The 143,671-nt window shown below is 38.8% G+C and overlaps 6 protein-coding genes across 23 annotated transcripts in view; 3 read left to right on the top strand and 3 right to left on the bottom strand.

Annotated features, from left to right (window-relative positions):
• The window catches only part of LOC137296222 (uncharacterized), a 2,790-nt gene extending 2,744 nt beyond the window's left edge, over positions 1-46 (bottom strand). Inside the window, exon 1 of the mRNA XM_067827961.1 lies at positions 1-46. This exon is cut by the window's left edge and continues 2,744 nt beyond it. Within this exon, the coding sequence (XP_067684062.1) occupies positions 1-46 (46 nt within the window).
• Positions 47-6,121: 6,075 nt separating this feature from the next.
• LOC137296842 (uncharacterized) lies at positions 6,122-10,084 on the bottom strand. Its single transcript, XM_067828710.1, has one exon. The coding sequence runs from the start codon at positions 10,060-10,062 to the stop codon at positions 7,282-7,284; it is 2,781 nt and encodes a 926-aa protein (XP_067684811.1). The 5' UTR covers positions 10,063-10,084; the 3' UTR covers positions 6,122-7,281.
• Positions 10,085-27,138: 17,054 nt separating this feature from the next.
• On the bottom strand, positions 27,139-108,963 carry LOC137296496 (E3 ubiquitin-protein ligase HUWE1-like). 17 transcript variants are annotated; one of them, XM_067828290.1, is made up of 79 exons: positions 108,919-108,963; positions 102,018-102,085; positions 95,729-95,824; positions 95,004-95,123; positions 94,305-94,465; positions 93,894-93,972; positions 93,420-93,482; positions 92,888-92,962; positions 92,198-92,311; positions 91,575-91,674; positions 90,737-90,837; positions 90,428-90,489; positions 89,924-90,012; positions 86,838-86,918; positions 84,706-84,791; positions 83,347-83,448; positions 82,759-82,972; positions 81,425-81,526; positions 81,168-81,248; positions 80,403-80,509; positions 79,983-80,160; positions 79,131-79,222; positions 78,622-78,839; positions 78,055-78,115; positions 77,523-77,699; positions 76,671-76,916; positions 74,841-75,484; positions 73,932-74,054; positions 73,586-73,659; positions 72,782-72,939; positions 72,335-72,457; positions 71,793-71,954; positions 71,287-71,403; positions 70,610-70,705; positions 70,294-70,411; positions 69,409-69,533; positions 68,598-68,735; positions 68,319-68,437; positions 66,488-66,575; positions 65,782-65,897; positions 64,769-64,820; positions 64,417-64,546; positions 63,892-63,997; positions 62,430-62,670; positions 61,553-61,745; positions 61,039-61,197; positions 60,647-60,807; positions 60,326-60,532; positions 59,423-59,984; positions 58,965-59,113; positions 58,391-58,487; positions 57,281-57,436; positions 56,768-56,892; positions 55,574-55,709; positions 54,702-54,797; positions 54,234-54,444; positions 52,901-53,057; positions 52,124-52,247; positions 51,513-51,670; positions 50,946-51,099; positions 49,938-50,199; positions 46,817-47,080; positions 45,855-46,045; positions 45,485-45,672; positions 44,567-44,918; positions 41,699-42,928; positions 41,275-41,363; positions 40,804-40,961; positions 40,198-40,320; positions 39,140-39,330; positions 38,445-38,678; positions 37,792-37,986; positions 36,777-36,992; positions 36,040-36,315; positions 34,919-35,189; positions 34,645-34,750; positions 33,879-34,178; positions 29,268-29,458; positions 27,139-28,845 (listed from the first exon to the last, which is right to left on the bottom strand). In XM_067828290.1, the coding sequence occupies exons 2-79, from the start codon at positions 102,060-102,062 to the stop codon at positions 28,743-28,745; spliced, it is 13,365 nt and encodes a 4,454-aa protein (XP_067684391.1). In that variant the 5' UTR covers positions 102,063-102,085; positions 108,919-108,963; the 3' UTR covers positions 27,139-28,742. The 17 variants fall into 17 exon arrangements, with proteins under 17 accessions (XP_067684391.1, XP_067684402.1, XP_067684386.1 ...); XM_067828301.1 differs by having other exon boundaries at positions 44,624-44,918; XM_067828285.1 differs by having other exon boundaries at positions 76,656-76,916; positions 84,700-84,791; positions 108,919-108,961.
• A 49-nt stretch (positions 108,964-109,012) lies between these two features.
• On the top strand, positions 109,013-118,096 carry LOC137296500 (gastrula zinc finger protein XlCGF26.1-like). Of its 2 annotated transcripts, none has more exons than XM_067828304.1 (2): positions 109,013-109,104; positions 116,679-118,096. In XM_067828304.1, the coding sequence occupies exon 2, from the start codon at positions 116,714-116,716 to the stop codon at positions 118,013-118,015; it is 1,302 nt and encodes a 433-aa protein (XP_067684405.1). In that variant the 5' UTR covers positions 109,013-109,104; positions 116,679-116,713; the 3' UTR covers positions 118,016-118,096. The 2 variants fall into 2 exon arrangements, with proteins under 2 accessions (XP_067684405.1, XP_067684404.1); XM_067828303.1 differs by having other exon boundaries at positions 109,022-109,110.
• A 1,841-nt stretch (positions 118,097-119,937) lies between these two features.
• LOC137296499 (uncharacterized) lies at positions 119,938-122,703 on the top strand. Its single transcript, XM_067828302.1, has one exon. It carries the CDS (start codon positions 119,938-119,940, stop codon positions 122,701-122,703), a length of 2,766 nt encoding a protein of 921 aa, XP_067684403.1.
• A 13,996-nt stretch (positions 122,704-136,699) lies between these two features.
• LOC137297227 (uncharacterized) lies at positions 136,700-139,588 on the top strand. Its single transcript, XM_067829240.1, has one exon. The coding sequence runs from the start codon at positions 136,700-136,702 to the stop codon at positions 139,586-139,588; it is 2,889 nt and encodes a 962-aa protein (XP_067685341.1).
• The last annotated feature ends 4,083 nt before the right edge of the window (positions 139,589-143,671 follow it).

Raw genomic sequence — 143,671 nt, 5'->3', positions numbered from 1 at the left:
ATAACAACACTGACCAGAGAACGTACACACACAAGAACGCCGCCATGTTGTCCTTCTGTTGATGTTCACCAGTGACTCGTGGTATTGTAAGGTAACACACGTGGCACATTACAACAAAATCCTTCGTCACTTTCTATTGAAAGTGTTGTTTTGGGGTGTTGTAAGGTAACACACGTGGCACATTACAACAAAATCCTTCGTCACTTTCTATTGAAAGTGTTGCTGTATGGTAGCATTTATATGTGGGTTAAATATATCACTGTTCACACTGAGGAAGTGTTATCTTCCGATTTTATGACAAATTTCCTGTTTGGCGAGAGGTAGACGGAAGAGTATTAACTGTACGATGTGGCTTACAGTCGAGCATCCTTCAGGTCGAGAAGTGAAACTCCTCTTCACGTGTGAAATGTTAAACCTCTCACATCACTTCGGGGGAATGCATTGAACACGATGAAAGAACGTAAATCCATTTCTGTTACGTACATAGCGAGCGACTTTATGACAAGAATCTATTTATATACATCGTACAGAAACTCAATGACTCGGGGTATTGTATGGCAACACGTTTAGCACACTGAGAACAACAAAAGCCTACGTCATTTATCTATCGAAAGGGTTGCATGCTAGCATTTACGTCTGTGTTAAATATGTGACTGCTCACATCGAGCCAGGAAAGTGTCATGGCTCAAGCATTGAATTTTATTACACAAGCACAGATGCGATCAGGAAACCTATAACCTGATTATAGACGCACAGCTGCCTGCCCTCGCGCATTTGGCCTAAACCCTGCGCTATTGTTCATGTCACGCATATGCGGGGAACATCTGGGCTCTTGTTTCAATACGACTTATGTGTATCGTTTGTTTTGTTTACTGTTTATAACAAGGCATTTTATATAGCTTTATGACGGCGGTCCGTAAATAGTGATGACATGGGTCTACGCTATAAGAGTACAAGAACATGCGTCAACCAAGTCAGCGAACTTGATCAGATTTTCCCAGTAGTTGCCTCTTACGACAAGCGTAGTTCCACGTTAAATCCCAAAGCAGAAACTCAAAAATGACGAATATATGCTCAAAGTGAACATTCGTGTTGCACTCCACAGGGGCTTGTATCGTTTAGAAACACTGCTAGAAAGACATATCGTGGTGTATAGACCCAACCCCAGTACTGAATAAAAAGATCCCTTTATATAGTACTCGGATACAGTCTGTTGTGGGGAGATAATTACATTTAAGAAAAGAAGCGCACGTACAATCCCCACAACAAGCCCGCAAGATCGCCTGAAATAGATCTGAACCAGTGAGCGCCGTTATGTCAACAAACGCACATTCGTGTATTTGAATCTCACCGTCATTTGCATGATACTTATCAAACACTTGGCATTAACTATGTTCTTAATATTTTCAATATCACGATATATATTTTTAATGATTTTTAAACAATAATATAAGATAATGCCATGAACGATTTAATTAAGTAGTAGGGTTTATTTTCATAAAAGCATCGCAACCATTCCGCGCATTCTTATTGGTTTGTCGTATTTGTCTCCTTGGACGTTATGGAAAGGGACCCGTGGTGACGAATGCAGTCTTCTTGGGGGTTACTGAAAAGTGGTGACGAATGTTCTTGGAGGTAACAGGAAAGTGTAAGTGGTGACGAGTGACAAGGCCGGTCATTGTTTTGTTACGATTTGTTTACAGATTTTCTGGGGTTTTTTCGAGGGACGTACTAAATATGATACTGCCAGATTGTGAAATCCTTCATTTCGTGAAATGACTAAACTTTTCACGCATTTCAAGAAACGACTAATATGGGGGTCAGCAATTTCGCGCCATTCGGGGTAACAACATTCCATATACTTCAGTAATTTCATTGAATTTCACTTAACGTAGTCTACGAAAGTGGATCACAATTTCAACATGACTTATTGTCACTAACAGTTAAAGCTTTTGTGGCAGCGACTGTTGCACTTCAACTTGGCTTTGAAGCATTTCCACCAGGTTGACACCTTCAACTTGGCTTTGAAGCATTTCCACCAGTTTGACACTTGCTGAGCAGCCACACCTCACAAACCTCTGTCCACCACATATAGATCAAATGAAATGACGCGAAATGGATTACACTCTTTGTCATTTCGCGAAGTGATTGAATTCACAATCTGACCATAACATATACATGTTAGTACTCATGAATAATATATTTCCTTACGTTACAAATGGTTTCAATGACTTTGCGAAATTATTTACGTTAACTGAGCACATCCATATAATTGTACGGTCGTAGCGGGTAAAAAGAAAACCTGTCAGTTATGATTTGGTGAATGTTAAGGGGAATGCGTCTACTCATTAGTAAGATATACAATCGGAACTTGAAATTCTTTCAAATATTTTAAAATATACCGTCTAAAATAACTTTACAAGTAGGGTTTTTTTTGGAGAGGGGAGGGTGGGGGTGGGGTGGGGTGGGGGGGGGGGGGCGTTTAAACTGTGTTGGACGTCAACGATGTGACATTAAACATTTGAGAATCTCACGAATTAATAAAACTCAGAAGGTTGATAAAGTAATATTGTACGTATATCTGTTTCAGGTTGTAATATAATAACCATTCTCGCCCTGTAGGGGTCCTGACACCTAACACAATTGCATCTGCTGCTTTTTTAAAAATCAATTCAAACGCTACTTACTTTCAGGTTGGAAAGATGTAGAGACATCTCAAGTCGATCCTTGTTTCCTTCCATCCAAATATTATATATGTTGGGGTCCGGAAATTCATGTTGTTGATCACTGGATTGGCAGGTCGAGGCTCGGTTTTTTTTCAGACCGCCGCCATAGAATAGCAGTATTAACAACAAACAAACAAAGGAGCAAAGAAAAAAAAGGACAATATCCACACCCTGCTTGGTCGATAAAACAGTAAAAAAAATGACAAGTCTTTTAACGAAGATAGGAAATTGTCATATCGAGTTTACATTCCAGCACGTACGACTCTGGGAACGTGGACAGTTAAAACAATCCTTTGAAAACGCGACGGTATACCTTAAGTGATCACATTGTTATGTTTTGTATCTACTGATCACAGACATGTGACGGACGATTACATTGCATTGATCTTTGCAAACAATACATAGAACATTGTATAACTTATAAGTGTGAAACTTGGAACCCAAGTTTGTTGATAAACCTGAAATCTGTTATGAAATCGGAACAGAACGACGACTTGTATTGTATCAAGATATTATTAAACTGTGTTTATAGTTCAGCACCACTAACACCCTCGTATTCTACGGAATCATTACCGTCTTTTCACATAAGTGTCACCCAGTGATCACAATGGATTAAAATTGCTCCAGCGACTTCTCCTTTGCTTGTTTAGTTGGCATATGGCGGTCGACTTATTTAATCTTGTCGAACTTTTTAGTTAACATGAATCTTTTTGTGTTTATTTTGTTCTTTAATCTTGCATTCTCCGCTTTTATTGTAGATTTATTTTCATAATTCCTGTGTATAGAATCTGTTCTGAAATAAAATGATACATGCTAAACGGTCATAGTATGGAAAAAAGGCAATTTCAGCTTTTGCTCTTAAGAGAATTTTATTTGTCTTTTTTGTACCTTTGTCTTCATGTAAACATTTTTGGTGTGTACGTATGATAATGCATCAGCAGAGACGTTTGTACAAGAGGTTTACATATACTTTATTGTGACGTTTCAACTTCGAATCAAAATGTCATTATCGAAAAGGGACAGGTGACCTTTTGTCATTTGGACAATAGCATAAGTTTAAAACAAAAGAATATATAGAAATAGTTAATTCTATCCACGCCATGTTATCTAGACGTTTATTTATATTCCTAACACTATACCTGTGTTATTACCTGTAAATATAACGAACAAAGTATTCCTTGTCCTGTACATGTTACCATTGTGCACTTAAGGGCACCACATACGTGTATGTGACGTGTACTGTGTCAGATCTGTGTCAGATCTTTTATGTTGAAGCGGTCTCTAACAAGCGACAAAACTGTTGCTAAATCATGTGTTCAAGATTCTAACATGGTAAAACTCAGTGACTGAGTGACTGATTTTACTTTTATGCCGCTTTTAGCAATATCCAAGCAATATGAGGGCGGGGGACACTATAAATAGGCTTCATGCACTGTACCTTTGTGGGGAATCGAATTCGGGTGTTAGACGTGACGGGTGAACGCTTTCCCACCACCCGGGTGAAACTCAGCGATAATCTCTTCTGCGGAAATACGTTTGTACGGAATGACCAAGTTTGTTTGCTTTTTTCAGTTCAACAACGAGGAGGCGTTACTTGTCAAGTGTGTCGCATAAAGGCACGTTGCCACTCAACTGTTTTAACAGTCGTCACGTCCCGGACTCCATCATTGGCAACTCCAAATTTCAAAACAAAAGAAGACTCTAGAAACCCGAACTTTACACGTACCACTAAAAGAAACGTCAGTGAACTGTTTTTCTTCTTGAACTGAGATGGAAGATTTAACTTTAGATGTTTTGGTGGAGATTTTAGACTGTGTTTTTTAGACTTTGTCGCATCAGTCCAGTTTAATTCTGTCTTGTCTCCTATCGAATTTCTCAGTTTATGAGAAAATAATGCAAATGTCTTGCAAATGTCTTTATCAGGAAAGAGATGTTCTCGCCGATTTTTATCTCACAAACTATGGTGACTTTATCTCGTACATATTCTTCTACGACCGATAGTAACCTCTTCATAGAGATGTTTCTATCTATCTCCGATGCAGCCTCTTTTAAACTATTCACAGCACGGCCTCCGGGTTAGTCGCTTTGGATGTGTTTAGTGTCTTTCGACTTTCTTTGTGTACATACATGCTACACAAGCTGTTTTAATCCATCATTGGCGTAGCCTAGTGGTTAAAGTGTTCGTTCGTCACACCGAAGCCCCGATTCGATTCTCCACGAGACAAATTTGTGAAGTACATTTCCGTCATGCATGACAGGTATGCTTTGAATGAGATGTGTCTGACAGAATTGGTGTGTTCCAGTTGTTCAGTGTTCTCAATCGCCTATTGTTAATCCAATACATTGTACATGCGGACATCATTCAGGCTGCACACTTCATCTGTAGTGTTAACATAAAACATCATCATTCAACATTATTTACTTCCCATCAAAGGTTTAGAGTCACTTAAAACACTCACTATAAACTATGTCATTTTTGTGTATGTTGGCTACATCGAAGATTAATTTCTCCACTAACTTGGAGAAGCCATCAGCAGCCTTATACAGATGAATTGCACGAGGATAATGTATCACATTGCTGAAAAGTATGTCCATATATCGTGCATGTGAACAGCTGCGTTTTGGTGTAAAGTTTTGGTAAGAATTTTTACCATTTATAGACTCATGACAATGCTCTTTCAACGTTAGGAATTTGTTTATAAGACACCAAATCATATGTAAACAGTTCCTTTAAACAGTATTGGATATTTTGCAAAATTCAGTTTAGAAAGATTGCCAGAAGTAAATGGCTACATTTTCACTTGATAGTCTAAACCTTTGATGCGAAGTAAGTATTACTTCTTAAAGAATCAGCTGCTTGCTAACATATTAGTGCAAGCACCTGCATTGTTCTAAAGAAATGTATCTTTATGCTTTGAACAATAATTCACAAAACTTGCCATAATGATACAACCGTAATGATAATGCTGATTTGGAGATTTACTAGTGCTTTCCGACGTGATTAATACTTACCACACCACTTCAGCTGGGAAAGTCCTGGACCCAGATTTTCGAAGCGCTCTTAGCTTGATCGTAAGAACTTACACCAGTAGTTACGATAGTCGTAGAAATAAGATGAGACATATTTTCGAAACTGTCGCAAAGCTGTCGCAAATTTGGAAATTTTGCGACATTGTCGTAATTTTTCACCGGAACTCTTTTTTCAATGAAGTTAAAATTGAGGGGATATCCCAATGACGTCATGGACTATTATATATGTTCCGCAAGTGTGAATTATACGCACGGGCGGTCCAGTCTGACATAGCCTTACAGTGAGCACGCTTAGTATAGGAGCTGTCACAAATAGTTAGCAATATAACTTATCGCAAAGTAATAAATTACGATGAATAAAAGAATGAAGAAAAAGACTTTTAATTATGTACACGGATTACATTCAACTATAAATACAAGAAATGTACAAGCTGTGATACCTCCTCACACTCACGAATGTCCAGGATTTGTCTCTGTCGTGTGTCTTGAGACCATGATCCCTTTATCATGCAAAATACCCACCAAGAATATTCAGATCGGTGACATGTCAAGGAAATAAGCAAATATGATTATATCCTTATAATTCTGCACAGCACTTTCAGTTGATATCTACATTTTACGGGTGTTTTAGTCAACTGCTCTCACTGAAAACTACAAGGAATAAATCTATAGCCTACACTACATTGCGACCATACATCTCACTATATTCAGCAGACAAAACCTGAAGGCAGCGTCTGTCTATAGAAGTTTAGACAAACTCGAAATATCAACCAATCATGACTAACAATACGACTACCAGGCAATAAAAAGAAAGTATACACTTGAAAGTCTGTCTTATTAAACAAAGTGGTCTTGTTTAAATACAAACGTTATCGAACGGTTACTGAGGTCAAAACTGCGCTGAGACGCTGCAAACTAAAGGTCTAGAGCGCAGATGTAATGCATCCTTGTTTAAGCACAAAGACGCCCCTCTATCTCAACTATAAAATCCACCCCACCACTCCCTATCCTTCCCATATTTGTTTATTATATCGCCATGTTCAAAATTGCTATCCCCCCCCTTTTCGCCCTCCCCCGGTCATGTGGTACAAAGATCTCACTCACTCACTCACACGTTACAGATTCTCATGTTCAGAAAGAAGTATACAAACAGCATGAAGACATTGTTGCTGTTCATGCACACTGGTGCTGCATGCCCATGCGTGAGTGAGTAGCATTTTACGCCGCTTTCAGCACTCTCACAACGAGCGACACCAGAAATGGGCTTCACACATTGTACCCATGTGGGAAATCGAACCCAGGTTTACGGACGCTTTAACCATTAGGCTACCCCACCTCCCCTGCATATCGATGAAGTATGACGTTATAACAATAATATAGCTACTCATAGCTACAGAGGGACGGTGGAGTAGCCCAGTGGTTAAAGCTCGCGCCGAAAACCCGGGTTCAGCCCAGTACGTGAAGCTCATTTCTGGTGCCCTCGATATTGCGGCGTAAAACTAAACTCATCCATAACCACTGAAAACTACACCATGCCAAACTGTAAACCCTGCGCGGTCTGATTGTTGAAGTCTTCTGTCAGTTTACAAGATGCACTGGTCCTGTTTACATCACCAATAAGAACTTCAACGTGCTTAGGGTGTTCCATTTGAACTATAACATCAACAGATCTATGGGTGAGTGACGAAGCGTCCCTATTTCCCTCATTGCCATCTCGATTCGCCTGTTCGTCACCACCAACAAATCCCTCCTCATTGATATTTACTGCAGCATCTGATTCAGAAAGTGACACAAAGAGACTTTTATCAGCAATGGGCCATTTCTGTGTGTACCTTTCAATAGTGTTGTTAAACTCTGCGACAAACTGGATACTTTCTGTGTCAATGGTAAATGAGCCTGATCCTTTCATGAAAAAGTTCTGGAAAACAAAGGGCACAAATCCCCCCGCGAGGGTCGCCAACATCTGATTAGTCGTGGAAAACTGTGTTCCAAAAGCAAGCACAACAACCAACACAAAAAATATGAACACCATGATCTTCATGAAGTCATAAAAGGCAGTGAGAGTGTTCTGCCATAACTTTCCAGGGCAGCCAAAATAGTTCATATCAATTGTTTCAAAAAAGAACTTGTGTGGTGTGAACGGTTGATCTAAGCTGTTGAGGAACACCAGCATACCCCTTGTTTTCCAAAATATACGTCCCTCCTTCACTTCAACCTCGATCCCTGGGCTGTTCTCAGCGTCAGTGCTCAGATTGTGGATACGGAATACGGTGTTTTCTTGGACGTCAGAATCTTGCCTGGCCGTCTTCTTCATTTCATCTTGTTTCTTACTAAGCAACTGCTCCTGGATAACGTTGTGGTATTCCAGATATTTTGAATGAACTCGTCCGAAAGAGGTTTTGGCATAGACGCCAATGAGGAATACGACAGTGATGTATTGAAGAGCAGCATCAGAGTTGACTATGATACCAATAAGAGTGTAAGCTGCCACTTCTACGAAGAACGATATGCACTCCATCAACAGAAATGTAAGGGACCAGAAGGATGACAGACACATAATGATGATGGAAATATGAATGCACACTATCCTTTTTGACCAGCGTTGCTTTCCTTTAAACATCACTGTGTCCTTCCAATCAAGTTTCGTCTTCAGAAAGTCAAAAACCTTCTTTAAGCAGTTTTTCACCACATCGGGACATACAAACACAAACAGACGAACGGTCAGGTTAAGAGCTGGAAATGTGTAGACTGCCAAGATGGGGAGCATCACTGGCATGAGAATAAGCCAGTAGAGTGGAACTAGGAGAAAACCAAGTATTCCAAATTTTTCACAAGGAACGAGTGCAAGAGCAACCGCCATTCCATAAACATTCGAAGACGACTGTTCACGCATGCCTTGAAGACATTTTCTGAGGATCAATTTGAATCTATTTTTCATTGTTTTTGTAAGGCATCCGTATGTAAGGTAATCTGTGGAAGCTATGATGTACATCACTACAAACATTCCATGCAGAGGAGTTAGGTAGTGGGTGAAACTCCCTTCAAACTGTAATCCAGCTTGGAGACGCCTTGCTGCTTGGTGCTTCTCTTCTGTGATATCTGCCTCGTATGAGTAATACACTATCAATCTTATAATCCATGGGATGATCAGGAGGCAAAGAAGGATCATTTTTGCAAAATATTTCAGACATTTGTACCAGGTAACAGCTTTAGAACAGCTCGCAGTGATATTACACAGTCCTGCATTACAGCAAGGTTTCAAAGAATCGAGGGATCTTATTTTGCAGCGAAATATATTGTCATATATCATTTTTGTCATAGATACTGGGACACAGTTCTCTGCCAAAAGCTTCCTTGATTCCACCGAGAAGTGAATACGGTCGAGCTCATATATTCTGTCAGCTTGCATTTGGTCAATGGACTTCTTCAGGTTTTCCAGTCGTTTTAGTTTCTGGATCGGGATTCGAGGTATGTCTGGAGGATATTTGTCACCAATACTCTTCACAATCCTTATCCTCTTGTTACAGCTGGGGATATGGTAAGTGTAATCTGTGGCTATGAACCTTCTTCTGTAGAGATTTTCAGGAATAAATGACGGACTATACAGTACCACCAATATCTTTAAGACCAGGATGCAAGTCAAAAGAACATTGACCCAAACATCATGATGGATATCTTCACAAATTTCATTACCATCTGGATCAATGTGGCAACAGTGATACACAAAGTTAGCCACTTGCCCAACTGGGACAATTCTCATGTTGCATATGTATTCAGTGTTACTGGAACTTCCCTTCTCACCTGGGTTAGGTAACTGAAAGTCATTAAGTAGTATGGTCCTTGTCTTGTTCACTCGTTCCTCTGAAGTCAGATGATTCATGCATCCATATGGCTTCTCGTCAAGTTGCACGTCAATCTCTACAACGCCTATTCCCAGCAACGTCAACGACAGTATTTCAAAGTTGTCGTCCAACATTAACAACCGTAGTCCTTGACCGCTGGGGGATCGTATCCACAGGTTAGGGCGAAATATATCGCCACCTTTCGCAGCTAAAATATCATCGTGGTAATCTTTGAATTTCACATTAAACTTGATCACTTTGACACCGTTTTCGAATACCTCGACGAGATCATCCGGAATACTGGAATCCGTAAGGAAAAACTCACATTTCCCGTGGTGGAAGATGGGGTTCTGTGGTGGGACTACCTTTTTACTCCCCACAGTAGTCGATTCAGCAAAAGCAGTTGTCAGTAGCAGCACAAGCAGCACAGGCAAGACAATCTCACTGCAACCAAACCCCGCCATGTTGTTCAATCGCTGTGAGTCATCTCGAACAGATAACAAGTGTTGGCAATGCTATATGAAACAGCAATTTCCTCGTCCACTCAGTTTAGGTCACGTGTACACCCGGTTCGGTAAAAAATAGCCTCGCTGCTTAAAAGTGTAGTTAATTTTGTGGTGCTTGAGATAGTAACATGGGTAAACGCATACTAATCAACTTTGCCCTCAGTCAGTTCATATCACAATTCAAACAAAACTGCATACTGGGGAGAGCTGCGCCTTCAAACATACCTCCTCAAAACTGGTCAGCACTCTTAGTCAATGAGTATCAAGTTATATCCTCGATTTATATAATACATGTATGCAGTAATTGACTGGTCCTCGCATCACAGTCATGTCCAGTATGGAACCTCGATTACAATCGTATGCAGTAAATAACGCAAGTAACACGTAACACCGACCTTTGACACAAGTCCCAACAAGGCGGATCCAGTGCTCGCGCGCACAGGAGCGCACCCCCTATGTTATCTAGAAAATTTATGAAATAACTACTGAAACGCTCAAGTAAATGAAATGTGTGCACACAGACACCTCTTACTGAAGAGTGCGCGCATGCACTTTTTTCTCATCTGTATCCGACCTTGTAGAACATTAGAACATACAATTTTTCAAACGGACAGACGTGAATGTGAAGGTGACATGATATTGCAAGGTAGACGGCGGGTTGTGTAAACAGTATTCCACATTCGTTTCCTTTCACCCCTACTCCGACTTTTAATGACTTTAATCTGTCAACATCCAGGGTCAGCTGTCAGGTCTATGTATAACATCAGTCAAGTCTCTCTTTTTTAGACTGGTTAGTTGCTCTAAGTCAATATCCGTGAGAGATAAACTTTCTTGTAGATCATCGATGTCCATATGAATGTTGAATCCTGCATTATTAAAGGTGACAATCTAGCATAAAGTGTTTGTTTCAAAGTAATCCTTTTCTTTCACAACTCAAGTCAGGATCGATGATACAGCATGATGAGACAATTCGGTACATGTGTCATTGTCGAGCAAGAATGAAGCAGTACAGCACAGTGCAGACTAAAATAAATACTCACAAAATAGCATGATGGTGTGCATGATGGGGATATTGGTCACTGATACAGCAACAACTCGAGGAAGTCAACTGTTCTGTAGTTAGTACGTAATATACAGTGTTGATGAGGTTACCAGAGATGATGTCTGGAGTGTTCTATTTCATCACTTTTAGGATCACGGTGGGATGACGTATCCATGGTCTCTGTTGGTTGATGGCCCACCCGAGAGTAATGTTGGGATAGTATATAACGTGGTCTGTTGTCTTGAAGGCTTCCTGTCTTTGACCTATGACCTTTTGGCGTGGGGGTGGGCGGTGTTGGACAGGGGAGTGGGAAAGAAGTAAGAGAGTGCAAGAGAGAGAAGAGACGGGGCATACAGTCATTTGGTATCATCGTTATGTGGCTAGAGTTAATCTCTTTGATCCATAAATCTCGACCTTTGAAGGTTAGAATTGATCTTCAACAGCTCACACATGTCGTAAGAAGCGACTAACAGGATCCGGTTGTCGGACTCTCTGACTTGGTCGACACGTCATCGGTTCCCAATTGCACAGATCGATGATCATCCTGTTGATCACAGGAATACCTGGTCCAGACTCGTATATTTTCGGAACGTCGCCATATAGCTGGACTATTGTAAAATTAAACCCAACCCATTCACTCCAAAAGTCTCGATCATCTGTACAGTCCTTGCCAAAGTTATTTTCGCATGCTTCCCTTTAGCATAGGTAACTTGAGGCCATGTATTTTACCCTCCTCACTTGTTGCTGGGTTGGTATGTGATTCATGTATGATTTCTCTTCCAGCTCAATATTTAGGGTCTCAACTCATACCTCAAGCAACAACAACAGCAGCACTTCAAGCCTGCCATCCATCATGCTGGCCGTCGTTGTTGATCTTATCCATTGATGGAATAACTCACCCCTTTGCTTTAAGAACATCATCCAATAACGTTTGAAGTTCACATTAAATTACACACCATTTTGACATCCTTTCTCATCTTTTCAACAAGCTTATCAGGAGTGTTGGAATTGGTTTGGAAGAAGTATCACTTTCAAATTTTCAACAAATAATCTCTTTTGGACTGTTGCGGAGGTGGTGTCAGGTGTGGTGTCATAACTTGTTTTGTTTTGCTACCGTGGTTGGGACAAAGAATGACTGGGACATCGAAACTGAGCATAAGGCAGAAAGAGACGCTTTGAACTGTACATGTACATACGTGTTGGTATATATGGAACGAGGACACTGGACACAATTATTGGTTGGTTGACTGACTGGTTGGTTGTTTAACGCCGCACTGAGCTACGTGGCGTGGTGTGTGAATGATTGAAACTGGGCAAGACAATCCAGTGATCAACATCATGAACAAATATCTACGGAAGTGGGATACAATGACGTGTCAACCAAGTCAGAGGGCTCTGACCACCAAAAATGTGCAAAACGTGTAAAAGGGATTACGGGTGTGCGACAGATAATCACCATGATATAAGTTGAAATGAAATCAGATTACAGCTGATACACAAACACATCAATCAATAACAGAAAAAAACTGCTATTTCCGTTGAAGTCGTGTTTCAGATTACAATGCAGAATTACTAAGGAATATCACATTATACATCGGCCATTTATTTCCTAATTTGGCAGACTTTTTACATCTCTTCGCATGGAATATTGTCTATGAATTGAGATATATTATGCATAAGAGAGAGTATAAGCCTCAGATAATGACAAGTACCATTAATGTAAAGTTCAACTGTATTCAGTCAAACTGTGTGGGTAAGATTATGCTTTGTTCGATGTTAAACTCAAAATTAGTCACGGACATTTCCTCAAAACTGGCGACATGGCATTAGACCAAACCCTTTTACTTAAAAGAGTGCATGACCTTAAGCATTTGCAGAAAATTAAACTTTTTGAGCAATATCGATAACTTAATGCTGTAATATCTAGATATCTATAACCCAAACTGCGGTAAGTTAAACTGCAGAGTAAGCTTTTAGCAACGGGTGACAGTGTCAAATAGTTCAAACTGACCTATTACCTCTGCTGTATCAAGTATACATAAGGGGTTATTGGACTCTTTATGCATGATGGCCATGGTGATACCATTATTCAACCATACTGAAAACATTTGCTAATGAAGTTTGAGAGAAGCATGACGGCTGTAGCATTTGCACCCAGTTATTGAAAATGAGCGTTGGAATTGTAGAGGTTTATTCTATGTACTAATGCACAGAAAATAAATATCCTCCCTCAATGCTTGTAATATTATTTTGTGACTACAAAAGCTACAAAAGCGACTACAAAAGCGTCATATATTTTCATATAAACTGCACTCATCCATGATCTCTGCTGAAATGTGTATAATTTTTCGATGATAAGTTTTCGATGATCCTCCCGTCTCCACTTGCTCCTGCCACGTGAACAACAAACAGAAGGCTATTAGCCATATCGAGTATATCTGTCAAGTTAAAGAACTTTCAAGTAGAGAAACTTTATTTTCCAAATGAAGCCCATGTAGTATATTTTGTCATCTGAAGCACAATATCATCTGTCATGCAACAGCCGCCACGCTAACCCCTCGGCAACCACAACCCATGAATATGTCACCAGTCCCGAATGTAAACGGTACAAATTACAGGAACAGTGAAAGGATTGTTTCGTTGTTTGGTTTGTTGTTGAACGCCGCAATATGCAAAATTTAGGTCATGTTATGGCGATTTGTATATGATGACAAACAGTTGTGTCAGTGGTAGGAAGTGGGGAGGGTCATGAGATATTTGCAAAAAAAACCCCAAGATATTGCGTGTGCAAGTGTGTGTATGTGTGTAGATCCAACTAAAATAGTTCTACAACGGTTTCACTGGCATTCCAGCAATATCATGGTAGGAAAGAATCATAAACGGGCGTCACACGCTGTATGCATATTGGGGGAAAACCTGGTCATACGAGCGAACACTTTAACAACTAAGCTACCCCCAAACGACTGGGAATGTCTGAAGCTCTGTATTTAAGCAAGACACAGCGATATCAGTCTCAATTTATGCCCTTTCAGAGTATCTGCCACTCCTGAAAATCTGAACTTGCCTTCAGCAATGCGACTAACCGGCTCTGGTGACAAGCTTAAGGCTTGGTTGATTCTATTGAAGCATTTCATCTTAAACCATCTGAACTGCTCGATGCTCGTGATGTTAGTGGGTCAGTTGTCTGTTTCCTTAGGAGTGCGTTTGCAGAGTAGTGAAGGGGTGTGGTTTTACGCCGCTTTTAGCAATATCCAAGCAATATCACGGCAGGGGACAGTATAAACAGGCTTCATGCACTGTACCTTTGTGGGGAATCGAATTCGGGTGTTAGACGTGACGGGTGAACGCTTTCCCACTACCCGAGTGAAACTCAGCGATAATCTCTTCTGCGGAAATGCGTTTGTACGGAATGACCAAGTTTGTTTGCTTTTTTCAGTTCAACAACGAGGAGGCGTTACTTGTCAAGTGTGTCGCATAAAGGCACGTTGCCACTCAACTGTTTTAACAGTCGTCACGGACTCCATCATTGGCAACTCCAAATTTCAAAACAAAAGAAGACTCAAGAAACCCGAACTTTACACGTACCACCAAAAGAAACGTCAGTGAACTGTTTTTCTTCTTGAACTGAGATGGAAGATTTAACTTTAGATGCTTTGGTGGAGATTTTAGATTGTGTTTTTTAGACTTTGTTGCATCAGTCCAGTTTATTGGACTGATGCGAGCGAAATGTGGAATTCTGTCTTATCTCCTATCGAATTTCTCAGTTTATGAGAAAATAGTGAAGGGGTGTGGTTTTACGTCGCTTTTAGCAATATTCCAGCAATATCAAGGCGGTGGACACCAGAAATGGGCTTCACACATTGCACCCATGTGGGGAATCGAACCCGAATCTTCGACGTGACGAGCGAACGCTTTAACCACTAGGCTACCCCACGCTCCTTATTTAAAGACCGTTTCCATACATACGGCTGGGTCATTGATGAGCACATGATTCATACAAACAAAAGGTTAAATAACAATGAAGAAATCAAACAAGAAGTCCGCTCTGTATGGCGTCCCTTTCATTCTGTGTTATGAGTAGGTAAATTTTGTTTTACGTCGCGTTTAGCAATATCGTCACGGATGGCACCAGAACCGTGTCGAAAGCATTCAACGTGGTATCAAACACAGACCTTCAGTGTAGGGTACGCTCACTTTAACCACTACACTACCTTAGCACAGTTAATAATGGAACTTACCTCAAGGGGAAGTCACTCGTTAGAGAAGACACAATGGAATCCCAAGAGAACACTATCGCTATGCTGCATTATCGACCGTTCTTAAACAAGCAAAGACTGACCGTTCGCCGCATTTTGAATAACATTTATTTCTGTTACCAAAGGGCCACAATGCGACATGGCGACAGTTTTTGAGCTCAGATTATCTCCCATCTATGTGTGTAAAAAAGCGTTAACATGCGCGACAACGCCACATTGTAAACACGTTGGGTTGTCGCTCTTCTCGATCAATGATCTTCTTATTGAACTTTGCATGTGCGGAAGTAGTGGTTGTTTTGTTTTTTTCAAACTCAAATGGTCTTTGTTTCCTCTTATAGTTTAAAAATCCGAAATAGTAAACATCAATGCTTTTCTAAAACTGAACACAAATGTTTCATTACAAATTCTTTGCTTCTACTATTAAGTTCCGGCCTCCGAGAACTTCTCAAATCGATGATGACACATAGTATCATTTTAGGCGCGGCAGTTCACACTGGAGTTACGTCTTTCGATCGCACCAGAAAATTATCATCCTGGGTTCGAATCCCAGTACAATACTCATTCATCACTCAGGGCATTCCTCCAATTTCAAGCTTAAAGCCTGTAAAAAAAATATATATATATTGTTCAAGGAGGCTTTGAAACTGATGCCACATCAGCAGAACAACAGGTGAAGCTATGCAGCGTCAGTCGCTGAGATTCCGTGGACAAATTATAGCTTAACCTTCCAACTCCTCAAACACTGTAAGGGTTGTTCACTCCCAGTTGGACTGGACTGGCTTTGAACGTGCTTTCTACATGGGGAAAACATCCAAAGTGACTGTCACATTATGATACGGTATACATTTACCAGTATCGACTGATATTTTAATGAGTGAGTGAGTCTAGCTGTATGCCGCACCCAGTAATATTCCAGCTGTCTGTAAATAATCGAGTCTGGACCAGACAATCCAGTGATCAACAACATGAGCATCGATCTAAGGAATTGGGGACCGATGACATGTGTCAACCAAGTCAGCGAGTCTAACCACCCAATCCCGTTAGTCGCCTCTTACGACAAGCAGACTTATGTTTTAGCCCTCAGACCTTTTAATTCAGATTAATTTTCATCAAAATTCTAAGTAATTATCAAAAACAATTTATCATGTTTATTGAAATCATCAGTGGGGACGAATGAATACACAGTATGTCGCACTTTTTAACCCTTTCATCACATATCTTAAATTGGCGACAAATGCCAAAAATGTAGCATTGTAGCAGTCTAGTCAATTTTGACGCTTTGTGCTTGTTTTTGTAGACATTGCGAAAATGTCCCTTTTGGGATTCCATACACGCTGCAGTAAAGTTGTATTTTCTCAGACCAGACAGGTTGAAGTGCATTACAGTCACTTGACAATAGAACCGATAAACTGCTGATAAGATTATTTACATTTACTTGTATTACAAGCCAAGCAAGGGCGACATATCACATCAAGCACAGGGACAAGCAGTCACTTTGGGGACTTAGAAATCTGACGTGAAGTGAAGTGAAATTTAATGCTTGTTCAAGGCTATTCCTGTCACAACGACCTGTGTGGTGCTGTTTGCACTAGTGCTGACCGACGCCGGCAATAAAACGCCATAGATACCCTACAATACCGTGCTGCACCCTGAGTGCGTGGATAGGGTGGGGTGATATTGAATATGTTTTATTACAACCGTAGTTCTTATGGATATAAAATCACGTGTAATCTACTTTTGACTATGCGGGCGTGTGTGTGTGTGTGTGTGTGTGTGTGTGTGTGTGTGTGTGTGTGTGTGTGTGTGTGTGTGTGTGTGTGTGTGTGTGTGTTATATGTAGTTATCCCTACCTAATGTTTCAGCAGATAATCGATAACATTGTATTCAATGTATATCTGATAGCTATGTGTGAACACGATCGTGCAACCCATTCTTACACTTCACCATGCATGCGGAGGGTTATACTTTCCCCGCTACTCGGGATATTTGGATAAGCAAAATAAACCCCCTATACCCATTGACTATGTTCTTCACAGGGAAAGTCCAGCACAGCATGGCGTTCTCAGAATCGAGTGCACGAGACCACGGAAGCTTGTAATGTGTTTAACCCATGTACAAGTGCCTCGGTCGTCTGGGTATAACTGCTAGCTACTTTACAGTAAACAGTTATCGAATACGTCGAAAACATCTTCCGTATGTTGTGCCAATTTCGATCATAAAGCGCAGTATTTAGCTTCATCGACTTACATAAAGAGAGGCGTCCTCGTGTTTATGCAGATTGAACTGGCTGTTTCTCTGCTTATTTCAAATGAGTCTAAAATTAGTCTGATATCAAGGCCATTGCACCTATATTTATTATATCCTATTAACAAATATTTGACTATTGGTTGATGTACGATTGCGCTATTATTCACGAGAATCTACCTTGGTGTTTTCAAGAAAGCTTTCAATACTACTTAATCGTTACACCGCTGTTTATCGAAAAAAGGTTCTCATGGATTCGAGAAATACGTGTTATTCCTGTTTAAACGTTATGTTCAACACAGTTTTATTCTGTACTATTTGAACTAGGTCTACAGCAAATGCAACTTATGCACAGTTGAGCTATATAAGTTTTGTAAGATTGAAATTTAAAGAAAGCAGATACCATATACAGTCTAAGTAAACTTATCCACAGTGCTTTTCGATATACTCCACTAATGAGTCTCAGTGGTGACGAAGGTTACTTAGACTGATTCCATATATGGTCTGTGGTTTTAGTCATGTTTCTGGATTAGCATTTTCTCGATATATACAAGTGTTATCAGATACAGTTGTGTCATGTGATTAACAGTGGTATGTTTGATTTCTTCATTTCGTTCATTATATCAATTATCAATCGGTATGTGTTTAGTGCCAAACGATGGTACATGACTGTTCGTGAAAGAGCGAAGGGAATTAGTTTTCATTAAATTGCATATAAACATAATTACACAAGTTTAATTTTGTGGACTTTTGTTTAGAATTTGGCAAGGTTTGGGGCTAAATGAATTAGTTTTCATTAAATTGCACATAAACATAATTACACAAGTTTAATTTTGTGGACTTTTGTTTAGAATTTGGCAAGGTTTGGGGCTAAATGAATTAGTTTTCATTAAATTGCACATAAACATAATTACACAAGTTTAATTTTGTGGACTTTTGTTTAGAATTTGGCAAGGTTTGGGGCTAAATGAATTAGTTTTCATTAAATTGCACATAAACATAATTACACAAGTTTAATTTTGTGGACTTTTGTTTAGAATTTGGCAAGGTTTGGGGCTAAATGAATTAGTTTTCATTAAATTGCATATAAACATAATCACACAAGTTTAATTTTGTGGACTTTTGTTTAGAATTTGGCAAGGTTTGTGGCATCTATGAACAAAGGGTGTGACGATCTCCTTCGCTCCTTTTGATTAAAAAAATGTGTGTGCAATGGGCGGCAGGTTAACGTAGTGATTTTACAGTCTCTTCTCATGCGACAATTCGGCCCATTTAATATTACTCCACATTGTGGCTGATGGATATACTAAATTGGTTGGTTGTTGTGCCGCAGTTGACAGCATTCCAGATATGGTAAATAATCATTTACTAAAGCAACATTCAGTATATCTGAATGGCAAAGAACATGCCGCTAATGATCACCTTTAACTCCTCAAGTACATTACGTTGGGGTTCCACACAAGCACGCTGCAGTGAGATAGGGATGCACCTTTCACATCGTCGTGCGCTCAAACGTCTGCGTAATTACAGCGAACATATACTCACACTGACATGGAGAACTGGTATATGGGCAGAGGCAGACATTGCTGCTTACAGTTATGGAAATCATAGAAGGAACTGTTCCGGTGTTCCGTTTTTCTTTTAAATGAATAATTATCTATTAAATAACATACAGCAAACTATGTATTGTTCACAAAATCAAAGTGCAATTAGCTGTTCACCACCGGCTGTACGTGAAGCAGAAAGGTGCCACCACTACGCACAGTTGAAGGCAATGGACGGAGAAAAAACATGTGGTGTGTTGAGGGACGCACAATATGATATTCACTGTATCAAATTCTTAACACGAGTTTTACGTGTTGCATTTTCGTACTTTTTAGTCAGGCGGAAAACAAAACGTTCGGGGATACCATATTCATGCAACTATAGCCATAGTTAGTGCTCATGCCATGAAACAGGTGGAAACATACAATACAGGCTGCCAGTAGGGCAGTCATCATTAGTCAGACTGCATGTTGATTAACTCTTGAAAAAAGTTTTTCATAAATCTATTTTCCGTCGAATTGTTTTAATACTTATCTACCAGATGAGAAATCATCTCCGCCACTTACACACATTCAAACATATATCGTTCTTCATCATTAGACGGATGTTGACGTAGCAACGCCTTTTTCTTGTAAACACTATCGCGGAACAAGTTGCAGTCATGCTTTTCACACATACACAACTGAAATGCGATCGACCAATATTGAAAGAAATGGGTGATATAAAGGTTGGCATGTTTATGTCTGAGCATTATGGAGACTACAACCTTGCACTCGTGACAACCCCTTCTATCTTCCACTATCTATCTTACCTGCGCCTATTGCACGGACTTGCTCATTTTCAACCGTCCCCAAACGCCTAAGCAGGACGAGACTTTGCCCAGAATAAATAACGTTTCTTCTGAGATAGTTCATATAAATAATCTCTTATTCCAACCAAGGTAAACCTTGGTGTAGTGCTAAGTCGTCTATTTATATGCTGGACTTCTGAGATGGATTACACAGACCAAACATTCCCAAAAGTGAATAAGAGTCCGTACGTTGTGTAATTAATTGACTTCCCATAATTTCATCGCCAGTTTAAGGTAATATTCTTACCCCCTTGTGGGAGTTCACTTGCCAAAAACCGGGAAGCACAGCACTTCTGCTTCCATGTAGTCTTCAGTTAACGCGCATGAAGAACCCGTGCAACGGAAGTGAGCTCTAATTGGTTTAATTCGTGATCATGGCATCACGTGCCAGTGCTGTCAAACATCTGTGTGAAATGTAAAGAGCGTCAAAACCGATTTTACATTTGTTTGTATAAATAGACGAACTCGGGATGGACTCTAACAGTCCGCTGACCATTTTCAGGAAGGGACAAGAATTTGTAATAAACCTGTTCCTGCTGTGATTGCGTCAGCTTAATTAAGAATAAGTGTTGCATTTTATGCATATTTTACAGTTATGTTTTCTTTGAATCGAAAAACTCATAATCAATACAAAGTATTTTCTCTGAATATTCAGTTTCTTCTGATAATTCAGTTTCTATTTCTGAGTTTGCTTTCTTAACAACTAGATAACAACTAACAACTGTTTCTAGATATATATGATCATTTATTCGAATCGCTATTTCTGACACTACTATGGTCCATGGTGTCTACAATAGCATCTTTATCCATTCATATCTACAAAATGATCTTTAAAGGTCGACGTATATACATTAACTTTTATAAGGGAGCTTGTATTGTAATTTTCCGTATGCACTACATTTTCCATGTCTTTGGAATCTAAACTTTATGCTTACCAATGATTAGTCTTAACTCTAAAACTCTTAAAACGAAACGAATATTTTAAGGATAATAAACTTTATCAGAACGCCGTTCTATATCCTTATAATGTTTGTAGTTTCCTGGGAGCCTCTTCAGTTGTGTCGTATATATTGACATCTGCACAATAAACTAGATGCATCGTGAACGTCATCATACTTAACAACGAGCAGATGGCAGCTTGTAAAGTCAATCACTGGATTGTCTGTACGCTATATGATTTATGCAGGCGGACTTCATACATATATAGATTCTATTTAAAACACTGATGTGTAGATAGTTAACAACAAATACACTAACAAGCCCTCCCTTTGAAATACAGATACAACAAATAATTGATTTCTTGTTGTTTTAATGAAATTTTGATCAACCAATCAGTCCCAGTCTGCGACATGGCGAAAGTCACGCGACATCATAGATAATATAATCGTGCCATGTGCTATAAATACGGAACGGTATTTTTGTGGAAATATAAATTACGGGCTGTTTCGAGACTGCATTTGCGTACAGAAACAGGTAAGTTTGACAGATGTCGTCTCCTGACTTTTCCATACCCTCAAGACGTTCCAAGTTGAAACTTTATTTGTGTCAACATCAGACTGTAATATATGTACGCAGGCCATAGAAGTGGGACTTTCTCCAGTTCTATGCACAGGCCAAGGCCTCGGACAGAGCACATGACGTCAACTTTGAAAGGCATGACGTCACGCCGCTAAGGCAACCGGTCTTACAGATGACCTTCAGCTGTGAGAATTGCTCATGGAGAAGGGTGGTCGTGACTTAACGTATTTAGTCTCTCTTGTGTTAGTTTCAAGGTATACTGCACATTTCATTATTGGCGTCGAATATCTATCTTTCTGTATTGGACAGTTTTATCAACTCAGAAAACACAGATCATTGCTTAAGCTATTTGCTATGCATAGATTTTGCAAAGTGTGTGATATGACGTGTGATGAAAATTTACATCACTGCAGCGATCATACAAAGGAATTCTCATTGAAGGGTAAAAAGCCGTTTTGACCATTTCAATAAAGTTGTTTACTTGCCGGACCTACAGTATTGTCTATATGGGAAAAATGTATGTATCAAGACCACAACATTGGAGCTAGTGGGTAATTTGTCATTTATTTAAGATCTTACGCCCTCACGATGTCCACCTTCTGCAAACACAAAACGCATCAAATGCAATCACTTCTCCTGTAAGTGTATAATGCTACGACTCCCATTGCCAGTATATAACTGTGAATACACAAAGGATTTAGAAAGCGGTCGAATCAGAGCCTTTAGTTACAAAGTGTACACAAAGTATGTGATAAATATGATATATAGCTATATACCATCTGGAAGTCGCCTTGCAATCGCCAATAGGACAGTCATTAGCTAGGTGCTGTGTCCAGAAGGGCATGATGAGTGAGCGAGTTTAGTTTTACACCGCTTTTAGCAAAATTCCAGCAATATCACCTCGGCGGACACCAGAAATGGGCGTCAGATGTGGGAATCGACGCGACGAACGAACGCTTTACCCACTAGGCTACTCCATCCTTTCTCATAAGGTGCTGAAGCCAAAAAGGTGTGATAGTTTTTCACGGAAAGAAATCAAAGTTATGGGATCAAACAAATATTCAAACCATATCCATAATTGTTGTAGGTTACATTAAGCAGTTCGTGTGTTTTGCCATAACCCATTAAGTTCACCAGACCAATGGTGCCGCTGTCCCTGTACTGTGCTACGGAGTAATACAAGGTGTTTTTATAATATATCAAATCCCAAGGTGAAGATCTAAACGTGGTTACTTCCTTTGTCAACTTTCGGGACACCGACATCTTCATCAGCCTGGTGTCGTCGTTAAAGAACAATATGTCACCCGTGGGGTCTAGAGTCAAGCTGTGCATAGACCTTCCTCTTGTTAGTGTCTCAAAATCCCGACCGTCATACCCTACAGTGAAAATCTTGTCTTTCGTATTTGCAAATATCCGCTTATCCCTCGGGTGTACGGCAATACGAAGTGGGTGTCGGTCGTAGGTGGACAGGTCAAAGATGACCTTGTATCGTCTGCCTCGAGTGGTCATACGGCTGACTGCGGCTAAAGGACTCCTAGTTGTCATGAAAATGGTGTCTCGTTCTTCATCCACCGCAATGCCGTAAGATTCAACTTCTCTTAAAGTTCTTACCTTATGTGTATGTAGTTTAGATGTTATTATACTGTTTGGATTATATGTGCCGATCAAAAGCCTTTTCAGCTTCTTGACGTAGGCAACAGCTGTGACAATTTGCCAACCGATGTAGGGGTAGGTCTCATAAGAATTGTTCTCAATTATGAGCCGACCGAACTGTCTCCCCGACAGAGGAGTTTTAGCTATGAAAATACTGGTGTTAACTCTGGCAGGCATCCTACCAGTCGTTGTCAGAAGTCCTGATGGAAGTGAAGAGAGCGGACCTGAAGTGGCGTTAGTTTCCAATGGTGTTCTATCGCGAGAATTTGGTCCCACCAACCTTTCGCTTTGCGAACATGTTTCATTCATCTCAGACAAAAGCCTCCTCAATTTTGCTTCAACCTGACATGATCTCATTTTACACTCCTTCAACTCCTGGACGACCTTCTGTGCGCCTTCTTCGTGGCATCTGGAACAGGTGCAGTTGTTTCTATAGGAAGAATAATCCCTTAGTTCCAGGAACGGTTCAGTTTCCACTTTCTCCAACTGGGCTGGAAGTGAACTCTCCTCTTGCTTCGTCGGGTGGACAGTCACCGAATCACTAGGTGAGTTAAAATTCGTAGTCGCATCGATGGTTTTGACTTGACCTGTAGGATTGGGAGACGTTCCCTTGAGAATTTCGTCCACCGCTTGGGTGACAAGAAGCTGAATTGTTCCGCGAAGTTCAGACCTCAGCGACGTTTTCACCGACTCTATTTTAGACATGAGTCTGTCTTCAAGGAGAGGTATCTCCGTGTTGAGACGCTCAATATCTTCTTGAACACTGCTAACGGCCGGGGTCGTATTTTCGTAGCTGGGTGCTGTACACAATGCAGTGACGAAGTAAACAACACCATGAATATACGTCAAGGAGGCCATGTCCGCTCGGTAGTGACTGCATCAGTATCTAGATCCTTAGATCAGTTCAAGTGTCTACGCTATTATCAGCGAACCCGATATCAAAGTCACGAGACAATACAAAGTGCGTTCAAATGTCACGTAACATTGCATGTTTGCTGGGGTCAATGCAACATATAAATATCTCAAACAAGCTAAAGAATCAATGTATTCCTGAATGAAAAATAAGAAAGTGTTGCAGGTAAAGAAATATTTATAAGGATGTGTGTGCGTGCGTGTGTGTGTAGGGAGGAGAGGGAGGGGAGGGGAGGGGGAATCAGACTACAGTTGGCAATAATATTGCCTAGCCAGGTATGACGACAGACCGTCGACTCAGATGGAATGCACATGCACGTCCATATTTTATGCCTACCTTTCCGTGTGGTTGAATATGTCCCATCGGTTGAATAACACCTTACGTGTCTTTTTTCATCAAATTTGTGATTAGATACGTAAAAGTCTACGATACCTATTGAAAAGATTAATTATTTAAAAATATTTGTCTCAAAATATGTAGGTAGCATGACCACCCGATGATCAACAGGACTTGATTTTGCAACATATGTCATATTTGGGATTTCACTTTCTTAGTAAAGTACAAATTCTAGTACTTTTTTGGTCGAGTCCCATGCGGGATTCGAACCCGCACCCTCAGAGTCAGGCACCTAATCGCCAGCACACAAAGTCAGCCGCCTAGCCCGCTCAATCACCGCGACTCTGAAGGTGCGGGCTCGAATCCCGGATGGGACTCAACCAAAAAAGTACTAGAATTTGTACTTTACTAAGAAAGTGAAATCCCAAATGTGACATATGTTGCATTTGACCACTTTCTAAATGGTATCGTGTAATGAGGACTTGATATTATTTGTAAATTGTTACGATATGCCGTTTGTTTCCCCAGTTTACTTCGCCAAAGGATTATCTTATGTCAGCTGATATATCTGTTCTCCAGTCGGACCCCAATCACCGTTGGTGACACCCTGTCCTGACTCATCGTTCGAGACGACCCTTCTTCCCGTTTCCTTTTATAGTGAAAGACTCCTTGATAGATACATCCTTAACAGTTTCAGTATTAAAGTTTTTATTTTGTGCGCCAGCTATCGTTTATAATGAAGGTAAGTTTAATTTTAGAATGGGCATTTATTAAGTGTCTTTGTCAAGCAAATTCAAGTCAGGAAAAGGCGTCTCACGTAAATAGGAAGGCGTCAAGTCAACCATTTGTTGGATAACTGTGCCGCAAAACTCTAACCAAAGACAACTGTGGCGCATCATGTAATTGGATTGTGCTCCTCGGTGCAGACTCTGCGAAGGTATGTCTTAAGTTACGGCCTTAATGGTGACTCTCAAGACCGTAAATTATTTAATGATGACCGAACTTTTGTAATCCCAACACCCCGATATGTCCATCCACCCGACACTACACATGGGATGTGAAATTGTTCAATTATGTTGGTAATAAATAATAAATGAGTTGCTATGGTTACATCAGCACTAAGACCGTTTCGTACCGCAGCACCCGTTACACAAAGCCGTCGTAAGTGAAAGATGTCGGAACTTTTCACGTAGCATCCATACATACCACACTGTAACATTGGGTGTGTGTATGCTACGAGAAAAATTACGAGATCTTAGGTTTATGAGAGCTTTGTGTTCTTTAAGACCAGGAACAAAGACCGCACACTATGGTTTAACTTCGGCTGGTTATGATCCAGTATGCTTTTCAGAAACAGGGCGATGGCTGTCGAGGCTATTTTGCCTGCACATACTTTCTACAGGAGTCCAAACTGTCTTGATTTAGTTTCACGATCTCTACTTTGTTCGACGAAATCAAAGAGCGTGACGTCATGGTACATTCATGATTCAGGCATTTCTACAGTACTGGGTCAGACTTTACCCTATAGCCCATCAGGTGGACTGTGGTAATGTCAGTGTAGTTTATGTGTGTTCTGCAGCTTGACTTCTAAGAGCTTCTGGTGCTTACCACCCTTCACTCACTGAAGGACATGGTACACATGGAGTGCCCCTTGACAGGTGACGTTGCCATAGAAGTGTGACAACCTTGTCCTAGTTTTCAGACAGTTTAGGATATATACTCCACAAGGAGCTAAGAATGAAAATAGAGGTTACACTCATCTCACGACCAGGTAATAACCAGAGGTTTGAACGTGCATTCTATGTTCTATGGTCTGTAGCATCGAAAGTTAGTTATGATGCATCCTGCGACTCCTTCACATACTATGCAGGCAGATGTATTTGCTTGTGCTTTGAAAGCCAGTCGTAAATACTCGTATCTGACCCGTGAAGGCCCAGGCCTTCAGCAACCCATAAAAGGTGACTAAGCTTGTCGTAATTAGCGGATCGGGTGGTCAGACTCGCTGACTTGGTTGACACGTCATCGGTACCCAATTGCGCAGATCCATGCTTATGTCGTCGATGACTGGATGGTCTGGTCCAGACTCAATTATTTACAGACCCCCGCCATATAGGTGGAACATTGCCGAGTCCGGTGTGAAACTCAACTCACTCACTCGTATCTTTCCGTCAGGCAGGGAAGACACGATTTCTTGTGAATCGCTTTCTCAGCCAATCAGAATAATGGAACATAGGCACGTCAAGGTTACTTTGGGGACTTCTATATATAGATCAGGCGACTTCCATTACCATTTTGGAAACCGCGTTTTGGAGAAACACGATCGACAACTGTAAACAACTGTAAACAAGCAGAAAACATCGGCGAATAGCTGATCTGTCATCAAGATAAATTTTATTTGATTTTGTGAAGAATGGAGCAAATCGTTAAAACGGCTTAAAATGGCAATGACTAGTCGCTAGCCAGTATGATTTTTACCCATACACTGAACCGGCAGCGTTTGAGATTGCCGGTACAGTGCATATTTTACTGGTAAAATATCGGTAATTACCGGTAAAGTGACACAATGAACTGTGGGTTGCAATCATTGTTGACTGGAGAATAACACTAACAATCATTTTATTTCCTCTGTAGAGAAAATACTCTTTTCTTTTCAAGAACAAAGTACTGACACAAAATATTTGGAACTGTAGTTTTATTTCTCAGTTTATGCCTTGTTATTTGACTTTACAACTTCAGAATGCAAATTAATTATTTATTTCAGATGCTTGCATTTGTCATTTTGTGCTAGGGACATGACTGAGAAATATACATAACAGGTTCATTATCAAGGCTGTACACAGCTGGTAAAGATTACAACCAGTAACATGAAGTCATAATATTCAAATCATTATTGACTTACATACATGTGGACAATTAGTACATTGAAACTGAAGAAATCTGAAACATTCTGTCTACAAACTCTAGTCTGTAGCACAGCCCCCTTTGGAAGTATTTTACATTCCTGTTTTCAAACAATTATGGGGATTTTTCAGATTAAAACATCAATAAATTATACACCATATGGAACTCTCGACATCATTTGTTCAAACATACAATAAAAATCTGTCTCATCACGGCTCCTCTTCAGCCATAAATAGTGATGCCATTTACATCCATTGAATAAAGTCACATTCAAGTCTGTGCCATCAAGTCACTCTCACAGTACTCTACGCATCTCCAGAAGTGATGCACAAACAACTCAACATGTCAACCAAGTAACACATTATCTTCCTTCTTAGAGTGTGCAATATGCCTCTGAATAGAACCGGAGTTCTCAGACGAGTGCACATAGATGGTCTGCAGTCAGTATTGGGTGAATAACATAATACATGATCTTCCAAAGACTACACTGTTTTAAAGGATCTTAAGGTGGTTTTAAAGAAATACTGAACATGAGGAACCATACCTCTTAAATTATGTTGGGACCACCTAGTCTATTCATACGTTTTATCTGTAAACCAATATAGTAACTTAGGCAATATGTATATTTCCCTCTGGCAGTGAATAGAGTGCCGCATTAGTCAATAATGTAATGTCCTTCAATTCAGTTAACTTGATGGTGCAAAATGTTTTGAATATTACATTAGTGGGACTTTCATGTATTGTACACATTACTAAGTAAATAATGCTTCCATAGATATGTTTAAAATATGTCATTTCAGGGAAAAGTTATTCGTGTCCTAGCTGATACTGACAGTTTGAGCAGTAACCTCTGTTCAGAACTTTAAACAACATATTTCACACAATTCATGTTGACTTGTACAAGCAAACGAAAATTAAACTCATAAATACAAACAATGCCAAGAACCTGTGGATGGAAATTTTATCAAAACAAAGGACTTTGTCTTTTCTCAAGTGGGCTGAACAAAATAATATCTCCCAAATAAACTGTGCATAAATTCTACTATTTTCAATATCACATCCATGACCATTCTCTCTATATACACAGTATAAAATCACAAAAGGCAATACACTTTTTCAAAGGCTCTATGTACTTTTGTACCATATTTTATACAATCATTTCTTTGCTGTTGCAAAATATTTAAATACAATAAACTATGTCAATTTGTCTTTCAACAATGTGAACCACACTCATAATAAATAGCAAATGTGGGATTAAGTAGAAGGTATCTTGACTCAGCGTTCCATTCTGAAGGGGTAACAATTGACAGTCTTACTGCTTTCATCCATGTTGACCCTTCAGATGCTGCTGCACCAGCACAACTTAACCCAGGTACTCAATCAAGCAAGGCCGAATCCTTCTGAGCACTCGCTAACAGCTAACAGCAACATGTGTCTCAGTTTGTCGTATGTCTCATAGGCTGGGAGATCCAACTGGTTGAAACTGAAGACAGAATGAGTGAGTTTATTTTTATGCTACTTTTAGCAAATATTACAGCAATCGTACAATGGCACACCTGAAATGAGCACACACTGGAAACAATAGGCTATTCCACCGCTTCAAGACAATCCAGGTCTTGGGTATGACAAGTGAAAGCTTTAACCACAAGTTAAGAAAAGACTGAACTACAAATGTACACAATATTTGTAAAGAGTACATTTTAAAACATTGACATTTAAAACTTACCTAAACCATTTTCTACCATGAAGTTTTGACTGGTACTGAATTTTGACCAGAAAATTCTGGACAAATGTTAAGCCATCTGTCAACATATACAATAACTCTACTATACAACTCTGTGTTCGTCAAACTGACTATATTCAAATATGTTGAAGCCTTCCTAACAGCAAGAGACTAAATCTTACCAAGTGTGTGCAGTTGGAAGTCTGTCTGTGGATCGGTCATCACGGTGGATCTGGAATTTCTGTATGCCGTTCATACCCTCCAGGAAAGCAAAACCCTGAAGTGGGACCTTAGAAGTGCCAGTCACAAACTGCAGGAAGTTGGCCCTTTCTGCTTGATCAAATGAACGCAGAGCTCGCCAGAACCATTGAATCTGAAAAAGAATCATATAAAGTAATTTTCTGAATAAAATTGATATTTTATACTTATCCTGACTCATGCTTATTTGCTTATCTCCTCATTCTATGTGCAAAGATAGTGGAACACTTGAAATCCCGTGGAGAATTCCTGTTTCCCGCCACACTGGTCACATGACCAGTTCTGTTAGTCATTCTCACCTTATCACAAAAACCTATAAGTACCAAAAGGCACCACTATAGGTTTTGACTGATGTATGTATCACGTTTTGCAGAAAAATATTGAACGGTTTTTGAGTTCTGCTACAGAAACAAAGCCCATCCCTCTATTTTGATCCGAAGTCAAAAATGTTTCCATGGAAACCAAGAAAATAATAAATCACAAAAACCTGTAAATACCAAAAGTCACCACTTCTGGGTCTGCAACACATATCTACCAACTTTTGCTGACAGATATTAAGAAGTTTTTGAGATGTGCTCCGGAAACGAAACACACCTCTCACTTTTGAGACTAGGTCCGAAACACTTCCATGGAAACTGAGAAAATAATAAATCACAAAAGCCTGTAAATAGCAAAAGGCACCACTTCAGGTTCTGACTCATATATCTACCAAGCTTTGCAGAAAAATATTGAATGTTTTTTTAGTTCTGCTCCGGAAACAAAGCCCACCCCACCATTAGACTAACACCAAAATGTTCCTTCAAAAAACGGAAAAAATATAAATAAAAATGCCCAAACTCTGTAAATAGCAAAAGCCACAACTATAGGTTGAGATTATTATATCTATCAAGTTTGGTCTAAAATATTGAACGGTTTCTGAGTTATGCTCTTGAAACAAAATGATTACGGACGGATGGACAGACAGATGAGGCGTTGACCCGCATTACATGATGGGGGGATAAAAAGGGGTATGTGACACTCAGCGTCTTTGTGGAACCGTTAGTTGTTGTGGTACAAGAAGTGGCCCAAACTGGTGAATGTCAGTGATGTCCTCAGTAGGTTGTGTTGGCAAACACCGTTGATGATCTCCAAAAGCAGCTCTCCATCATAGTGGTAAGTGAGCTATTTCCATTTAGAGCTGGTGTCGATACCTACTCTCACATCATGTGGTTTGAAGGCTTGCGGAGGTTCAAGTCCTGCTGCTTTGTAGGCCCCTCAGTGTAATGCCTCTCATCCATACTGAGATTGTGTTGTGGGATACTTCCGTAGGTGTCTCAGTAGATAGTGGGATGACTAGGCGCTTGAACTTTTGTCTCCTTGACTTTGTGCAATGAAAATGTACTTTCAATGCTCTGACTAAGCATAATGATAAATGCTGTGTATCATGAGGCCCAAGGACTGTCAATAATGCCGGGATGTGGAACTGTCATAGCAGTTGTCCAGGCAGTTGAGTTTTTTTTATTAAATCCCATTGCAGTGCTTGCTGTACAATCTCACGGTGATCGGTGTCAAATTGTGTTTGATTGAAGTCCAGAGCATGTATTTCTGACATTCGTGTTGCCATAGCTATGGCGAGTAGAAAAAGCGTTGTCTGTGTCAACAGTTTGAAGGATGTCCAATTTAGAGGCTCATACGTGTCACTGGTGTGATGTTGAATTGCAACATTCAAGTTCCAAACTGGTGCCTTAAATCTGCGTTGTTGGTCTTCCAGTTTGTGCTTGTGGAGACCACATCCAATGAAGATGACAAACGATAATGACGTCTGTGACGATCGGGGGATGCAGACAGTTCATCCTCTAAACTGCATCAAAATGATACAGCTGATGGTGAAGATTTTCAATTTGAGCGTTCACACAGTGTATCATCTAAAGTGCGTTGAGATATAGCTGTTGGTGTAGAGTTTCTTCACCCGACAGACCTGTTGAATCGTCACGCAAGGTGACTGTTACAGTCGTTCAAATACTGTGGTGGCTGTAGATTTGAAGCATCCAGCATGTTGAGTGCAGATGTTGTCGGTGTCTGTACTGTAGTAGACTCTCTGAAGGTTGCAGCGTCGTTGTAGATGCAGTGGATGAAGGTCTAGTAGGTGCTGTATGTTGCGCTGATTCCCTGAAGCTCTGTACACTAAATAGGAGGAGTCGAGATTCGTTGTAGATGTCTTGTTCATTGGGATGGACAAGGACTATGAGGAAGAGCTGGTCTGTTGTTTCAGCAATGATCTAGCAGTATCTAGTAGTTGAAGACTTCTTTGGCTGAGATGACATCGATTCAGCTACCAGAGGCAATAAGAATTGAATTGCCAGACATGACTTGAGAGACCCTACATACAATTTGTTAGCATGTATTTAAATAGTAAGCAAATACACTCATCCCTGGCCATAACGCGGGTCTTGAGGTCCATGGATGACTATTAGGCATCCGTGTTATAGTACCTTTTACATAATGTGGAACAAAGGCCAAGTGAAATCGTACTTTTCAAAGACAGAACAAAACTACTATTTCGTGTATTGTGCCCAGTCAAAACTATATCGTATCGTTGAAGGTGGAGATAAACAAACTTTGAACATGAAAACATATATATGTCTGCGATACTTGCAATAAAAAATCACTAGACATGATAACTTCATTGTTGTTCCTGTTATGCTACCTGTTATTCAACTAAGCCGGAAACAGCTATCAGCTGTGCACATATGTTCGGGTCCAATATACCGGTGATTCAGGCAAAAACAATCTCATTATATTACATCAAAAAACTTCTATTCCATTATCAGAATATTTTATATATTAAGCAGTAATTGTAACAGATATAGTATACATTGCTATCAGATTTGTATATAATGTATGTTTTCTTCAAACATATTTAACATAACAGTGAACACAGGAAATTATCTGTCTGGATACATTTTACGTAGGAGACAGTCTGACAAGTCACCGCTGACTTCCTGCGGTACTTGCAACTTTGATTGTAAAAAACACAATGGTGGCCATTTAATTGTTAAAAATGACTTCAATGAGTCAGTAACACGGGTCTCAAGAGTCCATGGATTATGAGACTTAATCTGTTCGTGATTGCTAAGAAAAATGTGAAATTGGTGCGGTCGTGGTTGGCGCAAGAAACGGACCCTCACGAACGTGGTAAGCTGAAGTTGTACGCATATGGAATGAGGTAATGGCATTCACTCACAGTGTCTCCGATGTTTCTGCCTACAGTGATAAAGAATAACATTGGGATTGAATTTAATCAAATAAAATGTGGTTTATGACACCATGCATCCTCGGATGATTGTGTTTTACCGCGCTATAGCGAGGTGATGCAACACAGTAAACATTGTAAGTACTTGGCATAACTCGACTGAGGGCATGTCTTGTCTTTCATAAGTTACTACTACGATGTTGGTATGATTATTATTGAGAAAACCCTGCATGTTTTGAGCATCTGAATCACTATCAGAGCGCAAAAGCTGATTTGTTGATGAACTATTTTTGATTTCGTGGAGGGGTGTGATCGCAGTTCAACTTTTTTTTATGGGAGCCACAGATTACCCCGCGTTTTAACCGAATCCATGGTATCCTGAAGCGCATTATTGCGAGAGATGACTGTACAATCAAAATTCTTACCAAGTTCACAGTGGACACTGTAAGAACAAACAACCGTTTAAGTAGGACATAATAATATGAAAAGCCGCAGACATCCTTAAACTACACAATATCATCAGTGAAAACGTACTCTCACATGATGAAATGCATGTTTAATGACATAAAAGTTATATAAATTTTTCCAAACTTTCATATCATAACGATAATTAATACAGACCAAAGCTGTATACTGCTAAATTTTGTGTGAAGGACCAAAATATAAAAGGATATTATTGTGTATATTAAAGGGCCTCAACTTGACTCCAACTGTCTCGTCAGGTGATGGAGGAACGAGTGACAAACAAGGCTGATCATGTGACCGATGTGGGAAACGGGGAGGCTTACTGTGGGTGAGTGTAAATGTATGAAGGGAACAAAAGAAGGGAACTTCAAGGGATTTCAAGTGTTCCACTATCTTCGCATAGAGGGAGGACATAAGCATTAATCAAGAGTTGTTCTTGTTCTAAAATCATTTTAATTGTAGTATCAGAGCAGCAATACCCAACCCAGTTGGTATATAAGCAAATGCTACCCAAACCGGAAACTTGTTAAAAATATGAAAAAAAAACCAACCCAAAACAATTCATATAAATCTGGATAGGATGACACAATATCAGCCCGGTCATGCAAGTGTACACTTTAAGCCAAAAAATGTTTGTTTCATACACAGCATTTTGTTTTCTGGGAACAAGCAACTGAAAAACATTTTCCCCATGAAAATAAAGTTTCTCCAAGTTAATCGGACTTTTAAATGATGACAACATGATCACAAAATGACGTCTGAAATGACATCTAAATTTCAAGATGTTATTGGGGGCCCCAGTCCACATGAGACCTCACCGCTTTCTGGCTTTGCATACCTGTAGGGAGTTTGGCTGATATTTATGGTATTCTGAATTGGCCTTTAGGTCATCTATGTCAACGGTTGGCAGCCCTGAGATGAGCAGCTCCAGTTCCTGCTCATTGAAGATTGAAACCAATTTCTTGGGAATGATGTCATAGAAACCCTCCAGGAAGGCATTGAGCTGTTTTCGAATGGCTCCTGTCATCTTCATCTGGCATACAAGCTTCACATACTCTCGTTTGTTTTCTTCAGATACAGGCACATTTCGTCCATTTGGGATAATATCCCTCGTTTCCATCACCCCAAACTCCATTATCTGAAGCAAGAAAACAACAAATACAGCAAAATTGACAGGTTATGCACACAAGAACACATAAGTGTACTTTAATAGATGAAAAAGTAGCATGTAACTCTAGCAAAACAAAAAACATCTGATACATTGAACGCTTGAAGTAAAAGTGGTTTTGGGACAGACTGCTTGCCAGAGAAAAGAGATCTCATCACTTCCGTTCCTATACACTCAACCATTCTGTCTGATCTCTTTAAGCGGAGCTTGAGGTAATATGCATCAGACCTAATGTATTGTAAGTTAAAGATACAACAGATTTAATGAACAGCACTCAGGAAGATTAATTCAAAATGGCTGACAGCAGGCTGCAAGATGTTAGTCACAAGGAAATAAAATTTGTGTATCAGTGGACCAATAAATGAAGTAGTTCCACGATCCAAATCCAACAAATAAAGAACTTTATCTATTCATTTTGACAGTAGAGAAGTCTTACCTCTGTGGCAAATGTGAGATCATAGCCAAGATCAGCAACACCATGCTCTAACAAGAAGACCAGACCCTGGTAAAAGGCATAATCTTCACTTTCCATGTCTGTGTATCTGAAAGCAAACCAAAGCCACATTAAACATGCATTATCTCCAGCAAGGGTTTACAAGTACACACTACTTTGTACAAATGTATAGCCAGGTAATTTAAACCTTGAACACAAAACAAAAAGAATGCTTCACACTTACTTTACAGGCTGCCTTTTTTCAGGATTCACTTACTTGACTGGCTGTCCAAGTAGATGTTTGTAGAAGGACCTGGTGAAGTAGCACTCAAGAAGCTTGTTGTCATACACAGCCTTCGCAATGATGCGGCCAACAAATTTGAAGTAACTGAGATGGTTAGAATTGCAGTGAGAAGACGGATTGATAGTGTAGGTGACTCTGTCCCCTGGGGAGGTCTTGAATAATGCATAGTTAGGATTGAAGATTTCTCGGGAGATGATCAGGTACCATTCTCTCAACAGACCTCCAGCATCCTGGCCCTCCTCCCCTGGAATTGGAACAATATTGTTTGCTATAACCTCATTATTTACTCACTTATTTACAGACAGCCGTCATATAGCTGAAATACTGCAGAGTGCGAGATTAGACATGTCATGATTAGACAGATACATGCACTAAGTTTGATCAACCAGCATTGAATGATCTTGTGCTCCTGAAGCAAAACATGAGGGACAAACAGCAACCAGTAGGAAGGAAGAAAACTTGTTGACAAGAAAACAATTACTCTAGATAGTGATCATGGGAATCCTTATAAACCATTTATGAATTTCAGAAAAGAAAAGCTACTTAACTTTTGTATGGATTGGAACTAAATTACAACAATACAAAATTGAAAAATTAAATAAAATACAAAATCAAAATATGAGATGCTCATCATGAGAGTCCCTATAAAGCACACGTGTAATCTAAATGAATTCTATAATCAGGAAAATGTACCTAAGTTCAAATGTCTCTGAACTTGCAAAAAAAACAAAACCCAATAAAATACAAAAACAAAATATGAGATTCACACCATTAGAGTCCCAAAAAATCCCTTGCATAAGTTCACTGAATTCCACAGAGCGTTTTTTTGTGGAGAAGTGGATAGAGTACATACCCTCTTTAGTACAGACGAACATGGAAGATAACCCAATATGCTCCCAGCCATTTATGCATAACAACAGACAGAATTTTCAGTCAGTTACCACGCAACAAAATTCCTGACTGATAACTGAATAAACCCAGGACACTGTGTGACATGTTGTTCTGAATCACTGGTGAATGTGGAACGTAACAGCTTTATTTGTCAGACTTGACAACTGCATTCTTTAAACATTTTGCAGATCTGTAATTCCTACCTTCAAACACAATGTAGAATCTCTGTTTCCACTCTTCTGGTGACCTGCGGAAAAGCTCTCTGAAAGAGTCCTCGAAGACATTTTCCCTGCGGACATGAACCGGAAGATCTTCACGCCTCAAGCCCTCATCCAACCTCTCAAGCTCCTGACGGAAGTACCTTCTCTTAACATCGAAGTCTAAGATTCGTGTGTGATCCACCAGGACACTGAATGGACCATCAGCCAATGGGGTCGTTGACTGTCGCAAAATTTGATTCAGGACAGTTCTGTGAGTTTCTGCAAATGACACAAAAACAGAAATAAATTTCAAACTGTCAATACTTTGTCATGAACGTGGGTCATAAGAAAATGCAAGCAAAAACAAATGACATATTCTCAAACCAAAGATAATGTATAACAAAACAAAATGAAAAACACTTTGTATTTGTAAACCCAACATTTATCCTAGAAACACATTACCAATAAACCATGCAGCATGTGAAAGGCATGTCAAAGACAGATTCCAAGTTATACTGACTAAGGGTTGAATCTAAAAAAAAACTGAGAAAGGGTCTCTTCTCAAATCCACTATCATCTTCACACTTCAGACACCTTTTACAATCAGCATGAAAGATCAATACTGCTCATCCATCAATTGCCATCAAACATTGCCATCAATACTACCATGGTCTCTAAGCACTGAAGATCAATACTACCCCTGATATCTAAGCATGGAAGATTCAATAAGATGTACTCACCAGCAAACCTGAGGAACTTCTGGGCATCAGGTGGTAGATGGGCCAAGGAAGAGACAGATGCAACAGAGTTCTCCCTGGTAAGAGGCATGCTTGCCTCAGCACTGGCTGCTGGATTATTGCTGGCCGATGGGGAAGGAGGCGCCATCTCTGCATTCAGATGTGCCAGCTGATCCTCACGACGAGGATGCGTCTCTACAGGTTTCACTTCCTTCTCACCTACATTCAAACAGTTACCGGAAGTACATTAGAACATTTTTCAAAGAATTTAAAAATAAAACTTATTAAAATCTAAATATTTTAGATATTTAAATACTTACCTTACCATAGGTCTTATGCATATTACCTCAAGCTTCGCTAGTAGAGATCAGACAGACGTTGATTCGCCATTCCCTGAATGGCTACCTCATATAATCTACGGATGTAGTCACGGAAGTGACGTGATCTCCCTACTCGCGGGAAAGCGAGCCATCCCACAATTCACTTTTACTTCTAGCGTTCGTCTGATCAGACGTGTTTGTTTACCCACACATGTACAACTGTTTATGGGCAATAGCCAGTGAAGAGGACTGCTTAAAGATTTTATAGCTTTGAAAAGCCAGGCTAGAGGCAGTGATGTAATTGATGTAGGAAATTTGTGGGAACAAAAAACATGTTCACTCATGTATAAAAAAGATAAAAAAGATAAAATAGAACCACAGTCCAGACAAGATGAATTAACACTGGTATTCTTAGTGCTGGGCAGTGGGTAGCCTAATGCTTTAAGTGATCGGTTAAGTGGATGCTCCCTGAATTTGATTCTCTACATGGCTACAATGTACCAAGCCCATTTTTGTGTCCCGTGTCTTCATATTGCTGGAGCATCAATAAAAGTGGTGTAAAACTTAACCCACTCACTTGCTTAGTGCTAAGACAATCATAAAGCCATTAAGATATTGAAGCTTTCTTATATGGTCCTGGATTGCATAGTACAATGAATATGGTTATAGACTGAGCATATATTTTCAGTGGAACTGACCTGCATGTACAATGAAGAAGGCCTCCACAGCTGGCTGCAGTATAAGCACAGCATGCTGGTCTGGTGTTTTAGCCAGCTCAGATAAGCAATCTCCTAGTGTCTGCCATAACTCTTCCAGTGACAGTTGCTCACTCAAGCGAGGTAGGGGGGCTGCTGTCTCCTCATTCTTCTTGTCCTTCTCCTCCTTTGAGGAACCTGCAGCAAAGATGGATGAAAAGAACTCTGTCACATGACAAATATAGCATGATATCTCGGGTTTTTCAATGGTGAAAGTCAAAGCTTACAGCAATTATCTTAAAATGAACAATCTGTCAGTTCAGAAGGTTATTCAAATATGATACTTGACAATTTTTGACACAAATGGATGAAGAATATCACTATACCAGCTTTTTGTTCAGATGTAATGAAACTCTTTTGTGACATCAAGCTCAACATATGATCTGGCATTCTTCTCAACAATGATTATGTATGAAGTGTTCACAGATAGAGCCTGACCTTTTGACAAATCTGGCATTCACCCACAGTCTGATGGAAGTCTACAACCCACTGGCCCCAGTGTCCAAGATCCACCTCGTGCAAATATTAGACCATTATAACACTTGATTGTTCTACCTTGGGTAATATTGACTAATGTTATGATGTGAGAGTTCTACCTGGCTGATCGACCTCCATGGGAGTCTCTGCCCCGGGGGTCGGCAGCTGGGCATCGCTGGCCCCAGTCTGGGCTGCCCCTTGCAACATATCTACTTGTGTGGGGGCAGCCTGTTGTGGTTGAGCCTGCTGTGTGAGGGGGGTGCTACTTCTATGACTGACAACTTCCATGAAAGCCTCAGCCTCTGCTTCTAGTGCTGCCATTGCCTCAGCGATGTTACCCAGTTCCCTGCCTGCTATGGGAAAAAACAGAGTGTTTGATACCGTCATACATTTACTTGTTTTCTCATCAACCTTCATGTTGTTATCTTGAGAAGAGATAAAACAAACCACAATACAGGGAATAACTGAAGCCAGTGCGACTGTCAGACAAAAGACTGTCGTTACACATCTTTGCAGTTGGTGGCAATTACAGGGTTGGCAGGCAAGTTGTGTTCAAAATTGAGGGTAAAAATAATAATCCTGCATTACAACAGGATGACACTGAAAGGTAGAACTATCCATCAAAATGCCATCTTTTCGCCTTTCAGGATATTGATTAGCAATTAGTTAATGTCACAACACAGCAGGAGGGAAAAAGGGTAATATTTGCATTTCAGAATTCTGCTTTACAATTAGTTTCAGTCATAAGACAGCAAAAGGTAAAAAGGTGAACTCATAAATCTGAGAAGCAACATTGTTCTATAGCAAAGCGTACCTGTACGCTTTTGCTTCTTGGCTGCAACCCTTGCTGCCTCCCTCAGTTGGATGATGACCTTGAGGATCCTGAGGAAGAACTGTTGGCTGGATGTTTTGCAAGTGAGCTGAGACATTGAGGGCAGTTGTAGCTCCCTCCCACTCTTCATCTTGGTGGGTGCTGATACCACTACATGCACTCCTGGCATAAACCTGCAACAGAGAAAACCAATCCTTAGAGTCCCCGCTGTAACACATGGCACTTAAATCCAATACTTTCTGAGAAATAATCCTCACTGGTAAGAGCATAGTGACAAATGTAAGTTCAGACATTCAGAGATAGTTAATTATTTTCTTTGTCCTATTAAAAACCTTGTTATACTCAGTATCGTATGTTTGTTTTCATTTTGAGTATCGTTTAAATTGAGTTAGTTAATATTTAATGTCATATCGGCAATATTTCAGCCATATTGTGATGAGAACATATTTGCTATTGAAATGGAATGTACATCTATTATAAAACCCTGTCAATGAAGGACAGCAAAACAACTACAACATCACATTTAAACCTAGTGTGAAAAGTTCAAACAGATATCACTATTTGGACAATGCAATCTAAAAACAAGCTATCGATCACCAACAACAGAAGGTAAGGCATCACAAAATGTTGCAAGTCACACGTTCAACCTCAACTTATTGTCACTGGCCCGCATAAGACAAGGAACATGTCATTAACTGGAATCCTAAATAGGGTTGCAGTTGTGGTGAAAATAAATGAACACACATTCTTTGGCAGTGTTTAATCACATGGATGAAGTGGAGTTAAGACTAATGCTGATTTGAACAGGATATCAGGTATGTATTAGTGTATCTGCTTCCTGAGAGATCCCAAAGCCATAATGTCAAGAAGCATTGGCTTGGTGCTTACAAGGCTAGAATCAATTAGTGTGTACTTCTACACAAACAAATAACAGAACCAGGGCGCCAGGACAGATTTCACTACATGCTCTCTGTTTCAGCTTCTTTATGAACACTGGACAACTACGAAGACAAGATAACAGCAACTTGGGTGTTACAAACCTGTCAGGCAGCATTCCCTTGCCTCTGTTCTCCACATTTGCATCAACATCTCTACTGTCATCAGAGTCAAATACTTCATCAGTTACGTGTGAGTTTAAGTTCTGAAGTTCTACCAGCAACCCTCTGAAATACAGTTAGATATCAAATGCACTCAGTTTCTATACCAACAAAATGCATTTCCAGAACAATATTCTGTACAAATATGAGGTCATGCTTCTTTGAAGCGTCACTGCATATAATTTCTTAATTTTCTTAACTTTACTGTCACAAACTGTCTAATGGACTGTTCATGGGGGGAAGGAGGAAGAGATGAAGGGGAGAAGAGAGAGGAGGAAGGGAGGTGATGATGATGTTTATGGAGTTGCATGTACAATGTGAATGACAGCCCCTCCCACCCCCTTGTCATGTACAAAGTCAATGAACCACCATTCCAGAACATGTACAAAACTAATGACCCCTCTACCTCCTCAGAACAAAGTGGGACACGCACGCAGGCACACACGAAGGGAAAATAAATAAACAAATAAAATATATCATCAAGAACACACCCCACCCTCCCAGCTTAACTGAATGTCCAATTTGTTTGTTCCTGTTAGAATGTTTTACCTTATATTGGCACAGACCGTGAGACCAAGTTTCCTTGCACCAACTAGCAAGAGTTCGAGCACTGCATTACGTGTGGCATTGTTGGCCCAAGACAATTGTAGTAGCAAATTTGTTGCATCTTCTAAACCTTCCTCAGAACACGACTTGGTTGTCAGCACCTGTTGAGAGAAAACCCAAAATTCAACTATCTGTCTGCTAAATGCTCAAGTCATGAAAATAATGGAGACAGATGAAACAGGTTAATTGAAACAGGTTAACCGAAATTTGATAATATCATGAAATAACTGCATGACTATTGCTCAGTGACAGGATTATGATTGGATTTCTGCATGATTATCTATCTATACACTTCTTGGTCTGTGGAAGAATCTCCTTATGCTAAGTATGTTGGAAGTACAAAATACAGTGTGAAGGTCCTACCATATCACCCAGTATTTCAAAATGTTTTACAAGCATGTACACATTTCTTACCTGTACAGCTAGATTCAGTTCGTTCTTCAGTATAGGGGACTCATCCTCAGACTCTTCTTCCACTTCATCAGGGCTTTTTATTGACTTAGCTGTAAAGGAAAAAACATAAGCCACATTTACAGTTTATGCTGACACCTAGTGAGTAGGACAACCCTCTACTTAGCAATTTAATCATTTCCTCACTAATGGCTGTAATATTGGGAGTCTTGCAAAGAAGGCACACCCTGTAACAACCCAGAACAAAACTGTGGGCTCTTATGACAAGCATAAGACAGTGGGCACACATTATGCCCCATATATCTGAGCTTATCAAAATTGGAAAACTGTTACGATTAGTTCCATGCTATCTCCAAACCCACCATATGGATTCTTTGCAATCAATGAAAAAAGTTTGACACAGTCCTTACTGAAGTCAGACACTAACCTTCTGCACTTGTTGCAGGTGGGGCTGAAGGTTGAACAACCGATGTTGGTGTAGGTGCAGAGCTTGAGGCTGTTGTTATCGTGGTTGCTGTCAACAGACTAGATGCTGCAGCTGTAGTTGAAACTGAATTGGTTGTTGTAGTGGTGACACCACTTGTCCGGACATCCCTTGCACGGGACAAATCTGGCAATCCTATTGACACAAGACCTAGAAGTCTGAGGAGTCTGTCTGTGAGCAACTGACTCCTCCGTATAACAGGATGAGACAGCATGTTCATGAGATGTCCTATTGGAGAGCTGTTATACACTGTACTGTCCTCACTGTCAAATGCACTTGAATTATGGGCTTTCTGCATTCCCTTTCCTTTCTTGCTACCGCTTGTATTGTCCAACCTCACCAGTAAATCCCAGAAGTTGGTGTCACATTTACTCTCTTGCTTAGCATCAGATTTCTCCCCTTTCTCAGTCTTGTTTGCAACTCTGGGACTTGAGGCACCACTTGCAATTTGTTTCTGTTTGTTATTGTCTGTTTCCTTGCCATCATCTTCACATTTTTGGACCTCTTTTGCCTTTGGCGCAGGCAGAAAATGGCTTGGAAATACTTTGGCTAAGGAAATAAGAGTGTCTAACACATGTCTACACACCACAGGTGCCGCCTGATTATGAATACTGACACTACAGCTGGGAGGACTGGTGTGTTTCTTACCTGCACTCCGCTGAATTTGAAAGACATTGGCTCGGCAACCTAAGGCAGCCTCCAAACTCATCGACAACCACGATGCTTGACTGCGCACATCACTTTTCAAAGCCACCGGGGAATCTGTTTGCATTGGTTGAACCTTTTTGGCCTTGCCCTTTTCAGGGGTCTTGGATGGCCCACTCCTGTCCTCAATTTCATGGACCTTGCACTCACCCGTTTTCTGCATGATAGACAACAATGCTCTTATCACCCAAGTCCTTGTTGGTCCATCATAACACAAATTTCTTAACACTCTATGAAGTCTTGATGTGTTGAGCTTTGGTTCATCCAAGAACAGCAAGACAAGTAAACAGGTCAGTGCTTCATTGTCCAGTAGATGGCGACCTCGTAGTTTGATGGCAGCACTGTTGGCAGGAGGCTGAGCTCCATACCTGGCAGCATACCTGCCTCCGTATCTGTTCCCCCAAGCCCATCTGCTTCCTCGAGGAGCAGCCCTAATTGCATAGCGTGATCCAAGACGTCCGGCTAGGCCTGATCAGAAAGATTAACTTTGTTAGAACGAGAGAGTAAACTGAACAATAAACATGCCAAACCTTGGTTCAGAATTATACTTTTACAAACTATACAGAGTTAGCAACAGTAAAATAGGATTCTTCAAATAGAACAAAAACATTCTGGATAATCTCCTTGCTTGTTTTTTATCATATTGAGAAACTGTCGGCATATTACACGCAATAAAACTTTTCATAAAGAAGGACCTAATGATGACAACTTTACATCAAAACAAGCAAGACTTTGGTTGAAAAGTAAAAAAGCTCTGAGTGATTGCAAGGATTACTGAAACTAGCGATCCAATGTAAACATTCCTCGGTTTCACTAATACCTGACATCTATCTGCCACATTACCAACTACAACTTGTTCACCTTTAGTAAAGTAGAAGGCTATAAAAAATATTTCAATTGCTTTCCTTATTTCATTTCCCCATCCCACTGACAGACACCTTAAAAAAAATCCTTAAGACAGGGTTAAATTTTTGTTTGATCCCTCAATAAATAGTTTACTTTAGGACTTTTACAGCTCAATTTGTCCGTAGGGCTGTTAAATTTCTGTCTCCAAAACAAACATATAAGGGAGTAAGTAAAGAGAGCCCTCCATATCAGTTTCATATCCGCCATGGTGCGACAGGACCAAGGGAGCACACAACTGAATCCACAATAACCTTCAATTGCATCTTCCAAGTGAAATTTCTAATGGGCTGAAGCTGTTTACTGGAGGATTACTTATGCCAAGTAAATGAGTTCATGGTTTTTGCATTCCGAGAACATCAGGTTTTCAAAGAGGTTTCACCAAAAGAGAATGTTAAGGCAATCTTTTTAACCAATCAAAGATTTTTTATTTCAAACAATATTCACGTAACTCAGTTATATTAAAGCCTTGTAGTTTGATCAACAATAAATGCCTGCTCTTGGGTTAGCATTTTAAACTCTGCAGGTGTCCATTGTCAGTCCTCAAAGACTTGTATCATAAACTTCTGCGCCCCAACATAAGAACGTTTGAATTATCATACTACAAACTTCCTTATTCCTTCCACATTACAAGATTGATTCATGCAGTATTTGATAGTAAATTAATTTGTCCAGTATCCAAACAGTACAAACATCACTGACACCTACAGCTTGTAGAACACTAATAATTGTCAGCTGCAGGACAGCTGTCTTTGACGTATCTAAAGTCACACTAGCTGGTATAAACAGAAAATAAGCAAATGAAAGAAAACTAAAATGGAGCAGAGCTGAGTAGAGAGATGTGTAAGTGGGAGCTTGTGCTACAGTAAGCAAAGAAAATACCTTAAAGCATCCAGGACCAGTTAATACTTATTGACATCTTCAGCAACATTGTCAGCATTACTGAATGCTGTGAGCAAATGATACTGAATATATGGAAATCTCACAGCAGAAATTCATGTCATCTTCTGTCAACAAGTGATGACCTTAACATCTAAGGCATGGAAAGTGTGGAACAGTTAACTAAATAGAACTTCAAGCTTCAATTTTTTCTGTGCAGAAAAAAACTTGTTGAGGACTACAACATTAGTGATACTGCTTTGAAGACAACATATGACAAGACAGGACAATTCGCCATAGCTGCATCAAGACTTAATAGCCCACCCCTGTACTCGTCCACCAAGGTTCTCCCTCTGCTCAACCCTGCTCTATCTTGAGCACCTGAATGTCGTAAAATAGCAGATAGAGAAGCAGCACCAGCTTGTGCAAAGATTCTCTCTTGGACAATTCTGCGGTGCCTCTCCTCGAACTCCCTCCTCAGCTCCTGAGCCTCAGCTGCAAGGTCAGGAGGCAGGACAGCCAACATACTGTCGTCCATGTCAGCCAACACCTGCTGTCGTAGTGATGTGGGCAAGGTGGCAAAAAAGCTTGCAGGGTCAACTGGCGTCTCCGGATTGGCTTGAGTCTGCTGTTGAGCTGCAAGACGGGCCTGTTCTGCCCTCTGCTGGGCCAACACCTTCAATTGAAAAACAAATGTGCGTAACTTATTTAAAAGATAGGCCAGCTGGAAATATATTAAACAAGTTCAACAGTCGATCAACATGATAAAGTAAATAAATGTTCAATGACTGAAAGCCAGATTGTTTTTCTCACTTATCAGTCCATCTGTAATATATTGTACTGTAAATAATCTAGGCCGGATCAGATAATCCCTTGACTGATATCACCAATGATAAATGCTGACGGAGTACAAACATTCTTAGTCAGCATTGGTTACTGTGGTTCCATATTAATCAGGGTGGGTGATGGAGACAATCTTTCTAGCTACAAAACGCTAGTTATACCACTATCGCCTACATGTAATCAACTCAAGGAAGATAAGAAGTTGATAGTGTGATTCCATTTCACTTGCAGGAAGATGATGTGAAAGTGATACAAAACTGCAACAAACTCTCATATAGACTTGTCACCACAGAAATCTAAGGAGCTTTAAGAACAATAACAGAATTAGAGTTATTTTTTAACACAAAAAGTACTACTACATTATTGTAATCAAGCTTCACACTGTATACGATAACTCACCTCTTCCTGAATGGCAGGTGGTAAAGCAGCCAGGAACTCTGGGTTAACCTCCATAGCTCCCATGCTCTCTGTGTTCTGCGCCTGTTGTTGTGCTCGCTGCTGTATCCGTTGAAGACGTAGCTGTTCTGCTATCACCTCTTGTCTGATGTTGTCTGGCAATGCAGCCAAGAATGAAGGGTCTACCCCCTCTGAAGTAGAAAATACAACACGTCACCATGGTACTTATTTTAATCTGACACAATAACCCACGAATATGCTTTGCAATGCCCTCTTATTTTAGACAACAATCTCAAGTCATTACTCGTCTTACAAAACCTTCAAATATATTTTGAAATTTACTGATCATATTGAGCTCTGACACTCAACATACCCCCGAACATATTCTGCGCACCAGTGTCTGCTGCAGCTGCAATGGTTGTTGGAGTGGCACTCGAAGTACTAGTTAGGTTAGCAGCTTCTGCCAAGGATGATAAGATGGAACTAGAGACGCTAGTCTGCGAAGTAGTGCTACCTGATGTGGTCAGAGGGTTGATACCAGATGCTGTTGCAAGTTCTTCCGTGCTACCTGAAAAGACAGAGGTGGGACTGAGTGAAAGAAGACAACATCACTGACAGAAATATTGTGGGGAATACCAATTGACATGCACTGCCTGTGAAAGAAATGGTAAAGCAGAAACATGAGGTGCATGAGATCAAGGATCACTTTCAAACTGGTCTCTGTTGCATAAAGTGGTCCAAAGGCTATAGTAAGGGTATGGCCGCACCAATAAGTAAAGACCTAGGGTGCCGTTGTATAAAGCAACCATACTGCTACACCCGTTGCAAATCTATGTAAAGGTATGATAGTTACAATCTACTTAGCACTGAAATCGCTTTGTACAACAGCACCAAGATAGGTAAAGTGCAGAAGATGCATCATTGAAATTACGCAGAAGAATAAGCCCACAAACTATAATTTCTATGATACATGATGGGAATGCGGAACTTGTTTGGGAATTTATTTGCAAATGCCTTATTTGGCACTACATGTTACTTATTCTTTATCTCGAGTAATTGAGTCAAACATGATGCATGGAAATTACCGAAGTGAGTGCAAATGATTTGTTGGAAGGGATTAACTCTAAATTTGTTTTCCCTGTACTGGCTAATTATATAGCTCTGGTACCCCTTATTATGACCCAATACCTATGCTTCAAACAGTTAAAAAATAACATTCAGGTGTTTAGTAAGACAAATATGTTCTTTGTCCCCATCATGACCGATGAACAATAAACTTTTACAAAGGCAGAGTTATTGTCGGATGATGAAAATTGATCAGTAATGTAATGAAACTTGCCTGATGCAGAAGAATGCACTGTAACTGCATCTGAACTTGTGATGTTGGAGACTTCCTCAGGGGTGACAGCTGTGTCACTCTGGGGTTGGGCCCCTGTTGTGGAGTCAGAGCTTGATGTTGGGGTAGCAGTAGGACCCACCTCATCTCCCTGGGTGGTGCCCAACCCAAACAAGGGCAGGGTGGAAGAGCTGGTAGCCTCCATGACAGAATCGTCAAACAGCAGCAAGGAAGCCAGATTAGAAGTTGGCAGATCTCCAGCCCTGGAAGGAACAAATTCTTGGTGAAGGTTTGGATATAGCCATATTTGGTGACTTTGTCAAGCATATACTTTTAGTTCAACATTACAACATCACTATCATACAATAATTGTACACACACTAATTAACTTAAGCAAAAAGACATTCTTATATTTTCAGAATATATCACAAGGCATAACCAAATCAATTCCTTGTTTTATGGGGGTCGGTCTACAAAGATTCATTAACATATTCAAGAGAAGAAATATGTATTCAGCGTGCCTGTGAGGGGCGGTTTGGAGGGCTTAACGCCATGAGTCAGGATAAGTATAAATATCAATTTTATTCAGAAAATTACATATTTTTCCTTATCCTGAGTCATGTTTATCATGCTTACAGAATCCCACAGAAACGCGTTGGGTCAGGCCATGCTGAATTCTGTTGACTGCCAGATAAGTACATCCAGTACTTCCCCTACATTAGGGAACTATAACAGCGATAGTTCAATCCTGTTCTTCCAATATTCATCTGTGAGATGAGGGGGATCACATCCATTTGAACATGTCTTCTCTTGGAACTTGACGATATATAGATCAGATAACATTTTCATTACAAGTACAGGGTCATAATCACTCATGCTAGCCTGTTCAAGAAATGGACTCTCAACCATTATACTCCGCAGAGCATATTGGTCTCAACATGTCACATGATGAAAGGGTGATTCAAACTCAGTGCCTTTGTGGAACTGTTAGTTGTTGTGACAATAATTAGTGCGATGTTTAGTGACTCGTTGACATCACTCGTGAGGTGCTGTAGTATGACATTTAAGTCCAAAGCTGGAGCCTTAAATCTGTGCTGTTGGTCTTCCAGCTTGAATGAGCATAGAAAGGCTAGTTGTTCAGGTGCTTTAGTCAGCTTAATCCCCGTTTTCATGCTGTTCTCAAAGCTGAGTGCAGCCAAGTATGTCCAAAAGTGTAGAAACTTTCAGTCGTCTGGTATGTCGTAGATGACGTAAGTAGTCCCCTACTTGAGAATGTGTGGTCTTCACTGCAGTGAAGCCTGATGTGTGATTCAAACTGCATCCATTTATCGTCGTATAAAGGTGCAAGTAGATCTATGTAGAGCCAGGGTGACTGCCTTCTGGGCCCTAGTAGAATATTCTGAAGGTTTCAAGCAGGCTTTGATACAAGCCATATGTGAAGCTGGAACACTGTTGGATTGCCATGTGCTTCTTTAGTGTGCAGATGGATGAGTATGTTCTCCCACTCTGGTAGTTGCAGTGTTGGTTGTCCTAGTTCCTCGATGAGTAGTGGGAACCAATATCTCGCTGGGCAATAAGGCATGACCAAAATCAGTTGTATCAGCATCGTCGTTTTTTTTTTCTGATGACTTCCAGTAGTAGTACTGATGGGGGGAATGCGTAGGTTATCAAAGAGCTGAAAGGTCAGCTGCAGCCGTGTGTGAGATCGTGTTGATCCCTGCTTGTTTATGTAAAATGCTACTGAGGAGTTGTTTGTATGAACCATCAGTAGTTTGTTCCTTAATGCTGTCGACCAATGACGTACTGAGTTGATTACAGCTTTCCTCTCCAGGTGGTTGATACGCTGCTTGTCCAGATTCCTGACGCCACCTTCTTGTTCAGGTGAGCACCCCAACCTTGCAGTGATGCATGTACGTAGAGATGGTTGCTGCACACCAGATCTAGCAAATAAGTCCCCATGCAGACATACAATCAGAGAGTCCATCAAACTAGATACTGTCTCAAGTTGTCCAGCAGAGCAATCTGATCCAATGTGTTGAGGTGCTGAATCAGTGACTGTTGAAGTGGGTGTAGTTGTAGACGTCGTCGTCTGGACAAATCCTGTGCTGATGTGAGCAAACTGAGCAGACACTGCCACTGTCATAGTGGTAGCGGACGGAGCAGAACTTGTACTATCATGGTTTGAATTCTGACCCATAAAACCTCTGGGACAATGATGCGGTTCAAAGGAGAGATGAATCGAATCCTGAGGAACTGAAGATCTTGCTGCAGCTCCAATTCCAATTTCAGTAGATTCTGAGTTGAGTTAGCAGCCTGATGTGAAGTCTAACTGTAGTCTGAGATGACTTTTCTCGTGATGCCCTTGAGAGTCGTTGTGCAGGTAAAAGGCGCTGCAAAGTCCCCACCGATGTAGATATGTGACTAATGGCTTGGTGACCAGAGTAAATAGCCACTGGGCCAAAGAACGGTAGAACCGTGCACTGGTAGTGCTGACCATTGAAAAGGAAGTGCAGATATTTCCAAGAGAGTCCGAATGTATCGGAATTGGCAGGTAGGCACCTTGTAGACCGATACTGGTTACATCATCCGCTGGATGAATGAGATGCAGCAGTTGTGGTAGATGCAGCAGTTGTGGTAGATGGCTCTTTCTAAACCATTCTGGTTTCAGTAGATAATCCTTGTTGAACTTGTTGGCTAGCTTGTCTCAGCTGATCCCTGGTGTACATGAAGAGTGCTGGGTCTCTTGTGAGCAGTGTTGCCTGTAGTGGGATTTTGTAGCTGTCTCGTAGGATGATCATGACGTAACCCGGAGGTTGAGTGTACTGTATGTCCGCTTCATTTAGATGGGGATTTCAAGGGGTTTCAAGTGTTCCATTATCTTTGCATATAGGGAGGAGATAAGCATAATAAGCATGAGTCAGGATAAGCAAAAATAATGTAACTCCTGTTCCCACAGGGAAAATTCAACAAATTTCATCCAAATGTGTCAGATTTTCATGCATCAGAGGCAATTCAAATTGCCAATATTAATATGAAAGGCTTGTAAACTTTAAAGTCAATTCTCAACCATTTGGTCTGACAAAAACTAAAGACACTGAATGAACAAACTGCCAGGCCTACCTGCGTGGTGCTGAGGGTGTTGTGAGAGGGACAGGTTGACTGGCCGGCATGATAGTATCTGCAGCTAAGCCCTGTCCAGCTAGAAGGTGGTCAGTGAGCTCAGCATGAGCTGTGGTGGAGACTGCAGCCTGGGTGACACTGGGAGTAACTGCAGTCTGTCCACTTGGTAAAGATGCCGCTGTGGTGGTGATGGCTGGGGCAAGAACCTCCTCCACCATAGCTGAAGCAAGTCTCTCTGCTGCTGCCACTGCCTCACTGACACCTGCATTAAACACAATACATCATTGCAAATAATATATGTTTAAAGTACAAACTGTTAAATCTGAGAAACTCTGAGAATATTAAATCAAAATTTCCAAAGTTAACAAGCAACACAAAAATGTCTATTAGTTACGACATGTACATATTAAGGCTGTAACAAATACAATATATGTGGGGAGAACCATAGGTTTTACAATTATACAGGAACAATTATGAATATGTATTCTTGAATACCTTATTTTAATCCCTACATATTACCATAACAAACAAATCATGTAACAGCATTAGCTGAAACATATAAATACCTTTTTCTATACAAAATGCAATACATTGCAAAACAATGCCACTTTAAGCCAAATGACAGCGCAGAGCAGGGTCCACATCAAAATAATACAAAAGTTACACACTGAATGTGTTGGATATATTCCATTCTGCATATCTCATTTAAATAACCAATAACCTGTTTCTAAGTAAAAATACTCTTAAATATATTGGTAAACATCCAATTCTAGTGATCACGAATAATGAAGTGAATTCATGAACAGATACGGTTCAATTCAATACACAAGTGAATTTTAACAAGACTACTAGCTTCGAAATGAGGATGTGGAGAATATTTTGATAGACTTGTCAATAACTTGAATAGGGTAGGAAATAAGCACAAATTAATCCTTCCCTATGTTGGTGAGTCAAAGCTTGTTGTAACACACAGGATGTAATCTGTGGATGAAAGACCACTGAACTTACTAATTTGCCGTGAGAGATTCTCAGTAGTTGTAGTGACAGGGGGTGGTGTTGGTGGGTTGGGAGTGGACGTGTGGCTGGGGACAACAGGGGTAATGCACAGTGTGTTGGCAGCACTAACTGCTCCTGAAGTTGTCACACTGGAGGATGCCCCAGACTGAAAGAAAGAACACATTTACTAACATTATTACAGCATACGCTTGGCAGAAGGTTTATGAACTGACCAAATGACCTCACAGCTAGGTCATCCTTCCTATCCTCATATTTACAGTGAGTGAGTTTAGAGTTTATTTTTACACCGCACTCAGCAATATTCCGGCCAATATGGTGGTGGTCTGTAAATAATTGAGTCTCGACCAGACAATCCAATGATCAACAGCATGAGTATCAATCTGAGCAACTGGGACCCATGACGTGTCAACTAAGTCAGCAAGCCTGACCACCCAACCCCATTATTTGCCTCTTATGACAGGCATAGTCTCTTTTTAAGGCAAGTATGGGTTGCTGAAGACCTAATGTACCACAGATCTTCACAGTTCCCTATAGTTACATTAACTGAAAAATCCTCACCGAACTGTCAATCTGGCCAACCTCCTCGGGCTTGTTCTGCTTTTCCTTCTCCTTCTTGGCTGCATCCTCCTCTGCAGCTTTCTTCCTCTTCTCTCTCCTCTCACTCAGCTCATCATCTCTGGCCTTAATCAAGCTCTCAATGATGCTAGGTTTCACCGCTGTAATAAAACAGACAAGTAATATTTTGAAAAGTTTCAAGACATATAATTTTTACCTTAGAATATATTTCATCTGCAATGTTTTGAGACATCCTGAACATGAAATATGATTAGATTTAGATTTAGTGATTAGAAAATGAAAACTTCGGACCTCTTACATTAAAAACCATTATATCAACAAAAAGTCCTACAACAAGGGTCTATCTAATTTGGTTAGAATAATCCTTAGTAATTATCCTCTCCCTTTACAAGAGTAGGCATAGATCTTCATGGCAAAGGTACCAATTGTTTTCAGCAAATTTTGATGAAAAAATATCTAGTTATAGTGATCTGGACAAACACCTGTTACAGATGGATAGACAGAATAGAAAAGATGATGAGGACTTCTCCCTGTGGATAACAACAGACCAATTTAATTTTGACGTCAGCTTCCCAGTCAGAATGTCCACTTACTCATGAGACAGTTGTGGACACTATCTCCATCCAAGACCTTTGTCTCCTCAGTCCAGCGAGTCAGTGTAGATGGAACACAAGACAGGACACCCGAGCCTGCAGACCCACTCTCAGGAAACGGGTCCTACAACACATCATTCTACTTGCAAACATTCAGTCAAATGCATTGCAAACATACTGTCAAACAGGACACTAAGGAAATTATGACCATTCTGTTTTCACCATATACAGTGGAATTAGAGTTTTGAGGCATCCACTTTTTTAAAGGGTCCCAATCTAATTAATCATCATGAAATGGCTTACAAGAAAAGAGAGCGAGTGAGTTTGGTTTTCAGGGAAGGCAACAAGTGAAAGTGATTTCAGCTGAAAACAGCTGGAGATCTGATGGTTGCAAGCTCTCAATCTGAACCATGATCGATTAATTTGCATTTATATGCATGGAAAATTGTCATCCCTGGGTGTTATGCCGCTTTCATCAATATTCCAGTAATATCACTGTGGGAAACACCAGAAATGGGTTTCACTTAGTGAATCAAACCCAACTTTAACCACTAGCTTACTCCACTGACCCTATGACGAAAAGATATATAAATACTGTATGTTATGTTATATTTATGTTATATTTACATGCTGTACATATGATAAACAAAGAAACCAACATATAAAACAACCAACTTCATTGCCTTATAACGCATGAAACTGATTTTCCTGAATGTGCCATCAATCATCTACAACAGACTTGGAAGGAACTCCCATTTTGTCAAGTAAAGAACTTACCTGGAATAGCTCTTCAAAGAGATCTTCCTCTGGCCTAGAGATAATCCTCAAGTCATCATTGGCCAGGACTACCCTGGTGTGTGTAGGTCCCCCAGCTTGTGTTGTGAGGGTGTTGGTTAGCTGAAGGATGTCTGCTGCTGTAGTTGGGCCAAGGAGTCTGCAACAAATGGTCTCAACATTCAAAATCTTCAGACCCACATGCTCTAGAATGACTTTATATATTCTAGGATTGTCCACATGTGAACTTTTGTAAATTAATTATTACTACTGCAAATGGCACTGGTTTCCAAAAGGAACAGAAACCCACATAATCACATATATGTCATAAGAAATATAAGAAACCATCATTAACATTACAATTAATTGTGAAAACCAATCATTGCTTTGACAAAGATTTACTGTTATAAACGGCTGATAGGATAGAAACACAATGTGCATGCAGTCAGTGGTCAGAGGTGATGCCAGTTTTTGTTTCAATTTGGTGTTTAGTGTTTAAGAACTAATGTTAAACTTGTATAAACTCATTAATTATGGGAGATTACTAAACAAAAGACTATTAAAGTAACCAATTAGGAACAACAACATCTCAACATATCAAGTTACCTCAATGGTAGATTATTTCTGAAAAAGTGCACTGAAGGTCATTCATAAAGGTAAGTAGTCAATTACAATTAAAGGTTTATTTTGTAACTTATACAACAGTTTTTAATAGCATTATTTCCAACACATTTAATGCCAGTTCCATGGAACAATATTTAGTACATCAGCTTTCAAAAGCTTGTCATTACTCGAAAGCCAATTTCAGCATTATATTTGCACTGCAGCATTCAATACCACATACCTTTCACATCAAATGCAGACATTTGACATTTAGTTGTATGTTATGCTTCTGTGTAATAATTACAGAATATTTTTTCATTCATCTTCACATTTTCATCTTATGTTATATTTATAATGCAAATCCTTTTACATCTTATGTTATATTGGCCATTAAGTGTCACTGACTATCTGTTTTTGCCAAGTCATCTATCACAAAGAAGATTAAGTAAAGTAAGCAAGTAAAGCTATCTGGTAATTTATTGGACAACTTTTATTGTATATATTAATCCAAATTTCATTGCAATATCAGAAAATCCTTACAGACCTAAGAAATACATAAGATGCAATGAACAAGAATAATTCACATTACCTTATCTCTAATGTCTCCTATACTTTACTAAATGTCGTTCTCGTCGCTGGTTAGTAGTTTATCGACTAATTCCCATCCCTGTATAGACTAATACTTATGCTAACACCTGTCTTAGTTCCAGTTTGTCTTATAAATGTTTTTAACCTTTGTAAGATAACTGGAGGATTTGGCTGTCGACCACTGCCCTGCAAGTTGACATGGAGAGTCTGAGTGTTGGGATTGAACCTGTAGGAGCCTCGTTGCCGGTTCCCTCGATGAACTCGTGCCACGCCCATCACTGTATGGGGGTCGGACTGTCGCATCAACAATGGATGAGCTGTTGTCACGTTGCTAGGAGCAGGGGGAAGGGACGGCACTAAAAGAGAAGTTGAAAAGTGATCTCCTGTTTTAAACAAATCAAGTAAGAAGTAACATTCTTGTTTGGAAAGTTAACAAATCTGCTTTTACGAGATCTTACTTACAAATTGTCAGTTATGTTGTTCACGAGAATCTGTGCAGAGCTGGTGATAGTAATTACATTCATGCAGAACGCATGTACAATTTTTGAAAGATTTGAAAGGGCGATCTGGTAAAATACAAATTTTAACTTTCAACTGAAATGTTTCCACTTACTTGCTTCATTTCCATTATCGTTATCATGAACAGAAATAGGCAGTTGGTAGGTTCGTATCTGGGAGTTATCATTGAAAAAGATGTGCTGGGCGCCACCTAATTGAGTGAAAGACAATGGCTCTATTACCAACTTCAAGTATCATTTTCAGTCTGACCCTAAAAAGATTTCGTATAGAAACTGGTCCCAAGGAAAGGACATTTTCTGTCTGAACAGAAGAGTAATACCCAGCTGTCAATACTTTACTGAAAGCTGTCTCTAAGTACAGACAAATTATTTTAAGGTGTTACTAGAAGCAGCATTGCACGAGAACCAAAAGTGTAGTAATTAAGTGTAGTAATTAAATTCTATGAACAACTCTATGGCGGTTTGTTTTATTACAGCTACGTGGCAGCAATCAGACAATAATCAAGCCCAAAACAGACAGTCCAGTGATCAACAGTATGAGCATCAATCAACACAAGTGGGATACAATGACACATCTCAACCAAATCAATGAGCATGACTACCCAATCCTGCTCGTCGCTTCTTATGACAAAGCATGGCTTGATGAAGACCAATTCTAACAGGATCTTCACAGATGTATATATGACCCACATAATCTTCCAACATTAAAAATAATTCTGTAAGGAATCCTTATCATAGAATCCTTAAGTGAGTGAGTGAGTGAGTGAGTGAGTGAGTTTAGTTTTACGCCGCTTTTAGCAATATTCCGGCAATATCACGGCGGGGACACCAGAAAATGGGCTTCAAACATTGTACCCATGTAGGGGACTCGAGAATCCTTAAGGAAAGAAAAACAATATAGTTTCGGATGAGCATGCAACACACACGCACACAGAAACACTCTAGCCAAGATTGGAACTGATCTTACTCTCACCCATGGGGTATGTCGAGTTTCCAGCTGGAAACATATCATCCATATGGAAGAGGAAGTCATCCTCGTAGCCAGGAGTGATGGTGGTGTCCATGTCGTGATAGTCATCTTCATCAGCATCCATGTCAGAACCCTGAAAGACACATTGTTTGTCACACAGAGCCTTCAGTCACTGGCTTCTTACCTGTTTACACAAACATGCAGTCCATCTGTATGAATGCCTGTCTAGGCAAGAACACCACCATTGTCAAACGCAAACATTGATTCAAACGAACAGAGGTGGTGATTACATTGCTGATTTAGTAATTTAATCAAATCGATCTCAGTGCTCACTACCACTGTACAAAGATCTGAGGATATTCTATTAATAATTGTATCAGAATGACCTCAGAAAACGTGGTTTGTTTGTTTGCTGTATTACATCACACTCAGCAATATTCCAGCTGTATGGCCATGGTCTGTAAATCATTGATTCCGGAGAGCCAACTTGGACTGACTGATGAAATGAATAATGAAGTGACCTACACAGGCTGACAACAGCTGCTGACTATTTCTGACAATTCTTTCAAAAGTACTTTGACAAATTGTTTAATTCAACAACTGCACAAATGTCTGATATCCTATGTCATTTATAACAATAGGCTATGAAAAGTTTATTCTCTTTCAAAGCTTTGTTCGATTAAAGCAAGAGAAGTACAATGATTTTCATGGGACCAATCGTACAGCCAGTAACTAACATTCTCTATCCCTAGTTGGTAATATTTTTGAGAATTCATGAAAAGCAAACACATTCCAACACACTTTCCATATCTGGTAATCAATGCTCTGACAGGTCAGATGAGAGATTTAGTGGTTAGAGGTAGTTCTGATTTTAATGATAACTTTTTGGAGAGTAACACTGAATAGTTTCATGTAAGTGATGGACAGAATCATCATGCCTAACTTCTGAAAGAATGAGACAAAAAACATTCAGTGAGCTGGTAGTCCTTGAGGAAATAACCTGTACCAAAATATGTGACAGTAATGGTTTATCATAGTGATAAGGAAACAACTCTTCATAGATCCGATAGATTTAATGATAAGTTACATCATTCAAATATTTAAATGAAATAAGTTCAATAAAGACATCAAACCGGACATCTCAGTCACGATGTCTTCAACTTCCCTGAAAAAAAAACATAGGAAACAAACCTCATCATCATCTTCATCATCCTCATCATCATCTTCATCATCATGATCATCATTATCAGCATCATCGTTGTCATCATCATCACCTTCTGAGGCACTGTCTGGAGATCCTTCCTCTGGACCTTCATCTGAATGAATAGGGCACCATCAATCAGCATGAGTATCAAGCTATTTATGAGTGATTGAGTTTAGTTTTACACTGCACTCAGCAGCATTCCAGCCATATGGCGACAGTCTGTAAATAATGAAGTTTGGACCAGACAATCCAGTGATCAACAGCACAAGGATCAATCTGCACAATTGGGAACCGATGATGCATGTTAACCAAATCAGCAAATCTGACCACCTCTTACGACAAGAATAGCCACCTTTTAAGGCAGTCCAGGCTCAATTATTTACAGACAACTGCCACATAGCTGGTATATTGCTGAGTGCGACATTAAACAACAAACTAACTCATCGAAGCCAGGCAGACAGCACAGTCTTCCATACTTTCAACAATACTTGACCTCTCACCTTGAACATGGTCATCTGCATCATCCTCAACATCAGATATCTCCTGGGTGACCATCTGGGAATCATGCTGATCAATGTCGTCAGTCTCAACCTCTACATTGATTATCACTCGTGGAGATTCATCCTCATTGTGTGATGCCTGACTTGGCTCCTCAACTGCAGCCACAAGAATTAGTAATCAGTTTATCCATCCATCCATCCATTCAACCAAACATGACTATCAAATTCCATACAAAATGAACATTCAGAAATGTATTTGATCGTCAGAAGTGCAAAAAGTGTTGTCCGAATTTTCACATGGTTCCCTCTTTTCATTCAGTCTTCAGGGATGTCCATCATTAATGGCATTTCATCAGACAGGTCTCAGAAAAAAGTACTTGTTGATTGTTAAAAAGGCATGTCTGACCAGGTGTTCTCACAGAAAACAAACTGACTACTCATGAACACATAAATGGTATGCAATATTGCCTTAATTAAACACTTCACTCAAAGCCAGAAGAAATTAAAAACAATATAAACATTAAAGGCAAAAATTTTAATCAAACCTCATAATATTTTCAAACTACACACATCTAATTTTATTTCTATCAAAAACACTTAGAAACTGAAGATACAATGTACCTGTTTTCTTTTGCCCTGGGCACTTGCGATATATTTAAATCAATGGGTAGAACAAACTGCAGTTATAGTGAGTGAGTTTAGTTTTACACCGCAATCAGCAATATTCCAGCTATATGGCAGCGGTCTGTAAATAATCGAGTCTGAACCAGACAATCCAGTGATCAACAGCATGAGCATTGATCTGTGTAATTGGGAACCAATGACACTGTATCAACCAAGTCAGTGAGCCTGACCACCTGATTCTGTTAGTCGCCTATTATGAGAAGCATAGTCGCCTATTATGAGAAGCATAGTCACCTTTTATGGCAAGTATGGGATGCTGAAGGCCTATTCTACCTCGGGACCTTCACGGTTAACAGCAGTTATAACAAAACAAGTGTTCCCTTCAAGTTCGCCATAACCATAGTTTCGTGTATGTTCTGGTTCAATCTAGAAATTTCAGATGATTTCTCATTCGCTTTTAGAGCAATGTCAATCCACATTCCTCACCTGTGCCCATTGTTATATCTCCTAGAATTTCGTTCTCAGGTTGTCCTGGGCCCCTGTTTAGGAACTGATCCAACACTTGATCAAGAAGGTTGCCGCCCTGCAAACATGAAATGACAGTCATTGAAGACATACAAATTATGGAAGCTGGAAAGGATTTATCCAACTTTCCTGAACATAATCTTCAAGAATGTTTCTGCCTCGTTCCGTTAATTCTGTTGATGATAAACCACAAATAGTTGCATGTTGTATTAGGTAAGAATTTGCAGATGTCAATAATAAATAATATACAAGCTGACCTTCTGAACATGGATTCTTACCTTCACCTTTATTTTGTTTATAACCTACTATATGATAAAAACTACCTGAAATCTGAAATTCAACTTATCTCTCTTTTCTTTCTACTGATTTCGAAACATCTACTTCAATGGCAAAAGGTTGTATGTGTTCGCTCCTTAGAAACTCCTTGCAGTAACAAAGAAAACTTCACACCATAGTATTTGCCCCAATGCACACACACACTGGCTCATTCAACTAATTCTGTGCTGGTACCTATATCAAGCTAGCACTGTCTTACCCGACTTTGACTGTCAAGATCTGGCTCCACGGCATCATGGGTGCATGTTTCTTCCAGATCATCCAGGTCCAAAGGATGGTCAGTTACATCTTCTATTGTCACATTGTTCTCAGCTTCACCTGCAAGATTCTCTTCCACACTTTGGGCATCTACAAAAACAACAAAACAAACAAAACCCAATGGCATCTCACAATTTCTTGTCCCAAACAGACCACAAACCATTCAGGTTGAAATGAAAAACTAAAATTTGTCATCAATGTCATATCATAAATGGCAAAGATTTAGAGCTTTAACACATTTTACAAAAGAGCAGAGTCTCTTTTCACAAAGCACTAATGTGATCAAAAGTCCCTAACTTAAGGTAACCTTAATTCAATGTTAATGAGTTAAAGGTTAATCTAAATAAAGGATGTTTCAAGAAAGGAGCCCTTAAGACTCTGGAAATAATTAAACCTTACCTGGCTGATTGTTATTTGCCGCAATGGTTGTCCCGCCCATATTAGGTGGTCCTGAACCATCGTCAGGTGTTTTGGGTTTGGCTGTGACGCTCTGCAAGGGCTGATTGACACTTCGTGATAGGGTCTCTAGTGGCTTCAGTGCAGAATTAATGGTCTGGGCCATGTATGGACTAGACAGATCCAAATTATGGGGTATTCGAGCCAAATCTGTTACAAGTCCCCTTTTAATAAGTATTTTCACCATGTTGTTCATCACAGTTTGTTGGCCCTTGAACACTTGATTAGGTACTTGCCCAGGGCTCGGACAAGCCTCTATTATGGTACTTATTATTCCAGTGAGGGCCTGAAGGCGGGAATGTTTTTCCGAACTCTCTGGTATTGCAAGAGCTCTCTGCAGAGCTCCCTTGATTTCCACCACAAGGGAGTTCTGAGCTTCTGGGCTGTGATTGCAGGAAGCGATGCTGGCAATAAACACTCGGGACAAACTTGGACAGTCTCTATCGCCAGATGCTTGGCACTGGGGTAAAAGGTTGTCCAGAACAAAGGCTAACACACTGCATTCCTGAAAAAAAAGAGGGGTACATGAAAATCTTACAAGTTCACTTTCAGATAAAAACAGAATTGCTTCATACAGAAACATACCTTTAAGTCATCCATAACTTACATATTGCAGGGAATAAAACCGCACTGAAGCATGTCTTTATCAACTTCCTATAGGAACTGCTATGGTAAGCTACACAACATAATTCATCAATACATATCATAAACACAATATATCAATTGAACTTTCTTGTTGCATGAAGCTACAGCTATATCATAGAAGCCTGTAAAGAACTGAGGCTAGACCAGACAAAGCTGTATCCTATACAATGGCCTTGATGACACAACTACAGTAATATGTACCTCTGACACCATTTCAGTCTGCCCTGAATGATATGTATACTGGGTGATCAGCTGTGTGCAGTTGCCATAAGACTTAATGATCTCTGACAAAAGACGCAAGATCGCCGACTTTGGCAGTAGAGGACGTTGTTTTCGTATATCTTCTGCTGTTTTTGTATCTTTCTGTTCTTTGGACGTGGAACTTTCTGCATTTTGATCAGGCTGGCTCTGTTGAAAAGTGAAAGAAAATTTGATATGTAAATGTGTTAGAATGAAACAATGTACCATACTTTATTCTTATTTGTCTTGACATAAAAGGTCTAAAACAATGACAATCCTTACCGATTCTCCTTCATCAGTGCCTTGAGGCACTTCTGCCGAGCTATTTTGTCGAACCATAGCCTGCTGTTGCCTTTCATTCAACTCCCTGGCAACTTCATTCACAACCTCTTGGATAGCTTCTGCTAAGGTTTGAGCCGGTCGAACTTCAGAACTGGACGTGTCTAAAGCAGATTTTAAAGCATTGTTGAGTATTTGTTGAGTATTTAAACAAAGAAAATACAATTTCTAACATTAAAGAAAGGTCTGTCACTTCGAGTACTTGTAATCTTTAATTATTTCCATGTTGAGAATGCCATAAATCACCCGCACCGACTCTTTTCTTGCATTCGAACCTTTACAAAGAAAATACCATCCACAAAAAAGGTAGAAGATATGCTGTAACTGGTGCTTACTTTCATCTACTTTCCATGTGTATTTCACGATAAGGGCATTCAAGAGATCATGTACCACCTCCTTAACGGTCTGGTTGATGGCAAAAGAAAGCTGTTTGGTAGGAGAGCACTTCAGGATCTGTGGTGCATTTGGTGCTGTGTACCGATTCTCATCCTCATCTGGAAAAATTAAGACAGCAACGTTTTCAATTCAACATCTGGATGGTTTCCATGTCACTGGATAAATTCTGTGCTGCTCAATTTCTCTATATAATACTCTACAACACAAGTTTTATCACTGATTTTACCAATATCCCAGCATTATCATGGAAGAGGACACAAGATTGTTTTGCCTTATCCAAGTGAACTGACCTGATCATGTCATTCAGAGATATAGCCATGACACTGTTGTTTAAGAGATAAATTCCGATTGAACCATGGGTCATTGAAATATCAAGTCAATACATCTGAGGGTATATGATGACAATAACTTGTGACAACAGAAGATATATCACAAGTCACTGCCTTTACCTACCTCTGATAATCTTGCCAGGTGGAGGCAACGCAATCTGTAGTGTATTCCTAGCTACTTCGGCAAACAGACATGGGTTCCTACATCCCGCAGGGCCCAACACTCTCATCACGTAATGCATCTCCTTGGAGCCAATACTTCCATTGGCAACACCACATGCACTTGATCCAATTCCACTGCATGCATTTCGCATAACCTGAAAAAATGAATCACTCAAAAACATAAGGCAAACATGTCAAGCAGCACAAGTATGACTGGTATCTCACTTCCAATGTATTGAACAGTTAGAACATCCACTGACAGAAAACTAATACTTAGAAGTTGTACTTGCAGTTGTACTGGTAGTACACATGAAAATAGTATGTGTTTAGGTCTTTCTTCTCTTCAGGAAAGCTGTTTTGACCATTGCCATAATAGGCAATGTGATTGCACCATCTAAGGGCATGAAGACTGGAACCAGATGCCCCAGACAATGCAGGGAATGCAACATTGTCAAATGCACAAACAGGCTCGGAAACATGTTTTCCTTACGTTAATATATCATTGTCATATTTCTATACTCTATCCCTTTTTCTGTTTCAAACTTGTTTGAACTCGTCATCAGGGAGAGTGAGAGTGCTATATGGGGCAGACTGTAAATAGTCAAGTCTGGACCACCCAATCCAGTGATTAACAGCATGAGCATCATTCTGCTTAATTGTGAACCAGTGACATGGGTCAACCATGTCAGCGAAAATGATCATCTGATCCTGTTAGTCGTCTCTTACGACAAAGATGGGTTACTGAAGATCAATATTCTACCCCAGCCCTTCACGGGTCTCATCAGGGAGAAGAGAGGATCAAACATCAAAACAAAGGATAACTTGATAATGAAACATACCTTTTCCATACAGTACTTGAGAGAGGACGGCTCCTCCAATATATGCCTAAAGAGAAGAGTGGCAAGAGAAACAAATCCTTGAAAAGCTGAGGCTTGTGTCAAATTTAGAAGGATTTTAGGTCCACCAAGTTCAGCAAAATGCACAGCATGCTTGTGTTCTCTTGTCAATCGAAGCATGAGTCTCAACGATGCATGTAGCGTGTCTGGATCAACAGGGACACTTAGCAAAGAGACAACAGACCTGAAGGACAAAAGCAACATAAAATTAAAGTAAATGAACATGGTGTAACACTACTCTTAGCAAAGTTGCAGCAATATCACAGGAGGGGACACCAGAAATTGGGTTTCATGCATTGTATCTATTTGGGGAATCAGTCTTTGGTGTTAAAACCAACACTTTAACCGCTCAGCTTCGACAGCACCCAATTATAATTATATTCTGTCACAAATGAACTACAAAATCTCTAACACATCAGAGAATCCTATTAAATTAGAACATAAAGCTATTCTGTATTCAATTTTGAGATCCTTTATCATCAATTTAAGACCAGCTAAATATAATTTAAAAACCGAACATGTCATCCAGACAGAATCGAGTATCACACAACATCGTCCTGGCATCAGTTATAATGGGGCACTCGAGTCAGTCACTACAACTTTCTGAATGCATGTCATTCTAACCCTATTAGTTGTGTTCCAATAAATGGAAATAATGGAAGATTGCCCACAGTGACAAAATAAACTAGTAACTGATCACAATTCATCATTATCGATCACCACAGACTAACAACTATATTAAGTGTTTCAAACTCTTGACAATTGAACATATCTTCGAAATTGTCATGGTCTGCAAAATAAGGTTAATTATTTGAAAACTCATTTCCCGCACCAAACTGTCATCTTTAGCAGTTACTAAATATAACAAAAACAAAACCCCAACCATGTTATGCTTATCTGCATAAACAACTTGAATGAATAGGAAAATCTGAAACATGACACTAACCAATTTTTTCAGTGATTGGTGGTTGGTTATCAAATTATTAATTGTGAGCTTTCAACCACGTCCCAGCACTAATCCCTTCAGTACTGATCACTTGACTGACTGGTCAAGACTGGATTTATTAACACACTGCTATCATATAGGTGGAATATTGCTAAATATAGAGCTAAAAAACCATTTAAAAAGCCAACCCAACATCAACTGGCTGATTAAGTTTCTTCATGTTGTCAAAGTTGTTCAACACTGCACTTAACAATATTCCAGATTCATGGCGCGGGTTGTAAATAATCCTCACCAGAAAATGAAAAGATCAACAGCATGAGCATCAATCAAGCAATGCCAAACATTACAAGACTTACAATATGATCATAATACAAAAGGGCTGGTTCTCAAGCAAAGATATTTCTAACAGCTGTCTGCCTCCACTATTGACAATATTCATATTTCACCAAATACACTCACTTTATTATGCTGGTGATTTGTTCATCTGTGAAACCTTGGACCACCATTTTCTGTTGCTTCTCCTTTTCATCTACGGTTTCTGTTTCCATCTTTGTGTCCTCAGGAGCTGAAACACAGGCACCAAATCACTTCAGAAGCCAATCACTAACAAGCCCACAAGTAGAATTATGAGCTTGATTTTGGCATCATATGCATTATGACACATGCTCTTCAAATTCAAGTGACCACTGAGTGATTCACCCACAACTGATCAAGCTATTTAGCAAGACAGTTAAATATGCATAAAATATATCAGTGGTGGTGTTTCGATGACTGAATATTGATCGAAAAGATTCCAAATGATCGTTGATTGTAATGAGCATATTTATGATTAATCAGAATTTTGTTGTTATAGTATAACACACTTGAATGAAGTAAACTGACCATAAAATTTGACAAAATTCACGAAAAATTGCACTCAGAAGCGTATGGCTATGGGTAAAATATCAGTCAACAAGATACTGAGACACAAATAAGATTCAATACCCTTTGATGTCTCGCCTGAAGTTTCTGCGTTGTTTTTGTTGTCCTTAGGTTCATCTTTTGTAGAAGGTTTTTCTTCAGCTGTTGGGAAGGACAGCATTATCGGTCTCCTGTTGCCAGTCTCTTCATTCACCTACAGGAAAGTCAACATAGCTACATGACCTGTATCAGACGTTCACTGACATCATTTGTAAATTAAAGCAACAGAGACGAAGATACAAAACTTCTTGTCTTGAAGGTGCTCTCAGACAGGATTTGACCACATAGCAATTCAGTTATATGCTTGTCTGTATTTATCATCATTGAGACAGGTTTACGTTATTATTGTGCATTAAGTCCCTGAATCATTACTTACCTGGACAAGAGAGCTGAACTGTACAGTGTATCTCCGCCTCCCAGCTTGGAATCTATGCAAGAAATAGGTAATTTTAATTGACAGTAAGAAAACCAGAAATATCCTTGTGATGCTGAGATGAGTGAAATAGGTGATCATGCATCGAATACTATAACTTAGAAAAGATCATCTTCATAAGAAGAATTGAAGTTTAAACAGGATTTCTACTGTAAAAAAAAAAGAAGCCAAATCATCGCCATTCACAGGAAACCTGCAAAACTAAACACAAACGGTTGATCTTGATGACTAAAACACTTTGACTTTAGTGTGTTAAAAGCACAGATAGTCTTCAAACATTTCTTTTGCCCTTTTCAGCTAAACTTGTGTCAGTACAAATATATTCTGAGTAATCTCTACAGAAACAAGTGTTTGCCACAAATATGGCAATGTCCCCCAGCAGCTAGAGAACAATGGACATAGTTATACCATTTTTAACAGATTCTATCTTTTCATTATATAGAGTATTACCTTTTACATGATCACTGGGTACAGCAGTTCATGAGAGATTGCGCTAGTACGAGTTTGAAAAGTGGTCAGTGTTGTAGTGACCTCGATAATAAGGGTCATGGATATTGTGTTAAGTTTGAAAAGTATTTAAAGTGCTATGTTGACCTTGAAAATATGGTCAAGGTCACCCAAATTGACTGGGGTTTGCATAAACCCCATAATGTAAGCTGTCACCAAATTTGAAGATACTGGGTACAACACTTCATGAGATACCACGTTAACAAGAATTGGGACAATTGTGCAGTCACTGCTGAATAAAAAGTCCGCCATTCCGCATTGGGGCTATGGACAATAAGATTCCATACACAAGCTAATCTCGGTCAATCAAAAGTTAGTCAAAAACTGCATACAGAAGTACTATCAAGAAGTAGTTATAATAGATGACTCTCTTCCACAGACACTGACACACAGGTTTCTCCAAGTTCAACTCTACACACACTGTCCGACTGAGACAGAATGCTATTTACCTGACATTGCTGTCTCCATTTCTGTATGCATCATCAATAGTTTTGTTGTTGCCTACACTATATTTACACCATCTCCCACTGCTGTCGTCAAACCATTTCCAGGTGTGACTATTAGCCTGCAAAAGAAAAGGAAAATACATACGTAAACCTTGCAGAAACAATAACATAACATGACAATACTTCAAAAAATGTCTTTTAGTGTAAAATGCTTTGGAAAAAGACCAAGTCACTTCTCAAAAAACAGAACTTATCCCACATACAGCTGTAAAATTGGACCTACATGAAATTGTTATTAAGTTTAGGTTTAAGCTGCTTTAAGTAGGGGGACACCAAAACTGGGCTTCACATATTACACCCATGAGGGGAATTGGACCCATATCTTCTGTGTGACAAGTAAACACTTTCAGTTTCTGTTCTATCATGAGAATTACTGGGACAGGAAATCTTGAATATCACAGAAAACTAGTGACGATGTTGCAAGGGACAATCTGTAACAGCTGCTGCTTAATTTCTCACATCAAGAGCATATAAGGATGTATAGCTTCAAGTGACAGGTAGTGATTTTAGTTCCATGCTGCACTCTCTAATATTCCAGCGGTCTGTAAGTTATCGAATCTATCTATGCTATTGGGATACGATTCAGGTGAAAGGGACAAATCAGTAATGTTACAAATGATAAACCAGAGACTGCTAAGCACCAACTCACAATGAGGCTCATGGCTTCTGACTTCCTCTTAGATATCACAGACACTTTTTCAAACAGGTCAAGAAGAAGCAGCAGCGGAGCCATCCACCTGAAATACAAAAAGCACTGCAAGTTGGAGGGAGACAGTATACCTTGTTCACTTACTGAATTCTCAAACACTGTGGCTTGGTTGACAAAAAACACCTGCTTATGTATCTCTGTAGCCTGTACCATTAACTTATCTGTGTTGATGTTGACATATATACTCAGAACTCGAATCGTGGCATTTATGTTATCACGGCAAATCTGTATTTCCGGTTTTACATGCTTGACATGCTTCTTAGAGGTGATTTAGTGTGTTAGTCGACAGCCTAATGTCTGTGGCTTGTTTAATTTTTCAAAACCAACATGATGTATTGAATCTCCGCAGTTTCATCCAGCAGAATTATTAACATTAAACTCTGGAATATGTCTGACCAGTATCCATGAAACCCCTGCTATAACATTTACATTTCATATCTGACACTTCCCACTTCATCTGAACAACGTCATCTGCATAACATTGTGGCCAAAAATTCAGCGGAAGTGATGTCATGAGCTAGATTTATCTCCTGGGGAATGAATGTTTACCACAATATCATGGAGTTCTCTCCTTCAGCAAATGTTAATCGGCTCTGTTCATCTAATGGCTTTCGTTGAAATACTATCAAAGTTAAAATAAAATCTTTTTCACAGATGTGTTGACTAAATGTCATGTTAATCGGATTTTACAATAAAATAGGGCTCGTAAGTTCAGAATTGCATATCCGATTACAGATGTCAAGTAGCACAATGTAACAAGGTCGCAGGCTAATGTGTAACAATGACTGAACAAGAGTCATTGGGCAATAACATATCCCCTAATCTGGGGCAGTTTGGAAATTGGGTTTGACTGCTTTCCCCCCATGTTTGCCTCATTACCATTACATATTTTCAGTTCACAGAAGAAAAACATGACTGTGTCAAGTATTGTTTTCAAAATGTCGAATCATCAGGAGGCAGTCAGCTCACTACTAAACTAACCTGCAGGGCAATTTCACCACCAAATATTCAGCTAGACAGTTCTAAAACCAGTCTAACATGGCTCTCAGTTGGCACATTCAGATGGAAATATTCATTGCTTCTGGAGTGAAGCAAGCATTACCAATTTTTGGTGTTGGTTCAACAAGTCCTAAAATAAATATTTTAAAAAACTAAAAAATCCAAATCATGAAAAAAAAACCCAAAACACAAGAATGCCTGAATAAATGGCAAACAGGACAAACACTTTTACCATTATGTCATGTTTTCCAAATGAAGCAGTGAGTGAGATAAGATAAGTGTTATGTCTCTTTTAGCAATATCCCAGCAATATCAGGGCAAAGGACCCCAAAGGCTTCAAACACCACAGGTAAGCAGGTAATCAATCCCAAATCTTCAGTATAAAAAGATAAGACCCTATCCACAAGGGCACCAAAAGGAACCCCTTCAGAACAGGGCACCAAAAGGAACCTCTTCAAAAGAGGGGGAAAGTAGGTACTGGACAGAATCACAAATCATACATACCCTGTCCATTACAGATTTGAAGTAAGAACATGACAGTCACTGCAGTAACTGAACATGTAATTGTGAATGAGTCTCAGACGATTATTTGACATCACAAACAGTAAGATATATGCTTGTCAAATTTGAAGTCATCACAGACAGACTTGTTTTTAATAATCTTAATCTTACTGGTAGACAGAAATAAATTCCATAGAAAAAAAGTGAGATTGAGGTTATACTGTAAAAAGATTAACCAAGCTTACAGTCACTGTTTTCCATCCAAACTTACTTTGGTGTAGAAGGATCTTTAAGATTACTGAGGTACTCCTGTCCTTCATTCAACACTTGGATCAACAAGTCAAGGAATTTGCCATTTTCAACAGCTTCTGCACAAGGCATCATCATCTCCTGCAAATAACATCATGTATTTCACAACAATGTAATACACTAAGACAAGCATGTAGGAAACTTAAATGTATATACACATCCTCAAAACTGACTGGTGCATTTCAAACTGACTGGTACAATTCAAATTGATTTTTATATAACAGATTTGTAAACACCCTACCTCAAACAACAAACTGAGAAGATGAAGTCTGTTTGCCAGCTGAGATGCACTTGATTCACTGGAGACTTTATCTACAGAGTCCTTAACACAGATTCCCTCAGACAACTGAGCCAGGAGTTGATGGGCCAGACAAAACACCTGAAAACAAGGAGCAGACTTTACAAATGATGAAACCTAATCCATCAAAAGGGATGCTCCTTATAACAATGACTGATTTCAGCTTTACGCCTCACTCAGCAATATTCCAGCTACATTCCATAAAATTCAGTGATCAACATTGAGCACACTGATCTACACAAATGGGATACAATGACATGTGTAGACCAAGTCAGCAAGCCTCAGTACCCAATCCTGTTAGTCATCTCTTATGACAGGCATTGATTGCTGAAGATTAGCATTACCTGCTGGCCCAACCATCCTGGACTGATTCTTTTCAAAACAGACAGCCAGATTCTCAAATTCACATGCACAACGCCCGTGTTAATTTAGACATGTATGCAAAGATATTTTGTGGGCAGGTAAATGTTGGTTGGGGCTGGGAAGTTTTACATCTAACCAGCCCTTTGGTCTGGCTGAATTTTTTGGGAATTTCATACCCTTCAATTTTAACCCTGATATTCACAAGTCAGCTCCTATTTCAAAACATGTTTCAAATGCACTGTTAAGTGACTTGACCATAATTTTTATTTAAAAAATTCATAACATGACATACATCAGTACAGTAGCATATTCTGGAATACCTAAAAGAGATGTATCTGAAGGGAAGACAAAAGAACCCAAAAACAAAACCACAACAGTATAGAAATCATACCTGTTGTACAAGCGTAGCTAGTGATTCATCCCGCCATGCATTGCCATTCCTCTGTGTTATCACAATCATCAGATCACACACACGGTACACTGTTTCTGGTAATGTGTCTAGTAACTGCAAACAACCTTCAAAAGAAATATACTTCATAAAATCTTTGCCTTTATATTCTGACAAAAGCCTCATTAAAATCACTACATTTTGAACGTAATCCGTAATCAAGTCAATTTTTTACTTCATCTCAGACACTGATGAGACAACATGGTGTGTTCAGAAATATGCTTGTCTATGACTTGTCATCACAGATGAACCTCTCTATTTACTCTCTTGAATCAAAATGTTACGAAACTATGGGCCGTAACGAAAAGATTTACAATTCTTTTCAAACACATAATAATGATGTGGGTCAGAAACAATTGTGTATCAGCACTGTATGTAGTTTCTGCAAATGATGTTCTCATCAGCCTTGCCTGTAAAGTCAGCAGTAAAAATATTTTTTTTAACGTTGGCAGCAGGAACTATGGATAAGTGAATCATCTCATACCCATGTACCAATTACTATTGGTACTGAAACAAGAACTGACTAGTGGTAAGGGACTGATGATCATTTTTGTTATGGGGGGGTGTTGATGATTTTTATGGAGAAGCATGTACAATGTAAATGATTCTGTACAAAACCAATGGAGGAAGGCACCGAGGGAACGAGCTCGGTTTTATCTTGCCTTCATCAATGTTCCAGCAATATTACGGCAGGGGATGCCAGAAATGAATCTGGTGTAAATAAAGTGGGCATATCTACCATGGGCAGAAGATGTAAAACTACCACTGAGAGTGTATGGGCAGTTACACCTCTACCCACAGTAATGTAACTTCTTGAATGCCACGCACCTGTTACAACACTTTGTGTGAAGCTGTCTAGGACAGATTTATCCAAAGGTTCTTCTAACTCCTGTTTTTCCTGTTCTTCTTCTTCCTCCTCTTTCTTTTCTTCTTTCTTTGGTTCTTCCTGCCATCATATTTAAAGATGCAATGAATTCCCTAATACTAACAGTTACTTCATATACAGTGTAGCCAGAAATCCAAAATATGCAATTTGTAACTGCATAGCATGTTTGTGGAATACAAGTAAACTATGGAAACACTTTCTGCACAGAGCATGTCTAGCAGAATGGTTTGAATGTTTCAGCAACTGGAAGACACTAACCTGGTCAGTGGACATGACTACATTTTCCCCTAGAGACATAGCTATTGCACGCATCATCTGGTCCTCTTCAGACATGTCCATGTCCATACCAAGACCCTGGCATTTAGAAACATCACAGTTGTGTCAAGACAGTAGTACGCTTATACCAATGGAACATACACTTGATTTTGTTACTTACTGCACACTCAGCAATATTCCAGCTATATCGCAGACATATATGACTGCCATGCAAACAAACTATTGATGTCTATCAATACAGATATAGAGGAATGTCCTATAAGAAGATGAAAATCCGAAAAGGTCCAAATGCCATTTGTCTCCAGATTAATCATTGGGAAAGTCTTTGCCAACTCAAGATTAATAATGAGTTGTGTCCTCATTTTTCAGAGAGGGAACACTGAGAAAAAATCCAGGCCAAATTGTTAAGGCAGTCTCAAGTTAGATTGATATTATTTCAGCCTCACAAATTTCACTTACATATACTGGAAAACCAAATTGGAATAAAAGAATAGTTCTAATTTCAACCAAGAAGTCAATGTTAATAAAACATAATGTTCTACAAAGTAGATGTGTGGTCAGTTTCTCTTCAGGTAGACGACACTTCCCCACTTATACAATGGTCAAATATTACAACATATGGTCCCTCTGCCAAGCATGTTTTAAACAAGTGTTCTTACCGGCACCTGCAGTGCAGGAGGAGGGTGATTCAGGAGGTAGTCGGTGGCTTGTTCCAGGCTTGTGGTGTGTAGCAGTGCATCCATGCAGTGCTCTCGTGTGAAACCCATGTCCATCAACTGACAGGGAAAAGCAAATTTTGAGGATACTTCATTTACCATATAAGCATCCTAATCAAAATGTCACCTACTTCTAGTGAATCTGTTAGCAATCTAAGTAATATTAGCATCGCCAAGTTAATGCTACCCAGTGAAATGGATCAAGGACTCTCAAAATAGTCACATCATGAAAAATATGTCCATTCAAACTCCACAGACAACTTGAAACACCCCTTACCCGAGATCCGCCAGTGACAAAAAAATAAAAAAAATAAAAAATGTCAACATTACCAACACAACCCCTGAAGAACACAATGCATATACACATGGATAGGCATTGGTTATAGGAACATCAAAGTAGCAATAATCACAATTGTTAATGAGTATTATCGTTGATGAATATAACTTACCTGCTGTAGATGTGCCTGGTTGACTTCTGGTTCCTGCCTGACCGGGACTGGGACAGACGGCCCGGCAGCAGCCACGTTGTTAGCTATAGAACTAGCAGGAGATGGAGTCTGTGCACCTGGAGTGGCGGCTGCACTCTCCTCCTTTTCCTTAGCAAGGTACTCCTGGGAGAGAAATCATGACATGAACATCATCACATGAACATTAATCTCTACGTAATCACAATCTAATGAAGGATTTAATTTTGCTGTTTGATGAACTCATGCTACAGGAAAGCTGCCACTGTGTAATGGTCTCATGACAAGACAAGACAACGCAAAAACTGACTTTGAATCATCGTCTCCATCGTCCAACAAAATGTCACTGAACCTCACCACATATTCCATTAAGACTCAGAAGTAAGTCAGACAATTACTGGATACTGCTCGTTGACTTATTAAAACACAACAATAGCATAGCACTGTAAGGATAGCAAGAAACAGAACAAAAAATAACAACCAAAAACCTCCTCCACAGTAAGATTATGTAATGTTCTCACAAGTACCTTGATGATTCCTTCTCCCTTGATGATGTGACACAGTATGGCCAGAATGGATTCTGACATCCGACTGCCATACACCTTAATTGGCTTCTTGTTCCATAGGTTCATCACAGCATTGAAAGCAGCCTACAAGATTTCACAAATCAAACCCTCTTCATTGGTCCACTGGCAAACACATTATTGATATGTCAATGAGTAATACACTGTACCCCTCAAGTTATGCGTTTAGCATACAGCACAACTACAAAGTTCAATCACTCATCTTACCTTATCATCAACTTCTGAATATTGTCTAAAAGGCACAGCTGTGCCAAATGATAAAATGGAAAGGTATGTTTTATGTGGAGATTGACTAAATCAACTAATGTTATCTAATAAAATGTCAAGATTCAATAAAATCGACTTCAGTTATTGATCAGTTGTTGATTTAGTGTGATTCAAGAAACATACCTTCTGTGTGCTGATGAGATACTGTACAGGACTGAAGGGAGCAAATCCTGGTTGTGTTGACTTTGTTGGAAGAGTGTGTGGAGATTCTAGCACAGTCTTGGGATTGACCATCTTTTCCACTAGCATCAGCCAAGCATCAATGAACTCTCCAGATCCATCTGTAACATCAAAACGACTCATGTACATGTTGGAGAAATTAGCGAGTTTGAGCAGGATTCACATGCAATCTTCCACCAATATCTGGCTGGGGTCACCAGAAATGTATCTATTTGGTGACTTGAACCTGGGCCTTCAGTGTGATGAAGGAATGGTTTACCCACTGGTTTTATGCCACTTTTAGCACTGTTTCAGCAATGTTTCAGCAAAATCATGACAAGGGACACTAGAACTGGGCTTCACACATTGTACACATGTGGGGAAACAAACCCAGGTCTTCAGTGTGACGAGTGAACATATTAACCACAAGGCTACCCCATAGCACCTTAGAGCCAGGGAGTGACTTTATGAGAGTTCACTTATGTGTCAAATATACATGGTGATGAGCCATAAAATACAAGTTAATATTAAAACCACCTCTCAGAAGATATAGATGTCTTCCTCAACAATCAGACATATGCTTGTCAAACTGTTCATCACAGAGGAATCAAAAATCAAAGAAATGCCACCATGTGATCAATCAACAAGTATTATCCCAAGCCTGCAGTTACGAGTACCCATCCTCTGTGTTCTTAAGTGCTTGACAGACAATGTGTGTAATCATTACTGAACCTGGATTTCTCCAAAATCTACATTAAACATCCTTACCTGGCAGATCAGGATGTTCTAAGCCATCCACCAATGGAACTTTTCCATTCATAGACAATGCCCAAGAGAAGGCCCTGTGAGAATCAAAACATGACTGATTTATTCTGGAACATGAAGCATACCTATTTGATATATAACAGCACTAGTGTATCCCAAAAGCAGGAAATATACTTTTGAAGAAAATCTTTCAAGCTTTGCTTATATGAAAGTCTAAGATCTAATCCAAATGATGGTGTGTAAAAGGTTTAAGTACTACCTACTGGCTCCTTACAAAACTCTAAACATGAAGTACATAACACGACAACTTCAATTCAAGTGAACAAGATAACTGCACAAAATTGCTTACTGAAATAGAGCATCTTGTCCCCCTGAAGATACAAACTTCTGTAGCATAAGATGGTATGGCTGTTTCTTCTCGTCAAACAACATTGGTGACGTAAATCCAACAGAACACACAAGGAATGTTAGCCTGCAACAAAAGTTTTAATTTGAAAACTTCGGAGGGGGCAACATGTAATCCTCAATTAGTGATTTGCATTTACCATGATGCTCAGTTGAAACCAGCAATTTGGTAAGATGGGAATGTGCAAACTGTGCTGTATCGGACCATTACAGATAGGGACCGTTGTATTTAGTTTATCATAAGAATAGCTTGTTATAAAGATTTGGACGAGAATAGGCAGCAAGTGACTGAGAATCCCAAACATGGTTTGTTAAATCTGCACGGGTGGAAATAACCCATTGCCAGATGTCCCAGTCTAGTGTTTTTTCTGTCGGGCAAGCTAATTTGTACATCATGCTGTACTGGTGTCCAGTGGACTTTCCATTGTTAATCATGTTAATAATCAACAAGAAAATCGGCTATAGTTTTGTGAAAAAATTATCAGGGCAAGTGATTTCTCGGGTACCGGAGTACATTAGCATTTCAAGAATTATTTCCATTCCTGATCTGTCATGATATACAAATTTGACAGTATAAAATGAATACATATTCATAATACTCCTATTCCATTCCCTATGAAGTCATGCTTGAAGCGCTGCAGAATATTTACACTGTTATTACCCTGGATAACAGAAGCTGCCTGAAGTGCTAGAAGATGATGACATGCCTTATCCCACATGCTACCCATATTCTGATGGGTAGGTAATTTTGAACAAACTAAGGTGCTATCACATGTGTTATTCCACACAAACCTAAAGAACCTATCAATCATAATTGCATGTGTTGAATCAGATGATTACAACATTACCATACCTTAACTTTGGTACTGGTGCATGTGGGGGTGGATTCCATGACAAGCCATTTGCCAAGAGTTTGGTTAGTGCCTTTGCAACAACCTGAGCAGCGGGTGTAGGTGTAGTTGGTGTAGGTGGAGTCTGATGACTCCGTCTCTGTCGCACTGGTGTTCCAACACACAACTTGACCAAAAGTCCAAACAACTCAGCAAGAGCTCGTCCAAGTCTGGAGGACACAGATAACAATGGCTTCAGCTGTTTGATCTGAGCCTGAAGTGTTGGTGACAGTTTTGACTTTTTCTGGTCCTTGTCTGATGAAGAAGCAGAATCAGACACAACCTCCATGGGAGTTTCTGGGGTTTCCGAAGTGGTGAGCGATTCCATAGCAGCACTGACCCCATTGCTGCCCATTTCTCCAACGCTCCTCGTCAAACCCTCCTCTCCTTCTTTAGCATCCTTATCACCTTTCTGATCCTTCGGCAGAATCTTGTCCATATCCTCCTTACCAAACTCACATCCTGGAGGCAAAATGTCCTCACTGCAGAGAGCCAGAAGCACAGTGCTCTCCCACACCAGCGACGTGTAAAGCCGGCTCAGACCCTTCAAGACCTGCTGTCCAAGCTCTGATCCCCAGTGGTTCACGGATATGGTTCTGATGTCAATCTGAAGCAGTGAAAATAAACAGTAATATCTGTCTCTCTGAGTCCTGGTTTGCAAACAACATGCAAACAAACAGGTTCTAGAAAATAGTCAACACTTACTATTTAAGTTGATGGAAGTTGGTTTTTAAAATGGAACACCTTAAAATAAGAACGTGTGTGATACAATGCAAGCATAAGCAAGGGTAGAAGACATTAAACTGAAGGGCAAAAAGCTTAATTCTGCACATATTAATGTGATGGTGGCTGAGGTACTAATCTATGCAAAGCCATGTCATACATCAGTTCAGAGAAAAGGATTTAATAATTTTAAAACTAAGCCCAAGCAGTATTAGTAGTAACCGTTTCAAACACAGACACATGTTCCAAGGAGCAGAGCAGAGCAGAGCAGAGCAGAGCTACAAAACGAACAAATTTGAAAAGAGCATATTTTAAGAATGCATGCAGGAGTTAGCGAGTGAAGATTTACACTGCTTTTAGCAATATTCCAGCAATATCATGGCCAAGGACACCAGAGATTGGTTTCATACACTGTACTCATGTGCAGAATTCGCTTCCAATCTTCAGCGTAACGACAAAGTGCTTCAACCACGAAAAGCTACCTCACTGCCCAAAATCAGTGACAACAAAGTCAATAACAATCCTAGATACTAATGGCCTGAAAACAATACTACGAACTTTAGACATATGTGGGTAAACATAAAAGCAATGTCATCCAAACTGAAATCCTGACCAAACACAATACAGGGAAAAGACATGAGTAGCCAGTTTTTAACATGTTGATGCTCCTTGGAACAAATACAACAAACACATAAGGGTCTAAATTTCAGGTATCAGCACTATATTGTTTCATAAGCTTACATACCTGGTAACATGAAACTTTACACAGTAATGTTTCTGTTTAAGTTTTAGAACTCAGCCAAATAATTCCTGAAGTTCAGACATTTATGAATCCAAGCAGCTCACAGCAGAGTGCTTAACATAGTATTCTTAAGCAGGTGCAGGCAGTGTGAAGGTGAGATACATGCACTGGTACTAGTGGTTTTGGATGTAATCTTTAAGTGTGTTTATACCAATCCCACCCCAGCAACAATACTAAAAGCTGCATCAATACACCCACAACCACAACATGGAACAGAACGGAGAACATGAGAGCACTGCAAGCTAGTAGATACCACATTTCTTCTGACCTGCCCCATCCTGCACACATGTACAAACATCATGATGTAAGCATGCGCTGCCGACAGGGCATGGAGGAGGGGCGTGGCCTGGGGGGACAGGGTGGCATCAGGGATGTTAGCAACGCTGGCCAGTTCCCGTAGCAAAACAGAGCCACCAGGAGGGTCCAAGGGCTTGTGTAGCGGCTCCAATTTTTGCAGCACTTCATTTAGATGAAGTAATCCTTGTTTCAACACTTGAGGTTCTCTTGACAAGCTCTACAAATTGTAAGAGAAAAGTGTAAATATGCAATTGGTATTACACAACAGATTACAACATAAATCGAGAGAAAATATACAAAACTACACACAGTGTGGCAGAGATTGGCACTGAAGACAAAGACAGGAAAATTCAGATACACATTCCTACATGCATTAAGCCTTGAGGAAAGACACCATTGACTGACAGTCTGAGCAAACCAAAGAACAAATTATAAGTCAGTCCTATTGAAAAACAAAATCACTGTTAGGGTTTTCAACTATGGCATAAGAATAACACAAATAATACAAATGCTAAAATAATGTGAACCAGTGTTTCCCCCAAGCATAAAAATTTAGCAGTCATTGTAACTCGCTGATGTAATAAGTAGGAGTCATGGTCATGTTTTTGAGAGTCAAATACGCAGGTTTTCTATGTCATGAGAAACACTGTGAACACTACTGATAACAACAGATCATCATTATCAATAATAACACAAAGATATGTTTCCCAAAAATTCTGACAGGGCAGTAAAAGCATTAAGCATATCATTCATTATTTGAATAACCTGGCACACTAGTGATCTGGTCATGCTCACATACAAGCAGTCTAAGTCAATCACTTACAAGAATAGCCTTGCAGACACTTGCAACAGCCTGGCATGCAGGTGAAGCAGGGAAGTCAATGGGAAGATTCGGCAGTCCCAAGATGCCCATGAGTGGGAGGAGGCCCTTCTGTGAGACAAACTCACGACAGTGGTCATCTGTCGAGTTGTTACTTAAAATGGCCTCAACAAATTTCATCTGTAAAATGGAAATGTAAGCGCTCATAAGAAGTGAATGAAAGAGTTTCAAATGGCACAAGTCATTTTCTGAATAATTTCCATCACAAATGAATGTATACCATTAAAAAAAGCAGGGGATATCAGATTTACAAGACTGATAAAATGCAAATGATGAAGCCAAGGAGGAACCTGACAGTGAGGAGAAATTAAGGGAAAATAAGACATTCCACTGGAAAAGTTTTATCTGTATGGGTATACATTACTTTTTCACATATGCATTGGCACTGCCTGGTGGTAAGCTCACAAAATGGAATATCCCCTACATTTTTTTTAATGGTATATTATCATATCTGTGACAGAACAGGAATACTTACCACATTAAGAACATAATCCATAAGAGGAATGGCCTGCCTGTCAGGGGAAGCAGACAAGCTTCTGCAAACAAAAATGTATGTTGTTCAGAAATTGCTTAAGATACAAGTTACAGTATATGAGTGAATCTACTTTAATGCTGCTTTTAGCAATATTCAAGCAATATCACAGCATGGGACACTGGAAATGGGCTTCACACATGAAACCCATTGGGAAATTGGTCTCCTGCAAGACAAGCAAACACTTTAACCACTGTGCTACCCCACCATGCCTTACAGTATATGATTTACTGGTAACTATTGAAGCAACATTCATTTTGCTATTTTTGTTTAATTCAATCTCGCATTAGAAAATGCTCTGTGGAAATAATATCCCACAATTCTGTGGCCTATATGCATCTCTGCTTTTCTAATGACTAAACAGGTAAAACAAGAAAACACAAATTTCTCAAAGTCAACAATAATGAACATATGACTGAAAAAGTACACAGATCCTGTTCATTTTTACACTGTTAAATCATGAACAAAATCGTTTCACAGGCAATGTACTAACAGTGAGATATGACTTACTGCATAGAGTCCTGGGTGGGTGAGAGAGCTGGTTTGGCCGACGTACTCTGACTGGCTGTGCTGGGCAGTTCCTCCTCCTCGTCATCCTCGTCAGATGACCCTGTGTCTGCTGGTTGAGGAGAACGGATTGACAATGCCATGTTCTGCTCTGCCTTGGGCTGCTGCTTTTGACAGATGTACTTTGTGTCTCTCCCCATAGCACATACTTCTTCCAAAAGCTGTGGAAGGAATTGTCAGTATATAGTGTAAGTGAATATGATACAGAATTGGCAAGTTATATCCTGAATCATGTAACAGAGGAAAAAGCAAAAGCTATTCCTTTCACCCTGTAACTTATGGAAACAATGGCCCATCTGCACCAATGATACCGTCCGAGAACCAGTTACTTAACATAGCTTAATCTGTAAACTTTCCAACGAATATTCTGATTTTCATGAAAATAAAATGATATATATCAGCATAAGAGAACCCAAAGAGTAATTTTCTGTTTCGTCAAAATACATTTTTACCTTGATAATGGCTTTGGTAGCATCTGTCCGGAGGGAGGGCTGATGCCTCATCAACTCATCCATAGCATTGCCCAGATTACTAGCAGTATCCCCTAGAATCAAGAAAAAAATCTGATTCATTACAAAAGATATTCCTCTTGGTTCAATAAAACCCACTGCCTTCAATACTAATAGTGAGAGAGCAGTCTGTAAATAATCAAGTCTGGACCAGACAATCCAATGTAAAACATCAGCGATCTACATGAGCAGCGATCTACATGTGTCTACCAAGTCACCAAGCTTGACCACCCAGTTCCATTTGTTGCCTCTTATGGCAAGCGTGGGTTACTGACAACCACTTCTGACCCGAACTGGATTGACATTATGACAGTATTTTGGTAATGTCACAGTGTGTCTGCTTGTTGACGGAAGACATCCTTATGATTAGGTACGAGACATTTACAACTACAATGAAACACCCAAGTTAACATTATCACATCTTAATATAACCGTTCTCCATATAGGGAGGATTTTGCAAGAATGAGAAAGCAGTATCTTGTCATCCACCACTCCTGCAGTAAGAATTCACATGAATAGGAGGTAGGGAGATGGGAGGTAGGGGGGCAGAAGGAGCTAGAGAGAGGAAAGGATAGAGGAGAGAAGCACAGAGGTGAGAATGCATGTGTGCCATGCGGGGGATTTCAGACTGTGGGTCAATAGCCCTAAAACCTATATAATCATAGGTTCCTGGCACATGTAGCGGACACATCTCTACACAATATACTGATGCACCTTTGATGACTAAGCCAGCTCCCCCAAAACAGTAATAACATCTTCAGAAAGCATGAGATATAAGTGTAAAAACAAGCATACCAAAAGGGTCCGAGCTTCGTCTCCGTCTCATAGCTGGTAGATAGTCTGGGGATAAAAGCACCTTGAATAGTCTGTCAAATGGACGACACTCCACAAAAGCTTCCAGACCTCGAGTGTTCAGACATAGAGCACTGAATACATTTGGCAAGGATGCTAATACCTCACGTGTTGCTGGAACCTAGAATTAAAAGTCACACTGTAAACAGTCACAGCAGCAACACCTATGATTTCAAATAATTCACATAGATTCCACAGAAATGCAACCAATATTGCACCAAACTTCATAAAAACAAATCAAAACATATAAAAAAGGAACTCATTTTGAAACTGTTCATTCTGCTAATATTTTCAACACACTGCCAACAAAACATAAACACCAAAATTTACAGTTGGGTTCTACAAGCATTAAAATCTGCTTACATCTTTGATAAGAAGGGCATTGAGCACCACATCAGTGAGGCCATTGTCTTGCAGTGATGAGAGAAGAGAAGGTTCTTGAAAGACGTAAACTGTCACAACATCAGTAGCTGAAAACACGTCACACATGTTAGTACTTATAGTGTGAGAGTGAATTAAATTTAAGCCATTTTTTGCAAGACTCCAGCAATACGAAAGTGAATTCCTGAAATGGGAGTTGCTATCATCACTCATGTGGGGAATCTAACCTTAGTTTTCTGTAAGTCAAGTGAATGGTGTAACGCAGAATCTAATACATTTAGCAAGTACAGAAAAGTAAATGATACTAATCTGAGGTATAACGGTGGCCCATCATCTATGGAAGTGCTTTTAGTATATGAAAAAAATATTGATGAAAATTCTGTTTTCAACTCTCAAAACTGATGAAAAATCAATGGCTGGCTGGCTGGCTGGCAGCACAATCTAAGATTCTCGTCCAAGAATGTCACATATTTAAGCTAGTGAATAACAAATATTGAGTCACATATTCAACCTAGGAGAACAAAAATCTAGCAAGTAACTTTTAAAAATGGCTAGCCCACCCAAATGACATTCTGAGTCTATTTTGTGCACAGAGACATTGATTCTCATACAGCAGTTTACAATTCCTTCTAGAAGGTTCAGCCAAGACAAATTAAGTTATGCAAAGTGATTATGCTGTTTACCTGTGAAATAAATGCTAACATGAGATTGAGACTCAGAATAACAGCATGCTGGAAGTAAACTTACCCAGAAGAAAGAGTGAGGGTCCATAGTACTCAGCATTGCTGATAATATGCTTCAAGGATTTAGGTAGAGATCCATCCATTACTGCAAAAGTTGTCAACAGTTTCAAGTGAGTACACTATGAATTCCTTGGGTTATTCTATCATATCAAGACATTTTCTTTCAGATGTCATATATGAATGACAAAAATAAATAAAACAACCACAACACTTTCAACACACATTAACGCTTTACACTTACAATGCCTGCTTTACACTTACAATGCCTAATGCTTTCTGCAAAAGCTGTATCAGGAATGGCCTTCTTCAAGAAGTTCAACATGGACTTCAGAAGAGCAGCTCGCTGTGGGAAACACTGAACACCTGCAACAAAGCAAAGAGAGATGCTGAAATTATCGGTCTAGATACAAAATCAGCTTATTGTGTATTAATCATTAGAGAACATCTTTCTTCAAGAGAAGCAAAAACATAATGAAAGCAAAGTCTCATTTAGAGCTATCAACTATCTATTTTGACAAAAGAGTCCTGACACCATAGGGTATTCTACTACATATTTGACTTGACCACCTAAACATTTGATTTTCAGGAGCATGAACATTTGTGTCTTGCATCATTTCAGCCTGACACACAGACCTGTCAATTTCAGACATTGTACATGTCTGTACATAAGAGTAAGAGAATGTTTGTGTACTGAATACAACTTATATATGTAATTCGAGATAAAATGCAGAGAAACATCTGAAATGTTGAAACACCAGATATAGTAGAAAAACAGATATCCACTCTGAACACATCCTCGATATCTCCAGGGTCTACGTTCCGATAAGTCTCCACTATACCCTGGATATATCTACGGCTCAGCCCGATAAATTTATTACCTCCCTTGGCTGGCTTTTTATCCAATCAGGTGTCTACGCTGGGAATTTGAGCGAACCAATCACAACTCACTTTCGCTTTTTAAATTCTCTAACCGATTAAACTTGGCAAACAAACCATGCGTAGGTTCTGTGAAAGTATTAGATGGATTTCTTGCATATGTTTTAAAAAAGGTTTCGGACCTATAAAGTTGCATGTATGATTTTCCCAAATTGTGAGTCGCACAGCGAGCAAATCTTCGCAGTTGCAACTGCTACCTTTGCTGACACTGGCAAATTCGGTTATAACGGCAACCACTCTGATAAGCTACTGTGAGAAAGAGGAGTCAGCAAAGGGAGGTAATAAAATTATCGGACCGACCCGTAGATGCGTCCAGGGTATAGTGGAGACTTTTCGGAATGTATACCCTGGAGATATCGAGGATGCTCTGAACACAGACCACGTACATTTCTAATTCTATCAACTAATCTGCATAAAAGACAATTATATTTTGTCACATACAAATGTAATAACCTATGCATTTTGTGAGTTGTGCTCAATGCAGTTTAGAACAAGTTTCCACTTAGATTACAACTTCAAAGCAGAGATGCCAACTCTGAATCTAATGGAAGTAGAGTCATGCCTTGTGCTGGGAATCTTAAACTCCGAAAAGTTCAGGCAGTCAACATACTGATAAGAAATGACAGATCAGTCTTCACACCAAACCATCCCAAACTAACCTGACTTTGGCACTTCTGGCTCTGCTGGATCTGCTGGCTGGGCTGCAGGTGCTGGTAGTGACGTTGAAGCTCCAGTATTAGTACTGTCACTGCTCTGGGTCATGTCAGTCTCCATTGGGGCAGGAGGGGATTCAGGCTGGGAGTCAATGCTTGCTTCACGGCGGGCTGGTCGGATTACAAATGGCTGTTCCTTTCTGCAGATGCTTACTTCATTCTGTTATGAACAACAATTCAGTTCCATACACATGGGGACAATGTAGAACTTCTAATTTGACACATAATTAACTCAATGTTGAGATGAGTTTTATGCCACATTGGTATTATTCTAGCCACATAGTGATCAGATCAAATCTGAATTTATACACATTTTAAGAACTACATGCAGATTTCCCGTCTCTATTTTCTGGACTTGTGTGTTGTGTGACATATTACAAGGGAGATAACTACAATGTTCTTTTAACTGTTCATAGACAGGCATAGTCTCAGAAATGTCCATCCTTGAGTTCAGCACACAATACAGCAAGATTGTCCCAATTTTCAACCCTGACCCTTACTGTCAAACAAAATACACAATAGTGTCTACTGTACCTCTAGCCTGTTGATAAATGCAAGAAGCCCTCCATGAGCCTGAAAAGCAGCCATATCCAGGTTGGTGATGAGATCAATCACTCGTACAGCTCTAGTCACAAACTGCAAAGACGAAATGATTCTAAATGAAATACAGGCAGACAGATCGAATAATAATTTTTCTACACAATCACAATACAGATGTCTTTTTCGAAGAATGTCAACAAAGTGATATCATGGATGTACTCATATATCTGTACTTTGAAGATTTTGTTAGAAATATTTGGAGACATTAGCATAAAGCCAGATTGTACATAACAAGTTAGGGTCAGGCAAAATACAGGTTTACATCAGCATTGTTTCATTCAAGTTGATGACATACACTCAGTTATGTCAAAGGGCCTGACCACTTATCAGGAGGCCATGGGAAAAATCTTATGATCACCAACATCTAGGCATATACTAAGACATGTCACAAGGCCTGACTGATCACCAACATCAAGGCACATACGAAGCCATGTCACAGAGCCTGACCACTCATCAGAAGGTCATGGGAAAAATGTTCTGATCACCAATATGTAGGCACACATTCAGCCATGTCACAGGGCCTGACCACTCAATCAGGAGGTCACTCAATCAGGAGGTCATAGGAAAAATGTTCTGATCACCAACATGTAGGCACACATTCAGCCATGTCACAGGGCCTGACCACTCAATCAGGAGGTCATAGGAAAAAAGTTCTGATCACCAACATGTAGGCACACATTCAGCCATGTCACAGGGCCTGACCACTCAATCAGGAGGTCATAGGAAAAATGTTCTGATCCTACTCCAAGCATGACAATTAACACAAACACCATAAAGCCATAAACACCTCTAATGACCACCATAGTTTTGTAGGAACTGTTTCAAACCTGCATTCTCAACATGTCTTCTATGTGTGTCAATATATTTTTAGAAAAATCCCAAATAGTAGAAGTGCAGCATTTCTCTCTTTAAGGATAATCAAGACAGAATCTTTTCCATGGAAATCGTGAATCTGATACCTCTAGATATCAAAGTGATAGAGAAAATATGGTTTTACACTGCTTTTAGCAACTTTCCCAGTAATATGGCAAGGGACACAAGAAATGGGTTTCACACAATGTACCAAAGCAGGGATCAGATCCCTGGTCTTCAATGTGATGAGCAAATATGAAGTGACACCACTGCCCCTTTAAATATCAAAATATGTGCTAGTGTTAAGGGTGTAAGATAGCTTGAATTACTGAATCACGGAATCATTATTACAATTGTACATTAACTCTGAAAAATTATTTCAATGCAGAAGTAAGAGAAAGTGCAAGAAAGAGGAAGCCAGAAAACAATACCCACACTTACTGTTATGTGCTCTTGTCCCTCTCCATACCAGTTGATGACTTTCAGTAACGCTTCCATCATCCCACAAGACACCAAAGCTTCAACACCTGTAATACAGTAACAATAACATAGAGATCTGCCTCTTTCAGTTGCAAACCAAGACATACATCTAGACACACACCTAGACATTCACGAACTTCTAGACACCCAGACACTCACCCACTTCTTGACAAAAAGACTCTATGCACCTCCCCAAAAAATCAACTAACATTTAGAATGATTCTAGTAACCCGAAAAAAAAAGTCAATCATTTTAATCATTTTCATTATCACAAACATGAATAATCTGGTTAACCATATTATTCATAACAAAGTTAAACTCTGCAGTGCCTGAAAATAACAACAAACAGTCTATATTTATTTTCTGTATGGGAATAACAGAAACTTTGAGTTTTAAAGTATAGGTGAAAACACACCTCCAAGGTTTTGGTAGACAATTTAAAACCGGAGGGATTTCCCTGACCCCGATGATTTTACATTGTCTACCCAAACCGAAGAGAAGTGTTTCCTCTATCATATATACCGTCAATGATGGATAGTTACTATGTAGATGATCATTTAATGAGTGAGTGAGTGAGTGAGTTTAGTTTTACGCCGCACTCAGTAATATTCCAGCTATATGGCAGTGGGCTGTAAATAATCGAGTCTGGACCAGACAATCCAGTGACCAACAACTTGTCCATCGATCTGCACAATTGGGAACAGATGACATGTGTCAACCAAGTCAGCGAGTCTGACCACCTGATCCCGTTAGTCGCCTCTTACGACAAGCAAAGGTCGCTTTTTATGGCAAGCATGGGTTGCTGAAAGCCTATTCTACCCCGGGACCTTCACGGGTCTCATTTAATGAAGCTACATAACAATAACTGAAGCATGCGTAAAATCAATTTAGCGACAGTATCTAGAAGCAGATAATTTAACCCCTCCACCTTCATCAGCCCGGTGGCCATGCGATAGAGCGTCTGCCTATGGATTAGAGAATTTTGGTTCCAATCCCTCTTCACCTTTTTATTGTGACTTTTAACACTCATGCATCATTTGAATGTTGATGTACATATAAAGTTAAGAAAAGTAAACCCTGGGAAGCGGTCTTACTAACGAAAAGTAAAACCTGGGAAGCAGTCTTACTAACGAAAAGTAAAACCTGTCCCTCCAAAACAAAAACCTCAAATGTGGTTATTCTGGGAAAATAAGAGATGACCTAATATATATTGAGAAGCACACTTTAGGTTTATATAATGTTTCTTGAAATGAAAAAAACAAAACAATTCCTCACATAATATTTCATACCACAAATGTGAATATGATCTGTCATGGTTATTGTTAGCAAGAACTGTCACAAGGCCAATTCTTGTCAGTGACAATCACCATATATTATTCTAGCACTGTTCAAACGACCAATCCAAGCCACTGGGGCATGAACTGGAGATACACAATGCAATGGTCAATTTAAGCTGTTTCCAGACCTTAGTTCAAATTCAGAAAAACAATGGGGGAAAAATTGTATGCACTTTATATAATCTAATATCATACTGTTACTGTTTCACGAATTTCAATATATTAAATCAACATTAAGCTCTGTCTTGGGTCTGAATATGCATGACTATTTTCGAAACATGCTTCTTCAACCTGTTGCTCCTGACAGAATTAATACATTCTGAAATTACTAACAAACACTCCAATCTTACACAACAAACTCAGATTAATCCCTACTAAAGCAATGTCTAAAAAGAACAAACTTTCTGTCACATCCAGAGCAAAGAATGTTGCCTGTTTAAGAAAAAGAAGGTAACTCTTTCTTTCTACTTCTACTCAACCAAAAGTACATCAGGCTACACCAACTACAGGGATAATGTTGAGGCTTAACAAAGAAATGTACAACATAGTACCCCTCCATGACTGCGAACACCTCAGTATTGTAGCATTGGAAAACGATCAATCGGACCTATTGACATGTCAGATTGCAGACACTCAATGCATTCATTGGGAGACAATGGTAGACACTCAAGGCCAATAAGACCTTTTCTACAGTGGAAATATTAGGGGTTATATAATCCAGCTGGATATTTGCATAAAATATTGTGTCCTACTGACCATTCTCATAGCTGGCTAGATGGTAGAGGAAGGAAAACAGGGCTGTGGCATACTGTTGGGGAAACGCATCCATTTCAGGGTCTGAAAAGAGAGAAACACCTTGATAATATTTAATATGTTTTTCTCCATTGATAAGATCTCAGGCATATTGTACAACTAAACATGTAGTTCACACAGTAGACACTGAAAAAGTAAATTTTGTAGAAAGGCATAGTTTATGTCACAGACATTTGTCTGTGCCACTGGCTGGAATGGATTAAGAAAAATACAAATTTACCGATGTACAAATGTACAAAGTCATATGAGGGGTGTCCCAAAAGTGGTTGGCCTCACCTGGACAATTATAGAAATGCAACTGTTGTATGTTATATTTTTCTACATATTATTTGTCAATCATGTTTCAGACTCATGATCTATGTTTTGTTTGACTTTTTATCTTGGTAACCCCCTCCCCACTACCCTCCACACATCACAAAATCCGCAACTTCACTGATCACTAACTTCAGGAAACAAAATATGAAATAATCATTTTGTATGTTTGAGAAAAGTCCTCTAGAATCAAACATAGATATTAAAGTGCATAAAAATGCAATTTCAAACTACAAACACTTCTTAAAGTGACTTCCACATCCATTATGCTTACTGACACAGCTTGTTTTTGAGACACTACCCATCCTCACTTTCAGATGACGTATTCAAAAGTACATAATTTATTCCAATGTTTTTACTTCTTCATGCATGATGCCAAGGGCTCAAACAAAATTCTGAAAGATCACACAAGTGTCTACTAATATACTTTACAAAGCTATTATTTTTATAGATATATTTTCATCCTACACCTTTTTCAGAAATAATTAATATATTCAGGTTGAGAATATATTAATCCCTGTACTCAATGCTAACTCTAAAAATCAGATAGTTAAAATGGGAGATATGGTGCATTGTGACAATGTGCCCTCATTAACTTGTTAATGTTGTATTTGACTTAAAAAGGAATCGCAAAACTTTGACAACAGAAACAATATACTCCAATGAATGAAATGTACAAATAATTAAACTAATATGTAGCTATTTTAAAAAATGTAAAACTGATAGAACATCTCTAATACATCTTGTAAAGGTCACTGCCTACAGGAATAGTCACCAAGACTAGTCTGCCTATTACAATCACCATATGTTCTTCTAGCACTGTTTAAACGACCAATCTGAGTCACTGGGACTCAGATTGGAGATACACAATGCAATGTTACTTAAAGTATCCATCTTTGGATGGAAATATCAGGTGTAAACAGGTTGAGGAGCTGTGTCTTTATTGTTATCACATACTGTAACTGAAATAATGTCTCAAGTCCCTGACCAACTAAGGTGGTTTCATTTGTAAAAATGGTAACTCTTACCTGTTGGCATAGCACCAACCAAATACCAGAAATAAACTTTTGTTACTTACTTGAGCTTAAAACCCTTTGGGTATTCAGATCATGTGTATACTTCTAATGCTAACTTCTTAACTTTCAGAGTTCTCTCACGCAAAAGTAATGCTATTAACTAGTTACTCTTACACATTTTATAAGTCAACTGAAACAATTCACTGTATCAATTTCACTAAACACATGTTCAGAGAGTTAAAATCTTGTGTGGTAACTGTAATGAACTTACATCTATTGCATACATCAAGTATTTAGGGATCCCACAATACATTAATACTTTTACTTTTTCTAAGACCAGACAAGTATCGATACATTTGGTTTAAATAGGTTTACATATAGTTTACAGTTTGCTATTATATCATGTTTTTGAAGTGAAGAGAGTTATAAATGATTATTTTTCAAGCATAAAGAAGGGTAATTAGAACTTTTCAATCTCAGATTCAAAACTGATGATTTCCATGGACAAATTTTAAACATGAATGTTGAAAATGTAACTAAATTTAAGCAATAATGCTGCAAAAATAGGTATCGAACTGAGAACACAGGTGTTATGATACACATTGATCTATGAAACATATGTATCGTGACATCCCTAAGTATTTGTTGTCATGGTTCTTGCCTGTTAAAGTAGCCAAAAGGACTACTGTCTATGACAATCACCCTGTTTTTCTAGCACTGTTAAAACGACCAATCCAAGCCACTGGGACACAGACTGGAGATACACAGTGCAAACACTGAGTCATTTCAAACATCATTCTTGAGATTAAATGTGTGAATATCAGGTGTGGACAAACAAGGGTTGAAGTTTTTTACGTTCACATTACACTTTCTAATTCGTGAACAAATGAATAGGGGATATAAACAAGAACATTCTAAGCAACCACTATGTCAAGTCTGTAAAATATAATCAGGTTATGTTTCTTCAACAAGCATTGTCACTAAGGTGAAATAATTTCCCACCGCAATTTATCAAATCAAACCCAAAAATTAATGAAAGTGAAGTTAAGATGAAATCTTTAAAGTGTCACTATGACCTTGAAAATTATGTGAAGGTCATCAAACGCAACTGGATCTAGTGCCTTCCCCAGATGAACATTGGTGTTGAATATGAAGAAAATCCAGTGAACGGTTCTTGAGATATGTCTTTGACAAGGGTAAAATGCTTAAGTCCCTTTGTGACCTTGAAAAGAAGGTCTTGGCCACCAAACCTGACTGGGACCTTTTTAGTACTGCAATGAACCTAGCTACCAAATATGAAAAGGATCCAGTCAACAGTTCTTCAGATATTCCAATTCGTACAAACAAACAGACGGACTAATCCTATATCATCCACTTTGCACTAAACGTGCGAGAGGGGATTAGAAAGTACATGGGCTACATGACCATTAAGCATCAGATAATTTTAAAACATTCAAACAACTATTTACTATTAAGAGCCTTCCAGTTGACATCAACCTTTCATGCAATATGTTCAAACTTCTAAATCAATTTCTAACATATTTTTCCATAACAGTATTCCTTGTTCTACAATAACAGTGCCAAACAGCACCTTTCTACAAAGGAAAAGACTTTATATAAGCATTGAGAAGTGATGAAATTTGTCAGTTAGCTAATACCCAGTGCAAACAAATATGTGAGAAATGAAACAAAAATACTTACCTATCATGTGTTGTATACATGTCCTGACAAGCACAGGCAGAAATCCATGGTAAGATGAAGCACCAGTGGCATCTATAATACTGTTTAACCTACAACGACAAAGTGGGACCTTGTACTACACAGTGAACACCTTTACGGCCAGAGTGAGTGAGTGAATAAGTAGTTTCAAAACTGCTTTTAGCAATACATCAGCAATATCATGCCAGGGAACACCAGATATGGGTTCCACATATTGTACCTATGTGGGGAATAAACCTGAATATTTGGCATGATGAACTAAAACTGTAAGCACTACAATACCCCACTGCCCCCTTTCCAGTCAGAGCAGATCTTCACCTTGGCCCAACTGTTTCAATGGTGTGTTCCAGAGACACAAAATAACTGTTACTTTTTGTATTTACTCTCTTCTTTATAAATCATATATTTTTTCAGTACAAACAATTATCAATTAATTTCATTAGAACTTCATGAAATATTATCTGAAGTTAATGATAAGGTTCTTACTTTGGATTTCTCTCAAGGTGTATGATAGATGTCAATGTTCTCAAAGCAGCAGCTTTGATGTCCTGAAAAAAGAGGGACTCATTTGTAATCAACAATGCAGGAAAGAATGAGAAAGAAAGAAAGGACTGAGTGGGTGATTTTATGACGCTTTTAGCAATATTCTAGCAACATCAAGGTGGAGAAACAAACTTAGGATTTGCTAACAAACGCTTTATGTACTTTATTTACAGATAGTAGATAATTAATGGCAACATAACCAGGTACAATGACACTTTCTAAGCAGCTGTAAGTCATGTTACTAAAACTTACCACTAGGTTGGATTCTTTGAGTTCCACAATATCAACAAGCTCCTCTATGAGGCCTGGATATAGGATCACATTCATGTTTTCTTGAATAGCATTTGAGTACACTGAAAAAAAGAAATCAGTAACATTAAGCCAACAGCAATCAGTTCAAATGAACCTTAAAGGAGATTCAAACAATTCTTGAAAAAAAAAGGAACCTTGAACACTGCCAAATGAAAATGGACCAATTTGAAAGTTATCTGGAGAGAAAACTATTACCAAGAGCAAAGCAATATGTAATTAGCATGGTCTTTGTTAATGTTAGTTTAAGGCTACACTTAACAATACAACAAAAAGATGGCAACCGGCAAATAAGGAAACTTGTTCAGGTTATCTAGTGGTCAACATTGTAAGAATCATTCTATGGCAAGTGACACTGATAACTTATCTCTTTGGATGACTCTTAAATGTATCATGCCCAATACTGTGGTCATATAGCTGAAAATTGCTGAGTATGGTATTAAAACAATAGGGCTGTAGTGATCCATGAAGCTATCAATGGATTATGTTTTCACTGTTCACCTGACAGCCTGAATTTTCTTGTTAGTTAACCACTTCAACTTGTTTATATTTCATACAAACAATATATTCATTTGAGAAATGACTTCAAATGAGACAATTCAAGGGGGGAAAAAACTATGGCAAATGAATTTCAATAGCTGGTTGCAACAGACTATTGTTATCACAATAATATGTTGCAAAAGTCGTTTCTTCCTCAACAGTCACCTATATTAAACAAAAAAAAACAAACAACCACCAATCTCCAAACCAGAGTCTCCCTTGGGGTCTCTCACATACTCACCCAGTATAGCAATAGCTTGAAGTCTGGCCTGAACACACTGCACACGAGCCTCATAGTTGGAGAACAGATGGGCCAGGCGTATATGAGTGTACAGTAAAACCTGGAACAAACACAATCATGTATTTACAGAATAATCAAACTTATCTTTAAAACATGAATAGAGTAAAGAAAACGGATCTGGCGATCAGAGATACTGATTTTGCTTCACACCATATTAAAATGGCTTGGTTCTTTTAGATGGAGTACATGATGTCCCATATGATAAACAGAGCACCCACAAATTATCAAGAATTATAATTTGTGTGAAGATGGGATACGGATGTAAGGGAGGCAACGCAGCACGCCATCCATGTTGGAAGTATCTTGGAAGGGTAAAACTAATGCAATATGTTTAAAAAAAATAATAATAATCTTAAATCTCTCACTCTGTCACTTTAATTGATGGTAAATCAACCTATCACTGAATAATGGAGTGTTGCTGACAAAACAAGGATCATAATAAAAAAATACTCTCAAAGGATTTTGTCCCCACTAGGGGACACAACACTGTATGTTAAATTGTGACATCTAGTTGGTGCATGTGTGCTTCAAATAAGTTGACTTATTTCTCAACCATGGCTGACCTGTTTATCTACAGGTATACTGTAGTTCTCTAGTTGTTCCATGATGGTTGATGGGAGAGAAGCAGCCTTGTCAACATTGTCCATGTGAATACTCTGAATTGAATTAGAGGCACCCTGCAATGAAGAAAACCTCAAACTTACTTACAAACCCTTCATTTTACCTTTCACCTCAATCATTGAGAAATAGGTCACCTACATTAATCTAGATTTAATGACAAGTCAACAAAAAAGTTGGTTAAACAGCCAGTATCCATTTTGTCAAAGCTTTTATTCAAAAGCCCTTCTGACTGGTTCATTAGTTGTGATAATGTCCCTTATATTCCATCTTCATAAATGAAAAGTTTAACAACAAAAGTACAGGTTAATTACAGACATGTCTGCCCAAAACTGGGAGCTAAAAGCTTACACCAGATTCACCTGCTTAAATGACTGCAAGAAAACAAATGTCATGGCTAACACAAATCAGAAGTACAGGTAGTGCTACTTCCAACTACGCAATAGCCATAATCCTCTAGCATTGGTGAACGACCAATCCAAACCATGAGGCTTGGACTGGAGATACACAATGCATTGTTACATGAAAGATGCCTGCATGCAGGTTAATGGGATGTACAGCAGATAAAACAGTTCGGAATGTTCGGAATCAATCCATACCATTCTGGACAGGAAATGAATCACAGCAAAATTTACCTTTTTTCCAGACTTTTCATCTTTATTTTCTGTGTAGAATTCAAAATGTAAAGTTGTTGCACTTGGAGGAAAGTTCTGAAAAGGTTCAAAGTACATTTAAAGCACACAAGCCAATCGTGTAGACAAAATGCACTAGACAGAAGAAAAGTCCAGCCAGAATTATGACTAGTTACTGAAAATAATTCAAATGGACATGCTGATGTTTACATAAAGTAATACACACAAATTAATTATGTTATACTGTGGAAGCTGTTAAAACCAACACTCACAGGGACTTAAGGAATGATCCGGTTTAGACGTGCTGGATAGTAGAGCAATCATCTGATAAATGTACAAGCCACAGACGGAACTGAGATTTTATGCCAATGTTGACAACCTGCCAGATTGGACACATGCCAGTTTTGACAGCTTCCACTGTATATCAGATCACATGTTTAAGGATAACTTCCTGCACATATATCTACCTGATGAGTGTATGGACAAAGACTTCTTTAAAGTAACATCTTGCGAACTTGTCACAGGTAACACTTACACTTAAAGCCAAATTCTTGCAACATTCTGCTAGTCCAAATCCATTTTCCTTTCCTCCCCAACTCTGAAACAAAGACACATATATTATGATAACCAGCTATTCATTTGTCTTATAGTTATGACAGAACATCTTCACTGGTTTAAAATATTTCAGATTTTCAAACGTAATCAGGGTCAACTTCCATGATGTACACCCAATCCGGCATCTTGACTACTTAACATATGAACAGCTGCAAGTTCTCTCATCATCACAGATTATACTTCACTGTACATCCAATAAAACTATGCATGAAGAAAAAACATGCACTGTTTCAACTGTAAAGTTGTTTTGTTCAAGTGGTGTACAGGAAAAGAAGAAATCAAGAAACTACATGTGTAGTATAAGTTTTGTAATTCAACAAACAGCCTGTCTCAACTATCAAAACACAGAAAAGATCTGCAACCCATCATACAAATGACAATAATCTATAATTACCTCAGCTAGATGTGTCAGTCTCACAACCAATGCTTGTTTCTTATCTGGATTCAAACGTGTAATGAAGTTGGACCTTTTGCTGCAAACATAAATAAAAATATCATAGAAAATAATATTTTAATCCAACAAACTAACAGATATAATGAGATGGAATAAGGAAAATCACATGTTTCACCATGAAGTGATTGGTACAAGGAACCATACCATGGATATACAATCATGTTTGTCATGTTACAACAAAACTCATTTTTCTTCTTCTAGTATACAGATGGTTGAATGAATCCATAAATGGCTGCACTGGGTTTAGTACAGATTTCCGACATACACAAAACCCAGTTTTGATGTTGAACAAACAACATGCATCTGCATTATAGGCTATACTCCTTATTAGACTGAACGGTTATAAATTACCTGAATACATATAGTAGATTTAGAACACCAAGCACAACAGTCATGTCACAGGAGGCCAACAATGTGGTAAGATGCTCCATGGAGTTGTACAAGTGACGGGAGAAGCTGTGCTCAATGAGCAGGGCTGTGAACCGCAACACCTCCAACAGGAGGGTTTTGAGCTGAACAGAAAAGCATTAACTCAGTTTAAACACAGATCAGAGACTTAAAACAAGTAAACCTAGTAGTGCTTAGCCATCAATAAGCATGTTACACTCTCTACACAAAGTTAATGAGGTGAGATTTTTCCTCGTCAAAGAGTTCACTGGTGAGGCTTCAAGATTGATTGCTTTCTGGGTAATATGTGCTTAAAAGTCAGTGTGTGTTAGTTGTTTTATGCTGCACTCAGTAATATTTCAGCTATTATGGTAAATAACTGAGACTGGACCAGAAAATCAACAGGGTGATCATTGAATTACACAACTTGCATACAATGATGTGTCAACCAAGTCAGCGTGCCTGAGTACCCGATGTCTTTCGCTGCCTCTTGTGAGCATCATTTGACAATGAAGAGATACAGATGAACTGTTCTGAATGCCTGATCTTCAAACAATATGTCACTATCACTGCCTAACTCACTGCACCTGTCAGTGACAAACCATAACCCTTTCAGTCTCATGTAACTCTCTTTAAGAGAAGGAAAAGGAAACAAAAACAAACCTTCTCATTTCCAGAGACATCACAAGCAAGAGTCCATTTCTTCTCAGTCTCCTTCTTACAGGCCTTTTCCAACACATCATCAAACAGGTCAAGTATATCAGACCAGTGATACAATTCACACTGAAACAAGATGAAGCCTCATACTGAACATGGATTCAGTGATCTCTTCATAAGATAAGAAAACAGCGTAGTCACTCCCACTGGTAAACTTGACCTCATTCACAATTGCGTATTAAGATAAATGCATGGAGCATAGAGCAAAGACACATAACTCTACAAAGAAAACAACTTTTGACCAAAATTTTAAAAATAATTTTCGATTGTGAGAAAGTACATCATTGTGTATAATTTCAGTTTTCCAGGAAACTTGTAAAGTGTATTACAAAAATTTTCCCATTGTGAAGAAGATGGATGGAAGATAGACAGTAGGATAGATGAACTGACTCTGTTCCAATATCGCTCAAGGTGGGAGATAACTAAAAATTTTCTATTATGAGCACAAAATTTCAAGTCACACATCAAACACTGCTACTCATACACTCTGCATATTATCAGATCTGATAAAAAATGTTTGAGGTCACCAAATACATGATGCATTATTCATGGAATGTGAACACACATAACTGTCAGTACTTCATGTCTTACGTCAGCACCTCAAATGTCACAGTTGATAAACTCAGAAAATTAGCTGATGGAAACAAAATGAGGTAACTAGAGACACATACCTTTCCAAAGGTCCATGTTTTCACAGTACGGAGTTCAGCAAGAAGATCATCCTCTGAGGATTTCAATTTTTCTATCAAAGTTCTGCAATCGGCAGGCTGTGGAAATAAAAAAAACAGAAAATATTCAAAGAGAGCAAGTTGATTGGTTTTGGTAGAATAATCAAAACAGATTTTGACAACATAGAGTAATCAGTTAATACGCTACCAGTCAGCAGATCTAGTCAAGTAAATCCTCCAAGTGAATATGGTTTTAAGTCGGTTTTATTTGTATTAAAGTAACATCATGGTAGGGGGACAACTGAAAATGGGCTGCACACATTATATACCATCTGAGTGGCTGTGCAAAATTTGGTTTTGTTGCAATTATTAGATTTTGTGTTAGTGAGCAATTCATCGGAATCAAATGGAATCAAACGGACTGTAGGTAGAAACGTCAAACAGTTCTGCACTAGTAATATCACAAATTTCCCAATCATCAAACATGTTGGACATTTGATAATGATGTAGTGACAAATTAGGACAACCCTTCCTGTATCAGCATACATAACATTCCCATCTATGTTCCTACACTGACGGAAAACCATAAATGTTGGTAATTCTTGCTATTTACACTTAGCAAATAGCCAGTGCTTTGGTGACGTCCACCAGATCATACGTGATTGAGGTAAATATCTGACAGTGCTTAACGTGCCTATTGCTCCACCATGATAAAGTTAGGTACAGTGGAAGCTGTCAAAAGAGGTATCTGTGCAATCCAGCAAGTTGAAGACACTGGCATAAATCTCAGTCCAGTCTATTATTCATCAACTCTACAATACAGCTTGTTGTCTAAACTGGATTATTTCTTTAGTCCCAACGAGTGCCGGATTAGACAGCTTCCACTGTATAGTGCTTAGAAAACCCAACCTTCATTTATTCAAAGTAATTAACATCACTGACAAAGAAGATAGAAAACATGACAAAATATAAATTGTACACACTTACAGGAAAGGATCTCTATAGAAGTACTATTTTTTTTTTTTGACTAATATATGTCAGGGTAGAGACTGCGATCCAGTAGAATGAGAGATTCTACCAGTAGGGATTGCGAAATACATGCACCAAGGAGGCGGCATTTCAAATACAAACTTTTACCCTTTGCAAACAAAATGTATTTTCGACACCAAAATACACAACCCACGAATTAGAATACATTTGCAAAACTTTAAGAAACAGAAATGGTAAAGATCAACAGCAAGAAAAAAATATTAACTGACACGACTTCCAACTAGGGTTTGCAAATAAAGAGTGTAGCAAATAATACTGGCACTAAGTTTACTTAGACTGAGAAAAATATAATTCTATTATCATGGCATATTGATTTATTATTTATATCCCTGTCAGAAAATTATTCGAAATTAATCGACGATGGAATCCAATACAACTTCAGACTAATAAAAAAATATATTGATGTAATCCCAAACATAACACATGTTGTATCTCCATACACACCAGCAGCAATATTGCAAAACATCAGACAACAAATGAAGAAGACTCCCACAGACATTACCAAGGGCAGTTAGCAGTCAACACAGGAGCTGATCAAAAAGTTAATCAAGGAACTGATTTTTCATTCCACAGGAACTTAAATCCATTCAGGAAATGTATTGCCAAAAGTCAACAGAGTCTTGCATATTTTCCTTGGATTTGTGCAATGGCACATGTCTGCTTGTACATAGGATACGATAACAAATACTGTAATTATTGCTCATGACATATTATTTAGTCATTGAATCATTCTGTTAGTATACTTTTTCACACATGCTTTCGAGTATTAGCAGTGATGAAAATCAGCTCCTGCGGCTAGCAGAATATTGTCTGGGCAACTTAAAACCTTTCAATTGGTCACCCAGTTGGCAGCAAATAAATGTGTCATTATCATCAGTGATCATATAGATAGATACGTTAGTAACACTGACAAAATTCTCTTTTGCAACTGCTTGTCACACATGCGTTTTTATAGCTACTTTCATTTATTTCAAAAACAAAGTAACCTGGCAGTTCATACTATAGGAATTGCACATGATGGGTAATGATGGAATTATGTGGCGATTTATTGAAATCATACAGCCACCAGCCCAAAAAACTGGATGACCCTTGGATGATCATACGGCCATGCTTGAAAATGGTATGAATTAATATCAAAATCTTGTCATTGTACAAAAAGATCCATAAAGATTTTATCATTTGTATTACCTACAACTTCTAAAATGCCTCATCATAGTTGTGTATGATAATTAGAATGTTTTTGCCTCAACCTAACCATACACAATTCTAATGATACATAAATACCACTTGATAAGGTTACTGCAAGTTGTATTCAGGATGCTAGTATGCTTCTCTCCTGTCAAATAGGTTTGACACCAGCACTGAGAGGATTAATTCAATCCGTTGCTCTGCTCAATCAACCATACCCTAAGTCTATATTTGCTACAACTTCCTATGATGGAATTATTGCAGGTTATGTATGAAAGGTAATGGCTGTTTAACAGAAAATGTGAGGGATATATTGTAAATGAGCCTAAATAGGGATTCAAACACACAATAATTCACTTTACAGAAGGATGTGTTCAAAAACTACTGCAAAGCAACTCATGAACATTATACCAGGTGATAGCACACTTTTTCCTCGACAGTGATAAAAAAAGTGGTTAATGTACTTGCCATGGCACATTAGATATAGAAATGGCACAGGTGAAATATTTTCAAAGTGCCCCAACAGCATGACTAAAATTATAGAAATAACACAATGATTCATATGCAATAAATTTTACTATCTCAAATGAATAAAAACCTATTTTGCACCATATCCTATACTGTCAGTGTCAGTCTCAATATCACAACTTAACATAAGCATTGAATTTTTCAACGCAAGTGTGCATAACATAAAATCCCATTTTTGATATCACAGTTTGTGGTTAGTTTATGTAGCCACAATAGCGTTGAGAAAATCCAGCTATCAATTTACAGGTTTACATGATGTTTACAAATTTGTTAAACGATAAAATGAAATAACATAGTGTTTGCGATGTTATCAAGTTTAACTGGATCACCCCTTTTTTTCCACAATGCCACTGTCTTGAGTCCAATGGCACACCTTGAAACCCCACCCCCTCAAAATGCATTTCTATCTGTTCAAGCTCAGTATTTTCTAGAATTAGTGAAGATGTATTAATCAAGTTACAATAAAGAGTAGGGAAGACATGATACATAAGTTTTATGAATCATGATACTCATGTCACGATTCAATATGTTTGAAGCATAAGTATATTTAAACTAATACTTTCAAAACTAAATATTGACACAATTTTGAATGTTTTGATAAATATATCGCTGAAGAAAAAGGATCGAAGCATTGATGTATAGTGCCACCATATAGTGGCATTCCCAATAATGAGTAAAAAATTTGAAGGGCATGTAACTGTTTTACTGGTTGTTCACAGACATACATCACAAGACACACAAACAAAACGAAAATTTACTGAGAAACATCTGCCCAAGTCACCCTAAGAAAACAAAATTATTCTGATTCAAATAGTAAGGTTTGTTTATATCCTGCTCAAATATAAACAATGATTTTATTAGTGAGTTGGGCTGTACACCATTTTTAGCAATATTCAAGCAATATCAATGCAGAAACACCACACATAGGCTTACACATAGTACCCATGTCAAGTTTGGGTCTTAATCGTGACGAGTGAACACTTGAAACACTAGGCTACCCCACACCAGCATTTATAAGAAATCCATAACGGGTAACACAGCAAGGGAAAGATACTGTTCTGCTATAAGCCATGGTCGGCATTCAACTCTGAAATCAAGTACACATGGTGCAAATACTAACGTTCAACATCTAGGACCATGTCTTGGCTGTTGGGAACCATTTTCATATTTTACTCACAAGAAGCAACACAAAACATTAGTCATCACATGATCAAAAGACAGCAAACTTTGGTTTCTGAAACTTTCACATGTAAAGTTAAGGACGTCTGGGACAAATGCTCCCTTGATAGAGCTGGCCATAAAGATCAACACAACCAGATGAGGTTTCTGGGGACAAATTATCACCCCTGGGTTCAATATATATTCCAACATTTGACATGTTGAGTGTCATATTTGGTTGCATCTCTTCAACTTAACAGTATTACAACTGGTAACAGTATTGCATTAGATAGGGATATTATGTTGAACATTTGATGATGTACAACAGTTAGATTTGCAAGGCAAATATACAACCATATATATTAAGGAAAAACTGAGATACTTCACATCATTACCACATGACATCACTCAGATGAAAGGACAACAATCAGATGTCCCTACATTGAATCATGTATTTTTCATGAACGGTCACATAAGGACAAAAGTTTCGGTGTTCTTATTTCCCTGTTCTATCACTATCAAGAACAAGCTGACCAAACACACATCATTCCTTGCCATCTTTCATTCAGGAGGTAGTGAAACAACCCACAACACATATCAAAAGCAGTAACTTCTAAATAAAGTCTGACTTGTGTTTTTCTCGACATCAACATGCTGTTTCTCAACAATTTATAGAGGGGTTCACTTTCAGCTAATAAAAATTGAAAATGGAGTTTCATATTCTGAAGAAATAGAAGAGACAGAATGTAATACCAACTCACAACAGGGGATATGAAAAACAACTCATAAATCATTAGTCAAACTTCCTGTATTTGTTGGTCAACAGTTATTGTTGAAAGAGAATCCTGATCAGTAGGAAAATAAGTAAACCTAAAATGTTACCAGTGTGTTAGTATACATGGCCATACAGAGTTCGTTTGAGTACAAAGTTTTCTGAGCTAAACTGAGGTTCTTAATGATCATTATGAGTCTCAGACAGCATACTTTACAAATGCTATATTTCTCAACTTTGAAATATTTCAGAGTCCACAACACTTGAAAATCTATTGGTCAAAAAAAACCCAGTCATATATCTAATACACTCCTACAATATTCAACCATGTCTCATAATCATCATGTCATGTTTCAAATGGCACAAACACAAGAACAGGAAAAAGTAATGATCTTCAACAGAATAAGGGTGTTTCAATGTCATATCAAAGACATGTACTTTAGGTAGATCACAAATTGAATTCTTACAGTTGCATAAATAATAACCTATATTGTGCAACTATTAATCACCAGTAAGAAGGAAGTCTATGTCAACTAAGCTTAGTTCGATGTTCTATTACTAAAGCCTTAATTCACTGGAACAGAACAGAAAGGGTTCAAAGCACTTCACTGTTTATCATATAATCATCTGAGCTTTCCCAAAATTAAAAACCTGCGTAACACTTACAGTGTAATGAAGTATCTGAAAAACATCCATTCCATTCACAACTATTGACAATAATATTTTTAATCAAATATTATGAGTACTTCATGTATGTGGTTTAGCAGTCTATCTCAGAGTCCATGAACCACATTATTTTGCCTACTGCTAAGCCTTCTCTGCAGTGCTAAAGACTTAAATGAAGTAAGTCTAGATTTCCTCAATTTCTGGTCTCCTGGGGCTCCTTTTCAATTAAAATGGGTGTGTGTCCCCACACACACACACACCCACACACCCACACACACACACCCACACACACCCACACACACACACATAGAATACTTCCACAACAGCATTTGAAATATACCCTGAGGTTGTTGTTGCCAGTGTAAAGCTATGTACACACACACACAAATTCACAGATAGGCTATTACCATGCTTACATCAAAGAACAACATACTGAGAATTTCTTACAAGAACGGCAATCACTTGAACAAATTACTATGCATTTTCCATGAGATCAACATTCTTTTTGTGAATGAATCTGTTAGAAATTAAGCCAGGAGGGTTCCTTGAAAATATGTCTGACATTAAAAGTGATATAATGAGGTGTTTGATAGTGATTATTTACACAAACTATCATGTCAAACGATTGACATAATATATTTTTTCAATTTCCTACTGTTTGGCAACACATGCTTAGAACTGTTCACCTATTTACTTCATTATTAGAGCAAACAGAAAAACTGAATGTGACAAATGCTTTTAGTTTTATATTTCATCACCAGAATGTAACAGATTATTTCCCAGCATTACCTGTAAGATGACAATATAACTGTAGTCAACATTACACAGCGGGACATTGCCTCTAGTGAATTTATTTCACTGGAATTAATTTAATCATTGACAAGAAAACATTTCAAAACATTTACTTCATTACATGACATTGTATCTTACCACTTCAGTTGAAGACTTCTTCAACTTTGACCTGTCAATCTTCATCTTGACATCAATAACATGGATAACTGCAAAGAGAGGAACAATATTCATCATAATGTACAATGACGTCTGATCCATGCTCTGGATATAATAAGAGCTGGGTTACAGTATGTGAACAGCAACAGTATGAATATTTGCTTGTGCTATCAACCACCTGTCCACGGCTTAATTATACACAGACCCACGGCATATAGCTGGATAATGTTGTTTGAACTGGACCTGTTGTGTTTTCCACTGTAATAGTGAGTGTTTTAATATTTAACATCACATCTGCAATATTTCAGACATATCATGATGATCTGCTGTTATAACTAATATCTGAGATTTAACACTACCCTGTAAATGGTAGAATTTTAAGTCACCATTGGTTGATTAGTAATGAACTGTTTAGCTGTGGCAAGATGAGATGCCACATCACACAATGTGACTAACTTAGCTTCATGTTATTCAACCTCTCTTGACAAGAATGCGATGTAAGTTTTCTGTATGGACCTAGAACATCTATGGGTCAGGGAATTTGCTAAGAATAAAAGGCAAAGGGACATTTTCAAATAATGTCAAAACCTTTAGAAAATACATTCTTTTTGACCTTTACTAAATTAGACAATCCAGTATCAACAACATGAGCATCGATCTGCACGATCGGGAACCGATGACATGTGTCAACAAAGTCAGCGAGTCTGGCCAATCGATCCTGCAATCTAGCAGAAAGGAATCATACAATAACTGCATCTATTTTTCCCGAGGACTAAGAGATGATACAATGATAAAAATAAAACATTCAAGTTGATTGCACTTGTACAGGTGTCTGTCTTGACTAAACCTAACTTTATAATGTTTCCATAGCTTGTTCACTCAGATACAGTATTTTTGGTATGACATGGCCATTGGTTGGAACCACCAACATTCCACGTTCTGAAAATAGGTTCTCAGTATGTTGGATGAATTTGAGACCAAGTGTGGCCACTACTATCACTAATACTTTGTAAATTGTCTACTAAATGGAATTTAGGTCATGGTGGGATGATTTCTAAGGAGTGAAATCTGGGAAAACATGGTCGTCAGTCAAATTCTTGAAATCATAAAGAGCTGAACCTACTAAAGAAGTTGTGTATTAAAGTTTTTGAGAGTTAGTCAAATAAATGCAGGGAATGGAAGGGGCCATGGGCCATTTTGAACACTGGAACAAAAATGGCCCATTAAACATGTTAAAGTTTTTGAAGTTTACAGTTGATACAAGGGTCACTCTAACAACAGTACATAGCTAATAATCCTGAAAATAGCCCATTGTCAAAGTTCTCTATCCCAATCACTACAAATGGCTGATAACAAGAGCAATGATTCAATTCGATTGTAAGGGCACACAGACAGCTGCGATACAAATTCATTCAGATGTCAGACCATGTGTCAAATTTCCCCACAGGTTTCAAAAAAAAAGAGGTAAATATAAAAACGTTAAAAAAGCAATGATGCAAAATGAGTTTAAACTTCTGTTTTTGACATGATATTGAAATATGAAATGGTTTATGTGCCCACACAACTTTATGAACACATGCAGCATATGACATGTTTTCAGAATATATGGTAACAATTATAAATTTATTTATTTATGAATAATTTATGATACATACAAAAACATTAACAAACATGCTATTTAATTAAGTTGAACGATTTAAATAATGTTATTAAAAGCTAAAAATAATCTAAAAACATAGCTGTAAAGTGTTTTCGCAATATTTTGGCAATATTCCATCATGCAAATGTCATGTAGACAAACAATTAACTTTGGCAAAAAGAAACTACTGTCTTCAAAATATTTGTTAAATATTTATTTTAGTAACTATAAATTATCAAAAATAAATTTATGAAGGATTCACCAAACATGCAAGTGAACTGTAACAGAACTAATACAGACATAATCTACATTCTGTTACCAACAGTCTCAAAGGTAACGTATAGTTTCCTTTGTTGCAATTCCATTAATGTATATATACACATGCACAAAAGTTAAGCGCCACTATTTTCATAGTGTCTTGATTTCACCACTGAAGATCAGAAATACAAACTATAAATGCCTATGACTGAATTAGCCTTCCATGGATTCTTGAATTTAAGATTGTCAAAATATGACAAAGAAAACGTTCTGCACGTGCAACTCCATTTCCCTTCCATCTGAATCTTGAAAATCAGGTTTCACACATTTCGTTTCAACAGTCTACTGCGAGATTCTCCTTTCACTTTTTAGTTAGAAAATCAGTCATGGTGAAGAGAAAAGTTAACTACCGCTGAGAGATGGCAGGTGACTGGCATGAAAAATACTGGCATGTCATGTAGGGCCATTGCAAGGCAACATCACCAGTTTAGTTGCAAAAAATAATCAAACCAATGATGTCAATGACAGGCATAGATCTCGTTATGATAGTTACCATTGAGTGTCCAAAGTAGCACATCACAAAAATAGTGGGTGGCGCTGAACTTTTGTGCGTGTGTATATACCACTGATGGCATGTTAATCAGTGATAATGAATATGGTTTTAGAGAAATTCATCATAGATCAATTAATGACGCAACAGTGGCTAACAGGTTAATCTTGAACAAATTACCTATTAGTACCTTACCTATTGATCCCGATTCACATATTTATTAAATTTTGGAAATGATTTTTGATAAAAAAAAACATGTCAGATTCTTTGTAGGAGTGAGTCTGATGGGTTGAAAGCACTCAATCCAATTCAAGTCAGACAGCAAAAATGAGCCTCACAACCTATGTCCATGTAGGCAGACATGGCAGACTGTTAATGCAAAACATGACCACTTCAACCATAATGTTGCACTACCACTGTTATAATTATGTGCACTGTAAACAAATTGTCATAAAAATGAAAGAAATATTTATAATTTTTACGAATCAGCCCGTAAAAGTAATCTCCTGGACATAAATTGGCCCTCACAGAATCCACCAATGAAGCACCTTTAGAATCCATCATCACAACTTCGCATGCATCACTTTGACAAGCAACTAGTTTTGTGAAAACCCATCAGGCTCAAACCTGCAACCTCAGAATTGTCACCCAGACAGTTAATGGATTGAGCTCCATCCACAATATGACAGTCTGTAAATTCTCCTCGTTATTCTTGAGACATTATAGGAGACGTTATGTTCAAAGATGACTTGGCTAGTCATTTCCTTTCATTTGTAAGAGGCTACTAATGGGAGTGGTAGATCAGGCATTTCCAGGATAGAATAGGCCTTCAGCAACCCATGTCAACTATGCTTGCCGTAAGAGTGAGTGAGTGAGTTTAGTTTTACGCCTCACTCAGCAATATTACAGTTATATGGCGGCGGTCTGTAAATAATCGAGTCTGGACCAGACAATCCAGTGATCAACAACATGAGCATTGATCTGCGCAATTGGGAACCGATGACATGAGTCAACCAAGTCAGCGAGCCTGGCCACCCGATCCCGTTAGTCGCCTCTCACGACAAGCTGAGTCGCCTTTAATGGCAAGCATGGGTTGCTGAAAGCCTATTCTACCCCGGGACCTTCACGGGTCCTTGCCATAAGAAGTGACCAAGGGGATTGGGTGGTTAGGCTCGGTTGACATGTCATAGGTTTCCAATTGTGCAGGTCTATGCTCATGCTGTTTATCACTGGACTGCCTAATCCAGACTTGATCATTTACTGACTGCAGATCAATGGAACATTGCTGAGTACGGCATCAAACACCAACCAAATCAGTCCAATATCTAACTTAATCACCTGTATTCACAACTATGCAGACATTATTGACAAGTTTTGTTTAAAAAATCCAAGAGCTGTAGAGACAGTGAGTTGAGTAAATAGTTTGTAAAACTGATATCTACCACCACTGAAATGTCTGCTGGAAAGTATAGATTTGTGTACATGAAGAAATTATCCAATAACCGTAATGGACTGTTGTAAATAGTTAAACATTCACCTACTACATAATACATGAATCATAATGACCACATCAGGTATATTGATTACTATGTGGAATATTCAGCATTTCCTTTTTAAATGATCAGTGTGTAAATACAATGATATGAATCTAAACCACAAACTTTGGTGCAGCTGCCATGATTACATAATTGTGCAAAATGTACTCCCTGATTAATTCAATACGAACAATTGTCTACAGTACTCAAGTCCAACATGTCCAACCGATCACTGATCATGATATACAAGTTACAGGCCCACAACTGATACCTGAAAGCAATATTCACAGCATGGAAAAGGATATACACATTTTGGTGTTAGAAATTTTGACCGTTTGGTTGTCTTAAGAGACTAATTGTGCAGTTTTAAGTATCATTTGTTCCGCAATGTTTAACCTGAAGGTTTTATGAAGAACAGTTTCATTTGTCAAAATACAATACAATATTGGTTTATTGTGTTTCCATCTATAGCTTATCATCACCAGGGTTCAAGCTTTATGCTTGCCCGAATGCCTGAGGCGAATAAATATTTAGTAGGGCGAATGGAAATACAACTGCAGCAGTCGAGCGGACTTTGGGGTTTTTTTTCAGTGGTTACTATTATTCATCAAATACTGGAATTGAGATCATGCATTTTCAACTCAAAAGTTGAAAAAATCAAAAGTTCTACATCATGTCACTTCTGTCAAATCATGTTATCGCTCCTTCGCTATACCACGCGGTATAGGTTGGAAAGAGTGGCACATCTTAGTTATTCCTTTCCATTTCTTCAGTTCTTTACAACTGGCCCTGATCGAGAATAACTATCTGACAAATCACTACTTTGCACACCCTCTCATAACATCTGGCAAATTCAGTTATACATTTCCACACGTTCAGTTCTTAACTACTGGCCCAGATGGAGTATATATAATTGTATAACTGTTGGTTTCTAAAGACGCATTTCCGCCAGTCAGGCATAAAGAACGTGATTGGTCCAAATCATGCACATAACCTTAAGCCTGAAAGCTTGTAGATTTAGACGAAAGTTTTAGATAAACTCATGCCACTTTTACTCAAAACCCTCGCCACCTATACGTGAATTATGGAACTTAGAGGATGCATTGTGCTAGGTTCTTACCTGCGATAAAAATGCTTTGTGCAAATATTTTAGCATTAGACATCGTGTCTGAGTGTAAAGTTTGAGGCAACGACAGGCGAGATGTCACATTACTTTCAGTATATACACTACACGATTGCAGAAAAAGTATTAAAAAGCAACTTGATATACATTTGACAGCTTTCATGAGTACTGTTGTTTATTTTACTCTTTTGTCTCTTGCTTATTTATTTCCCCCAAACAGCGTTGCTTTGTTTGTTTCTTGTTCTTTTCGTTTTGTCTTTTTGACAACTGTGATGTTGACACGTTGCCGATCCATGAGTTTGATAATCATGTCTTTCAAAATTACAATAACACTACGAATAAAAGTTTATAATTCGAATTCTGTCAATAACATATGGCCATCTGAAATGCCATAAGTGTTTTCAGACATTGTGACATTCAGGTTGGTTCCTAAAATTATTCCTATCATTTTGATGTGCCTACTGCCTCCGTTGTCTGGGGACCTGCTGTTTTCAGTAGATTAACTAATCACAAAATAGAACACTGGACACATGACTAAATGTTTTGATTACGCATGCTACAAATGGTGACACACATTTGACATGTTGCGCTTTCTGTCATCCGACAGTATTGTTCAACAACCACATTAAAGGTGCTGAACTGACGAGGCCCAAACCAAAGAGTACCAGGTGCGTACAGTGACAATGATAACAGTGAAGCAATCTTCTGTCTCAGATAAGTTGTTGACAGTATAACAATTCATTCTCCTGGACAACCTGTTTTCTGTCTGAGCTAGTGATAGTTAAAGGTTACTAGCCAAGAGGGCAAGTGGCCATTTTATGTTTAGTTCTAACAGTGATCACACGTTTTCTGTTGTTACATAGGGCCGTCTCCTATTCTCACGGTAAACGCATTTTCTGCCGAGATGGCCAATCACTGACCGGTAACTAGGAAGAGGCCGAAGTCTGTGAATTATCAAAATGTTGCAATGTAACGAATAATCGCGAGTTATGTCGCGAGAATGGGAGACTCAACATGCTCAAAGAGTCTGCTGCAGATGACCATGTATTTGATCAAGCTCAAGAGCGATAATACATCTGATGGATCAAGCAGTTGACAGATGCAGATGTTAAGAGGGGAAATCTGTTCATTTAAAAAAAACAAGCATATATACGAAAAGAATTGTTTGTATTATTTTTTCCGCCGATATCCGTCAGTACCGCAAGAATTGGAGACGCTAGTGTACTTAAATTGTAATCGGGCTAATGCCCAATTTCAATAACAGTTCCCACCGCCCGTTTTCGCTAATGGCACGCGACTTAATCCAGAACATCTTTTTGTAATCAACAAAAATAAATCGTAAATTTGTGTCAAGTAACTATGTATGTGGGAGAAAGATGAGATAGCAAATTGGTGCACGTGGTCAGTTGAGCGTTTCGATTAGTGTCTTATACGCATAGCAAAGGTTCTAAAAATAGCCACACGTGGAAGTTGTAGGAAGTAAAAGAGTTGATAAGCTTACAAAAGTACAAATCAAAATGACCAACACAGCTGCTACTTGATATAATAAATTCGTTGTCATAATGGAAAGGAAAAACCAAATCAACGGTGACTGAGCGTAAAATTATGGCGGAAAAATGCCATCGAATGCGACATTTTTGTCAAACACAAAATGACTCAAATCAATGTAAATTGTTGCAAATACATTATAAGATAACAAATGATCGCACTGTTATCGCGAATTCGTTAGCGTTAAAAGGTTTGAGGCCGATGAACATCTGGTAGTTTCTATTACGAACCTGCAGTCAGACGGCAGCCATGTTTTGTAGTTAGTTGCCCGGATGAAAATTTTGCGGACGTCGCTTACATCAACTCAAAATGAATAATTTTGTTGAGAATGATATAAGTGGCCAAGGTGGTACGCCTTTGACAACACTTGCAGTTGAATGATAATATTTGGTTAACGATACTCTGAGACCAGGATTGTAAGTGTAAGAGATTTTCTCATTCTCATTTCATTTTCAACCCAGGGGTTTCTTTGCTATAAGTGATATCATCAACTGTCGTTTCACTTTTCGCACATTGCCAGAAGGCCAGTTAGCGTGTGTGTATTTCGAATCAAACTTGTCTTTAAGCAATAAATGACTAAGCAGTCGGTTTTACTCCTGGGTAGATGCTGATTAATGGGTGGATACTGTCTCATGCTTCAAGGATTAATGCGACTCATTGGGACTAACTGTCATTCCCGTAAAAGTGTTAATCATTTGTTGTATATGAAGCAAGTCTAGATTTATCCTGATTCTGAATCTCCCATCTCACCAGGATAAATAAATGTGAATGGCACTGTTTGTTACATATTTTGCTGAGACTAAGCATTTGTCTGGGTCATGTGTGCGTCTAGAATAGATGTGCATAATTAAGTAGTTTAATGATAAATGTTTTGACTGCATGAGATTCTGTCGTGGAATTTCCATCTAAGCCACTTCCTGCAGGAATAATTTGAAAGCCAAAACACCTGCATCAATACCTATGCCTATGTACTCATCATTATGATCATCACCGTATTCCATCTAACACTCTTCTTTCACAAAAACAGGTAAAAGCCCTGTTATCATGGTTATAAATTCACACTGGTACTAATTATTTCAATATCTGACACCTGACCCCAACTCCTTAAAAAAAAAACACCCCTGAGTGTTGACTTCAGTATTTTTAGAGTTTTCATTCAAATTTGAGATATTTGTGCTTTTTTATTTTAAAAATGCAGCTTAATATTCAGCTTTTTCAAATAACTGATTATCAGTTTGAAATTTTATTTTTAAAAAGTTTTGGGGCCTGGAGCATTTGTCACCACATCAGCTCATTAGTCCCCTCTAATTTGTAAATGATGGAATTGGTGAAGTTGCCTAATGGCATTGAGATCACCATAAGTGTGCAAAGGCTACAGTCACAAGACAAGAAGTGCAACTGCCACATTTTCCATGCTTGGCGTTGGTGTCAGTGAAAAACAAGTAACTAACACTTGTTTGTATGCTCAGTCTAAGTAAACTTATCCTCAGTACTTTTCGTTACACTCCACCACTGAGTCTAACAAAACCTTATGGGAGGTCGCGTCAAGTAACCTTTGAGACTGACTAATCAGAACACAGCTTACCAAATCGCAAAAGTGCACATTCACACATCCCTTATGAACTTTTTATCTCGAAAAGGTTTGTACCCCAATGATTCCGAATGCTATTTAGCATATGATCGCTTCCAGGTGATGCACACAGCGTCTGTACTGCCATGACAATGGTGAGTAAACAGTCGCTGAAAATAGTGTTTTTGACAATATTCAAGGATGTTAATTTGCAGAAATATTAGATAATGGTAACCATGTCAACAGAAACCCCAAAGCATATATACTGCAGATCAAATAACTGTGTTATATGCTGATTTTTGTTTGTGGAGAGATCTGTGTCAGTGACCTGAAAATTTTGAAAGTCCCTCCAATCCCTAAACAGTAGCCGTCTGATTGGTTACCTGACGTGACCTTCTACTAGGTTTTGTTAGACTCAGTGGTGGAGTGTAACGAAATACACTGAGACGAAGTTAGACTGTTGTATGCTAGTATTGTGTGAAGTTAAGGTGAGCCGTGGGGTAGTCTACCTTGTTAGTATTTAGGGCAGGTGGGGTAGCCGAGTGGTTAAAGCATTCTCGTGTCATGTCAATGACCCAGGTTCAATTCCCCACATGGACACTACGTGTGAAGCCCATTTCTGGTGTCCCCCTCAATGACATTGCTGGAGCATTGTTAAAAGTGTCGTAAAACTAAGCTCATTTACTCACTTTTTGGTACTTAAATCTGGTGTTCCAACATCTTCACATTTAAGAGAGGACTGTGATTGTGACATTCAAGTATAAATTATACCAACCAAGTATTGTATGTTTTACCGATTTTCTAAATATCACATAATTTACTGGCAAACAAAAATAAGTTGGACTGGTGCAGAGAACTTTTACTCAGCAGTGAGCAAACCCATTTCATTTGTGAAAGGTAGAGCAGATACAGGCTAGTGCACATGCAGTGCATCATGATGAAATTGACTCCGCGTGCAGCTGCCACACACGTCTTACTCATAAGATTCACATGGTGGGTATAGCTTCACCCATTGCACTACTCTTAATCGCAAACATTTGGCCTCTTCACTCACGATGGCAAGCGCCAGGGGGTGGCACTCATTTATGGCAATATGGATCAAATGTCAGGTCGATGCTCAACTTAACCTGGTTTGCCAGTAAGTCATACAAATGTCATCTGTAATTTAAATAGACAGTCCACCTATCTCCAGTCATGTTGCATAAATGCTGAGATTTCTTTTGTAATGTTACCCCAGTATTTTAAAATCAGAAGACAAATTATTTCTAAAATAACCCATGCATATCCTTTATCTTCAAAGGTATTATTTGCACATTCAGCTTCAGGTGACACTGGCAAAGTGGCCACACAAATGTACCTGGTGCTGATGCCTTTAGTAGTGCTGGTTTAATATCACAACATGCAGATTGGAAATCAGAAGTCTGTAATTGATCAATAATCAATTGTAATCAAAAACTCTACCACAGAACTCATGTGGACAGTATTTTGACATTGTGCAAACAGTACATGCACTGTTAATACGATAATCAAGACAATCGAGGAGCCTAGTGACTGCATAAGTTGTAAACTCCCCAGCAAAATGAGATTGATGACAAGTGTCAATGTGACTGACGTGTGTGATCACGAGAAAAACAAAGCATCTGTGAGCAGCCTAGCTTCAAGTCAGTGCTACTTAAATTGATTATAATCATGAAGAATGTAATACTCCCTGTTTAGACAGGAAATACTGCATCTGTTAAGATCACTATATATGTCAGTGCCGTGTTTGTGATTGAGAATGGTTGACGGAGTATCTAAAAAAACAAAACAAATACAAAACATTTATTAATGGGAAATGTCCTTTTGTCTACATGACATGGAAGATGAGTGTCATGTGTTGCTCATTTGTCCTACATATCATGAAATACATCAGTGTTATTTACCTTTTACTTTCCTCCAGAATGCAGATAGGTTTAAATTTGTCAGGATGCTAAGAAAAGGCAAATGATGAAGTTTTGTTTAATGTTGACAAATGTTTGTTATGAATGAAAAAAAAAGCATGGATATTTAAAAGCGTATACCAAATATACCCTGGATCTTGGGCAGTGCCATAATCACTACATAGTAATAAGAGTTGATAGTGTGTACACAATCCTGCCATGTGCTCTATACTATATTGTCAGTGACATGTATTTACTTTGGTTTTTGACCTAATAAAATACTGCTACTTCTTATAATAATTGCACATGACTCCATGAATATTTCATGCTCTTAGCACACAGTCCAAGGGTTCACTGATTTGACTCATCACAGAATGCTTACGTATACATATATGTTTTGAGTCTGGATTTAAACAGAGAGAAAGTGTCACAGTCTTTAATGTATTTTGGTAACTGATTCCACTCAGTCGCAGATGCAAATTCAAAGGATCCCTGTCCATAGGAAACTGTTTTGGTATCTGGGATAGTCAGCAAATTTTTGGACTCTGATCTCAAAGATCGAGCCGGGATGTATGGTACGATACAGGCACGGAGATACTCTTCAGCATCCCCTGTCAGACATTGGTACACGAAATCTTGTCTTGTCGTGTCTTGTCTTGTCTGTTTAGACATGCATGCAAGTGTTTTGTTTGCATTACAGTTTGAGTTAGCAAACATTATTAATTGTTAATTTTTTTTTAACAGACATAACAATAAGAAACATACTTTCTAAAGTGTAATTTGATGTTTCATTGTTTTTGAATATTGATTAATATTCTAACATCACTGATGATCAATAATGCAAGCGAGATCAATTGATTGACTAATAATTAATCAATCGCTCCAGCACTAATGTTTAGACTTGAGTTTAGCAAACATCAGTTTCATTATACGAATCCAAATCTTATTTCCTCATGATGGATTGCAACAGATGAAATCATATTTTCTTATTTCCCAATAAAACTGAATGTGCATTTTCACATTTTCAGAATAGATGAAGAAACTGTTTGTTAATTTTTGGCACTTACATTCAGAACTTATGTCACCTTCATTGTTGAAAATTAGGACACTTGTTGATTTTGTGTCTTTTCTTTCAAAGCTTGTCAACATAAATCAATTATTTAACATAATCTGCCAAATGAGGCCAGCCCATGGCTAGTAAAACCACGCTCGGGCCAGAAAATCTTCACAGTTACGGACCTGCCTGGCTGGAGGATTTCCATGGGGTCATTTTGTTGATACATGTATATCACACTTTCTGACTTGTTTAGTTGTAGTACACTTTTAAATCTATTCTTCACCACTCACCCCTCTCTGTAAGCTCCAAGAAGACTTGTGCCCCTCTCAATGCTTGTTATGTGCTAAAATACAACAAACCAATCAGAAAACATGTAATGGTTGCCACGCTTTGATAAAAATAATCTCAGTTATGGCGTTATGTTATTGTTTAAAAAGTCATGGAAGATAGTTACAGTCATATTACAAGTACTAAGAATGTAGCTAACAGAATTTTGCTGTCTAATGTGAAGTTTTTGACAAGAATCATGCAATTAATGGTGAGAGGTTCACAAGTTGCAGTTGTTGACACAACAAGATGTTGACACAACAGCTGTCACTGCTCCAAATAAGTGGTTATTGCAAGTTTGTTGTGATTTTATGTGCGCGTCCAACAGTTCTAGGAAATCTTTCAAAATAATAATATTATATCTGTATGTAACTAATTAACTTTTGTCTTTAACATTAGGCTTATATTTTATATCTCTTGGAATATTTTAGTCTGGTATGGTTTTGGTCATTCATATATTTTCCCTCGAATTCATTTAAAATTCCATCTTTTCAAAAATATGATTGTAAATATAAGGTGAACATCTGGTAATAATTACATCAGAATATGTCTTTAGCAAATATGTTTTTCTCCTCCTTTTAGTTTATCAGGGAAGTTTGTGTATAATTCTTTAAAATAAGTAAGCAAAACCGAAAATAGCAAAACAATGTATGAGTACTTCTATGATGTTAAGTGCCATTTGAATCAAACAGGAATAGAGGTATTGTATGAAGTAGCTCTGATGTTCATATGCCAATATGTAATCCTTAAATAGGGGCACACATCACTATTTAGCTTGTCTCGGAATAACACAAATTGGTTATAAATGTTTTATATCATGCAAGATTATCAGCTTGATGATGAAACAATACTGACAATATCTTGTTTTCAGCTTGGAACTTACAGGCACAGCTATCCTGAGTGGCTAGCAAAATTTGGAAACTATTTTGAACACTGCTTCCATGTGTCCATCAACCAATTTAGTGTCAATGAATGACTGGTTCCCGTGTTATCTCATACCTGTTGTTGTTTTCATATGTACATGTATAGCTGTCTGGTTCCTAATTCTTTCATTAGCCTGATGAAGGAGTACGAATGAGAACCTTGTGTCAATAACAATAATCATGACAAGGAAGCTGATGTCCATCAAATTCTTGCCTTTATGGGTATCACTTCTTAATGTCATTCAAAGACTCTATAATCTGCCATATATATGGAATATTGTAGAGTTTAGGGTTTAACAAGAAACAAACAAAATCTAACATGATTTATGACAAAAAGGGTGTTACCTGTAAATGGTGATGGTTTAGTTAAGGTGTATCCAGGTGAAAATTGAATAATGCTACAAGAAGCTCAGAATCATTTCCCTGCTCAAGAGAGCAAAACATCATTCATGCAAACAAGTAATATTTTTAAAAATTCCAAACCCGTACTCTTCCTGGAAGCAAATCCTACGACGTCTACTGTAAAGATCTGAATTATATTGCATGTTTCAGTGTGTTGAAGGTTTTACAGTTTAGCGTTGCCAAAGAAACATTTTCATGTTTAACACAGCTTATGTATATGTGTGAAATACAGTTGTTCTAATGAACTCCTGCCATTTATTATCACTGAGAATTTATTCTTTCCATTTGTGTATGAAAAGTTATTTTTGGGAGGCAGTATACTTTTAATTTCATTTAGCTAAGTTTATGTTAAAGCAGTGAGCTGACCTATCTTCAATTTCCAAAGTTTTTATTTTAGGTGACTTCAAATGTATATCTGCATTGATGTATCTTGACTAGTTTGGAGACCGATTCCCAGCATCAAATCTATGTCATAATTCAGAACTGGAATTACAGTTTTCAAATTTATGCTTTTATGGATTCAATCAATAGCCAAAACAATGTTTTTGTTGAGGTGATAAATGTTTTTTTGAAAACTGGGGTTTTGTAGTGAATATCATCGATTGACTGATTGATTGATTGATTGTTTGAGTTTAGTATTACGCTGTTTTTAGCAATATTCCAGCAATATCATGGTGAGGGACACCTGAAATGGGCTTCAAATATTGTACCCATTTGGGGATTTGAACTTAGTTTTTCGTCAAATGCTTTAACCTTCAGGCTACCCCATTGCCCTGAAAGGAATAAGAGGTAATACAGAGTAATGTACTGCATGGTAAGTTTGAATAAATGCCCTTATAACAGAAACTTTATGTTTATTATCAGTAATTTTATACAATGAATATTATTGTGCATCCTTTTGGCTTCAATACATATTTTTTGTGCAGTCATTCTATACACTTGTGCATACTAGAAGCGTATATCTGTGTCATGTGTAAACTTGAAATGTGATCTTTGTAAACACCAACACACTTGACTGATGTGTAATGTCCTATCCAAAGTGGGTAGAAGATGTCATTCACCGAGTTGACAAGAGTTTCAGAGCTGATAAATTTTTGACAACCATGATACAGCTGGAATGGACCTAGGACAATTGCCACCCTAGGACAATTGCCACCTGGGACAATTGCCACCTGGACAGTTGCCACATGCAGCAAAAAAAAATTCAATTCCTTTACCAACTTTTAACCAAGCAGTATTAACATAGCATTTTATAAATTGAGTTGCATATGATGCATGTACTATTGCTTACATGATACTTTAAATGTTGCACCCAAGCTCAAAATAAATTGGTTTTCTAAACACTTGATCTTCTTAGCACTTGAATTTGAAGTTTTCTTAGTGTGTTCAATATATTATCTCAGTTGTGTTTTTATACATGTCTTAGCTAGCATGTTTTCCAGTTGGATCTTTTTCTGTTCAATGCCCTTTTTTTATTATCTCAATTATTTTATTAATTGTCCTAGGGGGCTGGACTATTGCTGAGTGTATCATTAAATAACAGTCAAACAATCATAAACATCAAAGAAGTTCACAAAACCAAAGCTATAATCCTGACTCCAGTGAATGACATCAACATGGAGTCACTGTGACTTCAGCGACAATAGGCACGTCAGTGGTGTGGTTTGATATGGTGTTACTACAGGCTGGAAACTTTTGTTTCCATTCCATGTTCAGGTAAGGTGAGGGTGAGATATAGGATTGTTTTTGTAATGTTTTCCAGATGTTAATTTGGGATTCTTTCTTTTCACAGGTAACATGTGTTTGTGACACAATGGCAATGAGAGAATGAGTGTGAGCTACGTTCCAACAGTATGTCCCAGTATGGAGGAATCACCATCTCCCAAGTTTCTGGAGTCCTTTGTTTCAGGATTTGGTTCACCAGACCTACCGTCAGCCATGATACATGACATTGACCTCCATCTTGAATGTGACGACGATGGTAACCTCTGTCTTCCAGCTGTTGCTGATAGCAACAATGTCCCATCACATTCAGTGATTGGTCAGAATGTAAATCTCAGTGTGACATTTCCAGTGCCCAAACAAACAGAAAAAAAGCCATCAGTTTTCACTTGTTCACAATGTGACCAAACATTCAGTAAACACAGTAAGCTAGCTAAGCATTTGCTTCAAGTCCATGAGATTGTCAAGAATTTTCAGTGTACAGTTTGTTCATTTGCAACAACGTCCACAAAATTATTGAGACGCCATTTTGTCAGGATGCATGAATCAAAAAGTTGGGAAAAGTTTCCTGAATCAAGAGCTCAGGAGCAATTAATAAATGATAAAATGCATGTTCCTGTTACAGCTAACGATCCCACAGAGAATAGAAACTGTGAGTCGAAGAGTTTGGAAGTTGATGAAAACTCTGCATGTGACGCAAAGTTACAACTTTTAAATGAACCGAAAAGAAGAACTGGTTTGAATGTATCAAAGTTAATAGCATCTGATTATGAGGACAGGAAAGATCATCAATCTGTTTTCATGTGTTCTGAATGTCCGTACAAGGGTAATTCACAAAAACTTTTGAAGATGCACTTTGCAAATATTCACGACCAATCACGAGTGATTTTTAAGTGTGACATCTGTGACTTTTCCTGTAAACAGAAGCGAACATTTATCGTCCATGAAAGAATACATAAAGGAGAAAAGCCATTTAAATGTGATTTCTGTCAAAAATGTTTTTCTTCCATGACAAAACTGAAACGACATGTTTTGATCCATGGAACTGACAGACAGCATAACTGTCCCTTTGAAAACTGTTGTCAGGTGTTTAAATATAAGGATATATTGAGGTCTCACATTTCCAAAGTTCACAAGAAAGGTAAAGGAAGTGACCTTGGCAATGAATCAGAAGGACAAGTATCAAGATCCAAAGCAGACGGTAGCTGCAAAAAGACAACTCTATTTGCATGTAGTTGGAAAGGATGTGGAAAATCATTTCGTGATAACTATAATCTGAAGTGCCATTACTGTTTACATACTGGGGAGAAACCATTAAAGTGTCCTCATTGTGAATTCAGGTGTGTTCAGCAGGCATCCTTGAACTGTCATGTCAAGAAAATGCATTTTGAATTTAATAAATCTTGATTTCAGTATTCTTTGGGCTGGTGAGAACTGTTCTTGTTGCACAAACCATTGTGGATAAGGAAATATAATGAATAAACGTTAAAAACATAATCTTAAGAAGATGTTTGTTTTTTTTGAGTATTTAACTCGGATACACATGGTGCGATTGTTTATGATGCCTCCAGTTGGTATGCAGAGTTATGGATCCAGTGCTTGTGGTTTCTTGTTTAATAGTGTAATATGCAGTACAGGAGCAGATACAGCCTTTTGAGAAGGGGGTCAGGGTGGTGCTCAGTTGGTTTTCATGAGAGTTTCAATGGTCATTTAATAAACTTTTAAGGGCTTCACACATGGTACCCAATGCTTTAACCACTTGCCTACCCCACCGGCCTGCTTGTCATAAGAGACCTGGAATACTGTTGAGTGCAGGATTAAACATCAAACAAAACAAACACAACATATTTGAATTTGTGTAATTTGAAAATCTGTCCATGGAAGCTGTCCGTATGTATTTTAGAGAAGCATGTTTTTTTTCTTAATTTGTTTTATATGTTTTGGTCACTTTTATATTAACTTCTTTGAGTGACATTTAGAAGCTGGTATGATGAACAGGAACAGTTTTTATGCGTAGACAACATCTTTACTACAATAGATGGGACGTTTTGGTGTAGATGTTAATACTTGTTATAGACGGGGAGAATATATACATGAATCATATTGGACTTCATAAATTTCCGACGTTGATGTATGTTGTAATGACATTACTAATCATTAACATTGACATACAATGACAAATCAGCAAGTCTCCCATTTCGCCTCTTTCAACAAGCGTGGGTTGCTAAAGATCACCCAAATTCTACCCCAAATTTCATAGAGTGTATTTACTTTCAAGTTCACAACTTTCAGGGAATATTGTTCAACACGAAACATTACTGAGCCTGGCCTAGCCAACCCAGTGATCAACAGCATCAGCATCAATCTATTTAAGTGGGATACGATGACGTGTTTCAGCCAAGTGAGCTAGCCTGACCACCCGATGACATTAGTCACCTAGAAGATACACACTTGGTTGCTGACAGAGTCACACTTGGTTGGTTGATGATGGTCACTGTCTTACGTTGCTGGAAGATACACACTTGGTTGCTGACAGAGTCACACTTGGTTGGTTGATGATGGTCACTGTCTTATGTTGCTGGAAGATACACACTTAGTTGCTGACAGAGTCACACTTGGTTGGTTGATGATGGTCACTGTCTTATGTTGCTGGAAGATACACACTTGGTTGCTGACAGAGTCACACTTGGTTGGTTGATGATGGTCACTGTCTTATGTTGCTGGAAGATACACACTTAGTTGCTGACAGAAGGGAATCGAACCCGGGCTTTCGGCGGAACGAGCGGTCACTTGAATCATTACGCTATTCCGTCGTTTCTATCATAAGATAGAGCACCCTGTTTAAATGCGAAAGTCGGGTGTTTTAAAATAACTTTTTGGTTGCGATGAGTGATTTGTTTCAAGCGCGGAAATTAGGTTTGATTGACAAGTACTTGAAGTGAAGAGACGACTTTGTTAGGACTTTGGCAGGAAGAAAGGTTTTGTCAGAAGTAACGCCTGAAAGAATTGTACAATATGGCACATGTGTCTCTAAGGTTCAGTAAATCATGTTTTCTTGACTTTTTAAAACAAATTTCACATTGAAAATCACTATTTCAGGAGCTCGGTTATACCTTTCCACATCGTATCTGTGCTTGTGTAATACAGTGCTTGATTGCTTTCAAATGCGAAAATACTTCCTCATTGTGAACAGTGATATATTTATCCCACTCGTAATGCTAGCCCACAGGACTTTCAATAGAAAGTGACGAAGGTTTTTGATGTTGATGGGCTATATGTGTTACCTTACAATACCCCGAGTCACTGGTGAACATCAACAGAAGGACAACATGGCAGCGTTCTTGTGTGTGCACGTTCTCTGGTCTGTGTTGTTATTTGACATTGTCCTTGCTTCAACGACAGTAGCACCAAAGATTACAAGCAACGTTGGAGAAAGCACAACAGTGTCCGTTTCTACAACCTCCAAACGAACAAGGATGTACAATGGTGTACAATGTGAACTCATTCCTTCAGATTCGAAACTTTCTGACGAGCTCAGTGAAGCTAAGAAAAGCGGCACGAAACTGACCAAGTTTAATCTGAAAATAACAGGTTCTCCTGGTGATATGTTCACGGCGAATGACAGCGATTTGTTTCGTCCGAATGTATGGATAAAGGCTGCTAGTACTCAAGGACGAAGTTTGTTGATGTTGGATGACAACTTCGAAGTTCTGTCTTTGTCGTTGCTTGGGATAGGAGTTGTTACCGTAGACGTGGAACTTGACGAGAAGCCTCATGGATGTGTGACTCTTTTGACAACCGAGCAACGAGTAAATCTGACAAGGTATTTAGTGACTAATGATTTCCGTTTACCTGGGCCAGGTGAGAAGAGTCTGAGTCTGAGCAAGGATGAACTCATTTGTAACATGCGAATAGTTCCTGTGAGTGGAAGGGCTAACTTTGTTCATCAGTGTTGTCACATTGATGCAGATGGTAACACCTCCTGTGAAGATATTCATCCAGATATATGGATCAATGTGCTTCTGACGTGCATATTGATCATCAAGGTATTGGTTGTCCTATATAGTCCTTCATTTATCCCAGAAACTTTTTACAGGGATAAATACACTGCAACAGATTATGCTTATCCAATTCCTGGACATAATGAGAGAATTGGGATTGTGACGACCTCTCAAGACGATGTCTATCCAAGTGGAATCCCTCGAATCAGACTTAGTCAGCTTACAGGATTAAAATCAGTAAAGGAGTCTCTCAACAAACTGCTGGTTGACAAAATATATGAAATCACGAAGATTCACCTCTCTGTGAAAGCTGGGAAACTTTTGTCCGACAATTATGTGCCTGTTTCGGTCGTGAAAATGATATATGACAATGTGTTTCGCTGCCAAATCAGAAGAATCCCTTTCCTGAAATCATGTTGTGATGCTCCACTATGCGACTTTATAAATAGTTGTAAAGTCTTCACCTGGTTCCGGTGTATGAGAGTATTTGGTCAACTAATCTTGTTGTGTCTACTAGCTGTCCCATATATTATCCGACTGATTGTGTATTACACATACGAGTCTGACATAACAGAAGAGAAACGGCAAGCTGCTGAACGCTTGAAAACTGGAATGCCGTTTGACCGCAGCTTTATACTGTATCTTACCCCACTCCATTGGATATTTCTTGTAGTATATACAGTTGTCCTGATTGATTTCTTTGCATATGGAATCCTCAAACAACCTTTGAAAAAAAGGTTTAAGTTCATTCTGAGAAAATCTTTGCAAGGTATGCGTGGAAGGTCTAATTTTAGTGCCTATGGGTGGACACTTGGCCTTGCACTTCTCCCCTTTCAGAGATTTGGATTACTTGGTTTTCTTCTGGTTCCACTATACTGGATCCTCCCCCTGCCTATTGTGATCCCCCTTCTGGCTTTCTACACATTCCCAGCTCTTAATTTCAGCATCCGACTCTTCATATTTGTTTGTCCCCATAGCTTTGTCAACTCGTTCAAGAAATTGTTTAATTTCATGAAGCGAACATTACATCTGAAGAATATAGATGACGAGGAGTTTCGGGGAAAAGATGAAATGTCAACAACCAAACTTTTCATTCATCTCTTTATGATAATCATATGCCTCACATCCTTCTGGTCCCTTACGTTCATGCTGATGGAGTGCCTGTCATTCTTTGTGGAAGTTGGAGTGTACACTCTCATGGGCATCATTGTGAATTCCCTAGCCACTATGAAATATGTTACTGTAGTATTTCTCATAGGATTGTATGCTAAAACGTCATTTAGTGAAGTATACGAGAAGTATCTGTCCTACCACAAGGTCATCAGAGGTCAGTTGCTCACCATGAAACACGATGAAATGAAAACTGTAGGTAGATGTGAAGCTGATGTACAGGAAAACACAGCGTTCCGCGTCCAGAGCTCCGATGTTGCTGATGGAAGATCTTCAGGATTTGGACTAGACATGAAGGACGGAAGTCTTAGATGGAAGACAAAGGGTCTTCTTGTGTTCCTCAACAACGTGGATCGTTCCTTCACACCAGAAAAGGTCTTCTTTGAGACGATAAAAATGAATCACGATGGTTGCCCTGGGAAACTGTGGAAGAATACCTTAGCTGCCTTTAACAGCTTTATGAAGATCATGGTGTTCTTACTTTTTGTAGTGCTTGTGGTGCTTGCCTTTGGAACCCAGCTCTCCACCACAAACCAGATGCTGGCTACTTTGGCGGGAGGATTTATTCCTTTTGTGTTTAGGAAGTTCTTTGTGAGTGGCTCTGGCTCATTCAACGTTGATACAGACAGCATTCAGTTTCTGTCAGAATTCAACAGTACCATCGCAAGCTATGCACAGGAATGGCCTGTTGCTGATAGAAGCCTCACGGTTTCAACTGATCAGATGGATCCCACAAAGACGGGAGGAAGTGTAGCTGAAGATGTGGGTAACGACAACGCGAACATGGGACACTCTGAGGAGACTGAGGGCACCGACAGACACATCGACGTGATAGTAATAATGGATTCCATCGACATGAAATCGGAGCACGTTAAAGTCAATATCGAGATGAGAGAGTCAAAGCTGAACAAGGAATCTGGTTAAATGTTCCTGCCAAACAGAAAACTATTGTGGAGTGCAGTAGAGGAGTGGTAAGGCGTCTGACTTTGACGCAGAAGCCTGAGTTTGATCCAAGGGGGAGGCATTTAGGTTCGGGTGCCGAGTTGGGCGCATTTGCGTGGCATCCTTGGATAAGATACTTAGGTCCACATTGTCCCAGTTCACCCAGCTGTAAAATGTGTATCCGGCAATGTGAATGAATAGTTCATTGTGTCTAACAGGCAGCATGCTGTATGATCCCTAGAGAGTTGAGTAGTATCCTATGACCCGAGAAAGTAAAGTACGTAGCGCCGCGAGCGGTCAGTGTGTCCGGATATGAGTACCATATAGGTGGACTAATACTATTACAAGCAATGTGGTTAAATTTTCTTCCCAATCCAATCACAACGGGAAACACATAATCGCCATCTCGAATATCCATCTGCGAACTGACTGAACTATTCGTCACAGGTAATTTGTACCGTCTTAGGAATGAACAGGGCTTGCGGTGTAATGTTTCTATGTATTGTATCAGGATAATTTTAGGACCCATTGTTGGTGCGTGCGTGCGTGCGTGTGTATGTGTGATGATGGCGGTTGGGTGTGAGTTGGATGATTTCAGATCCTGCCACCCTTGGTAGAAGTAGCAACATGACAGTCGTTTGTTATCATTGGCAAACAATTGCGTCATCAGCTTACTGCCAACAGTATGGGCGGGCGAGTATAAATTTTGAGTTTTCGAATAGTTTTTATTTTTTATTTTTTCATCCTTAGCATGTGTTCGTAACAAGATAATAAATGCATGTTTAATTTTGCCAAATCCCATGTCAGAGAAAGAGGCCACAGTGCGGACGGTTTAAGGACTTTTATGAATCGGAAATTAAATTGTGACGTGTTTACTAATGTTGGAGCAATAAATGCCTTTTCTATATAGTTCTGGTTCAGTCGTTTGAGAAAAGCAAGAGAATGAAGTAAACCGCGCTCACACCATTTGTCTTGATTGGAGTCTTCCTCTTCAGGAGGCAGAGGGATAGCTTAGTGGATAAAGTGTTAGCTCACCATCCAAAAGTACCATGTCTGGTGTCCCCAGTCATACCATTGCTGGAATATTGCTATACGCGGCGTAAAACTCAACTCACTCACTCACACTCACTCACTCACTCACTCACTCACACTCACTCACTCACTGTTCAGTAAACCTACAACGTAGCTGACCTGCTGTAAACTAGTTGTGTTGACTTGGGTTCTCGGGAGTATTGTCAGAAAGGTGAAGGTTGTGAATGACCCAAATTCAAACATGCTACATATTTCTCCCTTCATCTGTGCTTGTTGCTTTATGACATTCTTGTGTAATATCATAATAGCATAACCTCACCACCCCAATAGCTGTTTCGTTCTCTTGAAATGGTCTGAACAATGATTTGATCGACATAAGGAAGTTGACATGCAGCTTTTCTAGATGGAACTGTATGAACACGGTTTGCATTTCCTTGTGGAATATAGCAGTACACAACAGTTAAACAGTTGTGTGAAACTCCATTCTATTCACGCGTACTTTGACCATATGTATTCTTGTCACTTCATGATGAATATGAGTCATTAGTTATTCATACACTTTGTGAAGACTTGCAGCAATTACATATGCATGTTATGTCTGATACAGTCACGTGTACATTCTATGTATATGCATTACCATATTGTACGGTGTGACGATTATTCTGTAAATATCTCATGAAATGATGTAATAAAATGATGTCATTGAAATATGTATGTTTTGTTTTCCATCAGTTCATGCTTACATTTAGAAGGAACTTAGGGTTCCGCTTGACCATGCGATTTGTGATATGAAATAGACGTATCCATGCTCAGTATGTAGGTCTGTGTGCTTAGAGAAATAACGTGGAGCAGCTTGCTAGGTATACTTTTTTATTATGTTACCTTCATGTAGAATACTTTAATTGCACTAGTCAAGTTTCCGTGTCACCCCTCGTATGAGGGTGACACCTGGAAAAAATATTACTCACTGCCACGGCAACCGCCAAACTCTCCGCCGAGAAACTGTGTCGCTAACAATGCTATGACGTACTTAGGGGCATTTAGTTGTTATAGATGACCAAGACATTTTATAGATTAAACTTCTCTAGTGTTTTACACACAACGTTTCGCTACCATCACAGATTCCTTCGTCTGTAATGGTCCAGAAACGTTGTGAAGAAAAGATTAAGGAAGTTTAATCCATAAAATATCTTGGCAATCTTGTGACGTCATAAGTTTTTGAGGTCACTATGTACGCAGTTAATTTACCAACATTCAATTTATTTAAACTGTTTTTTACACTAAGTCGTTTACACGCTCAACTTTGACATAATTTACCATTTTCATAGCAGTTTTGAGCTTGTCAGAATATGGTTCATTGATTTAAAAAATCCAGCTGAGAAGTAGGTGCCAGTTTGTTTGCATGTCACATTGCCGAGAGCGATAAATATAATATTTTCACATTCAACATGGCGGTGAGGTAAATACGTTATCGTTATCGCCTACCGGCTCGAGTGACACTGACCATATTACTCCCGACAGAAGCAAACAATTTGTAACATCTTCATGTCGTCTTCAGTGGTGCAGTTATTTGAAAGTCGGTCAGTTTTTCATTGAATCTTCATTGCTTTTATGTTATTGTATATTTGATGGTTAGAACTGTTTTTACAATTACCCGTGAACATCCGGGTTAGAATTAATCTCCACTGATCCCTGGGATTGGGTGGTCAAGAAGCTCCAGAGTATTACTGTGAGAAACCCCAGAAGATCTTCAGCAGCTCATGCTTGTCGTAAGAGGCGACCAACGGGATCGGGTGGTCAGGTTCACTGACTTGCTTGACACATGTCACCAGTTCCCATTTGTGCAGATCATGTTGTTGATCACCGGATTGTCCTGTCCAGACTTGATTATTTATAGACCACCAACATATAGCTGGCATATTGGTGAGTGCGGCGTAAAACTTAAGTCACTTACGTGTATGTCTATTGTGGAACAGTGATCATTTTCCCGAAGCGGCCCATATATTACAGGCATTTTGTTCTGTCAAGACAGGCAGACAGACAGGCAAATAGATAGAGTTTCGATGATAGTTAATTGATTTTGATATTTTTGAGTGTAAGTGTTGCCTTACTGCATTGTACCTTATGTCGGGAATTAGACATTCGCGTGCTAGATAGCTCTTGAACCACTGGGCTGTCCACCTTTACTTCACGCCCTTGTACCACTGTGGAGAATCAAACCCGTGCGTCACGAACGAACGCATTACCCAGTAGGCTACCCTGCCACCCTGTGTTCTAGCAGGAGCTGCCCTTACTTATAGAAATGGCACCCGTGGGGAGCCACCTCCTCATGGTGGGTGCTGGGTAACGCCAAGAGCTCGCCAACACCCCTGTTGTGGATCCGGGGTCATATTTGGTCCACCGACCCGTTTGCCGTGGGTTGCGACCCTGTGTCGGTGGAGGACAGGAGTCTGGGGTTGAGGGCACTGGGAGCGTGTAACCGCGTTCCCTTTGCTCAACACACCCTTTCGACCCTTACTTCACCTAGACGGGTGGCTGAATGAGCCCGGTTCAGCAAATCGGCTGGTCACGCCAAGCCCTGAGAGTTACAATATGTAATGTGAAAAATTGAAAAATGTATCCTTTTAACTCTTGGCGAATTGTTGGACCTTCGTAATTTCAAAAATACACTTTCATGTTTTTGTCTAGTTGCTCATGGGCCAATCTGCTGGAATGATTAAACTTTTAATTTTTCTGCTGGAGTATATCATCCGGGTATCCTTGTTGCTTCATGCTGGAGATCCGCTTGTTTTAGCATTGTCCTTGCGATACTCCGTGGTGGGTTGGGAGCTCGGGTACCAGTAAATACTAACCATGGAATATCAAACCCCTACCAAAAAGACAAAACGTCCACTTGATTTTGATCCTGATAATATTGCGGTGTACGTTCAAACAGAATAAACGCCAATCTTGGCAAAATTATCAAAATTATGCATCCAAAATAAATTCTCGGACACCCATGTCCAAGATATGGAACATGGTCCAGAAAAATAAAGGTAGAGGTATTAAATCTAGTGTCCATCATCTCAAACATAGAGATCGATTACTTACGGATATTGCAAATAAACTGGCTGAAACCCTCGCTAAACACTCTTCCTCTTCTAATTAAGTACCTAAATTCCAACAATACCAAAAACAACAAGAAAAGAAAACTATTAATTTCAACTCAGACAATGGGGAATTTATAATGAACCATTTTCTATTCATATTGCTCTTGATCAAGCTCATGACTCTGCTACAGGAGCTGATAACATACATTATCAACACCTGAAGCACTTACCAGAATACTGTTTAGAGACGCTCTCATATGTTTTTGATGATATTTGGACTACAGGGAAATTTCCTTCTTCATGGCGTGACGCTATAGTAGTACCAATACCCAAACCTGAACGTGATCATACGGATCCACCCAATTATCGTCCGATTTCATTAACTAGCTGTGTTTGCAAGACCATGGAACGCATGATAAATAATCGACTTGTTTGGTTCTTGGAAACAAATAACCTCATAACAGATATACAGCGTGGTTTCCGTAAAAACAGAAGTACTGTCGTCCACTTAGTGCGTTTGGAATCATTTGTTAAAAACGCACTTATTATTAAACAACATGCAGTGTCTGCCATTTTTTTATCTAGAAAACGCATATGACACAACCTGGAAATATGACATTGTAAGACACTTACCTGACTTCGGCTTGCGAGGTCGTTTGCCTGAATTTATAGCCAAATTTTTAAATGACAGACAATTCCAGTTCCGCGTGGGTTCTACCCTGTCTGATCATTACATTCATTTATTTCTTCTTTATTTCAGTACTGAAAGGCCACAGGCCTCTAGTATAACATATCATATTACACATCATACAAAATCATATGAAAACCTGATCTCATATCATACCATGTAATGTCATATCGCGTCATTTCAGATCATATCATATCAAATGGTACTATATCATGTCATTTCATATCACAATCTATACCTTTTAACATGCGAAACCGTATCATACTATATTGTATCATGCCATACCTATATTATATATATATATTATATATTATATATTATATATATATTATATATTATTATATATACCTATATTATACCGTTCATATCATGTCATATAATATATCATATCACATATTAAATACCAAATCTTATAACATTTATCATGGCATATCAATCATATACATAGATCACACTAAGTATACTATAGTATCATGCCATATTACTCACTTAATACCTATGTGTGTATATTCCCTATACATCTCATTTGTGGAATAGTTCTCTGGATAACATAACTTTGTCAACAAAAGTTGCAATATTATGGATCACCTTTTCATATGACCAAGTCAACGGCGAGGAGAATTTATCAATCGACGGGTGCACAAAACAGAATTCTTACATGTATGTTCTACGGAGAGTATCATGTGCTGGACAGACAAGAAGGAAATGATATTCGTCTTCTATAGTATTGCTAGTGCAATATTTACATGCTCTGTCTTCTCTTTTCATATTCATAAATCTCACTTTATCAAACATTAGGTCATGGGATGAGCAACGGAAACGTGACAATGATATTCTGAATTTCTTGATATTTACACTTGATAAATAACCCTCAGTGTAAATGTGGGTTTTTAACATTGAATAATAATTACATTTTGCTGATAGCGAAATAGTTCCAAACCACTTTTGTTGATAGATATCTTTTAGTCTTCGTGTGAATGTTCTTAAAAACAGTTGCAGCGAGAACACCTTTTGGTCGTACCAAACGTTATTAAATCCAGTTGAAAAAAGAAGGTTTTTGACATCCGATGCCCAGTTCTGCTTTCCACTTGGTGGCTCAATAACATCATATCATAACATTTTTTCGGTAAACGGTGGGATGGCATGTTTATTAACTTTTTCCAGTATTTGATTACACTAATTTGTTGGGATATAAGTTCGGCACCATACAGTAAAATCAGGCTGATTTTGGTGTCGAATATTCTAAAAAATGATGTTAGTTTTATATCTCCTAGTACTTTTAGGTTCCTTAATATGCCAAGTAGAACCTTACGAGCTTACACAGATGCATATTTTACATGAGTGGACCAGTAGGTTTTTAATTCGTTTATTTGTTTCTGTAGGTCATTTATAGTGCTAGAAATGAGTACAATGTCATCTGCAAATAATAGGAGAGAAAGGTGGAACATATTGGGATGCTACTGGATCCCATATGAGCAATTTCTCTCAATCTGGGCGGCTACCTCGTTTATGAAAAAAAAAGAACAGAAATGGACTGAGAACGCAGTCTTGCCTAACTCCAATGTTTACGTCGAATGTTGCAGACACTTCGGTGTTATTTCTATCACAGGCTTTCACATTTTCATATATGCCACTTAGCAAAGTACTCATTTTGGGGTTACGTTGGGGCATTAATGTTAAGTAATGACCAAAGTTTGTGTCTTTGAACAGAATCGAGAAATCAACAAACATTGCATATAAATTACCATCTTGGGTATTTAAATATCTTAGGATCACGCTCTGTAGTATAAACATGTTATTTGGATATTGTTACAAGAATATTTTTTCCTATTTAGGGATTTCAGTTCCTGCCAAAATCGTTTGGAGTCATTTATATTTTCTTCTATTGTTTTTTGTTTGTTTGTTTTTTATTACAGAATAAAGCACGTTTGTGTTTACAAATTGCATTATATTTATTTCTTGACAGATTATACTGTGCCAGTCTATATTTATCTTTACGTTTCCTAAACTTATTCAGGGATTTACATCGTTCAGCTTTGAGTTTTCTGCATTCGTCTTCATGCCATTCGTTCAAATCCTTTTTCGTACCTCTACACTTTCTTTTCATATCTGGTACTGCCAGACAGAGGGCGTCTACTAGAATGTTAACGCTAGTATCTATACATGTGAAGACACTGTCTACAGATTTGTCTAAGATATTCTGTACAGAGTCCGAAAGAATATTTTCCCTAAAAGAACCAAGCTTGTTATTTTCCCAAACAAATCTAAAAGTATCCTTTCAATCAGATTGCGTATGCGACGATTTCACATGAAGCGTACGTAATTTCATAGTGAGCGGCAGATGTGATGACTTGGCTCGAGATGGTGTCACAAAGTCGGATACATAATCAAATAAAGGTGCAGAGGATATTATATAGTCGACAACGCTTGTGCCGTTATTGCCGATGAAAGTAAAATCTCCAACTTTAGTATCAGACCCACATCGCCCGTTCATATACTGCACATAGATCAAGCAGGCATTTTCCAAAGCTGTTTGTTTTCTTATCGACGGAGTAGCGCATTTGATTGAAATTGTCACGTATAAAGTCTAGGAATGTAAAATTGTGATTATCAACTTGTTCAAGTATACCATCTTCGACAAAATCTGCATCTGTACCTGTTCGTGCGTTAAAATCTCCACCGCATAAGACCAAAACATCCTCGTGAATGTCACTTCTCAAATTTCTCAAACTCTTTTTTGATCAGGACAGACATTCCGCCAGATAATCTACCGCAGTTTGCAATTCGTTCTGCATGTTTACTAATCGAAAGGTAGCTTGGAAGTACATTTCAAATCATCTACCCAAGTCTCAGTTAGACCTTGATCTGACACAAGTGTGTTTTTCTTATCATTATCCTTATTATGGTCACTGTAGTGTTCTGTAGAGTTTTTATCAGTGTTTTCAGCCTGGCCTAATACCTATCTATATGTTCTGCTAGAACGGCGGGGTGCAGTCCTGGTCCTGTCTGCTTGAGGTTGTTGCCGTTGTCGTCGGGGTTGTAGGGTATCGCTGGCAGTTTGGGAGGGGTCGTTTTCACTTAATCTGGTCATGGGTGTCTCCCTTTCTGTGGCCTCTCTCGGCTCATCAACGAGTTTGTTGCCCTTGAAGTAGAATCTCCTGTCCGGGTGTAGACTTCTGTTCCTAGCAAGTTCTTGTCTCTGTGCCACAGTGAGATCAATGGCGATACCAATACCCTTTTCTTTCAGAATATCCCTCATTTTAACACTATGCCATCTATCCTCTCAATGAAGCATTTTCACAACAACAGGTCTGTTTGAATCTGGTTTCTTTGTATTTATTCTGTGGGCCCTCTCTATGTCTCTGGGTCTTAGTGGTGGTAATTCTTTCACTTCCCTTGCCGTGTTAAGCACTTCCAGAACCTTAACCTTGATGTCAGTGTATGTCTCTTTACCTGTAGATTCTGGAATGCCATACAACACCATGTTGTTTCTCCTACTTCGCTGCTCTTGGTCTTCTATTCTCGTCTCTAGCTCACACAGTCTTCTGCTTTTTCCACCCTCTCAGTTACATTACAATCAGGATCAGGGTGTTCCACAAAGCAGTATTTTGTCTGTCACACTTTTTAGCATAAAGATCAACAGTTTATCAAAGTTTTATACTATTTAATAGATAGATTGTTATTTGTGGATGACTTCAGTATTTCTTGTCGTGGAAAAAATATGCATACTATTGAACGGCAACTACAGCTGTGTTTGAACAAGATAAATTATAAATGGTGTCTTGAAAACGGCTTTATATTTTCAAAATCAAACAGCTGTATACACTTCTGCCATAAATACAAACCACATAAAGACCAAGAACTATTTCTAAGTGGCACCCGAATGAAAGTTGTCAAGGAGGCTAAGTTCTTGGGACTTATTTTCGATTCACATTTGACCTTTTTGCCGCATATTAAATCCCTTAAAGCAAAATGTCTGATATATTAAAGGTTGTTTCTAGTTCAAAATGAGGAGGTGATCAAACTACGCTCCTTCACTTATATAGATCACCGGTGCGATCTAAACTTAATTATGGCTCCAGTATATATGGTGGAGCTTGTCAAAGCAACCTAAAACTACTTGATTCTGTCCACCACCAAGCCTAAGACTTTGTCCTATTGGCAGTCTTTACGTCGAAGCCGATGAGCCTTCTCTCAATCAACGCCGTGCAAATCTGTCTTTGCAATACATTACAAAATGAGCTTCTAATGAGTCTAATCCTGCTTTTAATTGTGTTTTCAATCCCCTCTATGAGGATTTGTATAACAAAACGTCTTGTCTTGTACCGACTCTTTGGCTCAGAATTAAACCATTTATTGTTGCTGCCGATATTGAACTGGAGAATATAGCTCCTTCCAGAGTTCATTCTTCCCCTCCTTGGCGATTGGTTAGGCCAGATGTTGACCTAACACTCACTGGATTTAAAAAATATCAGAAACAAATGACTTACAATACAAACAAGAATATCATCAATTAAAAAGTAAATATAACAATTACAAGTCTTTATTTAAAGACGGGTCCAAGGATAGTGGCACAGAATTAGATTTATTAACTGAATTGTAAATAAATAAATATTTTATTATTAGAAGTTTAAATTCGTTAGTGTGCTTGTTAGTGGCTGTATCCTCAAAGGGGGATGAAGTACTGTAAAACTATTGTCCTGCTGAGATGGTACGTAAATCTTACAAACATTCAAAGTAAATTCAAACTTTCCACGTTTTTAATCGTAGAATAAGTGTCTTTTTATTGTATGTCCCAAATTACTGACGGCTGAGGGGATGATGTAAATCCAGCTAGGGTCCATGCAGGTAGCAAAAGTACTGTAAGTCCCCATGGACTTAGTATGGCGATCTACCTTCAGTTGTTAGCAATCTATAGCCCATTTTTATATTGCATTGTCCTCTATAGATAAACTGTTTTAGGTCTGGTTACTAGTTTTACTAGTTTCTGTGATATTCTACTTATTTAACTGTCTTTCGTTGACAGGCTAACACAGTGTGCCATTAATTCATATGTTTTTTGTAATTAATCGTTCTCGTCATGATATGGCTGCAATATTGCCGATGTGACGTTAAATATTCACTCACTCACTTACAGAAATCTGTTAAACCCGCTGAATGTGTTCTCGATTGTGTTTGTCATTACTTTTTGGATGGTTAAAATGGCGGATCATCATCACTGATTGCTAGTCATGCAACCTTACAGGCGTCTGTTGTTGAGGTTTTGTCATAATTACGCTATAAAACAAGCTACTCTCATCAACTTGCAAAGCACATGCCAAACGTATAAGATACACCGGGCAAAGTACAGTCTGAAGGCAGAACAGCTTGCAACATACTACCTATTTCAATGACAGAATAAATGTTGGCATTAATGACAAGGTTTGACATTAAATGCCTTTTCAGAAAATGCACACTGAATGGAAGCAACATTCTTTTATTACAAGTTGAATATATCACTGTTTAATAAATCATAAAGATTACAGTTATGACGTCACTCGCGGAAAGTTGAGAGTCATCTAACGGCAGTTTCGCCGCAGTTTCTGTCATTTTATGTTGGAGACAAATACACAGAATACTGAACTCACTTCCATGAAATTCTTTAAGTCGTGCAAGATTTCGTATCACGTTCCAAATCGCTGACTTGTTTAATAAAATAACGTTACACGGAAGCGGGTATAGTAACCTCTATACAATTAATGTTACAAGGAAAAGTTTACAATAACATTGTACTGCATGCATTGCTTCCTCGCTGTTCACGATATTGTATGGTGTGACGATGGAAAGGTGTGATAAGGCCGTCAGAGGATACGTTACAGAACGTTTTCCTGGCCGGTGAGTTGGCCGGGTAGCCTGGTGGTTAAGGCGTTCGCTCGTCGCGCTGACGACCCGGGTTCGATTCCTCTCGTGGGTACAATGTTTGAAGTCCATTTCTGGTGTCCCCATCATGATATTGCTGGGATATTGCTAAAAGCGGGGTAAAACTAAACTATTTCACTCACTCACTCCTTGTCAGTGTGACATTGAACATTGAATACTGTGTGGAACCTCTGTGCATTGTTAAAGTAAGTCGATTCACCTGACAGAAACCTAGCACGAACAATTAATTAATTAATTAATTTATTTATTTATTGTTAATTTATTTATTTATTTATTTATTTATTTATTTATTTATTTATTTATTTATTTATTTATTTATTTATTTATTTATTTATTTATTTATTTATTTATTTATTTATTTATTTATTTATTTATTTATTGCCTTAAATGCACAATGATGTCTTGGCCCCTCCCTCCACCCTCTTGGCTGCTTCTGGCTCGTGCAGAGGCCACACCTCATCCCTTTGACCATGTACACACCCATCTAGATTGAATATTTCATTCACTCTCTCTCCCATTTCAGCCGACATGGGTCACTGTCTTACCCCAGGCAAACAGTCAGTGTGCACCATAGAGGTGCTGCCAGCTGTCTAGTAGAGCTTGATCCAGCCCCAAGAACCCCACAGGACCGGTAGGAAATGAAATGCATGTCGATTTTGCTCTGTCTTTTCTGAAAATATCCATTGTGCATTTAATACCTTTCTGTGCACTTAAGAACTCCTATGCAAGACCTTAAATGCACAGAAAGGTCTTAAATTCACAATGAATATTTTGAGAAAAGACAGAGCAAATACAAGATGTATTTCATTTCCTACCAGTCCTGTGGGGTGCTTGGGGCTGGGTGAAGCTCTAGTGGGTGGCTGGTAGCACCTCTATGATTGATCGCCTCATGTGGCAAGAGAACGACTTATGCTGGCTAAAATGGGAGAGAGTGTGAATGCTATATTCAGTGTAGGAGTGTTTGTGCATGGTCGTAGGGATGAGGTGAGGCCTCTGCATCAACCAGAAAATTTTTAATAGCCAAGAGGGTGGGGAAAGGGGCCAAGACATCACTGTGCATTTAAGGCTTTTCTGAGCACTTTTAAGACAGCTACACTGACCTTAATAAAAGCTTGTTCACAACGTAGTCTACCCTGGGGATATAAATCTCAAATGGTAAGACTTCTGACCTTATCGCCCCATAAATTTCATTCTAGTGAAACGATATCACTTGAATATATATTTCTTAACTGAGCAGGCAGTTTTAACATGTTGCTTTAATTGTATCATAATATACTGAAACATGTGCTCATATTCAACTCATAAGAATGACACTCTAAGAACGTTTTCCTCAAAGTAAAATTCTAGTGGGGATAAGGGCGGAAGTCTTTCGTGTCAAATATTCTCGTCAAAGTTTGCAGTACCCTCACAGCCATGGAAGGGTAGCATTACATTGGCATACATAGCTGGCCTAACTTGCATTAACCCTATCAGAGTTGATGCTTTTCAGTCTTTAGATTACATGGAGAAATAGCAATATGTGTGTATATATACATTGTATAATTATTTAGTTGTTTGTTTGTCAAGAGTTGTAGCTGAGTTTAGTCGGACTGTTAAGTCAGAATTGAGCAAAGACATGTGAATGTTCTGACAGCAATGCTACTGCAGTACGGTGGCTGATCTGGAGGTGACTTGAAAAAAATCTCGCTTGAACTCCGTCACCGCCGGAAGCTTTAATAAAGCACAGTATAGTGAATACACGGCACACATACGTTATCTTTATATATACCTCACGTGGATATTGTGGACCATTGTGCACTTAAGGGCACCACCGTTCGCGAAAAAAAAATGGATCATAGTTTGCTTAATCCCAAACACCATGACCCTATACTTATATGTTCGAATGGCAAGCTCTCCAAAGAAATATTGCTTTTCCTTATCGGTTCCCAAAACTATATTTCTGAAATTTGTAGAATAATACCATTTCAATATAACAGAAGATGAATTACTGTGGGGCGGTTGGGTAGCCTAGTGGTTAAAGCGTACGCTCGTCACGCCGAAGACCCGGGTGCGATTCCCCACATGGGTACAATGTGTGAGGCCCATTTTCAGGTGTCCCTCGTCGTGATATCGCTGGAATATTGCTAAAAGCGGCGTAAAACCAACCTCACTCACTCACACATAAATTCTGCAGTATATGGGCAGTATGACCTTTGATCAACATATCAACATTCATCCAGATACTTAATCCATTTACACCTTTCGTGGTCACCGTTGTATACACACTATGCATTTTCCATGCCTCTGTGAGTAACACGAACCTGTTAAAAAACGTTGATATAACTACACAAAACACCAAAAGAAACGAGGTTCCTAACTTCAGCTACGTACACGTCTTGCTCTAGCTTCGACGACTCCAGTCTGCCAACAGCGCCAACAGCGCTCAATGATACGGTGGCATCCGTGTGCTTTGGCAACAACGTTTCATGTGGACCCCATCTGCACCAATGGGTCTTTTACTCTTTTACTGTCGTACTTGTGTATCACATCATGCATTGTAGTCTCCCTTTAAACCTAATAGAATCACCCTACACGTTAAATGGATACAAATACTGCTTGTGTTTTGCAACGTTTGGGCACTTAATATTGCTATGTGTAAACAAAAACTGTAAAATGTTACCTTGCAAGAAAAAAATCTCAACAAAGATAATTTTAGGTGTTCCTAAACACTTTTAATATTAATATCAAACACACATTTTACTTGTTTTCACTAATTCAAATCAGCATTTTTTTCAGTAATTCATAAAGGTTGTGGTGTTACGTTTGCTTTTGGCGTTTGGTGTATTTCAGTTGTAACAATTTACTCATTTCTTATGCAGACATACTCTAACACGAGTGATTCTGTTGGCTTTGGGAACAGATCGATTGTCAATCGCATGGAACTGACCTATGACCAGGTGACTAGTAATTATCATGAAGAATACGCCAGGGTATAGCGATCTTCAGTGATACAAGGTATGGAGACCAGGGACCATTTGCTACAATACGTTCACAAGTATTGCCAATACGCCAACAAAACGACAAATACGTTCACTGTGCTTTGTGCGTGTGTTAAAAATCCATTGTAGGTGAGTTTCGTGTTCAAACCGATACATAAGGCCAGTCAGTACAGTTTTTCCTTAGCTGGCGATTAACATGCTTTTTCACATACTTACAGATCATATCGTATAATGCTTTGTGTCATGATGACCCTTGCAGGCGCGCAAGCAACATGGCGTCGTACTGGTTCTTGCAAGTTACTTGCTCTGTCTTGCTGATGGAAGTTCTGCTTGTTGAGACAAACCAGACGGGCACTCTTAAAGAACACTTCAGCACAGGAGTATCTTCAGTCTGGAACACAACCACTGCAGTTAATGATCAAACGTGTGAATTTTCACCAACGGATTCTAAACTTCACGACAGACTGAGCGAGGCCCTGGACAGTGATATAAAAATGATCAAATTTAACGTTAAATTCAAGGGATATCCTGATGACATTTTACTTGCTAGAGGAGGTGACCTTTTTCGGCCGAACCTATGGATACGATCAACTTCGAGACAAGGACAAAGTTTGTTGATGTTGGACGACAACTTCGAAATGTTGTCGTTGTCGTTGCTTGGAATAGGAGTTGTGTTGATGGACGTTGAGCTCGACGAGAAGCCTTTTGGATGTATGAATCAATTGACAGCAGCGGAACGAGAGAACATGACAAGGTACATGGTATTTAATGACTTTAAGTTACCTGGCCCAGGTGAGAAGAGTGGACGTCTGAGAAAGAATGAACGGGTATGCAACATGAAAATTGGTACTGTTAGTGGAAGAGCTAATTTTGGGTACCACTGTTGTCATATTGATCCAGATGGTCTAGAACTATGTGAAGATGTTTACCGAGGCTTATGGTTCAATGTTCTCATGAGCTGCATCATTATCATCAAAGTGATGCTTGTTCTGTATAGCCCAGTGTTTATCCCAGACAGCTTCTACAGGCAACAATTCACAGATACAGAATACGTGTACCATATACCAGATGGTAAAAGGAGGATTAAGGTTGTAAAGACCAAGGATACATATCGCTACAAAAGCATCATCCCTAAAATAAGATTCGGAGATCTTACAGGAAACGACAAACTCGTGAAGTCTCTCAAGAAACTGCAGAATGACAAAATATACGAACTGGATCGCATTCACATATCCGTGAAGGCACGGAAGCTTTTGTCAGAGAACTATGTTCCTGTGTCTGTTATGAAGCTTATTTATGATAATTTGTGCCGTTGCAAAATCAGAAGCATTCCTTCCCTGAAACCTTGCTGTGATGCTGGAATCTTTGGTACGGTGGGTAAAGGCTGCAGGGTGGTAACGTGGTACAGATGTTTAAGAATAATTACCAAACTAATCCTCATTGCTCTCCTGGCCATCCCATGGATTGTTCGACTGGTTGCATATTTCAAATACGAAGCTGACATATTGAAGGAAAAAAGTCAAGCTGCTGAACGTTTGCAAACTGATATGCATTTCAATGGCAGCTTTACCCACTTCCTTACCCCTCTTCATGGAATGTTCATTGCTATTTACATAATAGTTTCTGTTGACGCTTTTGCGTATGGACTCCTTGGATCAGAAATGAAACATCGATTCAAGTTTATTCTCAGAAAATGTCTCCGTGACATGCGTGAACGATCTCGTTTATCTGCTTATGGGTGGGCAATTAATCTTGCTCTTCTTCCTCTCAGGAAATTTGGATTGTTTGGTTTTCTCCTGGTCCCGTTTTACTGGATCATTCTCCTGCCTATAATGATCCCCGTCCTGGCCTTCTACACTTTTCCAGCTCTTAATCTCAGCGTCAGGCTCATCATTCATCTCTTTCTCTTCATGTGTCCTGACAAAGTCTTGGCTCGCTTCAACAAGATGTCAGAAAACATGGCCAATGTTAAAAATACACTCAACCTGAACGACATTAGTGAAGAGGAGGAATTCCAGGGAAAAGAAAATATGTCCACAAAAGAAGTCTGTATTCAACTTTTCATCATTATCATGTGTCTCACATCCTTCTGGTCCCTTACATTCCTGCTGATGGAGTGCCTGTCATTCTTTGTGGAAGTTGGAGTGTACACTCTAATGGGCATCATTGTCAATGCCGGAGCCACTCTCCAGTATGTCACTGTCATCTTCCTTATAGGGATGTATGCTAAGAGCGCCTTCGGAGGAGTTCATGCAAAATATCTGGCTTACCACAAAATCATCAGAGCCCAGTTGCTCGACAGGAAACAAGAGGAAATGAAGAAGACTGCCAGACAGGAAGCTGATGTCCAGGAGAACACCGTGTTCCGAGTGCAGAGTTCATATAATGCCGCTGACGAGACGCCAGGGTTGGGACTTGATGTAAGGGACGGGCGTTTACGATGGAAGACTGAAGGTCTGTTAGTGTTCCTAAACTGCATGGATCAGCCTTTTACACCAGAAAAGTTCTTCTTTGAGACGATAAACATGAACTACTGTGGATGCCCTGGAAAGTTATGGCAGAATACTCTTAATGCCTTTTACAATTTCATGAAGATCATGGTGTTTCTGTTCTTTGTGGTAATTGTAGTGCTTGCCTTTGGAAACCAGTTCTCCACAACCAACCAAATGTTGGCAACTTTGGCCGGAGGATTTGTGCCTTTTGTTTTCAGGAATTTCTTCATGAAAAGAGGTGCTTCCTTTACAGTTGATACTGGAAGTATTCAATTCGTAACCGAATTCGACAGTAAAATTGCAGATTATACGCAAACATGGAATGTAGCTGACTTAATTCCACCAAACGATGCTGGTAATTCCAATCCGCTTGAAGAAACGGGAAGACGGATTGAAGCAAATGAAAGTCTTACAGTCTTACAGTATGGCAATACAGCTTCCAATGCAACTTCAACATCCAACAGTTCACTTGAGTCTAATGCTTTTAACACAGAGGTAGATACCGAGGAAACGAACCATGAGGAAACTGAGGTAGATTTAATCATAGATAGTGACCCCCATCGTTGTGCGGTGGTTTCACCACAGAATGAAGGCTCCATGTCGATGTTGCATGATGGCTGGGTTCCTATGTTCAGACCAACAAGTGCCGGAGATACCATAGTTGTATAATTTTAAATCATCATTTCATCATTTCACATATAGATAACCTTGGCATTTTTATTTCAAGCGTCAAGAGCGTTAATTATAGTGAAGGAGGATATTTCAGTCAGTCAGGTCACTAACAGTAAACGTATTCTTTGTTATATTTACCAGCCCAATAAATTGTTATGCAGGGTTAAATTCTCTGTGAAATTGCGATTTTACCGGTGTAATACCTTTTATATCAATACTGAATATCGTTTTCAAGACATGCTGCTGACTGAAATATTCGTCTTCGATGCTGTGCCATGGAGTGGGTGAGTGAGTGAGTTTGGTTTTACGCCGCTTTTAGCAATATTCCAGCAATATCACGGCGGGGGACACCAGAAAATGGGCCTCACACATTGTACCCATGTGGGGAATCGAACCCGGGTTTTCGGCGTGACGAGCGAACGCTTTAACCACTAGGCTGCCGCCCCGCCCCGCTGTGCCATGGAGAAGTCTACAGCTTTGGTTTTTGCCGCATAGAAATACAGTGTGAACGTTGTGGGCATTTTGCTCATGATTGAACACGTTGGATCATTTGTTAGGATTACTTGGTTGTATTGCTTCTTTAGAAGTGTATGCGCTATTTTCAAAATTCAATATGAATATGTTCAATAGGTCTTTGTGCACATGTATAACGATGTGATATAGGTATAATGCCTTAGTTGCAATCATATATAGCTAGCTTTAAAATTGGCAGTTGTAGTTTGTATACCGCAGTTGATCTAAGTAACTAACGGATATAACATGTTGCATATTGTTTTGCGTTATGACTTTTGATCTGGAGAACCTTTGACTCGTATAAATGCCCTCGCATCTAGGAATGTTCTTCGTCGGACATATGTCCGTGTTTACTTTAATACCATTGAATTTTGAGTCCATGGCGCAAATAAAACGTACCTAAGAAATTTGTTACAGCAATTATTGGTATAAACAGAATGAGTGAGTGACCCATTTTACTCCATTTTACTCCCTTTTAGCAATATTCTAGCTATATCACGACGGGGGAAGCCAGAAAAGGGCTTCACAAACTCTAGTCATGTGAGGAATCGAACCTAATTTCCGCGTGACGAGCGAACGCTTTAACCACTGGGCTACCCCTCCGCCCCACATTAAATTGAAAAATGTCATACACCATATTAAGATAAACAGTTGGTTCATTAACTTTTTCAGAAAGGTTATTCGTTGTTGATTTTTTAAAATGTGTTTTTTACTTGCTCCATACGTACGTGCCAATATAAAGCTTGAAAAGTGTCGTTTTTTCTCAACTTACAATTTGAATTGTTTCAGAGCACAAACCCATGACCCTCTTTATAGTTGGCTTCTCTTATTTTATAACCGTAATCTTGAGAGTTGCTTGCTGTCACCATATTCTTTTGGGAAAGCAGACACATGGATCTTTGTGGTGAGTGGAAACAACAACACAAACCGTAAGTGATAGTTGGAGTTAGCGTCTCTCTGAGCAGTCTGTCAAAGTTTGTGATTGAGACACATGAATATCCTGCTCGTATTTGTATTTTATAGACTGCCGTCACATAGCTGGCCTATATTTTGTGAACAGTCAATAATCATGAAGTATGTGTTTTTTGTTCATAATTATTCTGTAACCCAAATGTTGAAAGTTGCTCACTATCACCAAAATATTCAACTGGAAAAGCAGAAACACTGATTAATATGTCTTTGCGGTACCTGAAATGTTCGATATTGGATTAAGAAGAAATTGGAAAGAAATAGACAGTTGGTGATCGGCTTTGGGTTAACATCGTTATTACATATGAACAGTCTTTTGTCGTTAAGGATCCTTAAATGACCACTGTAACCCTTGAAAACAGTGAAAATGAACTGTGCACACAGTTGTATCCGCCCCTGATTATATTATGTCTTAGGATTCGAGAGTCCACTGATTCATTGCCAGTAACTGCACAGTAACCGATGTAAAAGCCAGAAAGAAAATTCACCAAACTGCCAACAGAATACATTTAGTAAGTGGACCTTTTCAGAAGACCATGTAAACTATATTTTACGTGCGCTTTGGTGATTTCATGAAGTTTGACGGTAGTGGAGCATAATCATTTGGTATGTTAAACATCTGTAAGATCGAGATTATATGATACTCAGGTGATGACAACTCCAAATTTCCTTCTTGTCAAAAAGGTAACTTTCAAATAACTTTGCACACTGTCCCCATTCTATTAGACCCGTGGAGATCCGATTTTTAATTGGTCTTCTGCAGTACATACTTGTCCTAATAAGCGACTAACGAGATCAGTGGATCAGGCTTGGTTGACACGTCATCGTATCTCAATCACGTAGATCGAAGCTCATGTTGTTGCTCACTGCATTATCTGGTCCAAACTGGCTTATTTACAATCCACCTCCATATAGCTGGGCGCGGCGGAAACTAAACTCACTCGTTATATTCGGAAGCACGTTACATGTGTGTTCGATATTGCGGAAGCTGGAGTTTACACGCTAATGGGCTTCATTGAAAATGCTGGTTTTATTCTCCAGGATGTCGCTATCATCTTCCTTGTAGGGATGGATGCTAAAAACGCATTCTATGTAGTTCATGCAAAGCATCTGTACTATACATATTTCCTACCCTTAACACGTGTACAGAGACAATGAGTACACACATGGCCACAAATATCACCTGTAGATACGATCTCATTTAGGAGCGTGAGTGTGAGAATGAATGAATCACTTTTTACACCTCTTTTGGTAATATTCCACCAATATCATGGCGGGGGACACCAGAAATGGCCTTCACTCATTGTACCAATGTGGAGAATCAAACCTGGGTCTTTGACGTCATGTGTGAACGCTTTAACCACTAGGCTACCACACCGCTATAGCTACATAGGAACCAGATATGGAGTCAAGCTGTCATTAAAGGGTTCACACGTATGTCACAGAACCGGAAAAAAGCCTGCCGCACTTGTATAAGTAGATTAAAGTTTCAGGCTGGCTTATGTAGATCTCCAAAAGGTTATTCATCAAACACAACTAACCGGATTTGACGCAGTCATGGTTTCGTGAAAGGAAACTTCAAAATACTTGTTTGTTGATTGTATGAACTCTTCCCCTGGACTAAGCACTTTCTTTCGTAGCATGGGAATGAGTGAATGTGTGGACCAAACAATGTAAATCCCAAATCCGACACACCGCTGAACATTGTCGGCGACATTTTTAAATATGCAAAACTCTTAATAACACAATAGCGCTTTTGAAGTATTCTTGCTTCAAGTATGTTTTTCTTCGCTTTCTGAATTATCTGTTTACCATATTGATTATAAATGAAAATATAAACACGTCACTCAGTCGATGTCTACATACGAGACTAACCCTTTCATTTGTTTGTTGGCAAATTTCGTTGACGTGTCCGCCATCGCGAGCATTTGAGCGAACTATTACTTGCTTTTGGGTGCCAGAGAAGAAACGGGTACTATTCTTGGGGAAATACGAAAATTTCTGAAACAGTTTTTTAACATTAAAGTGGACAGTGACCGAAAATAATATAAAAATAACACGCCGAGAAAAAATGGAATGCGTTTTTATTTTGAGTTCTTTGATTCGTTTTCCCTCTTTTTTGAAAATCATTACTGAGTTTACAGTTAATGCTTCACGCCAAAATGTATATGGGAACGACAGAATGCACGTATATGATTTTATTCTTTATCACAAACAGTTTTCTCATAAATATGCTATTTCTAACATCACACGGGACAAAGCTACTGTTTAACCAATTAACGGGCAAAATGACGTCACACAAATCTTAACGAATTTGTAATGGTTTTGCTGGAAATTTCATGTTCAAATGGTAATTATGAATCAAGCGAGTTTTCATATGATGTTTTCGTTTTGTATATTACTGAAAATCTACAATCTAACGAAACGCACAAATGCCCCGAGGCGCAACGGATAAAATGAAGCAGCCGGGACCTTGTGTAAAAATCGTATATTCTAGACTTAAGCCGAGCTATTTCTTACGCATAATCAAGGTAATTATATAAAATATTTACACAGATACAACGGAAAATGATTGAACTTTAACAGCGTGGATTATGA

The sequence above is a fragment of the Haliotis asinina genome, chromosome 9 (assembly GCF_037392515.1).
Source record: "Haliotis asinina isolate JCU_RB_2024 chromosome 9, JCU_Hal_asi_v2, whole genome shotgun sequence".
Classification (NCBI taxonomy): domain Eukaryota; kingdom Metazoa; phylum Mollusca; class Gastropoda; order Lepetellida; family Haliotidae; genus Haliotis; species Haliotis asinina.
Note: the sequence above shows the minus strand (reverse complement) of the source record. Positions and strands in the feature narration are given on the sequence as shown.

Coding starts and splice junctions, on each gene's coding strand:
- LOC137296842 (XM_067828710.1), bottom strand. CDS start 10,062: ATGGCGGGGTTTGGTTGCAGTGAGATTGTCTTGCCTGTGCTGCTTGTG.
- LOC137296496 (XM_067828285.1), bottom strand. CDS start 102,062: ATGAAGATTGACAGGTCAAAGTTGAAGAAGTCTTCAACTGAAGTG. Junction 62,671..63,891: donor CAAATCACCAGCATAATAAA/GTGAGTGTATTT, acceptor TTTGTCCTTCAG/GTCTGTTGTCTCTTTGCTAA. Junction 29,459..33,878: donor ATCAGCCAAACTCCCTACAG/GTATGCAAAGCC, acceptor ATTCTTTTTCAG/ATTCAATGGTTCTGGCGAGC.
- LOC137296500 (XM_067828304.1), top strand. CDS start 116,714: ATGAGTGTGAGCTACGTTCCAACAGTATGTCCCAGTATGGAGGAATCA.
- LOC137296499 (XM_067828302.1), top strand. CDS start 119,938: ATGGCAGCGTTCTTGTGTGTGCACGTTCTCTGGTCTGTGTTGTTATTT.
- LOC137297227 (XM_067829240.1), top strand. CDS start 136,700: ATGGCGTCGTACTGGTTCTTGCAAGTTACTTGCTCTGTCTTGCTGATG.